Below are 144,179 nucleotides of genomic sequence, written 5' to 3' on the forward strand. Positions count from 1 at the left end.
TGCAGATGGGGAGAAGGCGGAGGTGTTTAATGCCTTCTTCTCTGTCTTTAGTGGAAAGATGGGTTGTCCTCAGGACAGCTGTCTTCCTGGGTTGGTAGATGGTGTTAGGGAGCAGAATGGTCCCCTGTTATCCAGGAGGAGGCAGAGAACTGCTGAGATGCTTGAATGTTCATAAATTTATGAGATCAGATGGGATCCATTCCAGGGTGATGAGGGAGCTGGCAGATGAGCTTGTAAAGCTGCTCTCCATCATTTACTCACAGTCCTGGCTCACTGGTGAGGTTCCAGATGACTGGAAGCTGGCCAATGTGATGCCCATTCACAAAAAGGGTTGGAAGGAGGATCCTAGAAATTAAAGGCCAGTTAGTCTGACCTCGGTACCTGGTAAGGTAATGGAACAGTTTGTATTCAGTGTCATCATACAGCACTTACAGGGTGGCCTGGGTATCAGACCCAGCCAGCATGGGTTTAGGAGGGGTAGGTCATGTTTGACCAACCTAATCTCCTTTTATGACCAGGTGACCTGCCTGGTAGATGCAGGAAAGGCTGTGGATGTTGTCTATTTGGACTTCAGCAAGGCCTTTGACACTGTCTCCCACAGCATACTCCTGGAAAAGCTGGCAACCCATGGCTTGGACAGGTCCACTCTTTGCTAGGTTAAGAACTGGCTGGATGGCCGGGCCCAGAGAGTGGTGATGAACCATGCTGCATCCAGCTGGCGTCCAGTCACCAGTGGTGTCCCTCAGGGATCTGTGCTGGGGCCAGTTCTGTTCAATATATTTATTGATGACATGGATGAGGGTACGGAATCTTTCATTAGTAAATTTGTGGACGACACTAAACTGGGAGCGTGTGTTGTTCTGTTGGAAGATAGGATGGCTCTGCAGAGAGATCTGGAATGGTTGGATGGATGGGCAGAGTCTAACAAGATGAAGTTTAATCAGTCCAAGTGTCGAGTCCTGCATTTTGGCCACAATAACCCCCTGCAGCATTATAGGCTGGGGACGGTGTGGCTGGACAGTGCCCAGGAGGAAAGGGTGGGGGTTAGTCTCTTTCTCCAGGCAGCAACTGACAGAACAAGAGGACAGTCTTAAGCTGTGCCAAGGGAAATTTAGATTGGAGGTTAGGAAAAAGTTTTTCACAGAAAAGGTGATAAAGTACTGGAATTATGAGCCTGGGGAGATGGTAAAGTCACCATCCCTGAATGTGTTTAGAAAAAGACTGGATGTGGCACTCGGTGCCATGGTTTAGTTGAGGTGTTAGGACATGGGTTGGATTCAGTGATCCTGAAGGTCTCTTCCAACCTAGTGATTTTGTGATTCTGTAATGGTCATCAACTTCCTTCTGTATAGAATACAAATCTGATTTCTCAGACATGAAGTTCTGTGTGGCCTCCCAAGGTAAATTCAGGGAGGAATCTTTTCCAAACTCTGTGGCAACTAGAGAGAAGGCACAAGCATCTCAAAGCAGTGCTTGCAGAAAACTTAGATGCGTATCTAATAATCGAACTAACATTACCAGTCTTTGAAAGGAACTTAGAAGACATTAAAATGCAATAATAATTATTCATAAACTTATTTGGTAAAACCTATTTAAATTATCTAGTACCTTAACAATACTGATCAAGATTCTTAGCACCATGTAGACCAACTGAAGCTAGAGTAGCCAGCCATCCTTTTGAGACCTTTTATGTTTTAGATAAAATGTTTTTTGTCAGGTTTGCACATTCTGTTACACACTATTTTGCACATTTGGAATAAAATCCATAAACAAACCTTTAATGTAGCCATACTTGCTATTACAATTGTTGGGTGCAAGGATCGGCTAGCATGGTGGACTTATCCAGAAACAAATAACCCTGCCACAACATTAGAAACATTTCTCTGAAAACACGCACAAAAAGAAACATTTAATATATTTCATTTTAGAGTATTTGATTCTGTTGCAGATCTATCTGCAGTGGATTTACTGTTCACTGTAGGGTCCAGTACAGTTCTTTTGTGTTCAGAGCTGGCTTAATTTGTGTATAGGGGATTTAGAAGTCTTCAGCTGTAATTTTCAGTGGTATGAGTAGTCAAAAGTCCTTTCTGCTTCTGCTTAAGCAGATCTTTATTTCATGTCCAAATGTACATACAGTCTCCTGGTTGGTGAGGATATGCTTGAATGTTCAAGGTTATTAGAGAGGCTAAACCAACAAACTTATATAGCAATAAGAGCAGACAGACACTGTTCTGTAAAATATCTATCTATCTGTCTATCTATCTATGTAGGTGCACTGGGTGAGAGAAGTTAATTTCCTTAGTTCAGAATGTGGGAAATATTCATCAGGAACTGATTCCGTGTTGATGTACATTAAGAGTCAGTAGCCACCCAGGCTAATGGTCCTTGAGTGTCCATTAGAGTAATAGATACAATCCCAGTTTGAAGTAGTTTGACCATGACTGATTGACACACCTTTATGTTGTCCTGAAATGCTTCAATTTTACCATTTGGAGCTGATTCAAGGGACACTGGACTCAAGAAAGCTCTTGAAACAGGACTACTCATTGGTCCATATCAGTTATTTATCTGATATAACACAGAGGGTAACCTTTTATCCCATCCAGGTTCATTTGGCCTAGGGTAGCATTTCAACAAACCATTGGCATGCTCCACAATCCTGTTTGCTTGAAGATAATAAGGTGTATGAAAAACCCATTTGATACCTTCCCTTTCGGCCCAGTCTTGTACCATCACACTGTTGAAGTGTGATCCATTGTCACACTATAGAGTCTGAGAAAGTGTCTTGGTTTGGGAAGACAGGTATCTGCCAGGGAAAGCTGGAGCTTCCCTTGGAATAGAGAATGTAAACTACTACTACTTTTTTTTTTAATTTTAATTTTTTTAGTTAATAGCTTTTAGGCAAAAGATTTTGGAAATAGAAATAGCTGTTCTTTATTGGTATGTATAAAAACAAACAACAACAAAACAACTACAGCATTGATAAAAACAGTACCAATAACTTCGAGGACTTTGCTTTACAAAAACCCAGAGCAGTTTGGTCTCGGTGCTGTTATAAATGGGCCAGGAGACCTGCTCCTTTGAAAAGCCTTTATTAGTCAGCTCTTTCAAGGGGGAACTCGAGGGGTTGCCTGCGCCGTTGCTGCTCCTGTCGCCTTTCTCGCTCCTGTCACTGCTGAGGATCAGGTGTCAGGCGAATCTGCTGCTCTCGCCGCAGCAGAGTCGGGAGTTCCTGCCTCGCGGGAATCCCCAGGAACTCAACTGGGCTCAGGTGGTCTAGGGGTGTCACTTCTTCCCAGTCTCTTTGTGGTCATGGCGAGGCGGCAGAAGCAGAACTCGGTCTCTAGGTAGCTGAGGGTCTTCTCGGTGTTGTAGTGTCTCCCTTTTATCTGGATTTTGTGCTGGGTCGCGGCTTTTGGGTCCGTTTGTCGGCAACTGCACTTTGGTTTTGGAGCGGTGCACCATGGAAGTCCTTGGATTTTCCTATTAGGCGGGGCCAGCAGTTCGAGGAGCCGGCGGGGAATGGTGACAGTCTAGCCCGACGGAAGGGTTTTAGAGGGGGTATACAACTTGGAATAAGGTTTTGAGGGTACAAATTTTGGTACAAACAGCATAACTTTTTTAACAGACAGGTTACAACTGGCATAACATTTTAAACAGCATAACTTTCTTAACAAATGACAGACTGTGTCAAAAATGGGAATTTCTTACATTTCATTCATTTCAGTCCCCCCTCTATTTCTTTGATCGGGCCTTTGCCCGCATCAATTGGCAGTTTTTGATTCATGGGAATATCTTTTATTTAGTTCTTCAGATTGAGGTTCTAATTAAAGTAAAACTATTCTCTTATAGGGCACTTTTCAGTTAGGCGCTGCTTAAATGTTGCAGCATTTTATATCAAAACACGTGGGATTCACATGAGTGTGAACTCTTATAAGGGGCTGCAGGTTCTCTCCGTCATAGATGGGATGGTGTGTATGTTTATTAATAGGACTATGATTAGTCCTCCCAAGAGTCCAGTATGAACCATTATCTCGATCTCACCTGGTCTTGCCTCTTGGGTTGGGGAAGTGGGACAATAGCTCTTAGAGCATGCTCTTTCGATGTGTTTGCTCAATAGGACTATGTTTAGTCCTTCCAAGAGTCCAATATGAACCACTGTTTCGATCTCACCTGGTCTTGCCTCTTGGGTTGGGGCAGGTATTTAGCTGGCCTTATGGAGTTCCTTTCAGTGTATTCCCACTTCTTTCTCAGTTTTTGATTAGCCCTTCTGTGGTGTGCCCTATGAGAGATCTGTAATGATATTATCACAACTTTTTAAAACAGCTTAACACTTCATGATAACTTAGAACAACTTACAGAGAACATTTTTAAATGACAGCTTTTGATAAAAACTTGAAAAGATTTTGAACAACGGGTGTTTTTTTTTTTTTTTTTTGTTTTGTTTTGTTTTGTTTCTAATTTGGCTTTGGTTGTCTCTTGAAGGTTATTTTAAGTGTGCCTGGGTCTCTAATGGTGGTCCATTCGGAGGGAGTCTTTGCTGGGGTATCAGAGTCACTGGGAAGTGGCAATGGTTTTTTTATTCGGGATAGTTGTGTATGGTGAAGCCCTTATGTCCGACCTTGGTCGAACTCAGGTTTTCAAGAGTGCTAGGGGCAGACATTTTAGCCAATTTATTCTAGTTTTTGTTATTAATTTAGTTAATACATTTTTGAAGGTTTTATTTATTCTCTCAACTCTTCTTGAGCTTTGAGGATGCCAGGGTGTATGTAACTGCCATTTCATTCCTAAGGCTTTAACAACATCATGCAGGATTTGTGCTACAAAGTGGGGGCCTCTGTCTGAAACGATGTTATTTACTAGTCCATACCGGGGGATGATGTGTTCTAGTAGTATCTTTATTACTACTTGTGCTGTTTCCCTTTTTGTAAGGAAAGCTTCCACCCAATGCGTTAAGTGATCAACTATAACCAAAAGATGGTTATGTCTCTGTACTGGAGGCATTTTTGTGAAGTCTGTTTGTATATTTTGAAAGGGTCTTAATGCTATTTGTCTTCCCCCTGGTGTGGGCTTTCTTATTACTTTTTGATTTACTTTTTGACAAATTAGGCATCTTTCAGTAACTGCTCTAGCCAGGTTATAGATTCTAACACATAGGTGTTCCCTCAGAAAATCATCACACAACTCTTGGGTGCCCCAGTGAGTTAAGTTGTGTATTTCTGCCAGCATTTTTCGAGCTATTGCCTTATTTAGGAATTTCTTTCCATCTGGGGTCAGCCATTCCCCTTGCTTCTTTTGGTGTAAACCTAACTTTTTTATTTTTTGTAATTCATTTTTATCATACATTGGTTTATTAATTTTGTCAACTGGTATATCATTCAAGGTAAGAATTTTTATTGGTTCTCCCAGCTTTTGAGCTGCTAGTTTGGCTGCTTGATCAGCTACTTGCTTGCCCCTTCTTTCAAATGTGTCTCTTTTTTCATATCCCTTGACATGTATAATTGCTGTTTCTTGGGGCTTCATAAGAGATTCTAATACTAATTTAATGAATTCTTTATGTATCAGATCTTTCCCTTTTGAATTTAGGTAGCTTCTTTCTTCCCAGATCTTTCCAAATGTGTGTACTATTTTAAATACATATTGCGAGTTTGTGTAGATTGCACCTCGGTCTTGTTCTAATAAATCTAATCCCCTTTTGAGGGCATAGACTTCACAATACTGGGCAGACCAGTTTGGGGGTAGTTTTTCTTTTTCTGTAACTTTTAAATTGTCTCTTTTTCTACCTTCAGCTATTGCATAGCCTGATATCTTTTTTCCTTCAGTCAGCCTAGATGATGTATCAATAAATAGCACCCTCCCATATGGTAGAGGTATATCTTCAAGATCTTCTCTTGCTTTTGTTTGTAAATCTATGATTTCTATGCAATTGTGTTCTAAGTTTGGTGTGGGTTCCCCTGAGAGGGACTGGGCAGGATTTAGACTTTTTGATGTAGTTAGCTCTAAATCACTGGTGCCGGTTAAAATTACTTCATATTTTAAAATTCTAGAGTCAGTCAGCCATTGTTGAGCTTTTTGGCTCAACACTGCCCTGAGATCATGGGAGGTGTGTGCAATGATTTTTCTTTGCAGTGTCAGCTTTTGTGCTTCTTCTACAAGAACAGCTGTGGCTGCTACAGCCTGGAGGCAAGCCGGCCACCCTCTTGCAACTGGATCCAGAAGTTTGGAAAGATATGCGACAGGCTTTTTGTGTCCTCCCCATTCTTGGGTTAATACTCCATAAGCTATTCCCCCTTCGGAGTTAATGAATAGGTTAAACTTTTTCTTAAAGTCTGGGAGACTCAGGACAGGGGCTGAAGACAATTTTGTCTTTAGGTCTTTTAAGTGTTCTTCATCTCTATCTGTCCATTTCACAGGTTCAGGTTGGACTAATTTCTCATATAGAAATTTAACACTTTGGGAATATTTTTTTATCCACAGCTTGCAAAAACCAAATAGTCTTAATAATTTTCTTATATCTTTCTTTGTGGTTGGAGCTGGGACTGAGAGCATACCTGAGATTCTCCCAGGGCTTAATTTTTTACACCCTTTCCCAATGAGGTGTCCGAAGCAGGTGACCCACGATTCTACAAACTGCAGTCTGTTCTTTGACACTTTGAGGCCTTTTTCCCTTAGAAAAGTCAGGAGATTAATATTGGTTCCCTTCACTTCATCCCGCTCTTTCCCCGACATTAGGAGGTCATCTACATACTGCAGGGTTTGCACACTATTTTTAGGGATAAACTGCCTTAGTAACTCTTCTAGGGCTTGCCCGAAGAGGTTTGGGCTTTCAGTGGACCCCCGAGGAAGACGAGTCCATCTCAGTTGCTGCCCTCTCTTACTTTCAGGGCTCTCCCACTCGAAAGCAAACCAATCTCGGCCCCTCTCTGCTAAAGGACAGGCCCAAAAAGCATGCCTTAGATTTACTACAGTAAACCAGGACTGCTCTCCAGGAATCCTGCTCAGGAGCGGGTAGGGGTTTTATACTACCGGGTGCTTGGTAATTGTCTTTTTGTTCACTTCTCTTAGGTTTTGTACTACTTTAAACTTATTTTCTGTTTTTTTTTACAGCCAGAATAGGAGTGTTGTGGGGTGACATACAAGGTTCTAATATTCCTTCTGTGAGTAGATGGGTTATAATTGGGGTTAGTCCTTTTTTCCCTTCTAGAGAAATAGGATATTGCCTGACCCTTATAGGAGATGTTTTTTCTTGCATTTTTATTTCTACAGGTGGGATATCTAAATATCCATATTTTCCCTCCTCAGCCCAGACCTCTGGCCTGACTTCCCCTAAGTCTCTAACAGTCAGCCTCATGATTTGTAGCACCATTCTTCCTTCTCTAGGAAGAATCCTTACTCCTAACTGAACTTGCAGGTCCCTTCCCAGCAGGTTACTGTCTACTTTGGGTAGATATATTGAATTAGTGACACATCTTTTGGAATTTCCTTTAATTTTTATATTTTCTATAACTGAAGCCCTGAAAGGCTCCCCTTCTGCTTCTAGGACTTCACAAGTCTTTCTTCTAATCGCAATTGCAACTGGAAGTCGGTTAATACATGATTTATCTGCACCAGTATCCACTAAAAACTCAAACTCTTCATGTTGGGGACCTACTTCAAAATTTACTATGGGCCCTTCTTGATGTTTCATGGGGTCCCCTAACGCATAGAGCCCATGACACCCCCAATCCTCCTTGACCTCCTCCCTCAATAATTTTTCTAATGCCTCCTGCTCCCTCATGACAGTCTCATCAAATGACATTTTTTTGCAATGTTTCTTAAAGTGTCCTATTTCTCCACAATAAAAACAGGCTCGGGTCTCTCCTGGTCTCTGAAGAGTACCCCAAGGTGGTGGGTTCTTTCCTCTTACTTTTCCTGGTAAAGATTTTGTGTTTCCTCCACTCTTAGTATCCTTTCTGAGATCCTTTACACTTTCCCTGGCCACGGCTACCATAATCCTGGTTTTTGCCTTTGCTTTTTCTTCTTCTCTCCTAACGTATACTCTTAGGGCTTCCCTTAATAATTCATTTATTTCTCGGTCTTGCCAGTCCTCTATCTTTTCAATTTTTTTCTGATATCTGGCCAGGATTTTGTGACAAACTGTAATTTTAATAATATCTGTCCCTCTGGGCTATCTGGATCCAAATTAGAATATTGCTGGAAATTCCATCTGAGCCTGCTCAGCCAGGCTGCTGGGATTTCATCTTTCTCTTGGGCCCTGTCAAAAGGTAATTTGGTGTTGCTACTCCGGGGAACTGATTCTTTAATACCTCTTATCATTAGGTTTCTATAATCTTCTATATTTCTCCTCCCTTCTCCTCTGTTTGGGTCCCACCCTGGGTCAGCTATTGGCAACTTCTGGTCACCGGGGGGGCCCATTCGGTTTTCTCTTTCCCAGATGCGCATCCCTGCTGCCCTAACCAGCCGAACCTCATCTGGATTGAAGAGTATATTTAAGATGGAGTTTAGTTCCCCCCATGTATAAATATTTGGGCCCAAAAACTGGTCAATCTGGTTGGCAATTCTCACTGCGTTTTCAACTAGATTCCCCAGCCCTTTCTTAAAACTTCTGACGCTGTTAAAGGTGTATTGACAAATCCTATTCCTCCAACTGCCCCACCCATTGGGACCTCCCTTAGGGGAAAGAGTTTGGTTTTTGACCTGGTGTTACTGTAAGGTCTTTCTGGGTTTTTCATTGCCTGACAGGATGCATTGTTAGGTGCCAGACCTAGCTCCCAGTTGTGAAGGGGTGCAGGGATTGTGGATGGTAAAGGAGAGGAGGCCAGACCAGTGTTAGGAAACGGCAGAGGGTAAGAGGGCTTATGAATTGGAGGGGGGTAAGCTGGGGAAGGAACAGGGATTACAGTTTGGGAAGGTATGATTTTCAGGTGAGGTTGGAGGATTACTTCGGGATAAACTGTAGGAGGAGGCAAATGTTTTAAGGGGTCCCAATTATGGCTAGCTTCTTTTTGGTTCTTCTGCTTTTCATTCCTTTGTTTCCCTTGCTGTAACTTACATATTTTTGTTGTTTTATTTTTGACTACTTGTTTTTGCCAACAGATAGCATAGAGTATCTGTTCAATACTTGAATCTCCTCGAGATTTCAAGTATTGAGTTAATTGTGAACACATCCAGGGGTCTCTAGTTCCACACCATGGCCATTTTGCAGGTAAATTTAGGTTAGGCCAAGCCTCCATGCAATAATGGATCATCTTGATTCTGTCTAAGCTTTTAGTGGCTTCATCAACCTCCTATAGTTATAACATTTGTCCTAGTGGACTGTCTGGTGGAATATTTCTTTTTTTTTTCTCTCTTTTCTCCTCAACCGGCTCCACGCTACTTATGTACGCCCCCATTTTCACTGGGTCTCAAATAAAAACTACGGTGCTCTTACCCTGACAGAAACTTTACTTCAGGGCAACACAAAGCAAAATTATCTGACCTTGTTTTAACTAAACTTCTTTAAGGTGCCCCTACACACACACAAGTTTAAAGGCGGGCAACCCAAATTTTAACTCTCACTCACTCTTTGAACACTCGTAAGTAGCCCCAGGGACCCTCTCTTAGGGTTTGGGCACTACCCCTGCCAGTGCTCGGAATGCTCCACAGGTAGCCTGGTGACCTGCCCTTAGGGCCTCAGCCACTACCCCTTAGCCAGCACTCCTTTTCTCTCCTGTACGTCAGGCAAATCCCCGTAAGTGGCCGGTCAACCAGGGCCCAGGGTTCCAGCCACCACCTACTGCCAGGATTTGGACATACAGCGTGCGATGTACTCACTCACCCTACCTAAAAGTCCCTCGCACTTTGGGACTCCCCTAACTTCCACTCCCCTGCACCCGGACAGCGTACCTCTTCCCTGGGCACCCCCGACCAATGCAGACTCTTTTATCCCAGCACCCCGACAGCTACCCCAGCCAGTCTCCAAAGCACCCTGAAAGCAGCCTATTTTTGCTATCCCAGCCGGTACTCAGACGCTCTGGGCCGTAGCCTCAGCCAGTGCTCTCTTCCTCTCCCCACACCCCGGTAGTTACCCCAGCCAGTGCCAACTCACAAGCCCCGAAAGTAGCCTGGGCAACCCGCCCTTAGGGTTCTAGCCACTACCCCAGCCAGCGCTAGTCTCCTGTGACACTCCGGGTTATAACCTCAGCCAGTGCGGTGCGTGCCTCACACTGCTCGAGCCCTTTCACACGCTTGAAATTGGCCCAAGCCTTTTCTGCCACACACTTCTTTGACGTGCCACTCACTCTCTAAATTCCTCTGCACTTCCGGAGGGGGGCGCCTATTCCCCTGGAGACGCCTCAGTCACTCTCAGTTCACTCGCTTCCTGCTTTTCCCGGTTGACCCCCTCACGGGGGTGTGGAAACGCGGTACTCAGCAGTCCAAAATCACTTGGGGGGTCCGAGCTGCCGGCCCCCCTCTCATTAACTCCACACTCGCCACTCCCGCCACCGGTTGTTCTTACCGATGCTCCTCAGTGGCGTCCCACGAGGCTGGCGAGCGTCGTCCTCTGATCCGGGATATCCAGCTGTCCAGGAGGTCCGAGGTCGGGCTGCGCCTTCCCGTCCTGGTCCTCTTCTGGGCGTGGCTTAGATCTCGGACGAGTCCCCCAAATTGTTATAAATGGGCCAGGAGACCTGCTCCTTTGAAAAGCCTTTATTAGTCAGCTCTTTCAAGGGGGAACTCGAGGGGTCGCCTGCGCCGTTGCTGCTCCTGTCGCCTTTCTCGCTCCTGTCACTGCTGAGGATCAGGTGTCAGGCGAATCTGCTGCTCTCGGCCCAGCAGAGTCGGGAGTTCTAGCCTCGCGGGAATCCCCAGGAACTCAACTGGACTCGGGTGGTCTAGGGGCGTCACTTCTTCCCAGTCTCTTTGTGGTCATGGCGAGGCGGCAGAAGCAGAACTCGGTCTCTAGGTAGCTGAGGGTCTTCTCGGTGTTGTAGTGTCTCCCTTTTATCTGGATTTTGTGCTGGGTCGCGGCTTTTGGGTCCGTTTGTCGGCAACTGCACTTTGGTTTTGGAGCGGTGCACCATGGAAGTCTTTGGATTTTCCTATTAGGCGGGGCCGGCAGTTCGAGGAGCCGGCGGGGAATGGTGACAGTCTAGCCCGACGGAAGGGGAAGGGAACCCGGGGTTTTAGAGGGGGTATACAACTTGGAATAAGGTTTTGAGGGTACAAATTTTGGTACAAACAGCATAACTTTTTTAACAGACAGGTTACAACTGGCATAACATTTTAAACAGCATAACTTTCTTAACAAATGACAGACTGTGTCAAAAATGGGAATTTCTTACATTTCATTCATTTCAGGTGCCTTTGTAGGATCTTCAGAGCACCAAGCTGGGAACAATGGAAAAAGAGTCTCTGGCTGGTAGCTGTGGAGTGGCAGGATGTCCCGGCAGGCAGCGGCAGGGTGTCCCGGTAGGGCAGGGGGATGCAGGGTCACTCTGTAGCAGATGAGCAGCGCTGATGGAACCACGACGGGCGGGGCAGGGCTGGCCTAGCTCTCGCAGGGTGGCAGAGAAGCTCAGAATTCCAGGGCGAGCAGATGATGGCAGATTTCTCAAGACTGGACTGCAGTGAAATCTTCCAGCAGGAGCACCAACCCAGCCATGATTTTTCTCTGAACACCGAAAACCAGAGCGACAGGCTACTTGAAGCTCTGTCCTTTACTTGCTTCAAACCCACACCCTTCTCCAAGCTTCGACCACCCATTTGTTTTGTTAAATAGTCTTGAGTATGGCATTTAGTTTCCTTGGTAACTTATGGGGAAAAAATTCTTTAGAGTAAAAAGGAACAAAACCTAACCCCCAACAGACAGGGAGACTGGAAAACAAGTTACTGAGTCCTGAAATAGTAGCTTTGGCATCAGCATGTCTGCTTTTAGTGGCAATTAACAATTCAGATACCACTTCCAGAGCTGTTAGTATGTACTTGTAACCATTAGATGTCTTCAGAGGTTAAATATAATCTTATTTGCCAGGTGGACCAGAGTGTTTTGTCACTTTTGATATGTAAATGTGTTGCCAGGTCTGGATAATTTTGTCCAAGTCTCAATTGGCACTGGGGATATTGTGAGAGAAGGCCTTTACACATCTTTCTGGTCAATGGCCAACCTCTGCTTTGTGCTGCAAAAAATAGAGCTTCCTGTCCAGTATGCCCTAATTTACAATGTACTCATTCACCCAATCGGTACCAATGTTGTGGATCTTTCAACTGATCAATTTTTATCTTTTTAATTTTTGTCTGATGATCCACTTTGTTATTCCAATAAGTCTATGAGGCTTGATCACTGCCATGAGCTTTGACACATCATATATGGATTTGTTGGGATTGAGCCTGTAACAGCAACCACTTCCAATCTTCCTTCTGCCAAACCTCTTCCCCATTCACTTGCCAATCTAATGCTTCCCATTGACACAACCACTGTGTGGCACCAGCCCAGACTGAATAAGAATCAACATATATCATCCTTTTTTTTTTTTTCCCTTTAGTGCCAGCAATACAGCTTTTAACTCTCTCACCTGTGCACTTCCCATTCCTTCTAGTACTTCCATTCCTGTCTGAATGTTAAGAGCAACTGCTTGATACTTCCATTTACCATCAATGCATTTGACTGAGGCATCGGTGAACCAGACATCTTTAACTTCAGATTCTGAAGTGAATGCAAGAGCATCCAGTATAGGACTAGTTTTATATGGCTGTTCTAAATGTTGTGATGCCCTTGCAGTGCATTACCATGCTCTCCCTGATGAGGTAGCAATATGCATCCAGTCTTTGTTGTCTTAGCCCCACTACTGAAGACAAGGAGGTCTAGTAAAGTTGTGATGCAAGTCACTATCTTAAAACAGGTTTTTTTCAGACTTAATTCTGCAAATGTATAAACAGACCAGAGGAGTGTAGCCTTTTAATAGTAACTAAAGTGTAGAGAATTCTTTTGTGGTCAAGTCAGAACTGGTAAGAGGCCTCCTGTAGGAGCTGAGCAGTTGTACAGGAAACTTTAATGAATTGGGTCAAATCAGAAATAGACTGAAGTGTCTCCTAATGTGGGCTTTTTAACCAATGTTTTTTTAAACCTTTCTGAAAAATGAAAAATAAAGTGCAAATTAGGGGAAACTTTAACTGCATTTGAAATATATTTTAAGATAATTGTGATGTGTACCATCACACTTTAAAAAGGTGAGGTTAATTTTTTAAATTTATCTATTTGTCTTGGTTTAAGACAATTTTACGAGGTGGACACCAAAAGAAGTTACCTCCCCTTTAGTTTAACCAATCTCTTTCCACCAATAAGGAGAAACAAATACGAGTAGATATAAGTGAAAAAAATATCAGTTTCATTAAAAAATCAAAATAGCAACAGGCAAAAAATAACACAAATAGTTACTAATTACAAAGTTGTTGAAATCTTGCAGACTCCCTGGGAACAGAGAGAAACTCAAAGTGCTGGAGTGTTGTGGTTTCACGTTCGCCAAATTTTGTTTACCAACTGGGAGATAGGATTTTGGGAGAAAAGGCGAAACAGGCACAACTTAAAAGTTAAAACAGATAGATTTTATTAACATACACTAAAGAAAAAGAGAGAGAGAAAAAAAATGAGACATTCAAACACTTCCCCCCCCAAACTGTTCACTTTCCCACTCAACACAAAGAGAAAACTATGATTTTCAGTCAGTTGCCACCATTTAAACACAATCCTACATCACCTTGGGAGAGGAGCCTCTCTAGAGTTATGGAGAACACGCCACAAGAAAAGGTCTGGTGGCTCTCAATGTCACAAATCTGCAACCGCCCGGAATTTTTGCAGATTCTGTGCAGTCCCACCCATATAACAGTTTCCCAAGCTGCTTATGGGCCTCTGCATGTTTGGGGTATCATTTTAAGAATGCTTTTCTAGTACAAAACAAGGATTCTCTTCTTCTATCTCTAAAATCGCCTCTATCTCAAAAGAAATAGAGACCTCCTTATTCTTTCCCAGGAGCCAGGGACATATTCTATTCAAAATTCTCAGTTAAAACCCATGTATGTCAATACACACAACCCTTTGGCTAGAACTTGCATTCCCCCAAGCAGCATTAGGATATTACAAAAACAGTCCGTTTCCCCATAGTTCACATCCAGAGAAGTCCGGTCAGAAATGTCCACTTCCTCCATCCCATCTTCCAATAGTCTTCCTTAGTTCTTTCACTGACTTTGTCTCAGTGCTGTCTCTCTAAATTATAAATCACTCTGTCTTCCATGGAGGAGGGAAAAGGGTTAATGTCTTTGCCCAGAGTCTTTTTTTCTCCTCTCCAGCTCACTCACAGAACTTCAAGGCCACAGGTGATGGTGGGGGGAGGAAGGGAGAGAGGCAGTGTTATAAATTATTAGAAGCCAATCCAATATTAATGAATTTATTTAGCAATTTTTCCAAAATCAAATTGAAAGGCCCCAATAAAATGAGATAACATTGATCGAATGTTGGGTGGACAGGGTAACAGCAGCAAAAAGCTGCCATCCAACCCTGCCACAAATGCTGGGTCTCAGTGTACGGTTTTTATACAGTTTATTTTTCATGAGGCTAAGTCTATTGAAAGTCTGAATATTCATGTTTTTCTTTATTTCTAAGTAAGGTTTTGAAAGGAGTTCCCATAAGTATGAAAAGAGGATTCAGGAGTCTTCTCGGATTCTTTCTTTAGGGTGCTGATTTCATCATCCTCCAGATCCCCTATCAAGATTGATATCAGATGTCGAGCAGCTGTGAAGTGGAGGCCCATCCTTGATGAATGGGCCACCTCCAGTCCGGCCCTGTTGTTTCAGTTGCAAATTTTGTGGTTTCACAGCTGCACAATAGGCTATGGAATCTCAGAGATGCCCTTGAGTAGCCTTTTAATAGTCCAAACTTTTGATACGATATTTTATACACGAATTTATACATTATATTTATCGCAGGGTGCATGCTCAGGAACGCTGATGGACGAACCCTCCTCCACCCCTGGTCAGATTTAAAGCAATTCAAACTTGGATCAGCTCCATGGAGCTCAGGAGAAAAGTTCTCAAAAGTCTCTCCTCCCTCGGACCAGAAGTTCCAGCAGCCAAGCCAAGGGCACGGCCGCCGCGACCCATGGCGCAGGGCCAGCACTGCCAATCTGCAATCCTCCTCCTGTCCTCATTGGAGGAGCCAGGGAGAGAGGGGACACGGCCAGTCCCGACCGCACTCCCACAGGCAGGGCTTCCCCCTGAGGCCTGGCCAGGCCTGGCCCCGGGGGGCCAAGCCTGAAGGTCTGACTTTCGAGGTGATGTTAGCTCCTTGCCAGCCGGAAAAGGAAAGGAACGAGTCACCTGGGTTCTTTGATTTAAGACTGGTTTCCAGAGGCGTAGAAATCACTCTTATTCGTCAGCCAAGCTGTCAATCCATGCTAGAACTTTCTTAGGAAAAAAAACTTTTCACATTCATACTCTGCTGACTGAGCTAGCCGGAGTAAACCTCCCCAAGATGGCACCCTCTGCAGACAACTGCATGCAGGGAGACAAAGGGAAAATGGCAGACTTCCCCCCCCCTCAAAATGATGCCCTCTGCAGGTGACCATGTTTTGGAAGGCAAAGGGAAAATGGCAGACAAATGCTCCCCACAAGATGGTGCTTCTGCAGAAGACTGTGCAGTCTGGGAGACAAAAGAGAGATGATAGACAAATCCTACTCAGCTCAACTTTCCCCCTGGAACACAAACCGGGAAGGTAGGAGCTTAGAAAGCAGTTTTTGTGGCAGATGGGAACCGCTGGCATGTGCGTGGTCAGCGCTGCCACTCGCTGCCACCTCCTGCCACCCACTGGATTCTGCTGGTGTTAGTGCTGCTGTCTTAGGCCCTTGCTCCAATGGGGGGGGAAGAAGACAGACTCTTGAGCACCAATGAGCAGTGGCCTGACCCCAGACTGGCTCTGTGCTGCTGATAGTTGTTGCAAAATTCACTCTGAAACATTTTTTGTTTGCAAAATGCAGCTTCTTGGCTTGCTAGTCAGCCAAGTTGTGTGAAGAGCTTTTACAGTAACATATTGATTACTTGTGATTTGTTAAAAAAATATGGATATTGATCTAATACTAATATCCAACTATGATGGACAAAGACTCTCTAACAGTTTGAAGTTAGAAAGTGTATGTTTTTTACGACGCAGGGCAGCGTGCGGGATAGCTCCCAAATACACACGCGCAATTTACAGGTGCTCACAGGGTCTTTTTATGTACAAAAGTGTTGAATACACAAAACACAAATGCATATTCATGACTCTGGTCCATCCCATTCCCCGCTTCGTATGGTAATTAGCCAAAAAGCAATTAAGCATGCGTAGTTTGTTCTTTGAAATGGGTCGGTGGTCCTTCTTATGGGGTGGAGTCTCAAAATGATGAAGTAAGATGCGTCTTCCTCGCTTTGCCTTTTTAACCTTTTAGTGTTGCTGACACCTGGATCCTGTTTTCTCAAGACGATCTGATTTATGATCACATTGTGTTCTTGGAGTCTATTGATTAAGTTGACAGGTCTCCTGATTTATCGGTTCATTAAATACAGCTTATGTTAAAAAAAAGGGAAGTTTACCTCAACAATGTCTAGTTAGTAAAAGGGAAGTCTACGTCAGCAATGTCTAGTTTAACTAAAGTCCTTTATTCTTCAAAATGTAAAGGGAAGTCTATGTCAGCAATATCTACTTTAACTAAAGTCCTTAATTCTTTAAAATTAATATCTCACTTGCACAGCAGTTGCTTCAGTGAAATACTTAGTTTTCCTCTCATATTTGAGGAATACAGTACACTGCTTTGAGAGAGTGACGAAGTAGTTTTAATGAAACTCGTTTACATATTTAGAAGTGTGCCCTTTGTGGCCAAATTTGTTATGTCTTGCACTTTTTCAAGACAGTGCTGCTGAGTTGACTGATTTTTAAAAGAACAAAAACAGGGGAAATCAATACTCTAAATTACTTGTTTAATATATTTGTTAAAGGAAGGAAACCTTGAATGCTTTTATTCTGAAATACTGTGCTATGACCAGTAATAACTGGCTGTACTGCTGCTGTTGTACATACAAAATGAGTCTCAGTTGCTTCACTGGTTTAGGTTGTAAACTGAAACCTTGCAAACTGACTACACAGTTTCTTGGGGATAAAATATCAATCCATTGTATTTTGTATCTGGATTTAGTGTAGCTATATTATATAGAAGCATGAAACTTCACTTTTACTTCTTCTAGAGCAGGGGGACACGGATGACAAAATATGTAACTCTTTTTTAGCTCTGTTATTGAAGCTGTTATGTGAGAGAGCCATCATGCGGCTTTCTTGGTCAAATCTAAATGCATAAATTTATAGAGGTGGCTTCAGCTAAGTGGGCTACTAATGCATGAATAGTAGGCAGTGAATATGAATGGGACTTGATGTAAAAGATGCTTTGGTGGTCTGATGGGATGAGGAAGCTGAGAATAACTTGATTAATTCTACTTCTAGAAGCAGCATACCACTTAGTTTTACTGACAGTTTTCAGTGATCAAACTTTACATTGTCATGTATTTTGTCAATAATTGAAAGGCTTAATTTCTAGGTAGTTATGTAGATGATACATGTAGGTGGCTGTTTGGAGTGAAGAAGTGTTTAGGATTAAACAAGGGTTTGGCTCATAGAATAAGATATATTTGAAGAGAAGAGAGAGAGTAAAATGCTGAGTTTATAGATGACAAGCTAGGAAAAGAAATAGGCAAGTTATGATGCCTGAGATAAGGTAGAGGTCAAAGAGCTCAGTAGATCGCTGAGGAGATGTATTTAAGGAGACTATAGTCTGAATGACTGCCCCCTTTACATGGTCTGCTTTTAATGGGTATTAGCGAAGGCATGGAAGCTGATTGTTTCATTTTGTAGGAAAGAATCTAAGCTTTCAAAATGGAAAGCAGGTTGCCAAACTAATTTAGCTGTACTGTAGCTTTTGAAATTGTAAAATACATTTAAGGTTATGAAGTCGGTGTTTTCTTGCTCACTTTTTTTAACCTTACACCCCAATTAAAATTTTAGAAATATTTCCCTTGTGTGTCAGATACACCCTGTTACTCAGAAAACACTGACTTTCTGTGTAATTGAAGGGTGTTTCTTGAACTGTACTTTATCAGAAGCAGAAGCTTTTTGTGTTGGGTCATGGTGGAGACTCCATCATTACAGTGGTAAAAGAGAGCTAGTGGCTTCATTTTGTACAACTGTTTGAAACAGATTTATTCATAAAGTTAAATGTGCATCGATAGAATCTTAGAATATAACAGAATTTTTTTATTATAAAGTGTAGTCAAATTGTTTTTTAATTCTCATCAACAGGCAACAAATGGCTTAATTTTAAAAAGACCAGGTATGCGTTTTCTATCTTTTTTCCTCCCCTTCATAGTAGTGAATATCTGTGATACCCAGACCTGAGAAAAATTGAGGTGGTTTTTTTTTTTCCCCAAGGCTATAGGTTGTGCTGATCTGGGAATAAGGATGGGGAATGCAATGTTAGCCTGGATAAAGGGAAAGAGGTGTGAATCATGAGCATGCACTTCAGTGAATCATGCCTGTTATGAGGTCCATCTCCTCCCTCCTTGAATAACAAAATGAAGTTGAGATGAAGTGTTGAGAAACGTTTACTGAAAGAAGGAAATGTAGGAGGATGGGCAATGAGACACTGAACTGTGATTTTTAGGAAGTAAAAGGAGAGTCACAAAAGACAGTAAAGGTCAAAAATTCTGGGAGAGGAATTTATAGGAGCTCTGAAAGGTAAAGGAATATCAATTCTTAAGCATTCCCAGAAAAGCTTTCCACCAGGGACCTTGGCAAGAACCATCCCAGTGTGATGCACTGCACTAGAACCAGCAAAGGCTCAGTGGTAGAATAGCATTCCAGGCAAGGACCTCAGTGTACTCAATTATTTGGCAAAGTGAGTGAGAAGATGAGGTGGGGCAGGTGATGTTATGATGTAACAAACACCTCAGGCAGAAGTTATATGTGTGAATGAGGTGGAGGAATCAGCAGCATGAAGCATACATGTAAAAAGAAGTCTGTATATTAGCCTTGCATATGTGTAGTTTTATTGGTGGGTGAGGTGTTATCTGTAGCTGTGTTTTGGGCCAGGTAGCTTGGAAGGGATAGCACTGAATGTGACCTTGGTAAGGAAATGAACGTTCTGAACCTGGGGATGGGGGAGTGTGGTATAATGGAATTAGGAAATCTACCTATAATGTAGTTCCTGCCATCTGATGCTGGTTTGAAGTGCAGTGGGAAGGGTATATTTGCAGTGTGAGCTGGTGGTGGGACGCTGCTGAGGGAGCCTGCAATTTAATCTTCCATCAGTAACTGGGTACAAGTAGTGTAAGTTGTGAGCAACATGTTCAGCATAGGTTGGAGGGACTGACGCGGAAAAACTCTAAAACTCAGAGACAAAGTGAGTTTTAAAGTAGGTATGTAATTTATTCAGCGCTGGGCGGGATGCAGGGTAGTTCCCCAAAGGCATCCGCGCCCCTCACTCACTTCCATTCTCTTTTATCCTCTAGAATGTTACATATGCATCAAATTTTGCAATACACCTATGCATATTCATTTCTTGGTTCCTCCTCTCTCCACTTCGTATGTTGTCTTATCAGTCCTTTACGCCTGCGCAGGTGTCTCTGGTGGTCGTCCTGGAGGTCTCAGAGATGAAGAAGGATAGTCTTCCTTGGAGATGAACTTCTGACCTTGCTATCTTGTGCATGCCCACTAATCCTCTGGTCATATTTCAAGCTTTAAAGCCAGGGTTATCTAGCCCTTGGTGCTTGAGGCACCTGCCAGTTTCAGTGTCCTTGGTAATCCTGCCTTCTTGTCTTTTATCCTTATCAGACACCTGCACTCTGCCTCCTGCAGTTACACACCATCTGAATGCCTATCCTTTAATTAGTATTTGAGTTTTAATATCCTCTAGTTTCTAACCCCATATTTCAGTCCCCCCTTTTCAATAAGGCAGTAAATTCTTTTACTCAATATGAATTCCAGTCTTTACGATATGTGTCTCTTAGTGTCTTGCCATGTACTTGGGATAAAGAGGTTAATATTACTACTCGTTGTAACAGTTTCCAGTTCCAAATAAGTATTACAAAAGACAGGACAAAACTTACACCAACCAATATTAATAAGACAATAATGGGGTGACTCATTGTATTTAGGATCCCAGTCGCAGTGGGTGACCATCCAAAGAGTGAGTCTCACTTATTGTAACTTGCATCTTGTTTCACTCTTTGCAGAACCTTATTTATTTCTTTTGTGTCATGATGGACAGTAATTAAAGTTTGCTCTCCAGTTTTCTGAATATCTTTCAGAATTTTGGCAAGGTCTTGATGATCAATTAATTGTTTTACTAAAGTGAGATTCATCCCAATAGGTGTGGGTAATAAGTTATGATATATTGTATTGTCAGACTTGACTAGTTGGTGGGAAACAACTGGTGCTAAATACAGGAAGTCACACTCTAAAATCTTAGCGAAGTTACAAATACAGTGGTTAGAATGATCTTTGTTAAACAAAGTTACATTATCTTTGTCTATTTCTATAAAAGCACAGGCAGTCCTTAAACATACACAACCCTGACCAATATAGACAAGTACAGTTCTTTGACTGGTGTTTGAATGAACCTCAAAATGACAAACACCCTGTTCAGTATCAAGACATATATCTCGAGCATCGATTGTGTTACTCCTACAAATGAACCTTTGTTGTTCCTGGGAAATGCAAGATTCCAGATTCACAGTTTGCCATTTTTCACCCACTCTCCGTGCCCATGTTTTGTGTTCTGAAGGGCAGAGCACTGATCCTTCATGATTCAGTCCTAATGCTATAATGGGGTGAATAACATAAACTGTTGCATTGCGGATGGTGAGCACAAAAGCAGTAGCTGTGTTAATGGTTGGATCATAGGTGAAGTTTACCAGGGTCCACCAGGACTGAAATTTCTTTTTAAAATCAGTAGCATTGTCCCAGACAGCTTTTCGAATCTCAATTGGAAAGGTTCCTTCGCTTCCTTCTCTTATAACTCAGGCAGCTGTTGACTGCAACCACAACTGTGCCTGTATATAGCTAAAAGCTAAGGACGTATTACTCTGAGCCGTACCAAGTGCATCTATGATTAATCTATGGTCTTGGTCTTCTGCTTCTTCCCAACTTGGCAACACTTTTGAAACCTGCCACTGACTAGTTCTCAATGCCAACAAAGATGATTGTAAAGGTTGTTTTAATTTAGTTAGATCACTTGTTGCAGTGGCCAATTTGTTCATTAATATTTCTGAATCGATTCTATTCAGAACTCCTAGTCTTGTCTCTAACATTCCGGTCAGATCTCTCTGCATTCTACCCCTGGTGTATGCTTGTTTTTGCAACCATGTTGTCCAGCCCTCAAAGGATGTTTTTAGGAAGGAAGAGCAGGCTGGCTGGACTTTAGAGATGTTAGTTTGCATCAATAGTTCAACACGCTTGAGAGACCATTCCAGATTAGACAACAATTGTTGCTGACTCATGTTCCTTATCACATATGGGCCTATTTCATAAATTTTGGGTCTAAACCTGGGTGACGTGATCTGGGTTTGGGCTGGAGTGCTAGTGTTGGCTGTAATGGGTTTAGTTGTGGCATTTATTCTAAATTTGAAGGAGAGCCCAATTTTATCATGGGCCTAAAGGCAGACCACTTCAACAGTCTGTACTAGGGTGAAATTTTATCAACAGTCCAATTTACTTGAACGACTACAAACCTCTTTGTGTTTGTCTGTGGGAGTGGATGAAGCACTAATTTGGATTGCTTTCTTATGAGTGGTTCCATTAATCAGCTGGCATCCAACCTTGATTCCCTCTCCTACAGTCCCTTGGAGTGACCACAACTTTTGTTTTTTCTGCCACTCTTGTTTTTTATATACTCAGTTTTCATGCATAACCACAGTTGATAGGTTTAGATTCTTTATATTAGAATACTCTCCCATGGATACAGTGTACCAGGTAAAAGCTTGGGACCAGGGCCACTCAGCATCATTCTGGCTAGAAGTATTTTCCAGTTTTTGGATTGTAATTATGATTATAAACAAGAAAATTTTCTTAATTAAGCTCTTGCAGCTTAGGTTACAAAACATTCTCACCCACCATGCACTTATTTTGTTTGGGTGAATTTTAGTTTCAGTCTTTTATCTCCTGGTGTTACTTTCTAAGAAGTTTTAGGAGCTTTCTTTACTCGGGAGTAGTGAATCCAGGCATTCTGCTCTTGGATCTTAATTGCAGTGAAAGTGGTGAGAAGCACTTGGAATGGTCCTTCCTACTGTGGCTTCAAGGTCTTTTCTGTAAGAGACTTAACATATACATAATCCCCAGGCTGTATGTCATGCACTGGCTCATCTAGCCCTCTGCTCCGAGTTCCAGCCACATGTTTCTCAATTTTTCTGAGTTGTTTATCTAAGGCTATCATATAAGCAGTCAGCCTTTCTTTTCCAATTTGGGTGGATATCCCTTTTTGTACACCATATAGTCTCCTATAAAGCATTTCAAAAGGGCTCAGCTTTTTTTTACTTCTGGGCTTAGTTCGAATCCGCAGCAATGCTAACAGGAGGGACTGGGGCCAAGGCAAATTAGCCTCTTGCTCTAGTTTCACAATTTGTTGCTTGATCAGATGTTTCATTTTCTTAACTTGGCCACTTGACTGTGGACGGTATGGTGTGTGAAGTTCCTAGTCTATGCCCAGATGCTGACTGATCTGTTGAACTATTTTTGAAATGAAATGTGGTCCCCTATCTGAAGATATTGTGGCTGGAACTCCAAAGCATGGTATTATTTCTTGCAGCAGCACCTTGGTTACTTCCCGGGCTTTGGCAGTCCTGGTGGGGAAAGCTTCTGGCCATCCTGAAAAGGTATCTGTTAATACCAATAAATATCGATACCCCCCTTTTCTTGGTAATTCTGAAAAATCAATTTGCCACTGCTGACCAGGTCCATTACTTTTTCCAATTTGACCCAGGTTTGGTTTAGGGGTATTTTTAGGATTAGTCTGGAGGCAAAGGTCACACTGCCGGGCCACTTGAGTGATAGTGGTATATAAGTTACTAGCAGTGATTTTTTCAATCAAGTAATTATACAAAGCATCAATCCTCCAGTGTGTTTTCTGATGTTCTTCTCTTACTAATGGCCATAGTAAATGAGAGGGGATAACCAGTTTTCCTTCTGCTGTAACCGCCCATCCCTCCTGGTTATATGTTCCCTTTTGATCCTCAATTAGCATTTTGTCCTTTTTATTGTACACAGGCTTACCTTCTAGGGAGATTTGGCCATCAGGAATCAGGGCTCCTTCTACTGTCACCTCACCTTTTGCTGCTTCTTTTGCCTCTCTGTCCGCCAGCTCGTTTCCTCCTTCCAATTCTGAGCTCACTTTCTGATGTGCCTTAATGTGCATGATTGCCACTTTTTCAGGCAGTTGAACTGTTTCTAGCAGCCGTATTATTTCTTGTGCATGTTTAATGTTCTTCTCTTGTGAATTTAACAGTCCTCTTTCTTTCCAGATGGCTCCATGAGCATGTACAACCCTAAATGCATATCTTGAATCTGTGTAAATGTTTATCCTTTTTTCTTTTGATAGCTCTAATGCACGAGTTAGGGCAATTATTTTTGCCTTCTGTGCAGAGGTACCTGCTGGTAATGATCCTGATTCGATCAAGTCTTTGGATGTGGTAACTGCATACCCAGCATGTCGTTTTCTATTCATGATGTAGCTGCTCCCATCGGTGAACCAGGTTTTTGCATCATCCAAAGGGGTGTCTTTCAGGTCTGAGCGGCTGGAGTAAGTGGCTTCAATGGTCTCCAGGCAATCATGATGAATTGGCTCTCTCCTTGGTTCCCGCTAAGGAAAGAAGCTGGGTTGACAATGTTAGTTACCACTATTTCTACATCGTCTTGTTCTACCATGATAGCTTGGTATTTCAGGAATCGTTGTGGGGAAAGCCAATGGCCTCCATTTGTTTCTAGCACTGAGGATACTGTGTGAGACACTAGCACAGTCATTTTCTGGCCCAGGGTGAACTTACGGGCTTCCTGAATGTTCAGCACAACTGCAGCCACTGCCCTGAGGCAACCCGGCCATTCTTTAGCTGCTGCATCCAGCTGCTTGGAGAGATAAGCAACTGCCCTTCTGTATGGGCCCAGGTCTTGTGCCAGTATTCCCAGGGCAATTCTCTGTTTCTCATGAGAGAAAAGAAAGAATGGTTTACTTACATCTGGCAGTCCTAATGCAGGAGCTGACATGAGGGCCTTTTTCAGCTGACCAAAGGCCTGTGTGGTTTCTTTTGTCCAGTGGAGGTCTCTACTCTCATTTGCAATGAGTGAATACAGGTGTTTCACAAGTAATCTATAGTTGTAAATCCACAGTCTGCACCATCCCGTCATGCCCAGGAAGGTTCTCAGTTCTTTTATTGTCTGGGGTCTCGGGGTTTGGCATATTGACTCTATGCTCTCTTTCCCTAAGGTCCGTTGTCCAGCACTGATTTCATAGCCCAGGTAGATCACCTTTTGTTTTACTACTTGAGCCTTTTTCTTTGTTACTCTGTACCTCTGAAGCCCCCAAAAGTTTAAGAGGCTTACTGTCCAGGCTACACATCCTTCTTCTGTGGGGGTGGCTATTAGGATGTCGTTCACATATTGCAACAGTTTCCCTTCTCCTGGTGGAGCTTCCCAGGATTCTAGGTCTTTTGCAAGTTGTTCTCCAAACAGGGTGGGGCTGTTTTTGAATCCCTGAGGCAAAACTGTCCATGTGAGCTGAGTTTTGCGTCCACTTTTAGGACTCTCCCACTCAAATGCAAAAATTCTCTGGCTGGCTTCATGGAGAGGGAGGCAAAAGAAGGCATTCTTCAAATCTAAAATGATAAACCAAATTAGCTCTGGTGTTAGACATGTTAACAAGGTGTATGGGTTAGCCACCACAGGGTAAAGATTCTCAGTTATCTTGTTAACAGCTCGTAAATCTTGTACAACCCTGTATGTACCATCAGGTTTGTGGACAGGCAGGATAGGAGTGTTAAAGTCAGATTGACACTCCCTCAGCAACCCTAGCTGTAAGAAATTTTCAATTATCAGGCTAATTTCTTCTCTGTCTTCCCTTCTTAGGGGGTACTGCTTGATTCTGACTGATTTTTTTCCTTCTTTGAGCTTAATTTGTATTGGGAATGCATTCCTCGCCCTTCCTGGTACATTGGAGGCCCATACCCCTGGAAACACTTGGTTTAGTATCTCCTCGCTAATTTCTTCTTTAGCCTCAGTAGCTGTTAGTATTAAACTCAATACTTCTATGTATTTTTGATCATTTACCTCCAGAGTAACTTCTCCATTTTTAAACAAAATGGTTGCCTCTAATTTCTCCAATAAATCTCTCCCAAGGAGTGAATCCGGGGAGTTGGGCATGTATAGAAATTTATGAATACCTCACTGTTTTCCGTATTTGTATTTGAGTGGCTTGCAAAAATATGCTATTTTAGATTGGCCAGTTGCTCCTCGCACCTTAACATAATCATTCTCCACTGGCACCAAGGCTGTATTTAAAACTGAAAATGTTGCCCCCGTGTCTACTATAAGTTCCACCTCCTTCCCCTCCTTCTCCAGTTTCATTTTTATAACCAGTGGATCTCCTGGGGTAAGGTCTCCCGGTCTCCTTCAGTCATCTTTTGTGTGGGCGACCACCACCTTCTTCCTCTGGTTTCCCTTCCCATTTCTTCTTAGTTCAGGACATTCATTTTTCTAGTGTCCAATCCTTTTGCAGTTTGCACACTGGTCTCTGCTCAGCCGGGGTGGTCCTTGCCTAGGTGGTCCTTGTCCCCGCCGCCCTTTTCTTTTTTTTTTACTACTGCCATTAATTTTCTCATTCCTTGCTTATATTCTTCTTCTTGATTGCTGAAAACTCTCCATGCTTCATCTAACAAGGCCTCTAAATTCCTTCCCTCTGGTCCCCGGAGCTTTTGAAGTTTCCTCCTAATATCTCCTGTAGATTGCCCTAGAAATAAATTTACCAGCTGCTGTATCCCTATCTCAGATTCAGGATCTAATGGTGTATGGCGGCGCATCACATTTCTCAGGCGATCTAGAAACTCAGAAGGGGTTTCGGAGGGAGTCTGCTTAATTGCATACAAGGCTGACCAATTTATAGTTTTGGGGATGGCTTGTTCCATCCCCTTTGCTACCCATTCTTGATAATTTCTTATTTTTACTAATTGCCCTTCATTGTTTGGATTCTAACCTGGATCCTGGAGAGGAAAAACATCTTTAACATCTTCTTGTGTTGTCTTACGAAAGTTTTCTGCTAAATCCCCTGCTGTTTTCAAAACTAACTGTTTTTCTGTCTTTGTTAGTGCATCCAATAATAACTGGAGGTCAGACCAGTCCGGGTTATGCTGCTTAATCATATATCTTAACCTTTTAGCTGTTCCTATTGGGTCAGTCCTATAATTCTTGGCAACTTTTTCCCAGTCTTCTAAGTCAATTGTAGAGAAAGGGACTTTAACTAACACTGTTTCTCTTCCGGGTCCCACTGCTGCCCTTAAAGGGGCTTGTATAATTTCCTTTGTTTTCTGGTCCGAGATGCTATGGGACCGCTTGTGATAGTGGAAGGTTCTTCATTATCACTATCACTGTCAGGCAATGGGGGATATAATATTGTTTGTGAGTCAGAGGTACATGGAGGAGCAGACGGCCCAGCTTGTCTCCCTTCCAAGGGAGCTGAATCTGCTCCCCTTTGTCCTCTTTGCTTCTCAGGGGGTGGCCCAGATAAAGCTAGTAACTCCTGTGTTTGTGTTTCTGCTTGGTAAACCTTGTCACGATTTGTGCAACGCTGGTTTATTGAGTAGGTACTACAGTATCATTTAGGCTGCTTTCTATTAGCTTTATTTTCCTTTTCAAGGGCTAATACCAGGGGATCAGAGGGGGCTCTGATCCCACAGTCCTTCTGCCATTCAGGATGATTTCAGAGGGAGAAAAACATTTCTGCATACGAAACTTCAGACCACTTCCCTTCACGTCTGAGGAAAAAAGCATAAGCTCCAATAAAGCATTATATTCTAAAGTCCCAGTCGATGGCCATTTACCTCCATTTTCTAGCCGATACAAAGGCCACCACTGTGTGCAGTACTTTACAAGGGTGCGTTTAGATTCTGCACCTCTCAAACTTGCAATCTCCTTCCAGTGAGTCAGAATACAGCCCAGAGGGCTTGCTTTAGGAATTCCCTTACTCTCTTCTGATCTCATTATCTCTTTTTCCTGTTCCATTTACACTCAAATCTTTTTCACACTTTTGTACAGTCTCTTCTCAGTCTTTTATTTTATACTCCAAACCTCTGGCACTGCTTGTGATCTTTCACAAAAGTCCTCTAAAATCTCTGATTTATGGCCCTCACCACCCTGTATGCCACAATGAGCACCAGTATTAAATCTTCTACTCAAGAAAAAAACCACCACTTTCTCTCCACAAGACACACACTTAACCAACACCCTTAAGAGCAGAGCTCCAAGCCAGCCACACTAAACAAACCCAAAAGATACACGGTAATAGAAAATACAAAAAGTAAAAATGCAAAGAGTTTCCTCATGCACACATTAGGGAAGGAATATATAAGCGGTAATTGACTGCAGTTACACCTTTCAACAATGGCAATGTTACCTCAAAAACACATCGCAACCCTCAAACCCACAGTTAGCTCACAAACACTTTCAGGCACTCACAAAACACATCCGAACTTTTAGGAAAACTCACACACTCAACCAAATAACGGCAATAAACGAGGAATTCGCACTCTCAACCAAACAGTGGCAATAAACCAGGAATTCGCCCGATTCACCCCCAGAATCGCTAGCCGCCGATCCACGGTCAACAAACATCCTCCCACTGCCTTTCAAACTAGGAATTCGCCCGATTCACCACCAGAATCGCTAGCGGCCGACCCACGGTCAACTGCAAGCCCAAACCCACCAAGACTCTCTTTGCGCGCTCAGACGTCTCTGGGCGGCTTACCAATAGTCTTTACGAGGCCCCTTTTTAAAGAAATACATACCGTTTCTCCACTGTTCAGGAGGTCGTTGTCTGCCCCCCGCAGTGAATGACTCGAGAAGCGGAGTTCCTTCCAGGGAAAATCCCGGAGGGCGCCTTAGGAAGTCCGCACCCCAGCTGGTCCTACGGCTGGGCAGAGAACGTCTCAAAATGGTCGCCAAAATGACACGCGGAAAGACTCTAAAACTCAGAGACAAAGTGAGTTTTAAAGTAGGTATGTAATTTATTCAGCGCTGGGCGGGATGCAGGGTAGTTCCCCAAAGGCATCCGCGCCCCTCACTCACTCCCATTCTCCTTCAACCTCTAGAATGTTACATATGCATCAAATTTTGCAATACACCTATGCATATTCATTCCTTGGCTCCTCCTCTCTCTGCTTCGTATGTTAATTGTCTTATCAGTCCTTTATGTCTGCGCAGGTGTCTCTGGTGGTCGTCCTGGAGGTCTCAGAGATGAAGAAGGATAGTCTTTCTTGGAGATGCACTTCTGACCTTGCTGTCTTGTGCATGCTCACTGATTCTCTGGTCATATTTCAAGCTTTGAAGCCAGGGTTATCTAGTCCTTGATGCTTGAGGCGCCTGCCACTTTCAGTGTCCTTAGTAATCCTGCCTTCCTGTCTTTTATCCTTATCAGACACCTGCACTCTGCCTCCTGCAGTTACACACCATCTGAATGCCTATCCTTTAATTAGTATTTGAGTTTTAATATCCTCTAGTTTCTAACCCCATATTTCAGTTTAGCATGGATGATGGAGACCAATTGGTGATTTCCTTTGAACTGACAACCAGAATAGCCAATTGGATGCAGGTATACACCTCTTGGTCACACAGCCTTAAAAAGCTAGAAGGAAGCTTGGGCTTCCTCTTCTTTCTGCCCTCGAAGGCGGTAAGAAGGCAGTCCCGGCTCTCTCCTTGTGATGGGGAGGGCCAGGACTCCTGGTGACTCCTGGGCCAGAGGAGCTTTTTAGCAGCTGTAAAACACTCTGCCGATCCGGGGGGGGGAGCTAGCCCGAGGCCTGGCTGTGGGCCTGGGCCCTTTCCCCCAGCAGGGGGATGGGAGCCTGCAGCTGTTCCAAGCTGGGCCATCCGGAATGAGACCGAGGGGTGGGGGCAGGAGGCATCCATCAGCCGGGCTGCTCCAAGATCTGTCAGCCTGAGTTTTCTTCCCCCATCCTCTTGGCTTTTGAAAATCCTAAAGGCTACTGCCCAGCAGAGATCATGTGACCCATCTGCAAGAATGTTAACTCTTTCCTGACACAGACTGAGACTTTTAAAACTTAGCTCTTCCCAGAGAGAGGGGAAAAAGACTAAGTGAACATACAGAAGACTCAGCATAAGTCAGATGGAGAGAGTGAGTAAAAGACTAATTAGAGGAAGGGTGAAGGAGTTGCTTGCTGGCTGGACTTCTTATTTGAGCTATGGAAATGAACTCTATAGGTAGATTATCCTTTAAATCATGGAAAAAAATATGCATTTAGGGAGATGATTTGTGGATTTTTGAGCAAAGGTGTTTGTGATGGACTGAGTAATATTGCATTAGAATCTGTGATTCTTGTGGTCCCATGAGATGCCTGAACAGAGAGAGAGAGAGATGAGAAGCCCCCTGCGCCAGTGAAGAAGTGAGAAGACATCTCTATTTCTTGAGATGAAGAATCCTTTGCCTTTGAAGTTGCTCATTTTTAAAAGATGACACTCCAGATGCCTGAGTTCCTATGACCCATAAGCAGCTTGGGAAACTGCTAATGGGAGGAGACCACATAGAAGCAGGTTTCCCTGGGCGGCTGTTTCTGTGAGAGTTTAGACCCACAAGGGAACTGTTTTAAGTTGTCAGTGGTGAAAAATTCCATGGTAAACTAAGAGAGACTCCTCTCCTAAAGAACTGATGAAAGACTATATTCAAATGGTGAAACTGACTGAAAATCACAGGTTTTGTCTCTATGTTGTTTGTAGAAAAGTGAACACTGGTGGAGGGAAGAGAAGGGTTTTGAAGGTTTCATTTTTTTCCCTCTCCTTTGCTTCTTTTAGTGTGTGTTAATAAAATCTGTTTACCTTAAGTTGGGGCCTGTTTTGCCTTTTTCTCCAAAATCCTATCTCCCAGAGGTAAAAAAGAGCAGACACTCAAACCACTGCACTAAACTCAGCAAAACAGAAATCGGCAATCGTAAAACTACTACAAGCAGGAACAGGATCTACAAGAAAACCTTTATTAACCCTATGTGCCAGTGGTAATTTTGCTGCTCCTCTTGCTAATGCTCTTGCATTTCACAATAGCACTTAGCAGGAGGATAGATTATTTTTGGCACTCTGAGGTTAATCACATTTATCATGCTATTTACACAGACTAATTTTGAAGGCTATCACCAAATAAGTGTGGGAAGGAGAAAAAAAATAATCTTTCTGAGTATATTGAAATGCTTATATGTTCTGGAGGCTTTCTTTCATTATAAATACAGAATCTATTTGCCAGCTTTCATTTTCTGCATGTAGTAATAGGTTTTCCATACATCTACAGCTGTTTATTGTGTGAAGAGCTTACAAAAGCTCAGGCTTTCCAGAGGTAAGGTGAGCTGGCCTCTGGGTGGAACAAATACATTCAGTAGGGTGAAAAAGGTATGGGATTTTTTTCCCCCAGAAGCACAAGTGTAAAGGCAGCAGGCAACATGAGCTCAAATCAGAAACATATCTGTAAACTTAAATGCCCTCATTGTGGTGTTACTGAAAAGCAAGAATTTATTTTTACCTTATTGTCTTTAAGGATGTTAACATTTAGCAAATAAAACTGTATGCTGCTGCTTTTTGGGTTGTGAAAAAAATGTTGTAATGCACAGAGAATAATTTTGTTAAAATAGAGGGAAGGACAAATTATGTGATTTGTCTTGTTGAGGAATGGAGGTGTCACTAGGGTTAAGCTAGATTAATTAAACCCTGGAGCTCTAGGCTTTTCCTGAATTTGGCATTATGTGGTATTGTTATGGAAATACTCATTAAAATGAGTGACCCCTGCTGTTAGTAAACCAGTATCTTGATGTGCTTGATTTTGTAATACTCCTTCTACAGCCATAGTACCTCTCATTTTTCATGTGTTATTACTTAGATAAATTAAAATGAATGCTACTCATCTCCCCCTTAATTTGCCAAGGCAAACAGCTCCATTGCAGGGGATCAACACGAATAGGGCAACATTCTAGAGGTGGAGGAACCCCAGGAAACACTGAGACCCATGTGGAGCTGGCAGCTTGTCCTTGCGCCTCAGCATGGGTGGGGCCAGGAGTGACTGCTCTCAGTCTCATAAGGAGCCCCTAGGGACCAGGAGCGACCAGGCCATGGCCCTGCAATAGAAGGACCTTCCACTGGTGGCTGATTGGGAAATTTGAAGTACATACAACCTAGCAACTTGGCACCAGTCTGTGACCGTCTGGGAGAAGTTAGCAGAGGCAGCAGAGAGGCACGGTAGTTGGTGCAGAAGGGCACAAAGAGTCCTCATCACCCCCAGTCTCACTAGCATACACTCCCTCAAGTGTGGTTTTGATGCATCACAGTGCTCATTCCCCTGTAGCTGCTGGAGTCACTGAACCAGTTGTGTCAGAGGCTTCTACCCAGACAGACCTGATGGTCTCAGGTTGTCAGGAGTGCCTGATGCCATGAGGCTGGAGCTGAGAGTCATCCCTTCTGCAGAAGATGTGTTGTTGATGAGCTGTGTCTCCAGGTCAAGGAGTTTCATGAGGAGGTAAAGCTGGCTGTGCAGAATTTGTGAGAATGAGCAAGAGATTGATAGAGTACTCTCAGAGACGCTAGTCTCAGGAGTCTCAAACCTCCATTGTAGTGGAGAGGCAGGTGGGCTCAGAACCATGTCAAGCACTAAGGCAAAGGTCTGTTGAACATGCAAGCTGGAAGCTGGTCCCTGCCCATCCAAGGAGGAAGGCTCCTCCTCCTAAAACTTAGTTGACAAATGAGTTTATGTCTCGTGTTGGAACCCTGGGCACTGAGAATTTTAGACTTTCTGTGCTGAAAGGCACTGATCCCCAAGAAAACACTGCATTTGACCTGAGGCCTTGGAAAAGGCTTCCAAAATTGAATGATAGCACTGGGATTATGGGTGTGTAGTTTAAATAGAAGTGTGTAATATCACATGGTGGAAAACTTAAAGTTTAAGGTTTTAGAATATAGTAATATATATAAGGCAGGATGGAGGTTTTAAGGCATAGGCTAGTCCTGCTTTTTCACCTTCTTCTTCATGGGTCTAGGTGCTATTTTGTAATTGGAGAGAAAAGTCCGCATTGCAGATCATAGGTGGTTGGTTATTTGGTTAAAAGTAAAAATTAATTTAGGTGTCATTTCTTTATTGGACAGCTTGTCCTTAAAAGGCCTTGTAAAGAGATAGAGATGGCTCCATTTTTACTTTGTTAGCTAGAAGTGCTCACAGCTTGTGAGACTGTAGTATAGATAAGAATTAATAAACATGTGGGTCCGAACACAAAACAGTCTTGGTTTAAGACAATTAAGACAGCTATCTTAATCATCTCTGTTGGAAATTGCCTCCATCTGTCTTGCCACTTCACCCCTAGGAACTGAATTCCCTGGGTAGGTTCCTCGACTTTGTTTGATAGGAAAACCCACTTGCAGGAGAATCTGGATTATTTTTTCCCCTTTCCCAAAAACTTCCTCTGCCATGTTCCCCCATACAATGATGTCATCAATGTAGTGCAAGTGTTCTGGAGCCTCACCCTTTTCCAGTGCAGTCTGGATCATTCCATGGCAGATAGTGGGATTGTGTTTCCACCCCTGGGGCAGTCGGTTCCAGGAGTACTGGATGCTCCTCCAGGTGAACATGAACTGTGGCCTTCACTCTGCTTCTGAAGGAAGGGAGAAAAACTCATTAGCAATATCAATAGTGCCACCAGTTTGCTGCCTTGGACTTCAGTTTGCACTGAAGTTTCAGCATGTCCGGTACAGCAGCATTCAGTGATGGTGTGACTTCATTCAGGCCACAATAAACCACTGTTGGTCTCCACTCTCTATTAGACTTACACACAGGCCATATAGGTCTATTGAAGGGTGAGCGAGTCTTGCTGACCACTCCCTGGCTCTCCAGTTCACGGATCATCTTGTGTATGGGAATCATGGAGTCTCAGTTTATGCAGTATTGCCGATGATGCACTGTGGTGATGGCAATTGGTACCTGCTGTTCTTTGACCCTCAGCAGTTCTACAGCAGATCGGTCCTCTGAGAGACCAGGCAAGGTGTTCAACTGTCTATGCCTTCTGCCTCCACAGTAGCTATCCCAAAAGCCCACCTGAGTCCTTTTGGGTCATTGAAATAACCACTCCTGAGGTAATCTATGCCAAGAATACATGGTGCATCTGGACCAGTCGTGATGGGGTGTTTGTACCACTCCTTCCTGTTCAAGCTCACCTCTGCTTCCAACAGAGTCAACTGCTGAGAATCCCGTCACTCCAGCAATGGAAACAGGTTCTGCCCCCACATGTCCCAATGGTATAAGAATGCATTTTGTGCCAGTGTCAACCAAAGCCTTGTATTTTTGTGGTTCTTATATGCCAGGCTCTTGGATCCATTCAGTCCAATAGACATGATTTTCCCTGGTCTCTACCTGGCTAGAGTCAGGGCCCCTCTAGTTCTGGCTATTGTTCCCTCTCTGTGCATACATTCTGAAGGTCCCTTCAAGGGGCTCAGACATGTCATCCTCCCTTCTGTTATACCTAGTAGCTTGGTCATGGGAAATTGGAGCTACATTCATTCTGGTGGAACTCCCTCCATTAATAGTTTCCTCCTTTATCTTACGCACCTGTGTGCTCCTTCCCGAGTTTCCAATGGCTTTCTGCAATCCTCTCTTCCAATTTCTGCATACGCTCAGTCAAGTCTGTTTACACTGCAGAGACTTGGGCTCATGTTTGGGCATGGACAGTATCTTTGTATTTCCAGAGTCTTCTTGACATAGTACCCACCCTCTCATTTCCCTCATTCCATTGCAGCATCACTAGGAACTGAGAGTACACTTGTGTCCCAAGTCATGCAAGTTTGAGCCACATCAGTGTTGTACATTTTCCCAGGTCTGGACTGTTAGTGGGTTGGTTGTCGTTTGAGAAGAGGATAGTTATCACAGCCAGTTCTCGCAAGCATCGGATTCCTTGCTCCATGGTTTTCCAAGGGCTTTGCTGCAGCTGCAGATCTTCTGGGCAAAGGTATCTCTCCTTCACACTTGCTAACAGTCACATCCAGAGGCTGAGAGGTTCTGGTCTCCTCGCGATCAATACCCACATCACGTAACAGAGATTCCAAGTGCCTCACTTCAGTACTGTCCAAAATTGTACCATCACCTGCAGTGTCCCAGACTCTGATCCACCAGCTCAATATAGACTCATTGGGTCACTGGGTGAGGTCTTTCCTCAGATTGCAGAGACTTTCTAAGGACAAAGATTCAGTGATTATTTCTGGTCCTGATTCCTCTGCTGGCTGTGAGGGTCCTGCCTCTCCATCATCATCCACCAGGCAAATGGTCTTGTATTTTCTCCTCTGGACAGGGGCAACTGCTATTGGGTTAGGCTGCCCTTCTGGTTTAACTGCAGTCTGAGTGACTGGGGTGTCTGCTGATTCTCCTTTTCCTCTGGCTCTATTTGATGCTGTACAATAACAGGCAGCACGCAATAAGCATTAGCCAGGGCCCAGCACAGTGAAATAAGCTGCCTCTCTTTAGAGCTGCCACTGCAATTTTCTTTCAGGTATTCTGCTACCTTAGCTGGGTTCAGTATTTGTTCAGGGAGAACTTCCAAATTATTGAGGCAGAATATTTCTTCAAAATCTGGCCCAAAATCCTGCCACTCAGGATTTTCTACCACTGGGGCAGATCTCTGGGCAACCTCCCTGGAAATCTCAGTCTGATTCTAAATGTGTTGTAGACTGTACAGAGGAGACATAGAAGAATTAGCAACAAAAATATGGTGTCTTTAACATCCAGAGGGAACTGAACATTCTCAAAAGGTGATGTGTCAGACCTGAAGGGGGAGAAGGAGGTGAAAGTTTGGGAAAAATAGTTCCCTACTTTTCTCCCATGAGGCTGGGTGCGATTATTAATAAGCCTCCAGAAGTAGCAGTTGAGACCAAGACAGGCAAATAACAACAATTACACATCCCAAATGATCTTCATTGCCTCTGATGTTATCTTTACATAAGCTGATATCACAGAGATTATCAACAAAACAATCTTGGTTTGTGTCTCTGATCCAAAAAAGAGCTGTATCTTGGGGAAATTGTACCATATATATGGAGAAGTATACAAGCTTAGGTGCCACAGCTCCATGATTAGACTGAGCAATATGATGATCAGTGAGTTCTGTACACAATACACAAATGTTTTGGACAAAATTGTTATGTTTTCCCTTTGTCTCTTTTGCTCCTTTAGCTGGGTGCAAAATACGTCTTGGTTTAAAACAATTTAAAAGAGGTGGACAGTCTAAAATGAGTTACGTCCCCTTATACTTTTAACCAATCCCTTTCCACCAATAGAAACAGATACAAGTGGAAAAATAACAGTTTACAAAAAACCCACAAAAAACCCAAAACAAACAAACAAACAAACAAAACCAACTAAAAAACCCCAAACAAAAACCAAACAAACTAAAAAAACCCAGTAATAGTCACTAGTTACAAAGTTGCTGAAATCTCATGGACTCCCCGGAAACAAAGAGAAACTCAAAATATAGCAAAGTACTCACCCCAAGATGGTGCTCTCCATGGACGACTGTGTGTAAAGAGACAAAGGGAAAATGGTGGCAGCCCTTTCTTCCCCTGCCCCTTATTTCTCTGGAGGCAGCAGCTCTGTCAAGAAAGGCAGCTGGCACACTCCAACAGCTGGTATTGCATCATGGGCTAAAACTCGACTTTGCCTTCCTCTCAGCAGAAGATGACAGGCAGCTGGCTGGGGTGACTTGGACTCTGTGCCTTCTAACTTCTGCTGGGTGCTGGTGGTGGGCTGGGGTGACCGCATAGAGCGGGGCTGCTCCACTTCTCTCCATGCAGTGCTGTGGCTGCAGACAGGCACTTGTGGAATTTGCCCTGAGGCAGTCCAGGACTGCAAAAAGCAGCCTCTCAGAAAAAACCCAAATGCCCAGAGCAACCTCCAGGGAAAAGAAACAAAAGAAAACCCAAAAGTAAAGCCTTCACCTGTGCCACCTCAACTGTATGGCAAAAGTCAAGAGTCAAGAAGCAAGAAAGCCAAGAGAGCTCTGCTTGGGTGACTGACTTAAAAAAGCCTGGCACCCACCAGCCTTGCGATTCCATTTCTGGCTGCAGGATCTTAAAGAGACAGTAACAATTTGAGGCACTGATAGATATAGAATACAATAATATTTTGGGTTTCTCAGGACAGTTTAGTACCTTATACAACAGGAATGAGGCCCTGGAACTGGAAGGACAGACAACTGATGAGGTGGACAGAGGGTTTGCCTAGGGTAAGACAGCCTACCCTCTGCATCATGACTACCTCTGTTAAGAAAAAAAGAAGGGTAGTTGTCATTGGTTACTCCCTTCTAAGGGGAGTAGAGGGCCTGATATGCTAAATGGACCCAACCCACAGGAAAGTCTGCTTCCTTCCTGAGGCCTGGGTAAAGGATATTACTAGAAAGATTTCTAGTCTAGTATGGCTGTCTGATTATCATCTACTATTGATTCTTCATTTCAGCAGTGATAAGATAGGAAGAAAAAAAAAAAAAAAAAGAAATCCAAGGGCAGTGAAAAGGGATTTCAGGGCATTAGGGTAATTTGTTGAAGAATCAGGATGAAAGGTAATGTTTTCCTTGGTCCTTCCAGTGGCAGGGAAAGATAATGAAAAGAACAGGCAGACCCATCAGATCAACATGTGACTCCAAACCTGGTGTCTTAGGAAGAATTTTAGGGGTTTTGACCATGGAATGGTTTATAAAACAGCAGATCTACTGACACCTGAGGGGATGCACCTTTCTCAGAGGAGAAAAAAGTGTTTTTGCACAGGAGTTAGCAGGGCTGATCGATAGAGCTTTAAACTAAACTGGAAGGGGGAAAGGGACAAAACCAGGCTGGCTAGTGATAACCAATGGGATGGCATACCAAAACTTGAGGGACTGAGCGCTAGTGACAACCTTCCATCTGCTCCATGAGATATTGGTTACAATGCACCACACTTGAAATATTTCTACACTAATGCACACATCATGAGGAACAAACAAGAGGGGCTCAAAGTTTTGGTCTGGTCCCAGAGACATGACATCATTGGCATAATTGAAATCTGGTGGGATGAGTCTTGTGACTGGAGTGCCATATTGGATAGTTACAGGCTTTTCAGGAGGGATAGGCAGGGCAGGCAAGGTGGGGAGATGGCATACTTTGTAATGAAGGGGCTGGAGTGTATGGAGCTTGCAATTGATGATGGCACGGTTGAGATTCTCTAGTTAAGGATTAAGGGAGAAATAATTATCTGTGTATAATTATTGGATGTCATTGTGGGAGTCTACTATAGACCGCCCAGCTGTGATGACAACAACCAAGAATTATTCTTTAAGGAACCAAGGGGAACCTCTAAATCAACCACCCTTGTCTTTATGGGGGACTCAACTTGCGAGAAGTTAACTGGGAATACCACACTCCTGGCATAAACAGGTCCAGAAGATTCCTAAAACACCTGGATGGCAACATCATGGTATAGATACTAAGGGGGCCAACTAGGAAAGATGCTTTCCTTGATTTTTTGCTTGTTAACAAAGAGGAGCCCATGAGTGAAGTGGCGATTGGCAGCTATCTTGGTCACAGCAGCTATGAAACGGTGGTGTCTAAAATGTCTGGTGATAGAAGGAAAAGTGCCAGCAAAACATCAACCCTGGACATGAGGAGAGCAGACTTCAGGCTACTCAGGGAACTAGCTAGCAAGGTCCCCTGGAAAAACGCTGTTGAAGGTGCTGGGGTCCATCAGGGCTGGTTACTTCTTAAGCACCACCTCCTAAGAGCACAGGAGCAGGCAATTCTCAAATGTCAGAAGTCAAGCAGGTTAGGTAGAACGCCGGCTTGGCTGAGCAGGGATCTTTTTTTGGAGCTAAGGCCAAAAAGGAAGGTGTATGCTCAGTGGAAGCAAGATCAGCTGACATGGAAGAAATACAGGGATTCTTATCACCACTGTAGGGAAAAAAATCATGTGGCCAAAGTTTAATTGGAGTTGAAGCTGCCAGAACTGTGGGGGATGATAAAAAAGAGCTTTTTAAAGAATGTCAATAGCAAAAGGAAGTTCAGAATTAACATCAGCCCATTACAGGATGAGGATGGTCATCTCACAGAGACATGGACAAGGCAGAGGTGCATTCTTTGCTTCTATCTTCAACATGGATGATGGATCAAGAGGGTTCCAGTACCCTGAGCTGGAGGACCACGGCTGTGAGAATGATAAACTCCCACTTGACCTTGAACTTGTGCAGGATCTTCTGCTCCAGCTGGATCCCTACAAATCTATGGGGCCTGATGGGATTAATCCAAGAACACTAAAATGCTGGCTGATGTCACCACTAGGCCTCTCTTAATGATTTTTGAACAGTCTTGGGAATCTGGAAAGGTCTCAGTTGACTGAAAGCTGGCAAGCATTGTCCCAATTTTCAAGGATGACCCTGGAAACTACAGGCCTGTCAGTCTCATTTTAGTGACTGATAAAATTGTGGAGAAGATTATTCTGGGACTGTTCATGGCTTCATGACGGCAAAGTCCTGCTTATCAAACTTAATATCCTTTTGCAACAAGGTTACCCATCTAGTGGATCAAGGGATGCCAATTGATGTACATATTTTTGTATTTCAGTAAAGCTTTTGATGATGTCTCTTGTAGTATCTTCCTGGACAAACTGTCTAGCACACAACTGGATAAACACATCATACAATGGATGAGCAACTGGCTCACAGGTCGGGCTCAAAGGGTTACTGTAAATGGGGTAACATCAGGCAACCAGTCACTGGTGAGGTTCCACAGGGCTCCATCTTAGGCCCAGTGTTCTTCAACATCTTCATAAACAACTTGGAGGCAGGACTGGAAGGGATACTGATGTGGTAGGCCCTATGTGGAGCCTGAACCAAAATTGATCACTGTATGGACTTTCAAACATATGTACCTTTTCAAAACAACATATGCAATTTTAGGAAGACGGGCTTTGTGCTCAACATGCCCAGGTACCTGGCCAGCAGATGGGTATGCCAGACCACAAAGTTCCAAAGGAAACATCTGGTCACATACCCTTATACAAGTAACAATATAAAAGTGAGACCTCTTTGTAGCAGGATTAGAAGCCTCACCTACAAGCAAATGGTCCGCATAAGATTTCCCGATAACTAGGAGGGTTTCTCCAGCCCTTCACTGCAATGGGGTTCCCCAGCTGAGGTATGGACCAGGATGATGGTAACCTATTAGGGTTAATGGTGATGTCTCTTTTCCTAATCACTAGCTGTCGTCTGTAGTAATGATTTGATGCATTGCCTTTCTATGCTTATTTCTGTTATTTGCCTATCATCTATGTTATAAATAGTCTTATCTCTAAATAAGTAATTGTTTTGTTATCCCTTCACTAATCACATTAACAAGCAAAACAGATGCTAAGTAAGTTTGCTGACAATACTAAATTGGAACTGCTGACTCCAGAAGCAGAGGCCCTGCAGAAAGACCTGGACAGATTAGAGGGCTGGGCAATTACCAGCTATTTAGAGTTTAACAAGAGTGAGTGCCAGATTCTGCACCTGGGATGGGACAACCCTGGATATGCAGACAGACTGAGGAATCAGAAGTTGGAGAGCAGCACCGTGGAAAGGGACCTGGGGATCCTGATTGATGGCAAGTTGAATATGAGTCAGCAGTGCCCTGCCAGCCAGGAGGGCCAACTGTGTCCTGGGGTGCATTTGGCACAGGATCGCCAGCCAGAGGCCCCTCCAGAGGGAGGTGACAGATCTGACCAGAGCATGTCCTAGAGCTATCAAAGCACAGCTTTCTCAACACTGAAGGACAGAGTGTATTATACAATTCAAAATGTTCTTCTGTATTAGAGAGAAAGTTTAGCTGTCTGACATACAAAGATCATGGATGACAAACATTCTGTTTGCCCCACCAAGCCAAAATGACCCATCTCTATTGTAGACTTGACACTTTTTTTTTAATATTGCTTGTGGCAAGCTCTTTGTTAGCTATTGAAGGTGCCTTCTAGATTACGTAGAGCAGGATTACTTGAGCTCAGCAAGGCATTTTGGGTTCCCTTTGGCTAGATACTGGTATCAACATGTTCTATATTCTGCTTTTCTGAACCCTCTCCAGAATAGTTACTGTAAAGATACTGTGTTCTTTATCTGTTGGAAATGAATAATGGGATGAAGTGGTAGAATAAGTGGAAGGTGCAAGAAATGGGGCAAGGAAGGCAACAGACCAGCCTTGCTAAACCAAGACCTGCTGGGCAAACTAAAAGGAAAGACGGAAATGCACAAGTAGTGGAAGCAGGGCAGGTATCCCAGAAAGACTACAGGAATGCTGTCTGGTTGTGTAAGGACAAGGTAAGGAAGGCCAGAGTGCAGCTGGAGCTGAACTTGGTGTATTGGGTTTGCATCACCAGTTTTTGGTAGTAGGGAAGCCAGAATAGTGGCTTCTGTAAGAAGCTGCTAAGAACTTTTCTTATGCCTGATAGAACCAGTGTCAGCTTGTTTCAAGACTGACCCACTGCTGGGCAAGGCCAAGCCAATCAGCAATGGTGGCGGCACCTCTGTGATAACATATTTGCAAAGAAAAATGTTACTGAACAGAAGCAATTGCAGTCAGAGAAGAGAGGAGTGAGAATTTGTGAGAGCAACAACTGCAGACACCAAGGCCAGTGCAGAAGGAGGTGCTCCAGGCACCGGAGCAGAGATTCCCCTGCAGCCCATGGTGAAGACCATGGTGAGGCAGATGTGCCCCTGCAGCCCATGGAGGTTAATGGTGGAGCTAGTGGATGCCTGAAGGTATATGTGACCCCATGGGAAGCCCATACTGGAGCAAGCTCTTGGCAGGACCTGTGACCCTCTGGAAGGGACCTATGGTGGAGCGATTAGTGAAGAACTGTACCCTGTGGGAAGAACTCACATTGGAGAAGTTCACGGAAAAGTGCCTCCCACGGGAAGAACCCAGCATTGGAGCAGGGGAAGGACTCCTCTCCCTGGAGAGGAAGCAGTGGTAGAAATGTGATTAACTGACCACAACTCCCATTTCTTGTCCCACTGTGCTGCAGCAGGAAGGAGGTAGAAAATCATGAATAAAGTTAAGCTCTGAAAGGAGAGAGGAGTGGGGGGAAAGGTGTTTTTAAGATTTGTTTTTATTTCTTATTATCCTGTTCTGATTTTATTGGTAATAAATTCAATTCATTTTACCAAGTTGAGTCTCTTTTGGTAATCAGTGAGTGCTCTCTCCCTGTCCTTATCTCAACTCATGAGCCTTTTGTTACATTTTCTTATCCAGTTAGTTGAGCAGGGGGAATAATAGATTGGCTTTGGTATGCATCTGACATCCAGCCAAGGTCAACCCACTTCACTTGGGAAGGTACACAAAGAATAACAGGAAGGGCTTCTACAAAAGAATAACAGGAAGGGCTTCTACAGGTATGTCAGCCAGAAAAAAGAATGTCAAAGAAGTTGTATCCCCCAATAAGCAAGACTGGCAAACTGGTAGCAACAGATGAGTAGAAGGCTGAAGTATTCAGCAACTTCTTTGCCTCAGCCTTTACCAGCAGTCTTCCTTCCCATACCTCTCAAGTGGATGGACTACAAGACAGCGACTAGCAGAGCAAATTCTCTCCCATTGTAAGAGAAGATCAGGTTTGTGACCACCTTAGCAACTTGAATGTACAAAAGTACATGGGACCAGGCAAGATGCATCTCATAGTCCAGAGAGAATTGGCTGATGTAGTTGCCAAGCCACTCTCCATGTTATTTGAAAAGTCATGGCAGTCACATGAAGTCCTGGGTGACTGAAAAAAGGGAAATATTGTACCCATCTTTAAAAAGGGTCGAAAGGAGTCACCTGGGAACTACTGCCCTGTCAGCCTCATCTCTGTGCCTGAAGATCATGGAACAGATCTTCCTGAAGCTGTGCTAAAGCATATGGAGGACAGGGAGGTGATTCAAGACAGCCAGCACAACTTCACCAAGGGCAAGTCCTGCCTGACCAACCCAGTGGCCTTCTCCAATGGAGCGTCTCTATCAGTGGTCAAGGGAAAGGCTACAGATGTCATTTATCTGGACTTCTGTAAGGCCTTAGACATTGTCCCTCACAACACCCTTTTCTCTAAATTGGAGAGAGATGGATTTAATGGGTGGACTGTTTGATGGATGAGGAAGTGGTTGGACAGTCACATTCAGAAGGTAACAGTCAGTGGCTCAGAGCCCCAATGGACATTGGTGACTGTCCTGGTTCCATCCAGGACAGGGTTAATTTTTGCAGTGGCCAAGAGAGGGCATGGCTAGAACCATTTTATACCACCTTATGTCATTTTCCGGGGATGGGAGAAGGGGTCTCTTCCAGGTCAGGGTTGCATGGTGGCAATTCACGTATTGCCAGTTTCTGCATGGTGAGCAGTGGTGTGATCATTCACCTCACTTGTACCCTCTGTTATTAACATTGTTGCTGTTACTATTAGTTTTCTTATTTCATTGCTCTTTCCAGTAAATTGTTCTTATCTCAACACATGATCTTTACCTTTTGTGCCTCCAATTCTCCTCTCCAGCCTACTGCAGAGGGGATGGGGAGGGAATGAGCAGTGTATAGTTTGGAGTGCTTTCAGGGGAAGCACTAAATTGGGGAATACCATTTCTAAACCAAGACAGTGACAAACTGTGTACTTTAGGGATCTGTATTGGGACCAGTACTGTTTAATGTCTTCATCAATGACATAGAGAGTGAGATTGAGTACACCCTCAGCAAGTTTGCAGATGACACTCCTAAAAGACAGGATGCCATGCAGAGGGACCTGGACAAATTGGAGAACTGGATCCATGAGAATCTCATGAGGTTCAACAAGTCCAAATGCAAGGTGTTGAACATGGGTCAGAACAATCCCAGACATGAGTAGAGACTGGGATATGAACCTATTCAGAGTGGCCCTGCCAAGAAGGACTTGGGAGTTCTAGTGGATGAAAAGCTCAGTGAGAGCCAAGAGTGTGTGTTCACAGCCCAGATGGGCAATTGCATCCTTGGCTGTATAAAAAGAAGTGTGGTCAGCAGGTCAAGGGAAGTGATTGTCCCCCTCTACTCTGCCCTCATGAGACCCTACCTGGAGTACTGCATCCAGCTCTGGGGTCCTCAGCACAAGAAAGATGTGGACCTGTTAGAGCAAGTCTACAGGAGGGCCATGAAGATGATGAAAGGGCTGGAGCACCTCTCCTACAAAGACAGGCTGAGAAGGATGAGGTTGTTCAGCCTGGAGAAGACTCCAGGGAGACCTCATTGTGGCCTTCCAATACCTGAAAGGGGCTTATAAAAAACAGGGAGATTGACATGGGCAAATAGTGATAGGACAAGGGGCAACATTTTTAAACTAAGATTTACATTAGATATCAGGAAGAAATTCTTTACTGTGAGGGTGGTGAGGCACTGGCACAAGTTGCCCAGGGAAGTTGGGGAATCCCCATCCATGAAAGTGTTCAAGGCCAGGTTGGATGGGGCTCTGATCAACCTGGTCTAGTGGAAGGTGTCCCTGCCCATGACAGGGAGGTTGGAATTACCACAGACAGGTGGTCTCACATAAGCAATAATGGGACATTTTTTTACCTTTATTCTAATCTTTGCTTGTGCTAAGGCAGGAAATTTCTCTTCAAGCAGGAGGGGCAGAGTCCCCTTTTTATGTGGCTCATGATTTTTCCTAGCCAGATCTTAGATTACATTTTAGACCTGGCTGCTGAATACTTTCTGAAAAACAAGATGGAAGAGGAAAGCAATAACCATTCTCTGCCATCCAAAACTAAGAGGAGGAAGAAAATTACCTGAAAAAAATGTCCTTTTGTTCAGGTGACTCTTTCAAGGGTTTGGTTTATCTGATGTAGTTCTACATGTATAAAAATCCACATAATTTAGCCTCATTTGACAAGTTTCTTCATACTTCTGTCTATGCTGGTTGGAAAAAAAAGTCTGCTTCCCGAAATGTATTTAGGTTGGCTAAAAAAATTGAGAGTTTTTCCTTTTGCAGCATTTGTTGTTCCTTAGGTCTCAGCTGTTCATAAAATAGCCTAAAACTTAACACTTCATCTTTAGCTGTGAGAAATCAGGTGATACACTGCAATGCAACACAGTAACAGCTGCTTGAAAATACTTGGTATTTGTGCACTTAACTGTTTGCTACAGTACAAACTGTAAAGTGTAGTAGGTTGACCCTGTCTCGATGCCAGTCACCCAGCAGAGCTGGTCTGTCACTTCCCTCTGCAACTGGACATGGGAGAGAAAATATAACAAAGGGTTCATCAGTTAAGGACAGAGAGAGATCACTCACCAAATACAGTCGTGGGCAAAACAGATGACTCAAGTTAGGGATATTAATTGAATTTATTACTAACAAAATCAGAGCAGGATAATGAGAAGTAAAATAAATCTTTAAAACACCTTCCCCCTACCCCTCATCACATGTTGTTTCTGCCACTGCTCAGGGAGAAGAGTCCTTTCTATGCTCCAGTGTAGGGTACCTCTCACGGGAGAGTTCTCCACAAACTCCTCCAATGTGAATCCATCCCATAGGCAACAGTTATCCAAAAATTGCTGCCCGTGGGTCACTCTTCCATGGGGTGCAGTCCTTCAGGAACAGCCTGCTCCAGCATGGGACCCCCACAGGGTCACAAGTCCTACTAGGAAACCTGCTCTAGCATGGGCTCCTCCACGGGTCTGTAGGTCCCTGCCCAGAATCTGCTCCAGCATGGGTTTCTTACAGGTTCACATCTCTTGGGCATCCACCTGCTCTGGTGTGGGGCTCCTCCATGAGCTGCAAGTGGATCTCTGCACCCCTATGGTCCTCCATGGGCTGCAGGGACACAGCTGCTTCACCATGGTCTGCACCATGGGCTGCAGGAGAATCGCTGCTCTGGCACCTGGAGCACCTCCTCCTGCACTGACCTTGGTGTCTACAGAGTTGTTCCTCTCACATATTCTCACCCCACTCTTCTCTGGCTGCAATTATGACTGCACAATAACTTTTTTCCTTCTTAAATATGTTATCACAGAGGCATTACCACCATTTCAACTTGGCCCAGCCTTGGCCAGCAGTCTGTCTGTCCTGGAGCCACCAGGCATTGGCTCTGCCGGATATGGAAGATGCTTCTAGCAGCTTCTCACAGAAGCCACCCCTGTAGCCCCCCCACTAACAAAACCTGGCCATGCAAACCAAATACATTAGGTAAGGGACAAGTTATGGTATTTTGGAAATATGTTTTTTTAGGTGTCTCATGAATGAAATAAGGGTTTGTAGAGATGACCAAGAATGAGATCTTTTGAAAGTGCTGAGGTCACAGGTGAAAACCATGTCTTAGACTGCATAAATGAAATGTAAGAGTTCAGCCTGTTCTTAAATAGAACTTTTGAAGCAATGCCACCTTTAAAAGTTGCAGTTTAGCACTGGAGTTTGTCTTTAGGAATAGTTGCAAAGCCAGTAATTTATATTTAAATGTAATAAAAATAAAGATACTTATAGGTTATAAGAGCCGCCATAGCTTTTTTCTTGAAAGGGAAATTTTAACTGTGTGATTTTATGCTGAATTGTCCTTTTAGTTCCCTTCCCTCATTTCTCTAACAGGGATTTCCTCTTATTTTCTGCTTGGTTAATTTAATAGATATATCCATAGATGACTGAAGGATTTCTTCAGAGCTTGTGTACACTGTCACTCCAGTATTTCCCCATCACTTATGCCCTTACCCACCTGTACTGATTATTTTTTTTATTAGTGCTAGATTCTGTGCAAATTCATGTTACCAGTCAGTCCTTACTCTGAAAAGATTATTCTTAAAATTGTTATGCAAAAGGATGTAGAAAAAAAACCTGAAGAGGAAGGGTGAATGACAGCAAAGACGTGAATGTGTGATTTTACAGGCTAAAGAGATATGTAGACTTCAAGGCAAACTGCATGGAGAGATGTGCTCTGGAGCTGAAAATCACACTGAGGGAGCAAGGCAAGCTTTCCTGACTGGCAAAACCTCCATCCCAGAGCAGAGAGAGGCGCTCCAACCCCCTCTCCTGAGCAGGAAGCCATGGAGTTATGACTCAGAGGCAACTCTGACTCAGCATGGGCGGTGCCTGAAGGGACAGTGCCCACCCCCACCTGTTGATAAACCTCCTCCAGGGAGCGCAAGTAACCATGGCAAGGTAGTTCAGGCAGGCAGGGCACTGAGGTACTGCCAGCCCAAGCAGGGTCTGTGGTTTAAGCCCAAGTGACAACTAAACACCACGCAGCTGCTTTCTCACCACCCTCACCCCAGTGGAATGGGGAGGAGAATCAAAAGAAGAAAGTGAACTCTGTCCCAGATGAAACCACAGCTCTTAGGCTCGTATGGACGAATCTGTGACTAGTGGCACTTTCAGGATTCATGTTTAAAAACCACATATGCAAATTTGATTAAAATCAGAGCTGGTGAAAATGCAGTATCTTCATCCAACTGTCTGTCAACACATATACTCACACGGAATCAGAGGAAATTACAGTATTTTTTTGTCTGTGAATCTTACTGCTGAATTTGTATCTACTTTGCAGTACTTCAGGTTAGTTCCTCTTTTTCCAATACAGTTTTACGTAAATGTGACAGTAACTTCCCTGGTTGCTGCAGTCTATGACTTAGTTTTCTGGTGTTTCTAATGGAGAGTTGCCAGCCCAGCACTGTGGGAGTGGGTAACAAGAAAGTGCTGCAGCTGTAAGCCAAATTTCAAGGTGTGCATGGGGGTATGTGACTAAAGGGTTAAAGGCAGAAGGGACTGAGGCATTATGCAAGCTGCTAAGTAAAAAGGAAGTGCATTACAGTCTGGCTCCTGGCCAAGCTTTTACTTTCTGAGGGCTTTCTAATTTTCCCACCAGTCAGTTTGTCTGAACTATTCAGGAATGCTGCCTCTGCTGCTAGCTGACATCAGGGTGGGCGATTCAGGTGAGGGCGAGGCAAGCAGGCTGCCTTGAAATACTCTCTTCTCCCCACGCCTCCCACCCTGCCAAAGTCCTGTAGCCTCCCTGCCTCTTCCATCCCCTTCATCTTCATCCATCATTCCAGGGTCTACAGTATAAAGGCAAAGCTGTCATTTAACTGAAAAATAGTCTCCCTGCAACAGTGCAAAATCTGCTTTTGTATTTTGCTTCAGCACTGTGAATGAGCTGGTGAAGAGGGTGCAAAAAAGTTGCCTTTAGATTTTGAACTTTTGAGGTCAGGGGATTTTGGGAAGTGGTGCATCTTCCACCATCAGAGCTCCTGCCCATCCTGCTAATCTTAAGCCCAGTCAGATTGTGAAGGAGAAGACTGTGACTTGTTTGCCCCATATGAAGGTGACATGCAGGTATCAGGTACAGCCAGAAGCACCAGAGCTGTAAGGATGCCATGATGCCATCACAGATCCTTTAAATAAAAAAATAATAAAAAAAAGGGGAAAATTCCATAGAAATATCTTTTGAGGGTGACAAGTTATTAATCTTTTGGTCATAAATGAATAAAAATAGCCTCTTTTTAAATGTAATTGCTTTCTGGGTTATAGTCTCTTCAGATTCAGTGTGAATTTATGGTTCAGGGATATACATGTCTGCCAATAGAATGACCAACTTGGTAGGGCAAGTTTTAAACTAGAAAAGGTGGGGGAAGGGGACCATTATAGCGACCACCCAAGTAGCAAAAGGAGGCTTAAGAGGGAATATCTCCAACAAGCAAAAGCAGCCAAAGACATAACAACAGGACAGTACTATGGGACATCCCCCCTGCACTCCCACTAGGATATTAACACACATTCAAATACCTCTATGAGGTGCCTGTACACCAATGCACACAGGATGGGGAGCAAACCGGAAGAACTAGAGATCTGTGTGCAGTCACGGGGCTTTGATCTCATTGTAATTACAGAGACATGGTGGAATAGCTTTCATGACTGGAATGTTGTCATGAAGGGCTACATGCTGTTCAGGAGAGACAGATCAGGAAGGTGCAGTGGTGAAGTTGCCCTCTCTGCGAGGCTACACTTGGAATGTATGGAGCTCTGTCTTGGGGTGGATGACAAGCAGATCAAGAGCTTATGGGTTAGGATAAAAGGGCAGACTAGTAGGGTGACACTTGTGGGTGTGTGCTACAGGCTGCCTGAGCAGGAGGAGGAAGTAGATGAGGCCTTCTACAGGCAACTAGAAGCAGCCTCACAGTTTCAGGCCCTGGTTCTTGTGAGGGACTTGAACTACCCTGACATCTGTTGGAGAAGCAACACAGCAAAGCACAAACACTCCAGGAGGTTCCTGGAAAGCATTGATGACAACTTCCTGTCACAGGTAGTGGAGGACCCCACAAGGAATGGTGTGCTGCTTGACCTTAAACTAACAAACAGGGAAGGCCTTATTGGAGATGTGAAGGCTGGGTGCAGCCTTGGCTCTAGTGACCATGAGATTGTGGAGTTCACTATCAGGCAAGGAGGAAGCAGGACAGCAAGTAAGATTACAACCCTGGGCTTCTTGAGAGAGAACTTTAGCCTCTTCAGGGACCTTCTTGGAAGAATCCCATGGGAAAAGGCCCCATAGGGAAGAGGGGTCCAAGAGTTGGGGTTGATATTCAAGGATTGTTTCTTCCAGGCTCAAGAACAATACATCCCGAGGATGAGCAAGAAATTGGGCACAGGGGGCAAGAGACCTGCATGGATGAATAAAGAACTCCTGTCATTACTCAAGCACAAGTAGGAAACACACAGGAGATAGAAGCAGGGTCTGGTCACTTGGAATGAATATAGAGGTTGTCAAAGAAGAAATGAGATGAGAAAGGCAAAGGCACGTCTAGAATCAAACCTGGCCAAGGATGTCAAGGACAAGAAGAAAGGCTGTTTCAATTACATCAATAGCAAAAATAAACCAGGATAATGTGGGCCCATTAGTAAATGGAGGGGAGACCCTGGTGTAACCCTGGAGGACACAGAGAAGGCAAAGTTACTGAATGCCTTCTTTACATTGGTCATCACTGATAAGACCAGTCCTCAGGGATCTCTGACCCAGGAGAACAGGGTAAAGGTGTGTTAGAAAGGAAGAATTGCCCTTGGTCAAGGAGGATTGGGTCAGAGAATACCTAGGCAAACTTGACATCCACAAGTCCTTTGGCCCTGATGGGATGTTCAAAGTCATCCTTGAATGGTTGTGGTGGCCATAAGAGGTCCCCAACAAGTGGAAGAAATCAAATGTCACCCCATTCTTCAAACAGGGCAGGAAGGAGGACCCACAGACCTACCAGTCAGCCTCACCTCAATCCCTGGAAAGGTGATGGAGTACCTCATTCTGAGGGCCATCTCTATCCACATGGAGGACAAAAAGGTGATCAGTAGTCAGCATAAATTCACTAAAGGGAAATCATGCTTGACCAACCTGATTGCCTTCTGCGATGCAACAACTACCTGGATGGATGAGGGGAGAGCAGTGGATATTGTCTACCTGGACTTCAGCAAGGCTTTCAACATTTTTTGGCAACATCCTCATAGGCAAACTCAAGAAGTGTGGTTTGGATGAGTGGATAGTGAGGTGGATTGAGAACTGGCTGAATGGCAGATCCCAGAGGGTCATGTTCAGCAGCACAGGGTCTAGTTGTAAGCCTGTCACTAGTGGTGTCCTCCAAGATTCAATACTGGGCCCGGTATTGTTTATCTTGTTCATCAATTACTTGGCTGAAGGGGTAGATACCTTCTCAGCAAATTCACTGATGACACAAACCTGGAGGAGTGGCCAATATCCAAGAGTGCTGTGGAAGCATTCAGAAGGACCTTGACAGGTTTGAGAGACAGGCAGAGAAGAACTGTTTGAATTTACACAAGGCCAAATGCAGAGTCTTGCACCTAGGGAATAACCCTGGACACCAGTACAGGCTGGAGGACAACCTTCTGGAAAGCAGCTCTGCAGAGGAACATGGGGTCCTGGTGGACAACAACCTGTCCATGAAACAACAGTGCCCTTGTTGCCAAGAAGGTCATGAGTATCCTTAGGTGCATTAGGAAGAGCACTGCCAGCAGGTTAAGGGAGGTGATCCTGCCTCTCTACTCCCCTGGTGAGGCCTCACCTGGAGTGCTGTGCCCAGTTCTGGGCTCCTCAGTACAAGAGAGACAAGGAACTCCTGATGCGGGTCCATTGGAGGGCATAAAAAATGATTAAGGGACTGGAGCACCTCTCTTATTAGGACAGGCTGAGAGAGTTTGGCCTGTTCAGGCTTGAGAAGACAGAGGGGATCTTAACAATGTATATAAAGTATCTGAAGGGAGGGTGCCAAAGGGATGGAGCCAGGCTCTTCTCTGTGGTGCCAAGCAATAGGACAAGGCAACGGGCAGGAACGGGTACAGAAGGTTCTACCTGAACATGAGGAAGTGTGATGTGAGAGTCCGAAGTGACGCAGGGTCCCCAGACAGCTGTAAAGGAGAGCCCTTTATTGTAAAAACCCAGCCTTTTAAAGCAGTCAGTTATCAGTTACATACTTTTAAATCATAACAAACATAATTCAACCAACCACCAACATCATGATGTGAACACACGATGGTTACATAACTTGTTTTTCTACCTTTAATTCAGCTGAGTCATTTTCCCATAGTCCTTTTCTGCTTAGCTGAAGTAGCAAACCTGAGCCATGATTTTACAAGGCCTTCCCTTTTAAGGTTTTACCTATATGCAACAAGGAAGAACTTCTTTACTGTGCAGGTGACCGAGGACTGGAACAGGTTGCCCAGATAGGGTGTGGAGTCTCCCTGACTGGAGATATTCAAGAACCATCTGGACACAATTCTGTGTAAATGTGCTCTAGGATGACCCTGCTTGAGCAAGGAGATTTGACCAGATGACCCGCTGTGGTCCCTTCCAACCTTACCCATTCTGTGATTCTGTGATTATGGAGCAAATACAAAATATGATAGTAACTGGAAAATATACAGGCTGTGGGAGAGTGACAAAGCATGTTTCAACACCAGCCTTATTGGCAATATAGGTAAATGGAGCTTTTCTTAAATGTTTCTTTTTTAAGGATTGGGACAGGAGTGCAGGTGGTGTTCTACTCAGTTCCTTCAGTATCAGGGATGAATAATGAAAGGAACAGGAAAACCCATGTTATCAATGAGTGGCTTAAGGGCTGGTGCCATCAGTGCAATTCTGGGTTTTTTGATGATGGGGCAACTTTAACAGCACCAGGCCTCCTAGAGTCAGATAGGTTTTATCTATCTAACAAGGGCAAAAGGATTCTAGCCCATGAGTTGGCAGGGCTGATTGAGACAGCTTTAAACTAGGTTTGAAGGGGGAAAGGGATGAGACTAGGCTCTCCAGAGATGAGCATAAGGGTGGTAAGCCACAGTCAGGGGGTAAAATCAGCAGCCCAGCTGAAGTGCATGTACACTACTGCACGCAGCATGGATAACAAACATGAGGAGCTGAAGGCCATTGTGCATCAGGAAAGCTATGATGCCATCACAGAAATCTGGTGGGATGACTCACATGACTGGAGTGCTGCAATGGATGGCTACTAGCTCTTCAGGAGAGACAGGTGAGGTAGGAGAGGTAGAGGAATGGCTCTATATTAGGGAGTCTCTTGACGCTATAGAACTTGAGGTTAATGACAATAAGGTTGAGTTCCTATGGTTAAGAATCAGGGGTAAGGCCAACAAGGCTGACATCCTGGTGGGAGTCTGTTATAGACCACTCAACCAGGATGAAGAAGTGGACAACTTATTCTACAAGCAGCTGGAGCATGTTTCAAAATTGCCAGCTCTTGTTCTTGTAGGAGACTTTAACCTGCCAGATGTCTGCTGGGAACACAGTGGAGAAGAGGCAGTCTAAGAGGTTCTGAGAGTGCATGGAGGATAACTTCTTGTTGCAGCTGGTGAGCGAGCCTACCAGGGATGGGGGTCTGCTAGACCTGCTGTTTACAAATGGAGAAGGGCTGGTGGGAGATGTGGGTGTCAGAAACTGTCTGGAGTATAGTGACCATGACATAATCGAGTTTTTAATATTCGGTGAAACAAGGAGAGGCATCAACAAAACTTCTACATGGGACTTCTAGAGGGCAGGCTTTGGCCTATTCTGGAGACTGATTCAGAGAGTTCCTTGGGAAACAGCCTTTTTAAACAAAGGGGTCCAGGAAGGGTGGACATATTTCAAAAAAGAAATCTTAAAGGTGCAGGAGCAGGCTTTCCCTGTGAGCCTAAAGAAGAGCTGACAGGGAAGATGACCAGCCTGGATAGGCAGTGAGCTTTTGAAGGGACTAAGGGAAAAAAAGAGGTTGTATCACCTTTGGAAAGAGGGGCAGGCAACTGAAGAAATGTTTAAGAATGTTGCCAGGTCATGTAGGGAAGAAAATTAGAGAGGGAAAAGCCCAATTAGAACTTAATCTGGCCACTTCTGTGAAGGACAATAAAAATGTTTTTATAAATACATTAATGGCAAAAGGAGGGGCAAGGACAACCTTCACTTTTTATTGGACGGGGGGAATATAGTTACTAAAGATGAGGAAATGGCTGAGGTACTTAACACCTTCTTTGCCTCAGTTTTCAACATTAAGACAGGTCATCCTCAAGACAACTGGCCTTCTGAGCTAACAGATGGGGACAAGGAGAAGACTAGTCCCCTGTAATCCAGGAGGAAGCAGTTAATGACCTGCTGAGCTACTTAGATGCTCACAAAACATATGGGACCAGATGGGATCCATCCTAGGGTGATGAGAGAGCTGGCAGATAAGCTCGCCAAGCTTCTCTCCATCATTTATCAACAGTCCTGGCTAACCAAGGAGGTCTCAGATGACTGGAAGCTGGCCACTGTAACGTCCAATATTTTCTACTGAAAGGAGGATCTGGAAAACTACAGGCCTGTCATTCTGACCTCAGTGCCTGGCAAGGTTATGGAATAGATCATCTTGAGTGCAATCACACTGCACCTACAGGACAGCCAGGGGATCAGACCCAGGCAGCATGCATGGATTTAGGAAAGGCAGGTCCTGCTTGACCAATCTGATCTCCTTTTATGATCAGGTGACCCACCTGGTAGATGCAGGAAAGGCTGTAGATGTTGTCTACCTGGACTTCAGCAAAGCCTTTGACACTGTCTCCCACAGCATACTCCTCGACAAGCTGGCAGCCCATGGCTTGGACAGGTGCACTCTTAGCTGGATTAAGAACTGGCTGGATGGCCAGGCCCAGAGAGTGGTGGTAAATGGTGTTGCATCCAGCTGGCAGCCAGTCACTAGTGATGTCCCCAAGGGATCAGTGTTGGGCCCAGTCCTGTTTAATATATTTATTGATGATCTGCATGAGGGGATTGAGTTAGCAAATTTACAGATGACATTAAGTTAGTTGGGAGTGCTGATCTGCTGGAGGGTAGGAGGGCTCTGCAGAGGGACCTGGACAGGCTGGATTGATGGGCAGAATCCAACAACATGAGGTTTAACAAGACTGAGTGTCAGATCCTGCAGTTTGGTCAGAACAACCCCCTGCAGCACTACAGGTTGGCGACAGAGTGGCTGGACAGCAGCCAGGCAGAAAGGGAAATGGGGGTACTGATTGATAGCAGACTGAACGTGAGCCAGCAGTGTGCCCAGGTGGCCAAGGCAAATGGCATCCTTGCCTGCATCAGGAATAGTGTGGTCAGAAGGACTACAGAAGTGATTTTTCCCACTTATTTGGCACTGGTGAGGCCATACCTTGAGTACTATGTACAGTTCTGGGCCACTCAGTTTAAGAAGGATGTTGAGATGCATAAATGTGTCCAGAGAAAGGCAACAAGGCTGGTGAAGGGACTGGAACACAAGACCTGTGAGGAGCAGCTGAGGGAGCTGGGGTTGTTTAGCCTAGAGAAAGGGAGGCTCAGGGGAGACCATATCACTCTCTACAACTACCTGAAAGAAGGTTGTAGCCAGGTGGGGGTTGATCTCTTCTCCCAGGCAACAAGCAACAGGACAAGAGGACATAGCTCTTAAGCTATGCCAGGGGAGGTTTAGTTTGGACATTAGGAAGAAGTTCTTCCCAGAATGAGTGATTGGGCATTGGAATAGGCTGCCCAGGGAGGTGGTGGAGTCACTGTCCCTGGATGTGTTTAAGAAAAGACTGCATGTGGCACTTAGTGTCATGGTTTAGTTGACAAGGTGGTGTTAGGGCATAGTTTGGACTTGATGATCTCAAAGGTCTTTTCCATCCTAGTTTATTCTGTGATTCTGTGATTTTTAGAGAACTATTTATTGCCGAGGCTTCTGGGCTGTCTGACATTTGCTAAGCAGGTCTAGGCAGCTTCTTTGAAGCTGCTCTCTTGGATTTTCTAAATATTTTTTTTTTACCTACCTTTCCTCCTTTAACCAGTCTTACTGCTTCTAGTCTTCACTAAATCTGCAAAACTCCTGGGGCAGTGTTTCTAATCTCAGGTGTCTCTGGTCATTGTGCAATTGTCTTGTATAAAGCAGTCAAATACTGTTCTAAATTAGGGATACAGGTTGCTGGATTCCATTTAGTTTAAATATAAATACAAATACATGCTGCAACTGGTTTTCTACGTTTTCCAAGAATTTTATGAAGCAGAGGGGAGATGGAGAAAAACTCAAGAGAAGCCCTCTTCTCTTTGTTTTCCCACTTTCTATTCTGTAAATGATTTTTTCAGATGTAGGTGACATCAGTATAGTTACCTGTTCCTTATAACAGAGACAAATGAGATAATAACCAACAGACTGGAGATAACAAACTTTGAAGCTGTTTGTTGTGGTTTGACACTGGCAAAATGCCAGGCACCCACCCCAAGAGTTACTCACTCACCCTCCCCTGCCACAGCTGGGCAGAGGAGAGAAAAAATTTACAAAGGCTTCATGAGTTGAAAGAAGGACCAGGAGAAAGCACTCCAAGGGCAAAACAGGTTCACCTTAGAAGTACGAAGTGAATTTATTGCTAACAAAATTATAGGAGGATAATGAGAAGTAAAATAAGCCCTTAAAAACACCTTTTCTTCCCCCAACCCCCTCCCTCCTTCCCACCGACAGTGCAGGGAGATGGGACATGGGGGTTTTGGTAAGTTTGTTACTCAAGATTTTCTTCCGCTGCTCAGGGAGAGTAGTGTTTCCCCTGCTGCACCAGAGGGTCCCTTCTCCCCTTTCCACAGGAGACAGTTCTCCGTGAACTTCTCCAGCGTGGGTCCAAATCTCATGAGCAGCAGTCCTCCCAAAACTGCTGCAACGTGAGTCCCCTCCCACAGGCACACAGGCACCCCAAAACTTTTGTGGCGTGGATCACTCGTCCATGGGGTGCAGTCCTTCAAGGACAGGCTGCTCCAGCCTGGAAGCAGGGGTCCCTTCTCTACATCAGGTCTTCCACTGGACCACAGCCTCCTCCAGGCAGCCACCCACTCCAGCGTGAGCACCCCCCTCATGGGCTGCAGGTGGATCTCTGCATTCCTCGTGGATCTCCATGGGCTGCAGGGGGATAACCTGCTTCACCATGATATTCACCACAGCCTGCAAAGGAATCTTGGTTCTGGCACCTGGAGCACCTCCTCCCTCTCCTTCTCCACTGACCTTGGTGTCTCCATGTTGTTTCCCTCACATGTTCTCACCTCCTCTTCTTCTCTGGGTAGAAAAAACTGTTTGCACTTTGTTTTGATTTTTTTCTTAAATATGTTATCACAGAGGCATTACCAACCTCTATCATTGGCCCAGTTTTGGCCAGCAGCATATCCATCTTCAGAGCCATCAGGGATTGGCTCTGCTGAACATGGTGGAAGTTTTTAGCATCTCACAGAAGCCATCTCCATGGCCCCCCTGCTACAAAAAACTAGGCTGTTGTCTCGGTTTGAGACAAGTTAGGAGGAAATGTCCTGAAAGGGTGTGTCCTCTGAAGAAAGGTAGGTTCTGGCAGTTCTTTAATTAATTTCTTTGAGGAAAGGAAAAAACCTGTTTATTTAACAAGCAGAGGGAAAAAAGAATAAATAAAGTTAGATATTAAAACCTTCTCACTGGGGAGAAAACTGGTGGATTCGGAGTTCTTTCTGTAGGTGTGGCTTGACTCCTTCCAAGGTCCAGAGCCAGGATGCGGCATCCTGAGGTCTCCCCTCCAGGCCGCGGCATGGTGCTCCCAGCAATGATCTGGTGTTTTGTACCAGAGCAAAGTTGAACAGTTCCAGAAGAAGAAGAAGAAGCCACAGTCCCAGGAAAAACATCTTGTCTCAGCTAACAAAACAGAATCTAGATGAAAGCAAAGATATACTCCTGTCCATGCTGACAACACAGCTGAGCGATCCTGGGGGAGGATGTGTGAAAACTGCACCAAAAAAATTCCATTGGCTTCCCCCCCCCCCATCGGACCTAGCTTAAAGTTTTAGGATCCATGTCTGGGCATAAAACAGACGAAAGGGGATATAGTGTCATAAAATCACCCTAAGACAGCTGTGCAAAACCAACACACTGTTGAAAATAAACTTTTTTGAGGCAAGACTAGTTCATGAAAATAATTTTCAAATGGTGTTGCATTAAGAGTATAGGAATTTAGCAGTAAATAAAGCCCTTTGCATTCCAGCTGATCCTCAGCGATCAGAGGGACTGGGTGCAACTGCGCTTAATTTCTGATTTGAACCAATTCAGCACTGTAAGTCAGGTTGAGTTCAATAGGAACTTGCATGAGCATAGATGCACAAATATTGCATTTTACCAGTCCAGTAGTATAGGTCTGGTCACATTCAATAAAGACTTACATGATCCAGATTCACAGAAGCAACAGGAAAGCAGGTTATAGGATTGCAGGTGATAAATGCACTAGCTACAGAGTGTTAATGTGTGTCACTAGAGAAAGTATAGGAACAGAGATCTATTAGTGAGATTGAGAGAGAGAGAGAGAGAGATGAATATTCCTGGGTCTGTTCTAATGCAGTTGACAGAATCACAGAATTTATTAGGATGGAAAATATCTCTGAGGTCATTGAGTCCAACCTATGACCCAATATCACCATGTCAACCACACCGTGGCACTAAGTGCCACATGCAGTCTTTCCTTAAACACCTTCAGGGACCATGACTCCACAACCTCCCTGGGCAGCCTGTTCCAATGTCTAACCAGTTTTTCTATGAAGAACTTCTTCCTGATGTCCACCCTAAACTCTCCCTGGCACAGCTTAAGACTGTGTCCTCTTGTTCTGTTGCTGATTGCCTGGGAGAAGAGACCAATCCCCATGATACAACCTACCCCAGGAAGGTGAGAGTAACCCAGGTTCTTGATAATGGATCCCTTGGGGTGGATTAGAGTGAAACAGCATTGAATGATCAGTGGTTTTAAATATATAAGTATAGGGTTTATTTTAGAACAATTTGGTTTTAATGGAAAATAGGAATGTAGCCATTTTTGGTTATTATTATCTATAGTAATATAGCAATATAAAAGCCTAAAAAGTAACACCTAAGAAAACATAAGAAAATGAAAGAGAAGAGAAAAAAGGATAAGATTAGAAAAGATCTTATCACTGGTGGACCTTGCAACAAGACTGTTGCAATATGTAAAAGTACTGATCATAGACTGTATCTGTCAGTGTCATAGGCTGAAGCAGTATTGCCCTGCTAGGACCTAAGAATTCTCTAGAAAGGACAGGGACCTATGGAGAGGGCAGGTTTTGGATTGACATGCAGTTCTGACCACTCAGAAAACAGAAGGCAACTTTTGGTAATACCCATATAAAAGCTGAACCTGGGTTTGAGACTTCCTCTTTCCCCCCCATCCGATAAGCAGGTAACATTGTAGGCAGCCAAGGAGAGCCCGGCTTAGACCCTGGCTGCCCCCAGGGCAGCTGGGACCCATCCGGGCCCTCCGGGAGCCGCTGACTGCAGAGGAAGCAGGGCTGGCCATGCGTCTGGAGCTGTGGCAGGGATCAGGGCTGGTCGTGGCAGGACCATGTCCTGGCCTCTGGCTGCGGGCACCCCTGGCCCAGGGGGGGATGAGATCCCCACTCTACGCTGGGCCTTACAGAGCAGCTGTGAGCAGCTCACACCTTCGGATCGAGGAGTGGAAGAGAAGGCATCCATCAGCCTTCCCCCTCCACCAGCATGGCTTTGAAACATTTGCAGCTGCTTTGGCAAAGATCACATGACCATCACAGGCCTGGGCAAGCTTTAACTCCTTTCTGACACAGATTGAAACTTTAACCCTTCTCAGAGATGAGAGAAAAGGCCAAATTGGACACATGTAAAGGGACAATATGGAGATCTCAAAGTCAGTAAAGGAAGAGTGACTTCTTAAGTGATAGACATGACAACTTGCCTTAGTTCTAGGCTGAAAATCTCCTATGGATTTTGGTAACAGGATAATCTTTTAGATTGTGGACAATATAAATTGGGGAGATGATTTGTGGATTTGAGCAAAGGTATCTGTGTTGAAATGAGTATTTTTGTTACTCCATGAGAGGTTGAACAGAGAGAGATGAGAAGAAGCCCTCTGCCAGTGAAGAAGTGAAAAGATCATCTCTGTTCCCTGGGTTGAAAAAGATACTTTCTTTTTTTTTTTTTAAACAGCTAATTTTAAAAAAGTACCCCCTCAATCTGTGAATCTACGGCCCATATGTAGTCATGGGAAAAGCTATGTAATATGAGAAGTTCCTCAACTGCAGAAGTTCCCTGAGCGAGCTGCTTTTGTGTGAGTTGGAAGCAACAAGCAGACTGTTTCTCTTGTAGAAAATTACCAAAGAACAGGAGTGACTTCTCTCTCTCAAAGACTGAATAAAAGACTGCTTTATAATTAGTACTGACCTGGAGTTCTGAATTTTGCCTCTTTATATTGTTTGTAGAAAATGAACAGTTTGTAGTGAGAGAAAGGGTTAGTTTTAGAAAGTAATTTGTGGGGGGGGGGGTTTATTTATTTATTTTCTTCTCTTAGTGTATGTTAATAAAATCTATGTGGTTTTTTTTACTTCTAAGTTGAGCCTGCTTTTGCCTTTTTCTCCCCAAATCCTCTCTCTCAATTAGCAAACAAATTCAGCAAATGTAAAACCACCATACAAATGGTGCCATGACTCGGATAAGCAAACCTTAACCATAACAGTCAGGTACAAGGGAAAACCTCAAAACATAGTTCATTGGGTTTATATTCACTTAGGTTCAGGTAGGAACCCCCGGTACCTACCCTGGGGCCAGGAGTTTTATACTAAATGATGTAATACTATAGATCACAGGGAGCCTTCTTTGACACCTTCTAAGGTGTTTACAGATGCCTATTAAATCGGCACTCGAGTTACTTATGGCTCATTATGACCCATCAGCAGAGATGGATACCTTCAGGCTAAGTGTGAATGTCCAGGTACTTCCATGACAGGGGGTATATCACAGTTGAGTTGACTTGAGTAGACAAAGAAACAGTATCCTGCCTCGAAGAGTTTGCCACTTTCCTTTGTTTAATACCCAGGCTGTAGCCTGAGGTGGTGTTACAAACCAGTTTAAACACAGAAGAGCTAAGAAAACTAAGTCTCTATGAATAAAACGGAAGTTTCGAAATATTTCCCAAAAAAGCCTGAAATAAAAACCAAACAAAATTAAATGTTGATGCCAAAAAAAGTGATAGATTTTTATTTACTAGGAAGAGAGGCAAAGAGAAAGAAAGATAAAAGTAGAGAAAGGTTAGAAAAAGCTAAGGTGACTTTAAAAAGCATAGGATAGGTCACCACCATACTTTGTTGCTGCTGAGATGAGGTGAGGGGAGCAGAACAGTTTTTGCTTTTTTTTTTTTTTCTGCCATTTGAAGCATCTTATCTTCCTTCTCTGTTCTTGGGGCAGTTTGACTGGAATGTGGTGGCCTGTCCTCCAAAATGCGAGCACAGTGCCCAGTTGCTGCAGCTGAACATCAGTCCACTAGCTGTGTTCTCACCATGGAACGCAGGAGCAGGATTAGGGGGTTCCACAACTCACTCGTGACTTTGGTCCACAGGTGCAGGAATCAGGGGTGTTGTTCTCTAAGCAAGCGGCATCGGCTCCAAGAGGCCTCAGGGTGTCTCACAGCAGGTGATGGTGGTGGGAAAGGCAAAGGTCAGGGATTCTGCCCCTCATTCTCCCCTCCACATTTTGCATCAGCTTTGCCTTCCTTTTTATGGGCCTCAAGGTGGGCTACTCAGTTTATTCAGCATGTATTTTTCAGGTGCTTGAGTGATTATGATAAGCAGACATCATGACAAAGCACTTTCTGAAGCTTTTCTCCTATTATCAGACTTACAGGTGGCCCTCAACACCTGAGTGGTTAAATGGTCGTTTGTTTGGGTCATTAACCAGGCCAGTCTCTGACACCCCAGCTGGCTATAACTCTCTCAGGTATCTGTAAAGAGTGAGAAATTCACCCCTGAACCTCCTCTTCTTCAGGCTAAACATCCCAAGCTCCCATTGCTGCTCCTCATAGGGCATGCTCTCCAGACCCTTCATCAGCTTGGTTTATAGAATCACAGAATCTCCTGAGTTGGAAGGGACCCACAAGTATCATTCAGTACAACTCCCCACCCCATGGAGGACCATCCCCAAGAGTCACACCATGTGCCTGTGAGTACTGAACTCTGTCAGGCTAATATAAACCTCCCATGACACAACTTCAGGTAATTCCCTCGGGTCCTGTCACTGGCAACCAGAGATAAGAGGTCAGTGTCTGCCCCTCCTCTTCCCATCACAAGGAAGTTGTAGATTGCAATGACTCTCCCCTCAGTCTCTTCCAGGCTGAACAGGCCAAGTGACCTCAGCTGCTCCTCATATGGTTTCTGTACTACTTTGAAAGCAAACCAGTGGGACATTCCAAGTCAGAACTACAATTTAATAGGAAAATTAAATTAAAGGCAGAAAACACTGTCTTAAACAGAGTCAGGATACAACCTAACACCCTGTTGGTCAGTGTGGTGGTAGCAGTCTGTTTAAATGGTGCCTGCAGTCCTGTTGGAGTGATAGATGTGGTTCTGTTGAAGCGGTGATCCTTAAGAAGTGTCTGGTCTTCCTCTAAAGGTCCAGTGGTGGTTATGTAGCTCGTCCTCTGGGAATCCAGGAGGTAGGGATGACTGTGGTGTTCCAATGCTCAGATTATATACAGAGAGGAATGCTTGGTTCCTTCCTCTGGATGCAATGAGATGATGTAATTTTATGTCATGCAGTGAGACCTGATGGCCCATTAGCAGAAGATAGTCCCCAGGAGGGAGTTATCAGGGATGAGTCATTGAGGAGATAAAAAACACTGCCCCACCTGTTTTAACAGCTTATGAAGATGGTAATAGAATACATACTTTTGGTTATATCTTACATTGTAAACTAAGACAGCTTCCCCTCAAGGCTCTTCACCATCTTTGATCCCCTCCTTTCACGAATGAGTGTGTTTGAGATCGCTTTAAAAGCATCACTTACAAGGGTATGAGCAAAAGTCAGATCTAATATTAAGTGACAAAGGACAACAGGTTCGTTGGCAAGATTCACTCTACTTACAAATGACAGCTAAGGCACAAGGGAAATCAAGCAGCAACAAAACCAAAGAAAATCCAGACAATCAAAACAGAAATTAATTGAGAACTACCTAGGGGAGTGTGTGGGGGATGTGTGTGTGTGTGAAAAGACAGTGCAGATAAGGATAAAAAGGAATACGGCCTAAAAGCTTAACAACACTCAAACTTAACAGTACTATAACTTAACTTATACCTTAAGTCTAGTAATTTAAGACAGGGAAAACAACTTATACCAAACTGCCTTGGTTTAGAGCAAAATTTGGGAGGAAACTTCTGAATGGGGCTTGGTTTGCTATCAGAGAATGAATAAATAATTTTAGTGGGGGCACTGGTGTTTGGCCAGCGCTCAACCCACTACATTAATTGGTGCCATGACTCAGGTAGTAAACCAAACCCACTACACAAACTAAGAAGTCCCATATTTTGTCTCTTTACAGTATTGGCTAAAAAGAATAGGCTGGGAGGGGGAAAAGGTGTTCTAAAAGTTTATTCTAGCTCTCATTATCCTCTTTTAATTCTATTAATAAATTTTTCTTTATACCTTTTAAAATTTTGAGCCTGTTTTCCCCTAAACTGTTTTCTCCTAATTCTTATTTCATCCCATGGATTTTCTTTCCTCCTCCTATGCTTAACTGTAACAGAGAAGAATAAATAAATGATTTTTCATAGGTGCACTAGCATATAGCCAATGTCAAACCCACTACACCAACTTAACCTATAACTTAATTAATAGCTGAACCTTAACAATTTAACAGAGGAATAACACTTAACAGTAGTTAACCTAACTTATAACTTTACTTATCAACTTAATGGAAGGACACTTAACAAGACAGCTTATGTTTAACAGCTTAGCAAAAGAACAGCACTTAGCAGCATTTAAGTAAGCTTATAACTATAACTTAACCTTACTTCCAGGCCTGGATACATAGATATCTGAGGTACTTAATTGTGGGAATACACAAGTCTGAGAGTAAGACAGACTTGATTAGCATAACTAGTCTGGTGACTAGAATGCCGTGGCAAGGACAAACAGAACTTTGAGCTTATGAGAAAATGGGATTAAAACCTGCTTAAGGGAAAAGATTCAATCAACCCTCTACGATAAAGATGTTGTAAAATGCATAAGTTGCTTGTATTATCTTTTAACCTAATTATTGTAGCAGAAATTATTAACCTTACTGAAATGGTATATAAGACTTGGAAAACCTGAATAAAATCGAATTCTGATCATGAATCAGTCTTCCCGTCTCTCCGTCAATCGCCGATACTTAATTATATAAAAAGGCTGTATTTATCTCAGGTTTGCTATAGCATATGCGCAGCAGCATGCACACAGACAGAAATAGTCGGTGCAAGCAAGGTGCCTGTGGAAAATTCCTCTCAGAAATCAGTGAAATATTCACTTCGGATGCTTTTGCATCTCCCGACAGGCGAAGGATCAGGCCTTGAGGAGTGAGATATCAGCCCAGGACATGTTGTGTTTTGGCGATCCTCCAGGTATAGCAATCCTGAGGGTTTGCTGGCTCTGAGAGGCATCCCACTTAGAGGGAGATTGCTGTTAGCAATCCACTGCAGTCCAGGAGAGCTCAAAGGGTCTTGTTTTGGACTGCTGTTTATAGAGTTGCAAGAGAGTAGGCTTTAGTCATAACAATGCTTCATCCTGGCCACAGTTTGGATTGGCACTTTCTTTGAAAGTGTGAGAACAGGAATGTTATGCCATTCAGGCAAGAAGAATATTTTCCAAGGCTGGCCATAAGGAAAACAACAGCCTATTAGCAGTTCTTGTGAGCAGACAGTATTTCTGATAAGCTCAGAAAGAGCTGAGCCCAGGTGATGTTTTCAAGGCCAAGGTCTTACAAGCATTTTTTAGATCACACTGCAGCCTGAAAAGGAGAAGGGGAGGGGGGGACACGACGGGGGGACAGGGGGAGAGGGGGGACAGAATGCACCACCACCCCTCCTCTGGACACTTTCTAACAGCTCAATATCTTTGTAATATTGCAGTGACCAGAATTGCACACATTTTAAGATGAGGCCACACCAGTGTAGAGCAGAGAGGGACAATTGTCTCCCTTGTCCAGCTGGCGATGCGTTGCTTGATGTACCCTAGGACATGGTTGGCCGTCCTGGCTGCCAGGGCACTGCTGACTTCTATTCAACTTTCCATTGACCAGGACCCCCAGGTCCTACTCGGCAGCACTACTTTCCAGCTTCTCATTCCCCAATCTGTTCAGGGATGCTCCATCCCAGGTGCAGAATCTGGCACTTTCCCTTGTCAAACTACATATGGTTGGTGATTGCTCAGTCCTCTAATTTGTTGAGATCTCTCTGCAGGGCCTCTCTGCCTTCAAGGGAGTCAATAGCTCCTCCCAGTTTTGTATTGTCTGCATACTTGCTTAGTATCTCTTCCAGTCCTGCCTCCAAGTCATTTATGAAAATGTTGAAGAGAACTGGCCCTAAGATGGAGTTCTGCAGAACCCCACTAGAGACAGATTTCCAGTCTGATGTAACCCCATTCATTAGAACTCTTTGTGCCCAACCCGTGGGCCAGGTGCTCGCTTGGCATGATGTGTTTATCCAGCTGTCCGCTGGACATTTTGTCCAAAAGGTTACTATTAGAGACAATATCAAAAGCTTTACTGAAATTCAAAAAGATTACATCAGCTGGCTTCCCTTGATCAACTAGGTGGGTTACCTGGTCATTTGAAGAAATTAGGTTTGATAAGCAGGACTTTCCTCTAATGAAGCCATGCTGGCTGTGACCAATGACTGTGTTGTCTTTCAGGTGTTTTTGAACAGCTCCCAGAATAATCTTCTCCATAACTTTACTAGTCACTTTTCCTGGTTTAGGGAAAATTTGGGAGAAAACCCCTGAAATAGGGTTCCTCTGGAGAGCAAACCCAAATGGCCCCTCCCCCCAGCCCATCTGGGAAAAGCACTTCCTCAGAGAAAAGTAGAAAAAACTATTTATTTACAAACAAAGTGCCCACAAGCATAAAGAATGAATAATATGAATAATATGAAACAATAAAACCTGTCATTCTGGAGTGAGATAGCAATTTGAGAAAGTCCTTCCTGTGGGCGTAGCTCAACTCAATCAGTCCCTTATTTGTCTCTCCAGAGGTCCAGGCCCTGGTGGGCCACAGGTGCAAGCTCCCTGGTGCTCCTCTGGGTTTTTCAGTCCAGAGCAGGTTTAAACAGTCCCAAGAAAAAGGGAAAAAAACAGTCCAGGAAGCTTCTAACTAAAAGCAAAAACGATCTCTGTCCGGCCGCTGTCCGTGCTTCAGATGAACAACATCGTCCCAAGGAGAAAAAAAATGTAGAAGAAAATGTAGAAATGTAGAATGCTGTGTTTCAAAACAAACTCCGCCCTTCTTCTTTCCCTGCTTCGCTCTCAGAACCAGTCTTAAAGGCACAGAACTCAATATACAGCACAAACAGAACAGATGATTGGGGATACAAGCATCATAAAGTCACCCTAGGACACTGAAGTGAGACTAACATGCCTTTAGTTTCCAGGGTCATCCTTTTTGCTTTTCTTGAAAATTGGGACTATGTTAGACAGCTTCCAGTCAGCTGGGACCTTTTTGGATTCCCAAGATTGCTCAAAATTCATTGAGAAAGGTTTTGTAGTGACATCAGCCAGCTCTTTGAGGATTCTTGGATTAATCCCATCAGGCCCCATAGATTTGTAGGGGTTCCACCTGGAGCAGCAGATCCTGCATAAGTTCAGGGTTAACTGGGATTTGATCATGCTGGCAGTCATGGTCCTTCAGCTCAGGGCACTGAGACTCCCTTGGTCCATCATCTGTGTTGAAGATAGAAGCAAAGTGCATTAAACACCTCTGCCTCGTCCATGTCCGTTTGTGAGGTGACCATCCTCATCCTGTAACAGGCTGATGTTATTTTTACACTGCCACTAATATATTTGAAAAAGATCTTTTTGTTGTCCCCCACAGTTCTGGCAGCTTCAACTCAAACTAAGCTTTGGCCACATGAATTTTCTCCATATGATGATGTCCTGATTTAGGGCAAATTTGGGAGGAAACTTCCAAAGGTGTCCCTCTAGAAAGCAGATTCAAGTGGCTCCACCCCTTACTGGTTTGGGAAAAGATTTCATTGCAGAAAAGTGGAAAAAACCTGTTTATTTAACAAGCAAAGTATTCACAAGCATAAAAAATGAGTAATATTAAACCATAAAACCCCTCTGTTCTGAAGAGATGGCAAATTCAGAAAGTCCTTTTTCGTGGGGTTTAGCTCGGCTTGCTCATTCTCTTATCAGTCCCTCCTGCACTGGAAAATGTCGCATCCTGGGCCCTGGTGGGACAGGTGTGAGCTCCTGTTGTTTTTATGGGTTTTCAGTCCAGAGCTGGGCTGATCAGTTCCAAGAAAAAGAAAAGCCACAGTCTGGGGAACTTCTCTGCCTCAACTAGCTAAAAAACCCTAACTAAACAGCAAAGGAGAGCTCTCTCCCACTGTCCATGCTGCAGACAACACAGTCTGTGAGAAGGAATGTGGGGGTGCAAGTGCAGTTTCTGAAAACCAACTGCGCTTTTTTTTCCGCCTTCACTCTGAGAACCAAAGGTGCAGAACTTAATATCCAGCATAAATAGAACAGATGATTAGGGATACAAGCATCATAAAGTCACCTAGGACAAGTGGCAAGCAGTATCTCTGTTTTTTTACCCATGTCAGTTGACCGTGCTTCCACTGGCCATACACCTTCCTTTTTGGCCTTATTTCCAAAAGGAGATCCCTGCTCAGTCAATCCAACCTTTAGCTTCTTCTGGTTGACTTTTGACATTTGGGAATTGCCTGCTCCTGTGCCTTTTAGGAGGTGATGTTCAGAAAGTGAACAGCACTGATGGACCCTAGTGCCTGCAGAAATATACTCCCAGGGGACCTTACTAGTTCCTTGAGCAGACCAAAGACAGCTTTCCTCATGTCCGGAGTTGAGGTTTTCTGGCAATTTTCCTCCTGTTGCCAGAGATTTTAAACTTGATTGCTTCATGGTCCCTTGGTGGCTAAGATGGCTGCCAATCTCCTCTTCACTCATGAGATCCACTCTGTTGACAAGCAGTAGGTAAGCTCCCTTTGTTCCTGTTCCATAAAGTTGTCATCCAGGTGTTTTAGGAATCTCCCGGCCCATTTCATACCGGCTGTGTGATTCTCCCAGTTAATTTATGGTAAGTTGAAGTCCTCCATAAGGTCTGTTGACTTGGAAGCATCCCTTAGTTCCTTAAAGAATAATTTATCAGCATCATTGTTCTGTCTTGGCAGCCTATAGTAGACTCTGACAATTACATCCACGGTGTCTGCCTCTTGATTCTTATTTAGAGGGTCTCAATTGTGCCATTGCCAACTAGGAGTTCCACACGTTGTAACCCTGCTATTACATACAGTGCCACCCCTCTGCCTCTTCTGCACTGCTTATCCCTCCTGAAGATCCTGTAACCACCCAACACGGCACTCCAGTCACAGGACTCATTCCACCAGGTTTCATTTATACCAATGATGTAAAATCTCTGGGACTGGGCCAAAGCCTCGAGCTCCTCTTGTTTAATCTTCATGCTGTGTGCATTAGTGTAGAAATATTTCAGGTGTGGTATATTATAGCCAACATCTCTTGAAGCAGATTGAGGGATCCCATTAGTGCTCATTTCCTCAAGTTTTGGCACAGCATCCCATTGATCATCACTGGCAAGCCTGGTTTTATCCCTTTTCCCCTTCCAGTCTAGTTTAAAGCTGCATCAATGAGCCCCGCTAGCTCCTGCGCTAGAACCCCTTTTCCCCTCTGAGAAAGGTGCACCCCATCAGGTGTCAGTAGACCAGGTGTTGAGTAGATCACCCCATGGTCAAAATCCCTGATTTTTCTGATTACACCAGTATCAGAGCCATGCATTGACTTGATGGATGTGCCTATTCCTTCCAATATTATTTGTTGTTTGTTGCCAGAAGTGTCAAGGAAATCATTACCTGTGCTCCATATCCCTCTACCAATCATTCCAGGGAACTGAAATGTTTTTTGATTGCCCTCAGACTTCTCTTTCTTATTTTGTTGCTGCCAGTTTGGACAGCCAATAGCAGATAGTAATCAGAGGGCCATACTAGACTGGAAAGTTTTCCAGTAATGTCCCTCATATGAACCCCTGGGAGACAGCCAACTTCCCTGTGAGTTTGGTCCGGTCTGCATATTGGCTCATCTGTTCCCCTTAGAAGGGAGTCTCCTATTGCAACTACTCTTCCTTTTAACAGAGGAGGTTCTTATGTGGGGTAGAGGTGGTGTTGTTTTAGGACACCCCACTATCCCAGAAGGATCTTCACCCACCTCATTGGTTGTCTGGCCTTCTAGTTCTAGAGCCTCATACCTGTTGTAGAAGGTACCCGTCCTACTCATCAAATTCTGAGGAGGAACCTTATTCTTTGTACATGCAGTGATCTGCTTCCAGCCTTTATTTTTAACAGACCCTTGACTAACAGTTGCCCCTCTCTGTACTGTCTCTAGCACCTCAATGTCTTTCCTGAACTGAGGGGCCCAGAACTGGAAATAGTAACTGAGATGTGGCCTCAGCAGTGATGAGTACAGGGGAAGAATCACTTCCCTGGTCCTGCTGGCCACACTATTGCTGATACAAGGCAGGATACCATTGGCCTTCTTGGCCAACTGGGCACACGCTGGCTCATGTTCAGCCTCTGTCGACAAGCATCCTAGGTCCTTTTCTGCTGTGCAGCTTTCCAGACACTGCCCCCAGCCTGCAGTGCTGCATGAGGTTGTGTTATGGTTTGATACTGGCCAAACGCCAGGCACCCGTGAAAGTTGTTTGTTCACTTGTAGGCACAAAGTTGTGGTGATTGGGAATGGGGCTGCGGCCGAAACAAAACGAGGAATGGTAAGTGAAACCCCGCAAGCAAAGAATTTGGAAAGCTGTGTTTGCATTGAATCATCTTACTTTTCTTCCCTTGTGTACAATGCCTGTTATTCTAGTGCACTTTTGTTACCAAGTGACAGGACTTGTGGCCCTGCTCCATCTGGGTTCATAATTTGGAAACACGAGCCTGGGAGGGCCCATGCAATCTTGTTACCTAGGGACGTGGATATGCCTGTTTCTCGACAGATATTGGAGATCAGTGGGTGCCTACTTATTGCATTTGACCTGTGCTGGATTATGCCCCTTGAAGCAACAAACCTGGCTGTGGCTCACCTGACTCCTTGAAATGAGCAAAGACGTGGGCGATGGGAACATATAGATTCTATCTTATCCTTGTATTTTACTTTATGAAGCTGTATAGTTATTGTTGTTGTTAAAGTTGTATAGTTATTGATAGAATTATATAGCTGTTGATTTTGTTAATATCCTAACATGAAGCCTTTGGCTTATTCATGTATGTTGCTATTGATATTGTCAATATTCTATAAATGAGGTATAAGGATTTTGATTGTCAGTATTCTATAAATGTAGGTATAAGGATTTTGGTTGTCAATATTCCATAAGTGTAGGTATAAGGATTTTGATGAAATGTAATGTAGATTTGGGGAATGAATCGAGGTCAGTACACGGACACATTCCAGAGCTAGTGGAACCTACATAAAAAGGTACTTGTACCATGTTTGCTATTTCTTCTGCAAGGGCCCTGTACAAGGATGGTAAACATGGTATTTAAGAGAAAAAGAAGGGCGAATTGTAGGCATACAGTTTGTGGTGATTGGGAATGGGGCTGCGGCCAAGCCTCATCCCTAATAGGCTACAACTGTGTAGAACAGGTGAACAATACTGAAGGTAAAGAAACATGGAATGCTGAGGTGTACCTGACCAATCACAGAAGGGTAGAGAGGGTGCACAGGTGGCATGCATGTAAGATAAAGGGTATAAAAGGCTGTACTGGAGCACAATAAAATACTGATGCTTGAAGCCTTCTTCAGTGTCAGTTGTACCTCCTCTGTCTTTCACTCCTATTATAGTTGGGGGAAAAAAATTAACAAAGGGCTCATGAGTTAAAGACTGGGAGAAAACACTCTAAGGGTAAAATAGGTTCAAATTTAAAGGGGTAAGATAAATTTATTCTTAACAGAGTCAGAGGAGGATAATGAGAAGTAAAATAAGCCTTTAAAACACTTCCCTCCCCCAGCCCTTCCCTCTTTCCCACCAACAGAGCAGGGAGACAGGGCATGGGGGTATTGGTCAGTTTGTCACTCAAGATTTTCTTCTGTTTGCTCAGGGAGAGGAGTCTTTTCTCTGCTATGCCATGCGGTCCCTCCCAGGGGCAGTCTTTCTAAAAGTGTTGTGGTGTGGGTCACTTGTCCACAGGGTGCAGTCTTTTAAGGATAGGCTGCTCTAGATTTGGTGCAAGGGCTTTCTCTATTTCTGGAAGCAGGGGCCCTCTCTCTCTATTTGGGTCTCTCACTGGATCACAGCTTTCTCTGGCATCCACTTGCTCCGGCGTGAAACTTTTCCCACGGGCTGCAAGTTGATTTCTGCATCCACAGTGGACTTCATGCATTACAAGGGAACATTTTGTTTCACCATAGTCCTCACAACAGTTTGTAGAGGAATCTCGGCTCCAGCACTTAGAGCGCCTCCTTCCCTTCTTTTTTCCACTGACCTTTGTGTCACCATGTTGCTTTCTCTCACATGTCCTCACTTCCTCTTCTTCTCTTACTAGAAGAAAAAGTGCTGCTCCTAAGTATCATTGCTAACAAGTTCTGCCAATTCAAAGATTCCTACAGAATCCTGCAGCATCGAGAGGTCAATCTCGTCTAGATTCCGTGCTGGAGAGTTGTTTGCCATGTTTCTGCTGCTGGCTGGGCCGTCCCACCACCACTGAGCGGTCAGTGGCAGCTGTCACAATGCTGGTGCTATTAAATGCCTTTCTTCATGTGGGGTGCTGGGAAGGAGAATCCGCTGCCCTTGCCCTACTACCATTGGCACTGCTGGCTAGGAGCAACCAGGCAGGCAAGGTCCGCAGTGGTGTATCACCACCAGCTGCCTGGATGTCCCCAGTGGCGGTGCCTTGCAACCCCTGGAAAAAAACTGCACCTGCACTGTTTTGATTTTCTTCTTAAATATGTCATCACAGAGGCATTACCAATCTCTCTAATTGGCCCAGTAGCTTGTCCATCTTCAGAGCCATTAGAGATTGGCTTTGTTGGACATGGTGGAAGCGTCTAGCAGCTTCTCACAGAAGCCACTTCTGTGGCCTTCCCCCTCAACCAAAATCCAGGCTGTGCCAAATCAACACAGGTTGTCATGGCCAAAGTGCAGAACCTGGCACCTGGCCTTGTTGAATCTCACACAATTGGCCTCAGCCCATTGATCCAGCCTATCCAGATCCCTCTGCAGAGCTTTCCTGCCCTCCAGAAGATTGATACTCCAACTCAACTACGTGTCATCTGTGAATTTTTCTAATAAGACTATTTCCTGTTGGAGCTACAAAGCTCACCTAAAGGCATCCCTTTAGGAGAGGAGGAAAGACACAGTCTATTGATCAATCCTGTGCAAGCAGACGTGTTTTCCCCTCTGACTCTTTCCTCCCCAAAGCCCCCCTTTTATACTACAAATTTTTGGCCCATCCCAATAGGATAGAACAATCACATGTTATAGATGGTGTTTGGTAATGTCAGTCATACATGTATTACATGTCTCATGTAGTTCCTCATTTGCATTCATAGGGGTGTAAAAGATAATATGTAAATGGGGCATAGTGAGAGTCTTGGTTACCTTTGGTCAGAATTTATAGTTGGCAAAAGAGGTACAATAAACACTTTGGTCCTCCTCCTCATGCTGAGGCAGCAGTGAAAGCTGCCTGACCTTCATCAGAGGGTCTTTGTGCACATCCTTATCTCTTTAATAGACCAGATTTACAAGGAGGATGTTTTTTTGCAGTGAAGGGAGTGTGACTATTGGCTACTACAGAGATGTGGGTGCTTTTCTGTGTCTCACTGAAAGAACATTGAGGGCTGAGGCCTCTGCTTTACTCCAGACATTTTTCAGTCGTTAGGCATTGCTCAAGTCAGGTGCAAGATTAGCAAGTGGCCCAGCTCATAATTTTCTCAACCAGCCTCATCAATTCTTCACCATCTTAAAGCAACACTTTACAAATCTTACTGTTTACCACAGATGATACTGTGGCTAAGTCTTTAGGTGTAACCAAAAGAGACCAGATGTACTAGTGTGGAAAACACCTTTTAAAATTTGCGACATAACCTAGTCAGTAGTTGGAGCTTTAGGAGTCAAAAGAGGTGAATTTCTTCTGTACTACTGAGGTGCTGCATGACTCTGGGTGAGTCACTCTGCTTGTGTCTGTTGGTTTCTCCTGTCATATTTTGGAGATTATTAATAAATTTTATGACTACTGCTATACAGTGCATACCACAGTGGTGCCTAAAGTTCTGTCTGGGGCATCTGGGCAGTAGTAATACAGTAGTGACTATAAGGAAGCCTCTGCGTTTCCTGTGCCAATCAGACTAGTTTTACACCTCTTGTTCCAGTGAACACAATCTGGGATTTCCTCTTCAGCTATAAAATTACTAAGTTAGATGCAGCACAGACCATAATGAAACAGGACTTTGTAGCTTTCAAGCTACCCAAGTATTGCTGTGTATGGAATAGAGATAAAGTGTGCTGGATTTGAGTTAAGACTCATTGAAGTTTTGCATTTCCACAAAGCATAGGCACAACATAAAGCTAAACACATTGCCTACTTCTGAAATTCACTGTCAGAGGTTTAATTTGATGTGTGTAGGTGGATTAAATGTCAAGGTTATGAATTTTAGCAAATTATCTACGTAAACGTGTGGGTTGTTTTTTTCTCTTTGGTAATTAAATCTATGAATTAAGATGGCAGAAGCAATCATGTACTTGATTTTTCATTGGTGTTAGAGTAGATAGTGTTCCTCATATTTTCTGTTTCACTTCTCTTTTTTTTGGAGCCTGGTTTTTCAAGGTACAGTGCTCCTTGCTCTTGTACCTTAAAGTCCCTCATCATGGTCACTCATAATGAAAGAAACCTAAAAGCAGTTCAGAAAGAGAATCTGTCTAGGTTTGGAAAGAGGTGTCTGCTAGGGAAAACTGAAGCTTCTCTTGGAATAGAGAATGTAAACTCCTCCCTCCAAATTATTATAATTTTGCAATTAAGGAGGCTTTCAGGCAAAAATATGGGAATAGAAATAACAGTTCTTTACTAAGAATATTAAAAATACAAATGTAGTAGTACAGAAAAAAACCCCAAGCAAACAAGAAAAAATCCTAGAAACACTGACAGAGTCAGAATATGACCTGACACCCTGTTGATCAGCATGTTGGACACGGTCCAAGAAAGTCTCCTTGGAGTGACAGATATGGGTCTGATGGAGCAGAGATGATCCTGTAGAAAGGTGTAGTTTTCCTCTGAAGGTCCAGTGGTGGTGAGATGGGTCAGATCTTCCTCTAGGAAATCCATTGTAAACAGACTGCCCTGGTGTTTAAGACTCTGAGTTTTTATCTAGGTAGGAACAGTTGGCTCCTCCCACTGGGTGGAGCATCTCACAATGGGATGATGTAATTTTATCAGTCGTATGGTGAGCCTTAATGGCCCATTAACAGAAGATATCCCCCGGAGGGAGGATGGGTCATGGAAGTGATAAGAACACTGTCCCACCTGGTTTTAACAGCTGGCCCATTAACAGAAGACACCCGCCCCCTCCTCCCTGGAATTATGAGGAATGGGTTATTCAAGACATAAAGAAAAATATCTCCCCAACCGGTTTCAACAGATGGAAAATAGAATACACATTTTTGGTTACATATTGCTACTCAAGACAGAGGCCCTCCCCCTGTAAACTGAAGGGAAATGGTCCTGTTTAGTAGAGGTCTTGTCCATCTACATGATGCAGTATTAGCAATTTAATAGCATGTCAGTGTAAGTATGCAGGAATAAAACACCAGAATGCTTCTGAAATTCTAATAATAGAGTAATAGGCACAGAGATCAAACTCCTAATGAATGCCATGTGAATACTAGTGACTTTCCCTGGCTGATCCTCCTTTCCCTGACAGGGTATTAAGTGTCATGCTGTTGTGGGTTTTTTTCTTGTATTAGTTATTTGGGTAAAGGGGTACTTGTGTAAAATATGCATCCTTGTCTTGAGTTTCAATAACTAAAGAATTTTGAAACACAACATGTCTGCCTCACTTCTTTTCTAGAGGCATTAACTAAAAGATAACTTCATATACAGATTGTATGGAAAGTACTATAGCAAGGGCTCTGATTAAGACACTGTGCTGGTTTTGCATTGATTGACATTTGGTGAGGAGAGAAGCCACCCATGGAAGGGATTTTTCTAAGAAAAGCTGTGACAAAACCAATGAGTGACTGGTTTTGAATACTGACACCTTGTTAGACTACTAGAGAGCTGAACATGCCTCTGTGAACACACATGTTAAAAATAAAAAAAAAAAAACGGGAAAGGACTCTTTTCTTCAGGCCTGAGAACAGGTAACAGGCCCTGCTGAGGGGCCAGGCCCCTTCCCGGGGAGCCCGCCAGGCCCCAGTCCTTCTGGGCCCTGCCTCTGCTGCAGCACTGGCTATGCTAACCTCCCCTCCCCCTCTCTCCTCCCATCCAGCACGGCCAGACCAAGTGGCTCAGCTGAAATTCTGCCTCTGCTGAGTTTCATCAAAACCGCTGGGCAGGAGGAAGGGAGGCCTCAGCTGCATGGCATGTTGCTGCTGAGATCCTAGCCGCTTCTCCTTCCCCAGCAGAGCCTCCGACCTGCCAAGGAGCTGTCCCAGCGCCACGAGAGATCATGTGGCTGAAACCAGGGGCAGCTCTGCAGCCGTGCAGAGTGACCCTGCAGCTGGAACTGAATGCAGCCAGAGCCCCCAGCCCCAGCATGGCCTGAATCTACCACCTTTGGCCACTGCCCAGCAGAAACCATCAATGACCCTCTGCAGGCCCCGGGCAAGATATTAACTCTTTCATTGCACAGATGAAACTTGCAGAACATCGATCCTCTTGCGAGTGAGAGAAAAGGACAGAGTGAAGACACGTAGAGAGACAACATGAAGACATCAAGGTCAGTAACAGAGGAGTCAAGTCCCAGATGGGAGGAGAATGAGGAGATGCCTAGTCTTAGGCTGAAATTCTTTTGTAAGGCCATGGTGATGGACTGTGATATACTAGAATATCCCTTTAAACAGTATGAAAACAGTATGAGGGGGTGGAGTGTTTAAATTGCAGACATGAGCAAAGACATTTGTGCTGAAGCAAGTAAATGTTAAAGTAGTTGTGATCTCATGATAAGCTTGAATAGAGACAGTGAGAGAAAGATGAGATGAAGACATGCCCTCAAGGAGATAAGATCTCTGTTCCTAAAGATGAAGATGATCTCAAAAATAAATGAAGAGAACCTTTGCTTTTGGACAGCTCATCCTTAAAATGGTACCCCATGTGTTTGTCATAGTGCATAAATGCAGCTGTGGGAAGGCTGTGTGAGATGGGAGGGACTTCATGAATGCAGATTCCCGGGTGGCTGCTATTCGTGGAGAATTTAAGCCACAAGAGAACTGTTTTCTTGTGGAGAAGTCTCCATGACATGGCAAAAAAGAGTCCTCTCCCTAAAAGAATTGATTAAAGGCTATTTTTAGAGGTGGTCAACTGACCTAACTTCTAAGTTTTGTCTCTGCACGATGTCAGTGAGAAAGAAAAGAAGCTTGTGGGGAGAGGAGAAGTGTTCTCAAGGTTTTATTCTGATTATTAATTTTTTCCTTCTTATAGTTTTGTTGATAAAGTTTTCTTTATATCCTTTAAAGTTTTGAGGCTGCTTTTCTCTCCTCCTAATCCTATCTCACAGTAGAAAAAAAGTAAATTATTCTATTGGGCACTCAACCCACCACATTAATTGGTGCATTGGCCAGGAAACTCAAATTGGCGAACCAAAATCACTACCCTTTTTCTTCCTTTCATTTCCCCTGCTAGGTCTATCTTTGGGGACTGCTCATACGTTGAATTCATACTACCAGAGAACTGAGAGTAGAGTACTGTCACATCTGGTGAATAAATTACAAATAATACATTAGGTAGCTTTTTGATTAGGTAAGAAAATTACACTTATGAGAACTAGTTGCCTGAATATCATTAGTAGCCAAAACTAATTAAAGTGGAGCAAAAGGCATTTCTAGTGACTCTGAGTAGAACTTGCAGAAGATGAATGTGAAAATTTATCATGTGTCTTCCTCCCCCCTGCTTTTTAATATGCCATGGCAAATAAATGTCTTTGTTTTGCAGCTGCTTCTTTATTTTTATAGGCTGGGGATGGAGATAACCCTTCCACTAGCTTTAAAAAGGCAGAGGGGCAGAGGTTGTTGGTTTGTTTGTTTGCTTTTAATTTTTTTCTTCTTCTCTTTCTGTCCTCTGGTTGGGTGAATCAAGAGAATAAAAATATCTCTTGCTTGATGCTTGCTTTGATGGTATTTGGAAACAGTAGGGGTGACAAGGGGGACCCTTTCTGTCCCATCCCATTTGCTGCAGATCGCTTCTCCATCTCTTCTTCCACAGATACTTGGCAGCTTTTGCTGCGAGTCTGTCTGCCCAGCATCCCATATTGTCTCTACCTCAGGATGTGAACTATAGTGACAGTGTAAATGGGGCTCTTTATCAGTAGATCTTTTGGGACTGCAGGAGTCTCAGCTGAGCAGCAGCAAGGAGGAACACCACACCAAATGCAAAGTAGCTCTTCTTCATGACAGACTTGACTGCAGGTAGCTGACTTTTCCATCATAACAGTTATTTTCTCTTCATGTGTCTAATAACAGTAAAATAACTGCATCCACAGGAGGCTGGAGCTAAACTAGCAAGTGGAATGTTTTCTTAAACTTTTGTTAAAATGACTTTTCAGTCTATGGAAATTTTATTAACTTTGTATCTTTTTGGTTTAAACCTTTTCTTGATGTTGACTGTATTAAACTCCTTTACCCTATTCTACAAAATGTAAGCTACTTTTTATTAATTTTAGTATGTAAATGGCACAGCTCATTGTGCTGAGTGTATCTTTTGTCTGTATCCTGAAAGCAAGACATGGTTTGGATGTGTCTGCCTGTGCTAGTAGGAGGCCCAAAATTAAAGAAAAACTGGATGCTGCTCAGTTAGAATTTGGTTAAGTTAAAGAGATTTTGCATTCCTTTGTAACTGTTTCTGACGGCTCATGTATGCAAAATTATTTTCCATTAAATATGATGTACCATTGTTCTTGGAAATGTAAAGCTCTTTTGCAATAGATGACTAATTCTCATATCATAGTTTGGTACTTTTGTGTGGCAGTTTCAGGTTGAAACCGGGCAGAAACACCAATTTAGTGTAGTGGTTTTGATTTGCCAATTTGAGTTTTCCTGGTGAATGCACCGAATATTGTGAGTGGGTTGAGCCCTGGCTAAACACTAGGGCACCCAGTAGAATTACTCTTTTTTCTGCTGCAAGATAGGATTAGGAGGAGAGAAAAGCAGGCTCAAAACTTTAAAGGATATAAAGAAAACTTTATTTAAACTAAACTAGAAGAAGAAAGAAATTATAAGAATCAGAATAAAACCTTCAGAAGACTTCTCCTCCCCCCACAAGCTTCTTTTGTTTCCCACTGACAATGAACAGAGACAAAACCTGTGACTTAGGTCAGTTGACCACCTCTAAAATAGTCTTTCATCAGTTCTCTTAGGGAGAGAAGTCTCTTTTGCCATGTCATGGAGACTTCTCCGCAAGAAGACAGTTCTCTTGTGGCTTAAATTCTTCACAAATAGCAGCTGCCTGGAAATCTGCAGCCACGAACTCCCTCCCATCTCATGCAGCCTTCCCACAGCTGCGTTCATGGGCCATGTCAAACTCATGGGGTACCATTTTAGGGATGAGCTGTTCAAAAGCAAAGGTTCTCTTTATCTCTGGGATCAGAGGTCTTCTTCTTTCCCTGGGAGCAAAGAGTCTTCATCACTCTCATCTCTCTCTCTGTTTAAGCTTATCATGAGATTGCAGCTACTTCAACATTTACTTCCTTCAGCACAAATGTCTTTGCTCATGTCTGCAGTTTAAACAATCCATCTCCCCATATTTTTTTCATGAATTAAAGGGATATTCTAGTATATCACAGTCCATCACCATGGCCTTACAAAAGAATTTCAGCCTAAGACTAGGCATCTCCTCATTCTCCTCCCATCTGGGACTTGACTCCTCTGTTACTGACCTTGATGTCTTCATGTTGTCTCTCTACGTGTCTTCACTCTGTCCTTTTCTCTCACTCGCAAGAGGATCGATGTTCTGCAAGTTTCATCTGTGCAATGAAAGAGTTAATATCTTGCCCGGGGCCTGCAGAGGGTCATGATGGTTTCTGCCAGGTGGTGGCCGAAGCAGTAACAGTGACAGATTCAGGCCGTGCTGGGGCTGTGCCAGGATCTCAGGAGGCCTGGTCACAACAGAAGTAGCCACTCTGCCTGCATAGCTGGCCTCTGGCTCCTGCTTTGTTTAATTTTAGCTGTGGGCTGATGGCTTCCCCTCCTCATGCCCGGCGATTTCTGGTGAAACTCAGCAGCGGCAGAATTTCAGCCGAGCTGCGGGCCAGTCTGGCTGCACTGGAGGGGAGGCCCAGACAGCACTGCAGCAGAGAGCCCACCAGGCCAGGCTCAGGATTGGCGCCAGATCTGTTTAATATCTTTATCGATGATTTAGATGAGGGGATAAAGTGCACCCTCAGTAAGTTCACAGACAACACTAAGTTCGGTGGGATTGTTGTTCTGCTGGAGGGTACGAAGGGTCTGCAGAGGGATCTGGACAGGCTGGATTGATGGGCTGGGGCCAATTGTATGAGATTCAACAAGGCCAAATGTTGGGTCCTGCACTTGGGTCACAACAACCCCATGCAGCACTACAGGCTAGGGGAACAGTGGCTGGAAAGCAGTCCAGCAGAAAAAGATCTGGGGGTACTGGTTGAAAGACAGCTGAACATGAGCCAACAGTGTGCCCAGGTGGCCAAAGGGCCAATGGCATCCTGACCTGTATCAGCAATAGTGTTGCCAGCAGGACGAGGGAAGTGATTGTTTCCCTGTACTTGGCACTGGCAAGGCCACACCTCGAGTGCTGTGTTTACTTCTGGGCCCCTCACAGCAAGAAAGAGATTGAGAGGCTGTAGTTTGTCCAGAGAAGGGCAACAGAGATGGGGAAGGGTCTTGAGAATAAGTCATATGAGGAGTGGTTGAGGGATCTGGGGGTGTTTAGCCTGAAGAAAAGAAGACTCAGGAGAGATGATGTTGGGAAAGATGGGGCAGGAGGGGCTTATGGATATGATTGTCTGGTAAGAAATACTGCAGATATAAAATCTGTGAGTGAAATAAAAATGAAGGCCAGCTTTAAGATGTAGGCATGGCAGGCAAGAAGATGGTAATTAACTGGAGATTAATTGAAGGACAGAAAACAAAAGGACTCAAGAATGCAGCCCATCTCCACTCTGCCAAGGCATCAAGGAAAAAGTAGATAAGAAAAGTAGTCTTTAGAGTTTAGAATATAGGATGATATGGTAATTTAGTAGTTCTCATAGGTTGCATGCAAAGTTTGTAGGTTTTGTATCTTGTGCCATTTGGTCACTGTAAATTTGAATATTCAACACAAAAGGAGATATAATAGATTGTAACAAGGTCCTCACCCTCTTCTCTTGCCCACTCTCTCCCTCTGCTTCTTCTACCTCCCTCTCTCTTACCGCTCTGACCCCAGCACTCTTCTTACCTCTCTAACCCCTCTTAACTTTTTTACCTCCCTTACTTCATACCCCCTCTCTCTCTCCCTCTCTCTTTAAGGGCTTTGCTTTAGCCAAGGCTGGTGGCTGAAAGCAGGCCCTCTTTACCCACGACCTTTGCAATAAAACCATGTGTTTCCAGAATATCTCAGGTCTGCAGAGTTCCTTCTCCCTGCCAGACACAGATGTCCCAACAAGACCTCATCTCTTTCTGCAACTACCTGAAAGGAAATTTTAGTGAGGTGGGAATCAGTCTCTTCTCCCAGGCAATTAGTGACAGGACAAGAGGACATGGCTTCAAGCTGGCCAGGGGAGGTTCAGGTTTGACATCAGGAAGAATTCCTTCACTGAAAGGGTGATTTAGCCTTGGAATAGGCTGCCCAGGGAGATAGTAGTTGCCATCACTGGAAACGCTCAAGAAACAACTAGACATGGCACTTAATGCTATGGTTTAGTTGGCATGATGGTGTTCAGTCAAAGTTTGGACTCAATGATCTTGGTCTTTTCCAACCTTAATGATTCTGACTTGTGTCCCATCCCTCTTGTCAGGAAATTAAGCCACTCAGTCTGTTAGGCACCACTGATAGGTTGTGTGATTTGATGTAATAATTCCTAAGATATTGGAATATTGTCCTCCATCCCCGCTGATTCTGCAGTCAGGTCAAAGCAGCACATGCCTTCAAAGTGGGAACAGCATTTCTGTTGTTGAAGAGGGAGGTAGTTCATCAGTAATCAATGTTGTAAGGTTCCTCTGTGTACAGCAGTTACTTCCAAATTTACATCAAGAATTGTCTTGGATATCCCATTTAAACATTTCACCAGGGCACCTGGCAGGCTTTCTCTATTTGCTACTCAAAAAGTTACATAAAAAACCAACCACACACAAGCATTTACATATCGATCTTGCAGAAATGGATCAAAGGTATGTGCTGGTAGTACAAGGCCACGAAGCCTGATGAGCCAACCTTTGATAAGAAAGGAAAATAGGAGTGTCATCTTCCAGCATTACATATGCTGCTGCTCCAGCTCCTTCAGCAAATATTACTCCAGGCTTGGTAACTTGAGATGGGATAATTACCCATGCAGATTGAAGAGCTGTGGCTTACGTTTTTTCAGCTTCAATTTCAATTTAGTGTTGGGTTTGTGACACCAATAGCATAGTTCCAACACAGTCTGCTCTAGATAAGTCACATGAAACCATCAAAAACACCTGAAATACAAAAACTCAAGAACATGGTATTATCAGGGGAAAAGTCAGAGTACAGAACCGCATCATCAAGGGTTATTATGAATGGTCACATTAATAGGTCGTGGTGCCACAATGCAATCCACAATCCATTGGTGTAAACAATCCCATTTCCTCTGTGGCTAATGTTTTGGGAGAGACACTACCTGGAAGAATTTCAATTCTCACAATGTTTTGTACTGGAGATGTACAGTCATACTTTTTTGGCCTGTGATTCTTTCCGTTTCTTGCAATGCTCAAACTACAGCTTGAATTCATTTTTTCATTAGGATATAATGTATAGTGAAGCCTTGTAATGCCTTGGACCAAAATCCTACAGTTTTACTTTTTAGGCCAGTCATCTGCCACAGTTGCCACAAGACTACAGCATCTAGAATTGTTACTTCAAATTCAAATGGATTTCCTTGCCTGGGAGTGTATAATTGGGCATGCTCAGTCAAAGCATTTTGGCAGGCATCAGAGACTTCTTGTTCTTGCTTAGTCCATTGTCAAACAACTTTTTTTCCAGTCCATTTCTGCTGCTTTGGCATTTCCCAGGTAGTGCCTTGCAGTGAGGGGGCAGGTGGACTGGACGGAGAAGAATTTTTTTGTATAGGCACTAACTTTTGCCAACAACGAAATGTTTCTGATGTCATGTCCCATTTATTTCTGATCCTGGGACACCAGCTACCGCATTCGTTTCCTCATCACACCTAAGATAATGCTTTGGTTTTGCTGGCTTATTTTCATTCACCACCTGCACAAATTTGCAGCCCAAATTTCACTCAAGGTATTTGCTAGGACACCTATATTATCAATAGCACTTATGAGTGCTGGTGCAATTAAGGTTTCTGTGAAACAGGCACCTCTCTCAAAACCGCATTTTGTCACCTTTTGTTCCTGCTGTCCCATTTAGACTAGATCCTGTAATAAGCACATTGAGCCATTCCCATCTTCTGCAGGAAACTAATTCCTCCTTCCATTGTACACCAGTTTCTGAGGATTGACAGCAATTTGGCAGTATCTTCATATGCTGTTAAAACTGCTGCATACAGCCATTGATACAGTGTAGGTGCCGCAACATCCTACCCATTGAGACCCCTGGTATTTTGTAATTGAGCATATTCCCCATGTTACAACCAGCTCCAGAAAGCCAGATAACCCAAGTTCTTGCAAATAGATCCCTCAGGGCAAATTGGAGTGAAATGACACCAAATGATCAGTGTTTGTGAATGTGTGTGTGTGTGTGTATATATATATATGTAGGGTTTATTTTAGAACAATTTGGTTGCAAAGGAAAACGGGTATGTAACCATTTTTTGTTGTTATTATCTATAGCAATATAGCAATATAAAAGGATAAAAAATTAACACTTAAAACATATAAGGAAAAGAAAGAAAAAGAAAGGATAAATGTAGAAAGATACATAGTCACCACCCATTGGATCCAGTAATGAGACTTGGTTGTTGCAATTTCTATGTCCATTGGTCAAAGTGCAGGTCACAGTCCTGTTGAAGTGATGATCTTGGTCCATCGGGGGTGGAGGAAGTCCATGAAGCTCAACTGTTTCATGAGTTAAATATGCTCAGGTAGGAACACACACTTACTCCCCTGGGGCAGGGAGTTTTATACTGGATGATGCAATACTGTGAGTCATGGGATACTTTTGGAGTCTTTGATGGTCTAAGTCCTTACAGCTGCCTATTGTCAGTGCAGTTGAGTCCATTATGACCCATTATGGCCCATCAGCAGAGATGAATACTTTCAGGCTACATGTGAATGTCCCAGTGCTTCCCCGGCAGGGGACTTCACTTGAGTAAGGAGGAAGAGACAGTACCTGCCTCTCCAGGTTTTGCCTCTTTCCTTATCTCCTTCAACACCCAGCTGTAGGCTAAGGTGGCAGGTGTGCAAGCCTTCTGCACCTGGGTGGTTACTTTGCACATTGACAGTATGCCCCCTGATTGTTTGGGCCATTCCAGTCTCTCTTCCAGTATCACTATCATTCTTCTCCCCAGACCTGAGATGATTGGATAACAGTACTTCCTTTATCTTATCTCAAGTTCTCATCACAGTCCAAATTCCAGTAGGCATATTTGGGAAGGGATGGGCTTTGGTAGTCACAGATGCATGGCTGGTTCTCTGCAGTTGGCTATAGTAGGCAAAAGTCCTCTGATGATTTTAGCAATGTTTAGGCTGTTAACCATTTCAGTCGCTCACCTCACTGTCTATAGGGTTTAATAGATATTTTTCACCCATTAATAAGTGGATAGACACAGCACTACTATCCCAAGCTTGCAAAATCCATGCCAGTATGCCTTCCACCTCCTCTGTTGATAGATCTCTAAAAATTCGACTAACTCTTTTGGAGTATAAGTGCATGTGACCTCTACCTCTCCATCTGGCACATTCTCTGCCCCTCCACTTGTATGAGCGATTATGCTTCTGACACCTCCTTATCTACTAAATCTGGCTCAAACTCAATCTTGGAGTCTGAGGACTCACTCCAGATCTTTACATCCCATTCCTCAGGATCCCATGAAGATTCCATGAATTTTGGAAATTGAAACCTTATTTTTTCCATATCTGTGTCTTGCTTTGTTGGCAACACATGCCACCAGCCATTCTACAGTGCGTTGCTGCTCATAGCACTGCTCCGTTTGAGTGGTAATTACTTATTGAACAATTATCTTTGCATCTTATAAAGTCCTTTTCATGGTCTCTCACCTTGCTCTGCAGTGCTGTAACTTCATAGGCAAGACTTCTAAGACGGGTAGCTAATAGCCATTCCAATCTCCTCACTAGTTTCTGAGGAGACATTGATGCCACTTTTCAAGGCAATCTGTGCACAGCTGTCTCAATCACAGAATCACAGAATAGTCTGAGTTGGACTGGACTCAGAAGGATCATCAAGTCCAACTCTTAAGAGAACAGCCCATAGAGGGATTGAACCCACAACCTTGGCATTACTAGCACCATGCTCTAACCAAGTTAATCATCTGGGGAGTAACCACTCCCCCATAATCTATTTCAGGCCATGCTGATATCAGAGCTGTTTAAGTTAGGAAAGTGGGCAAGGGGGCCCAGCACTCAGTACTGGGCCATCCCAGAATATGGGGAGTCACCATCACAACCTCCTCAATCTCTGACCTTTTTGCTAGCCACGGAGTGGTTGTTCCCGGATCCTGCCAACTATGTCAAATGTGAGCTGACACAGGCAGGCAGCTGGAACAACTGTAAACCCACAGTTAGAACGCAAAGAGTAAATTTATTTCCATTACCTCCCCAAAGCAACCCCCAGGCAGAGGTACACAAGCAGAGACAGAGGCACCATTAAATTTGGTCCATGCCACAGGATCAATGGTTGCTGTTCACACGGGTTTATCAAGAGTTCTTCCCAGCTGCAAGATCATTTGAGTGTTTACCATTACTGTCACTCCATCATAGAATTTCACCAGATTGGTCAGGCACAATTTTCCCTTAGTAAAGCTATGCTGGCTGTCTTGGATCACTTCCTTGTCTTGTATGTGCCTTAACATTGCTTCCATGAGGATGTGTTCCATGATTTTCTCAAGCACAGAGGTGAGGCTCACTGGTCTGTAGTTACCTGGGTCTTCCTTTTTTAAAAATGGGGATGATGGTTCCCTTTTTCCAGTCACCAGGGACTTTGTCTGACCACCATGACTTTTCAAATATGACGGAGAGTAGCTTGGCAACCATGTCAGCCAGTTCCCTCAGGACTCTGGGATACATCTCATCAGGTCCACTAGACCTGTGACTATTGAATTTCATCATGTGGTCCTAAACCTGCTCTTTGCTTACAGTGAGAGGGACTTTACTCCCCTAACACCCACCTAGAGGGTCAAGGACTTAAGAGAAGTAGGAAACCTGACTGCCAGTGAAGACTGAGGTGAAGAACTCATTGAGTACCTTAGCCTTCTCCAAATCTGTTGTCTCCAGTTCTCCCTTCTCATTTATTGGGGAGAGGGGTGTACGGTCTCCTTGGCCTTTCTTTTCTTAACTGTGTACTTAGAATCAGATAATCATCAAGGTTGAAGAGACCTTTAACATCAAGTCCAACTGTCAACCCAGCATTACCACTGTAGCCCCTAAACCCATATTACCCAGCACCAGATCTAAATACCTCTTAAATGACTCCAAGGATGGTGACTCCACCATCTCCCTGGGCAATCTATTCCAATGCCTTACCACCTTAAGGGTGAAAAATCTTTTCCTAATATCTAATCTGAATCTATTTTGTCTCAACTTAAAGCCATTTCCTCTCATTTTGTCACTTCTTTCCTGGCAGAAGAAACTGGCCCCCACCTCACTACAACCTCCTTTCAGGTAGTTGTAAAGAGCAATAAGGTTCCACCTAAGCGTCCTTGAAACTAAACAAACCCCAGTTCCCTCATCTGTTCCTCATAAGACATATTTTCTAAACCCTTCACCAGCTTTGTTGCCCTTCTCTGGATATGCTCCAGCATCTCAGTGTTCTTTTTGAAGTGAAGGGCCAAAAACTGGACACATTACATAGTATTGTCTGGAAATTTACTGTGTGTGCACTCAATCCCCATGTCCAAATCATCAATAAAGATATTAAGCAGATCTGGCCCCAATTCTGAGCCCTGGGGAGCACCGCTAGCAACCAGCTGCCAACTGGATTTAACTCCATTCACCACAACACTCTAGGCCCAGTCATCCAGCATGATGGTTTTTTACCCATCACGAAGTCCATCTATCGAAGCCATGAGCAGGCAGTTTTCCTAGGAGGATGCTATGGGAAACAGTGTCAAACACTTTACTGAAGTCTAGATAGAAAACATCCACAGCCTTCCCCTCATGTACTAGGTGGGTCACTTTGTCATAGGAGATTAAGTTATCTAATTATAGAATCCCTTCTTGTTATTCTTCATGTCCCTTGCCAAGTCCTGTTCTGTCGCTGTTGAGGCGACCACAATAAGCAGAGTAAAATGAGATAAAGAAGACTGCAATTCATGATTATTTTGAAAACACCATTCAAAATACCACTGCTGTACAGGTATCACAATAGTTACAGGATCATGGTCTAAGATCTCATGGCAACTCCTGCAACCTTTGATAATGATATCTGCAAAAAGTTCATAAAGTCCTGGAGCTGTTTTTCGTGATGTGAAAGATAAAAATATCCATTTTAAAATATGTAGTTTATCTTCCCAATCATCATTCCACTGACATAGTATTCCACATAGTATTTCATGATCTTTTAAAATGAATAGTTGTACATCAACAGAAGTATCTACCCTGTTAACAAATTTGCATGTTAAAACTAATTCAATTTCTTCTACGGCCTTTCATGCTGCAGCAGTCAAATGTCTTTCATCAGTAGAGGAAGCAATCCCTGACAATAATTCAAACAAAGGTTGCATTTGATGATTAGTTATTCCTAAGTATGACTGGATCCAACCTATTGCACCAACCAATTTCTGTATATCAGTAGCAATTTTAATTTCAATGTCCAGTTTAACAGGCTGAGGCACAATCTGAGTATTGGTTATTATCAACCCCAAATGCTTCCAAGGCATCTGTTTCTGTACTTTCACTGGGGCAACAACTAAATCAAAAGATACAGCACATTGTTCAAGAGCTAACAATTGTTGCTTTTTTTCAGATGCCAACAAGATGTCATCCATATAATGATAGCAATAACAATTGCTAAATTGCTCTCATACTTTTGATACGGCCTGTGCCACAAACCACTGACAAACAGTTGGACAATTGCGCATTCCTTGGGGAAGGACTTTCCATTGATATCTCTTCTTAGGTTCAGCATGATTTAAAGAGGGCACAGTAGGGGCAAATTTTTCCTTATCTTGTTCAGCCAATGGAATGGTAAAAAAGCGGTCTTCTAAATCAATAATTATTTCCCATCCCTGTGGGATCATTGTGGGTGTTGGAAGGCCTGGTTGTAAAGCTCCCATTGTGGCCATTACTGCATTTATCTGCTGCAAATAATGTAAAAGTCTCCATTTTCCTGATTTCTTTTTTAAAACAAAAACAGGGTTATTCCATGGGCTGAATGACTCCTCAATGTGTCCAGCTTGCAGCTGTTCTGCTACTAATTCTTGCAGAGCAGTAAGCTTTTCCATAGGGAGGGGCCACTGATTGATCCAGATGGGGATATCTGTCAACAATGTTAAGGTTACAATTGGATGTTTAAGGCCCTGCATCACAGTGGCTCCTATTAAAAAATCCGTAGTGATTTTAACACCCCATTGGGATAAACAATCTCGTCCCCATAAATTATGTGCGGCATTGGTGACATAAGGCCTGATGTTAGCTTGTTGGCCTTCAGGATGTTTTACATTAATCACAGTAGCAGACAGACCACCTATAGTTGAACCACCCAACTCAATGATTCCAAAGCTTGCTTGAGTGAGGGGCCATGATTGAGGCCAAATTATTGTTACATATGCTCCCATGTCAATCAAACCTGTTATTGTTATGGTCTCTGGATGATGTCCCTTGGCAGTGACAATGCATTGTTTTTCTAGGTGTTGATCTGTCACTTTTTGAGTCCAAAACACTTGAGGTACTCCTGTAGTTCCAAAACCTCCTGTGCCACAACTCTGGTTTACTGCATTTGGAACACAACTTACAAAGGGAGCAAGCTGAGCAATACATGTTCCTTTTTGAATAATAACAGGGGGTTCACTAACTGATACCATTGCATGAATTTGTTCCACATAATCAGAATCAATAATGCCCAAATGAACATTGAGACCTTGAATAGTACTACTAGATCTCCCCATTAAAAAAGCACTCCAACCCTTTCCTATAGGACCATAGGCATTGAGAGACACTTTGCATGTTTGTCTTGTCAAAATGGTTACTGTGTTGGCAGTGGGTATATCAATCCCTGCAGAGCCACTTGTGGCCCCTGAGTATTGTTCACAAATGGATAGCTTTTCAGGGCTGGGAGGGCTTGTGGTTGTTGTTGTTGCTGCTGGGGTATTTGTGTCCCCACACACCCCTTCACATTCTTCTTCCTGTTTCCCTGCAACAGCCGGCCATTTGCATGATATTTTGACCTGCATTGTTTAGCATAATGTCCAATTCTACAGCAACGCTTACACGTCACTTTACTGTCTGGATTTATCTTAGGTTGTACTCTTTGTTCATCATTTTGTGGGCACTGTGCCTTTAAATGCCTTTGCTTCCCACAAATGAAACATTTTTGTGGAGGCCTTAGAGCTGCTGCCAATGCAACCATTTTATGTTCAACTGAGCCAACCTTTGAACAAGCAGTCACCATATCAGCTACCGAGGGATCTCCTGGGAAAGACTCAACGATTCTTTGGCAGTCTTCATTTGCATTGTCTCTAGTCAATTGTTTACATAAAATATGTCTCAAATTTTCATCATTAACTTGTTTCTTAATAGCTGCAGCAACCTTTTCCATAAATTGCAAAAAAGATACCTTTGTTTCTTGTTGCATAGTAATATATCTCTCTTTAGGAGCTGCCATCTCCACTGTTTTAATTAAAGCACTCATACCTAATTCTTGAGCCTGTGCCAAAATTAGAGGATCCCACTTTGCCTGTAAATCCGGGTTAGAAAAAGGTTCACTGCCTAACAAGGCATCAACCCATACAGCGTGATGAGGGTCCTGAGGAGGTAACTGCATGTTATTCAAAGCTGCTCATTCTGCTAATTGTCTCCAGGTATTCTGAAATAAACCATTGTGCACTGGTAGCAAGGTGCATAATATCATATGGAGCAAGTACATCAGCATTAATAACATGAATTATTTGCATTACTTCTTGAGAATTAATACCATGTTTAGCCACCCTTCAGTGAAGATCTTGCACAACTTTCCATGCAAAAACATGATGGCTATCAGTTTGTCCTGAATTAGGAACTGCTTTAAAAACAGGAAAAGCCATAGGCTCATTGCAAGCATCATTCATATCAGCACTTGGCATATCTGACATTTTTGGTGGACCTATTTTTTCTAATAAATCCCAATCCCCCACTTCAGTTGCCTTCTTTTTAACGTGCTCCCAAAATTGCAAAGGCTGTTGAGTAACCACAGTCACTTGGCAGGGAGGTAAAGTCCAAGGAGCAGCAGACTTAGGTCTATTATGAGGTCTATCATAAACAGATCCATGCACTGGTTCTGATTTATTTGTCCCTGGCACTTCATCCTCACTATCACTGCTAGGCAGTGGAGGATACAGTGTTAGTGATTTCATTTGTTTATGCAGTTTGGGGGGAAGCGGAGGGAGCAGACAGCTTGACTTGATCTTCAACTTGTTCCTCCTGTAAAGCCATTTCAGTTAACTGCTGTGCAGGAGTAGCATATTTTGACTTGGCTCTTAATTCAGCTAACTGCTGAGTGGGAGAGGGGTACACGGGGTTAACATATTCTTTTAGGGATAGATACCGAGAGGCATTATCAGTTTGTCATTTGTTTCCCACAACAGTACACCTGGAAGAAACCTCCACAGAAGCAGCTCCAGCAGGCTCTGCTTCAGGAACAGGCACATTCTCAGGCTGAGACCCATTTTCCCATTGTTCCCCATTAACTTCAGTTTCTTGCTTTGATTCTTCCTCCACCTCCTGCTCGCTCTTATCCTGCTCTGTTTTCCATTCTAAGGTCTCATAGAGCAGCCTCCAGGTGGCAGCCAAATCTGCAGCTACCTTGTCCCCCTTGGATATCATGGCCCATAGTCTTTCCTCCACTTCCTTCCATGCTCTTAACACTAAAGGCAGTACTTGCATCAGTCTCAAAATCTTGTGACCTTGCCCAAAATAAAACACTATGAAGGGCATAGTCAGAGGTCTTAACACCTTTTCTTTTCAGCAAAGCTTTCCATGTAGATAAAACGGTCTGTTCTTGCTTTCATAGATTATTTCCCATTATGTCCCCGGCGTCTCACCTGTGCTCCAGGTGCCAAATTTAATCAGGTCCAGACCAGGCAGCTTCCCTGCTGCTTTGAGAAGTCCTGTCGAGCTCCGCAAACACCCTCCCCCCCCCCCCCCCCCCCCCCCCCGTCCCTGCGGGTAAATACAGATGCAGTTCACGTCCGGAGTCACAAGATGTCGCTGTTGAGGCGACCACGACAAGCAGAGGGACTCAGTAAAAGTTTAGGCGGCTTCCGTTTATTATGGCGGCGCGCTGCCTTTTATACATTCCTCAACATAGTTTATACTTATTCATTGGTTACAATAAATCAACACAGTGCTCATTCATTCAGAACAGTTTCTACCACTGTTTCCAGCTAGCATTCACAAAGCTTTTCTAAAAATACTTTTCCAGCTGCAGGTGTCTTGCTTATCTTTTCCTTCTTCTCAGTCTCCATGTCAACAGCCTTGGTAGAAATTCTTTTCAGGGGTACACATGGATCTTATAAATTAACTCTTCCTGGCTCACAGACCAACTGTCAGCCCCTTCCACACTGTTCCATCTGTGCCTTGCCTTTCCTGATCCCATCCCCACACATCCGGACTGTATCCCTGTACTCTTTCCAGGCCACATGTCCCTGCTCCTACTGGCTGTGAATTTCCATCTTGCTCCTTAAACTTAGGAGCAAATCCTTGCTCTGCCATGACAGTTTTTGGTCTTTCCTACACATGGAAATGAAGAGGTCTTGCACTCTAAGAAACGTGTACTTAAAGAGTTACCAGCTCTGGTCAGCTCCTCTGTCCTTAAGGACAGTTTTCCAGGGAATCTCATTCAATAATTATTTAAGCAGCTGGAAGTTCACTCTTCTAAAGATCAGGATCCTGACTTTGCTCTTTGTCAGGCCCACGTTCCTTGAGATCAGGAACTCCATCAAGGCATGGGTGCTACAGCCCAAGTTGCTTGCAATCTTAACCTCTTTAATCAGCTCATCTGCAGTGGAGAGCACCAGGTCCAGTAATATGACATCTGCTCAGCAATAGAAGGTAAGTAAAAAGAGGAAGAAGGTGTGTGTGGGGGGGACTTGTTATTTATGGCATTTTACTTCCAGAACAACCCCTATGCTTGTTAAAGCCCTGCTTCCCAGGAAGTGGCCAGACATTGCTTGCTGATGGGAAGTAGAGAGTAAATATTTTTTTTTCCTTTGCTTCCACATGCAGCCTTTTCTTTTGCTTTAATAAACTTTGTCTTGACACATTAGTCCTTTTCCATCTTATTTTCTTCCCCCCTCCCTATCGGCGATTGATGGAGAGACGAGAAGACTGATTCATGATCAGAATTCGATTTTACTGAGGTTTTCCAAGTCTTATATGCCATTTCAGAGAGGTTAATAATTTCTACTACAATAATTAGGTTAGAAGATCATACAAGCAACTCATGCATTATACAACATTTTTATCGTAGGGGGTTGATTGAATCTTTTCCCTTAAACAGGTTTTAATCCCATCTTCTCATAGGCTCAAAGTTCTGTTTGTCCTTGCCATGGCATCCTAGTCACCAGACTAGTTATGTTAATTAAGTCTGTCTTACTCTCAGACTTGTGTATTCCCACATCTCCCCTTTCTGTATTAACCAAAAATACTCCTTTAACAGCCTTATCGATCAATCTCTGCACACATTGAAGCAAACAAGGTATCATAACTAACACAACTACTATTAAAATCATAACATGCATTCCTATTCTAAGAAAATCTTTTAGCCAAGGTGTCAAACCCTAGCCACTAAACAAGTTATCTAGCCAAGAACTAGATTCTAGTTTTAGTTTAAACACACTATCCTTCAGCAGCTGAATGCTTTTATGGATAGATTCTGAGTGATCAGAAAGATTCATAAATAAGCATAGCATCTGATTCAATCCCATGGTTTTTTTCTTGTTTGTTTTGATCTATATTGTAGAGAGAAAAAGATTCCTTTTAGCGTATTTTCTTTTTAAAAGATCAGTCAAATATAAGGCACTCACTTAATTGTTTTGTCTGCATTCCAGTTTGCACATATGGCTATTTTTGGATTTCCTCAATACTTGCCTCCTGAGAGTAGGGAGGTGAGGACTATCTTTTTCTTGTGCCCTGGTATAATTAAAATTTCAATGGCTCTTTGCCTGAATTACACCAAAAGGACTCTGTAATATCTCTAGTTTTCACACCCTTTATACTGACACAAAACTCAAAGTTCACAGTTTCCTAGACAGGACAAAACAACATCAGCTGCAGTCCATGTGAGGTTCCTCCTCTTTCTGTTCTCCTGTGGACTCAGTGGTGTCGGCTGCCAGTAGAGGTTCTCAGAAAGGCTTCACATTCTTTGCAGGAATACAGCGAGGTCCTTTTTCTGAGGAGATACAAGCAAAACCCCTTCCCCAAGTGATCAAGGGGTAAGGGCCCAGGATTTTACAAGATTCTGGGTCACGGATTAGTACTGGTGGTTTTTCCTTGCAGGAAAGCAATGTGGATGATGCAAAATGCCTAGTCATGGGAGGATTCAAGTTTGTTACTGAACAGTTTAAGAAATTAAAAATATATAGAGCTTTGCATAACCTTTCAGCGGGGGTGTCTCCAGCTCCCCCCTTTTGTTGTACGAGAAGGCGTTTGAGACCTTCAGTGAGATAACCTGGGAGGTTGGAATGTGACCTAATATACATAACAAAGTAAGGAGCCGTCCTCTTGTCTAACAGAGTAACCAGCTGTTTCAACCAGGAAAAAAGATTGTCATTTTAAACATTTTTCAAAACAGAATTCTCTGCTCTTTGAACAACACCTGAAACATATGCGGAGTCAGTAACCAGATTAAAAGGTGTACTGAACTTCTGAAACACTCTGATTTGTTAAAAAAATATGGATATTGATCTAATACCAATATCCAACTATGACGGACAAAGACTCTCTAACAGTTTGAAGTTAGAAAGTGGATGTTTATTACGACGCCGGGCAGCGTGAGGGATAGCTCCCAAATACACACGCGCAATTTACAGATGATCACAGGGTCTTTTTATGTACAAAAGTGTTGAATACCCAAAACACAAATGCATATTTATGACTCTGGTCCATCCCATTCCTCGCTTCGTATGGTAATTAGCCAAAAAGCAATTAAGCATGCGTAGTTTGTTCTTTGAAATGAGTCGGTGGTCCTTTTTAGGGGGTGGGGTCTCAAAATGATGAAGTAAGATGCGTCTTCCTCGCTTTGCCTTTTTAACCTTTTAGTGTTGGTGACACCTGGATCCTATTTTCTCAAGACTATCTGATTTATGATCACATTGTGTTCTTGGAGTCTATTGATTAAGTTGACAGGTCTCCTGATTTATCGGTTCCTTAAATCCGGCTTATGTTAAAAAAAGAAGTTTACCTCAGCAATGTCTAGTTAGGAAAAGGGGAGTCTACGTGCTCTTCAAAATGTAAAGGGAAGTCTACGTCAGCAAGTCCACGTCTACTTTAACTAAAGTCCTTAATTCTTTAAAATTAATATCTCATTCCCCACTTCTTCTTTAAAGTGAGTAAATTCCTTTACTCAATATAGAGAGTCTTCTTCATCTATCCAAGCCACACAGCTGGTGTCTCTCAAGACTAAGCCATATGCTTTTGATAGTGAGGTTAAGGCTGCTACTCGTCGTAGCATCCTCCAATTCCAAACAAGTATTGCAACAGATAAAATTAAACTTATACTAACTAAAATAAGCAACACAACTATGGGGTGGACTAAGGTGTTTAGTATACCAGTTGCTGTTGGAGACCACCCAAAAAGAACATCCCACCAATGATGAGACAAATGTTCTTCAAACCTTTTAAAAACTCCTTTGATGGTCTCTGTATCATGGTGAATTGTAATTAATGTCTTTTTGCCCCCTTCTCTAATTTCCTTTAAGATTTCTCTCAGTTCAGGGTGTTTCATCAATTGAGCAACTAGAGTCAAATTCATCCCTATGGGCACAGGCAGTATCTTCTCTACAGTGGTTAGGTTAGTCTTTATATATTGTTGTGATACTACAGGTGCTCGATAGGAAAAATCACATCCCTTAATTCTGACAAAATTGCAAACACACAAATTGAATTGGGTCTCCCTTACAATTTGGCTGTCTATTCTTATGATGGGGCACGCTGTCCTTAGACAGACACAACCTTGTCCTGTATACACCAATGAAGTTTTCTGTTCGCCTGGATGCGTTTCAAAGTGACAAATATTTTGATCTGTATCTAAGCAAGTGTCTTTGACACCTTCTAATGTCCCCTCACATATGTATCCTAGTTGTCTCCTCGCAGTGCAGGGCTCTAGATTAACAGTTTGCCATTTTCCTTCAATTTCTCGTGCCCACATCCTGTGCTCAGAAGGGTACAATACAGTTCCCTCATGGTTTAATCCTAAGGGGACTATTGGATGTATCAGGTCCACTGAGGCATCATGTGTGGTTATTGCACACCCCTCTATTTTGAGCCTAAACTGTGGACATTTACTCAAGCATTTGTCACAACATTCAGGACTAATGCAGATGGATCTCATGGGTGGGTGGTAAGCCTTGTGGAACCCATCCTGTACGAATGCATATTTACATCCCCAAACATTTCTTCCTTCCCACAAGCTTGCATTCGTGACTTTTAGCATCTTATTTAGAGCCTTACGAGAGTAAGCATCATAAGCTCTCCCTTGACACCTATTTATCTCAGTCACATTGTACCTGCGTGGTACTGCATTGACTCTCATTATGGTTAAGGGAATTACTGCAATAATTACAACTTTCCACATAATGTCCATACTGTTAATACATCTATTCGTGATTCCGAGTGAACTTCAGCTTCAGTTCATTATCGCCTGGTGTGATCTTCTAGATTCCTTCTGGGGCTTTCTTCACTCGGGAGTGATGGATCCAGGCCTTCTGTTCCTTGACCTTGATTGCAGTGAAGGTAGTAAGCAGCACCTGGAATGGTCCTTCCCACTGTGGTTCCAAGGTCTTTTCTGCAAAAGACTTAATATATACATAATCCCCAGGTTGTATATCATGTACTGGCCCATCTAATTCCCTGTTTTGAGCTCCAGCCACATGTTTCTCAATTTCTCTGAGTTGTCTATTTAGTGCCACCATATATCTATGTAGGGTTTCTTCCCCTACTTGCATGGGTGTTGTTCCTTCTTGAACTGCATATGGCCTTCCATATAATATTTCAAAAGGGCTCAGTTTCTCTTTTGCCCTTGGTTTTGTCCGAATTCGCAATAATGCCAATGGGAGAGCCTGGGGCCAGGGCAAATTTGCTTCTTGCCCCAGTCTCACTATTTGTTGTTTAATCAAGTGGTTCATTTTTTCCACTTGGCCACTAAATTGAGGGTGATATGGGGTATGTAATTCCCAGTCTATTCCCAGATGGTTGCTTATTTGCTGTAAAATTTTTGAAATAAAGTGTGGTCCTCTATCTGAGGATATGGTGGCTGGAACTCCAAAATGAGGTATTATTTCTTGCAACAGTGCTTTGGTTACCTCTCGGGCCTTAGCTGTTTTGGCAGGAAAGGCTTCTGGCCATCCTAAAAAAGTATCAGTTAACACCAATAGTTAACGATATCCTCCCTTCCTGGGCAGCTCTGTAAAGCCAATTTGCCATTGTTGCCCAGGTCCACAGCCTTTCCCAATTTGTCCCACTTTAGGCTTTTGGGGTGTTTTTGGGATGAGTTCAGAGGCAAAGGCAACACTGACGAGTTACTTGTATCACTGTGCCCTGCAATTTCCTGGCCATGATTCTTTCTTTTAAATGGTTATACAGGGCATCTATTCCCCAGTGTGTTTTCTCATGTTCCCTCTGTACTAATGACCACAAAAAATAGGAGGGTACTACAAGTTTTCCTTCTTCTGTCACAGCCCATCCCTCCTGGTTATAATTTGTCTTTTTTTCCTTAATAAGCGTCTTATCCTTTTTATTGTATATTGGCTTACCTTCAATAGAAATTTTTCCATCTGGAATTCATCAGTTATCTTACTTTTTGCTGCATCTTTTGCCTCTCTATCCGCCAGCATGTTCCCCTCTTCCAACTCCGAGCTCACTTTCTGGTGTGCCTTGATGTGCTGATGGCTACCTTTTCAGGCAGTTGTACTGCATCTAACAGTCTCAATATTTCTTGTGCGTGTTTAATGTTCTTTCCTTGTGAGTTTAACAGTCCTCTCTCTTTCCAAATGGCTCCATGTGCATGAACTACTCCAAATGCATACCTTGAGTCCGTATAGATGTTAATTCTTTTTCCTTTTGCCAGCTCTAGGGCTCAAATCAAGGCAATTATCTCAGCCTTCTGTGCAGAGGTATTTGTTGGTAATGGTTTGGACTCTATTACCTCTCTGCTTGTGGCAACTGCATACCCAGCATGTCTCTTTCCACTGATGACATAGCTGCTCCCATCAGTCATTTTCAAGCGGGGTATCTTTCAGATCCAGGCGACTGGAGTAGGTGGCTTCAATGGTCTCCAGGCAATCATGGATCACTGGTTCTCCCATACTGCCACTGAGGAAGGAAGCTGGGTTCACAATGTTAGTTACCACAATCTCAACATCATCTTGTTCCACCAGTATAGCTTGGTACTTCAGGAATCTCTGTGGGGAGAGCCAGTGCCCCCCTTTCGTTTCCAGGACTGTAGACACTGTGTGAGACACTAGCACATCTTCTGACCCAGGGTGAACTTGCGTGCCTCTTGGATGTTCACTGCCACTGCTGCGACGGCTCTGAGACACCCTGGCCACCCCTTAGCTGCCGTATCCAGCTGTTTAGAGAGGTAGGCAACTACCCTTCGATATGGACCCAGATTTTGTGCTAGTATCCCTAAAGCAATCCCTTGCTTCTCATGAGAAAACAAAAAGAATGGCCTACTCACATCTGGAAGTCCCAAGGCTGGTGCTGACATGAGGGCCTTCTTTAGCTGGTCAAAAGCTTGAGCTGCTTCTTGTCCATTGAAGATCTCTGCTTCCTTCCGTGATCAAGGCATACAGAGGTTTAACAAATAATCCATAATTATCCTGTCATACCTAAAAAGGTTCTCAGTTCCTTCACTGTCTGAGGCTTTGGGGTCTGGCATATTGCCTCTTTGCGATCTTGCCCTAGGGTTCTTTGTCCAGCACTCACTTCATAGCCCAGGTAAATTACTGTTTGCTTCACTATTTGGGCTTTCTTTTGAGATACTCGATACCCCTGCAGGCCCAAAAAGTTTAGGAGGCTTACCGTCCAGTCCACGCACGTTTCCTGGGAGTGGGTGGCTATTAGGAGGTCATCCACATACTGGAGCAACTGTCCTTCTCCTGGTGGAGGTACCCAAGACTCTAAGTCCTTTGCAAGCTGCTCCCCAAATATAGTGGGTGAATTCTTGTACCCCTGGGGAAGCACACACCATGTGAGCTGGTTCTTCCGTCCCATTTTGGGGTTCTCCCACTCAATTGCAAAGATTTTCTGGCTGGCTTCATGGAGAGGGAGGCAAAAGAAAGCATCCTTCAAATCTAAAACAGTAAACCAGGTTAGTTCGGGAGTTAAACGATTTAACAAGGTATAAGGATTAGCAACTACTGGATACAAGTCTTCAGTTATCTTGTTAACAGCCCTTAAGTCCTGTACTAGCCTGTATGAGCCATGGGGCTTCTTCACTGGCAGGATAGGAGTGTTAAAATCAGACTGACACTCCCTCAGTAGTCCTATCTTCAGAAAGTTTTACTAATCCCTTCTCTATCTTCTTTCTTTATGGGGTATTGTTTAACCCTTACTGGCTGTTCACCTTCTTTAAGTTTGATTTGTTCTGGTAGTGCATTCTTTGCCCTGCCTGGTATGTCAGAAGCCCACACTCTAGGAAACACTTGATACTTTTTTTTTTTTTTTTAATCATCATTATACTTTACCTCCAAAATAATTTCCCCATTCTTAAATTTTTATTTTTACCTCCACCTGCTCTAGCAGTTCTATGCCCAAAAGTGCAAATGGAGCTTTAGGCATACATAAAAACCGAAGAATTTTCCTTTATTTCTTCATTTATACTCCAGTGGTTTGCAAAAGTAACCTCTTTCAGATTGGCCAGTCGCTCCTTTTACCATAACATAGTCATTGGTTACAGGTATTAGGGCCTTATTTAGCACTGAAAATGTTGCCCTGCTGTCTATTAAGAATTAAACTCTTCAGGCCTCATCCAGTAAACCTTCTAGATTCCGGCTGTCTGGACCCTGGATCTTCTGGAGTTTCCACCTGATGTCTCTTGTAGACTGTCCTAAAAATAAATTTATTAATTGCTGTGTCCCTTCATTAGATCCAGGATCCAGGGTGGTGTGTCGGCGCATCGCATCTTGCAGGTCATCTAGAAATCCACAAGGTGTTTGGGAGGGGCCTTGTTTGACAGCATATAGTGCTGACCAAATTATGGTTTTGAAGATTGCTCTTTTTAGCCCTTCTACTATCAATTTTTGGTATGTTTTTAATTGTCCCAACCCCTCATCATTATTAGGATCCCAGCCTGGGTCTTTAGCCACTTTCAAAACTAATTGCTTTTCAGTTTCTGTTAAGGCATCAAGCAGCAATTGGAGGTCTGCCCAATCAGGTAAATGCTGCTTAATAATAAACTTCATTTTCTTAGCAACCCCTATTGGATCACTTCGATAACCCTTAGCACTCTTTTCCCAGATCTCTAAATCAATTGAGGAAAAGGGAACTTTAATCAGTTTTGTTTCTCCATCAGAGGTCATTGCTTATCTTAGAGGTGCTTGTATGACCCCTGTGGTTTGTTTTCGGGTCCTGGATGCTATAGGCCCTTGTGGAGGAAGTTTGGGGGCTGACAGGGGAGGTTCAGGTTCATCCCACTCACTGTCACTGCTAGGCAGTGGTGGGTATGGTTCAGGAGTGGGTGGAGAAACCCCTGCCTTAGTTGCTGTCCTTCCAAGGGAAGATGAAGTTAGAGATGAAGCGGGGGAGGCTGGGCTTAATGGTGGTTCTGAATCTGCATTTCCCCCCACCCTCCCCCTTTCCTGTCTTTTTGGAGGTGGTTTAAGTATGTCTTCTGTCTCCTGTTCCAAAGCCTCTACTTGGTATACCTTGTCGGGATGTGTGCACCTCTGATTTATAGAGCAGGTGCTGCAGCAACGTTTGGGCTTCCCTTTAGTAGCTTTATTGTCCTTTTCAAGGGCCAGTACTAAAGGATCAGATAGAGGCTTCATTCCACAATGCCTTTGCTACTCAGGGTGATCTCGAAGGCTGAAAAACATATCTGCATATGTCACTTCTGACCACCTTTGTTCCCGCCGGAGGAAAAGCATTAACTGTAGTAGTGTCTCATAGTCCAGTGTACCATTTGCTGGCCACTTCACTCCCTCATCAAGTTTATAGAGTGGCCACCACTGTGTACATAACTTGACCAGCTCCCTCCTGGTTTCTGTACCATCACAACCCACCAGCTCTTTCCAGTGTGTTAAAATGCACCCCAAAGGGCTTCCTCTGGGAATCTCTTTGCTTTCATTTGCCCCCATATTCAGGATCCTATTTTTCCCAATGCCTTTTGACACACAAGAAAGAAAAAAATTTGCTCTTTTAAAAAAACCACAACACAATCAGCCAGGCACTTGACCCAAATTGCTGGTTATTAATCACTTATTAAACCGGGTCTTCTGTTATGCCTTGCCTTGGGTATATTACTACTAAAATAATTAAAATTAACAAATGTGAACTTTGCAGAGTATCAACCGAGTTCTCGCAGGAATCCAACGATTCTACTAAAATCCCTCGGCCACCTCGGCTGGCACTGGGCTTTCCGTTCTCTGCACACAATCAAAAGCTGCTAGACCGGGTTTCCCTTTTCTGCAGGGACCTGGCTTCAAACACCAACAGTTTTAGGCTCACAAAAGAAACAGCCGGGGTCCCTTGCGACCCTAAACACATCCAACCAAAAAAATTTAACAAGGTCTCGCCAAAATTCCCACAGATTTCAGCCGGGACGTAGCACAGACCCTTCCGCAGGAAAGCAGGGAAGCGGGGGAGACCTTGATCTTACACTGCTTTTCTGCTCCTCTGTGGTTGAGGACTAAGCCACCAGCACTTTAAGATACTACCACACACTGGCAACTGCAAACCTCACAAATAGATAAGAATATTTCTTTTTAACTAAAACATCCACTCGCCAAAACCTCTCCGCGTCTTACAAAGAGCTAAGGGACGTGGCTTGAGGTTGCGCAAGCCTAGATTCCTCTGCGGTTACCGGGGAAACAAATCACCCCCAATCACCGCGGCTGTGTCGGGCATTCACTTTGAAAAGGAAAACCCCTTACCCTTGCTTGTTTTTTTTGTTTGTTTGTTTTTCCTTTTTTTTCTTTTCTTTTAAACAATTTGTTCACCCACAGATGTTTTTCTACTAAACAACACACTGATTCAAATTACAGATACACTTCAATCACGACATAAACTTGCAAAACTTCCAAAAACACTCACAAAGGTTAGTAACACGCAGCAAAGTCACACAAACCAAAACGCGTACTACACAAGCTTTTACAAACCACAACACATACGGTACACAAATGATTCTTTTCCTCACCAAAGCGCACACAATCACCAAACCACAGAACCACCACACAGACACCTTCGGCGCGGGACCACGACCCAAGACAGCACCTTCCGTGCCCCAAAACTCGGGCCGGCCTTTCAGAGTATGGATCACCAAGGCGCACCTTTAAACTACAAGCCGAGATCGGAGCCACCACTGCTCCCCAAACCAACAAAACCTGCAGCCCTGGGGCCGCTGCTGCCCTCCCCTCTACGGGAGGGAGCTTTAAATTACCAAAATCGGAGCCACCACTGCTCCCCAAACCAACAAAACCTACGGCCCTGGGGCCGCTGCTGCCCTCCCCTCTACGGGAGGGAGCTACAAGTTACCAGCTCTACCTGGAACACAACCAACCATTTACAAGACTCCGCGGAGTTTCCAAAACCCAGTCAGGCTTCTGCTTTGCATAAGACGTCTCTTATGACTTATAAGCCGCCTCTATTCCAAGGTACCTGTTCCCAATATTTTAAACATACCTTTTGTCCGTAGTTCCAGCAGGCTCTGGTCTTTCCCCGGGGGTGTCAGCGGGGCCGCGGGAGCCCCTCTTCCCAGGAAATTCTGGGCGGGCGCCCTGAGGGGTCCCAGACCCCGATGGCCCCCTCGGCCAGAGAGAGCAGTGTCCTGCCGCGGTCGCCAAAATGATTTGTTAAAAAAATATGGATATTGATCTAATACCAATATCCAACTATGACGGACAAAGACTCTCTAACAGTTTGAAGTTAGAAAGTGTATGTTTATTACGACGCCGGGCAGCGTGCAGGATAGCTCCCAAATACACACGCGCAATTTACAGATGATCACAGGGTCTTTTTATGTACAAAAGTGTTGAATACCCAAAACACAAATGCATATTCATGACTCTGGTCCATCCCATTCCCCGCTTCGTATGGTAATTAGCCAAAAAGCAATTAAGCATGCGTAGTTTGTTCTTTGAAATGGGTCGGTGGTCCTTCTTAGGGGGTGGGGTCTCAAAATGATGAAGTAAGATGCGTCTTCCTCGCTTTGCCTTTTTAACCTTTTAGTGTTGGTGACACCTGGATCCTGTTTTCTCAAGACTATCTGATTTATGATCACATTGTGTTCTTGGAGTCTATTGATTAAGTTGACAGGTCTCCTGATTTATCGGTTCCTTAAATCCGGCTTCTGTTAACAAAGGGAAGTTTACCTCAACAATGTCTAGTTAGTAAAAGGGAAGTCTACCTCAGCAATATCTAGTTTAACTGAAGTCCTTAATTCTTCAAAATTATATCTCAAGAAGGGTTCCCAACCCCCCTGCTATCTCCTCCAGCATCCAGTTTTCACCATGCTCCCCAGTTTTTAGCAGTCTCATCAAGTCTAAAATAAGTTTCCAGGGCTTAATAATTTTAATTTCTTTTTGGTCACCTCTAGAGGCTGCTTTAATTACGAATTGCCGAGTTTGCACGCAAGTATTCAAATCAAGGGCAGCCTCTTTAGTTTTATCAAATCCATGGTCCTTAGCCCACGTCAGTAGACCTTGCAATGCCTCTGAATTATAATCCACCATCCATTCTTCTAAAAGAGCAAACCATACCTTTAGGGTTTGATGTTCTTGTAAAGAGATCCATCCTCCCATGGCTCCAACAGTTGTTTTCTTCTGTTTTCAGGGGTAGGTGCAGAAGAATTCAGAATTTGAGCTGTTTTCCACCGCAAAAGACTTCTGCTGCTGTATTTTGAAGCTTTTTGCTTTTTTCACCTCCCATGCTGCTTTTTTGTCTCCCGTGTTCCCACGCAGAGATGGCTGTTTACCTCACACGGGGGCACCATGCGTAACGTGAGGGTCGTGGGTTGGAGACAGATGCACAACACAGTAACCTCCAGAGTCCTCAGCAAACAGCTTCGTTTATTGTTCCAAGCTTCCTTTTACAGCGAGTTTGAATTTCCCAGGCTTGGAAAGCTAATTGGTTGGGAATCTCTGCACCGCCCAGATCTCTGGCTTGGATAGGATTGGCTGAGGTCTTTGTTCCTCTAGCGACTTCTAGAACAAGCCAGGTCAGCTGAATTGGATCTGTTATGATCAGACTCATTATGTCCAGCTGTAGACCAGCTGTACATTGCTATACACATACAGTCCAGTTTTAAACCTGATAAAGCATGGCCTGCAGCCATGGATTGCTAGTCTTCTTAACGTGATGGGAGTTGATCAGCATTCACACTTTAGCAAATGCTCAGCACTATGTTAAGCATTTAATTGAAGAGATTTCTGCATAAGTATCATTTGCCATCGCATCCTAGATCACAATTTGAAGATCACTTTTTGAGAGGTAGAGTTCTATGTTACTGCTGTCTGGAAGATGAGTGGATTTGGGGTTTTTTTTTTACATATCTTTTATTTATACCAACTTTTTTTTTTTTTTCCCCCACAAAGCTAATGGTGCAAACACCTGTTATGAATGGATGTGGGGATTTAAATAAGTCCCTTGCCTTTTGCTCAGGCTTCTGGCATCAGGCAGTAGCTTTATTCAGGCAGCCAGCACCCCAAAACCCACTTTCATTCACAAGTTCTTTAATAATGGCTTATTCAGTCTATTATAGAATAAATTATTTATTCAATAGACAGAAAACTAACAGACATAAGACTTAAAACAAACTAATACTACACAGGAATAAGGGCAAAAAGAGAAACTACTAGTAGATAGATACAGCGTGAGGTTAAAAGTACCTATTAATGTTACAGCAAGCGAAGAAATAATATAACTTAGGATCCAATGTATCTTTCCATCCAGTTGTTGGTAAGGCACACATCGAGATCTTTTCCCTCAGTCCCCAGGGAAGTAACCACGGAATTGGTGTCCAAACTCCAGGGAGAGGTCTTCCATACTTTTAGAGTGTGTGTGTAGAAGGCTTCTGCCTCTGTGATAACTCGAGTGTCTTTTATAGTTTGTAAAACAGTGTCTCTCAGTCAGAAAGATATTTCTTTTATCTCTTCCCACATGTGCTCACCAGACTAAGATGTTGATTCTTAGCTGAGGCCTGAGCCCTTTTGGCACCAGAGATGATCCCTTGTTGGGCCTATCAGCCCCTAGGTTATCTCTCTTATATGTGCACCAACTATCTGTGGAAGAGAGGGGGAGGACAGTCCTGACACTGATGCCTTGAGAAGATTGACCTGGAACAGAGACTAGACAGAGCTAAGAGAATAAAGTAGGTTATTTAAAGGCCTTAAAAGGATACACCTTGGGCAGAACAAGAGCCTGGCCACAGCTACACCCTAGATGGACCCTATATGGTCACAAAATGGACAACTGGTCACAAGGTCTCACACTTTTATAAGTTTTGGTCCATTTGCATATTGGGGTTAGTTGTCCAAATATAGCTTCAGGTTATGAAGTTCCATCCTCCTTGTTCTCTCCCCTCAGCCCTCCGTTGTTTATGCTTTTTTGGGCCTGAAAACTTGTAATGGTTGTCCTTGTTTTCAAGCTGGAAAAGGATTGTTTTGTCTCCCTACTCTGTAAAGAGAGCTTACTAACACTTAATATGAGGCTCAGAACTACACACCTAGGCAGCACAGAATCTGAAAAACATGAAAGCTAAAACTTAAGGCATCACCACAACACCTAACATAGGGTTAATTATATCATGACTGAAGGAATTGGAGTGCAGACAACTTTCATGTTTTTCAGAGATGTGATCTGAGGCTGTGAGCAATACTGGTGAGAACATAATTTTGTAGTTTGTATGGGGTTTCTATAAAGTGTCACAATGGGACATGAAATAAAGATGCTTGACTTCAGTCAGAAGGCGGTAGAAATGAGAAGGCTTTATTTACAGTTCATTCAGCCCTTTTATAACGTGCTGTGTGTAAAGGCAGGTTATTGGTCCATAGGACTGACAGCATTGGCTAAGTAACAGAAATCGCAAACAACACCTGTTGTTATGGGAAAGGAATATTGTTTACACAAAGTTGTTTTGGGAAAAAGAAAACTGTTGAAATGTTTCCTTTGAGAAGAGCTAGCTTTTCTCAAGTTCAGAAAATATCAAGCCCACAATAAAGTATGTTGGAAGTTGTTTAGTTACAGGAATAGCAGTGAAGCTTCGAGGGACCCCCAAGGCCATGCTCATGGGGAGCATGTTTTGTTCAATGTCTCCGCTTGCAGACAGCAGGAGCTGCTGCAGTTTGCATGTCTTTAAACAGTTCAGATCTTATATGTCTGTTGGGAAGGGGAAGGTATTTTGCTGTGTTATTTTCTGATTGAATGGCCTTTCCTTCTTTTCAGGAAAGACTAGTTTGGATGAATGTATCCCATACACAGTTATCTATGGTCCCTGCATGGACCACAATGTTAAGTGAATGCTTTTGAGCAGCGGATGTGATACAGACCCATCATATAGTTTGACTTGAGGGATTAGTGGAGCCTTTGTCTAATGAACATAATTAGTTGAACAGTTCTTGGACTTCAAGGTTTAGTTTGCTGAAGGAAGTCCTGGAATAATTTTTTCTTAAAATTGGACTGTTGACTTCATAGTGTTGGGAAAAATAAATTTAATGGTTCAAGTCACTAGTGCTGGTACTGTTACAGCATGCACGTTCTTGGATGTGTGCTTGCAGTAGTGAACTTTCAAGTTCTCTCTTGCATGCAAAAGTCTTGGTATATTAAATCCTGCCAATTGCCTTTATGAACGTGAGTTGTGGAATCTGGGCATTTGTTTGTGACTGATCCTCTGTTAGTGTTTGGGTGCAGTGGTAATGACAAATTTATTCTAGGTGGCAGTGCTGTCAAAGTATAAGCTGTTTTATACCCTCTGTGTTCATTACACATACAGTCAAAATCTTATGTGCTGCTTGTGTTAATTAATCTTCCCTCCATCCTTGTTATTACCTTTTGCCAGCATATTTAAGGTACTAAGGGTAACTATTTTCCATTTTAGATTAGTGTTTTTTTCTGGTCTATAAATAGGCTGTTAACATTAGCTTCAGGCTAAGAGGTGGCATGCAAAGTTTTGACTTCATAATCATTTCTAAGTATGTGGTTGATCTGTTTTTAGTGTTCCAATGTTCAGAAGAATTGAATGTAGGATATGTCTTTGCCATTTTAAAGGAAAATCACTTCTTAAAAGACAAAATTTGAATGAGGTAAACATGATTTAGACTTTTCCTTTTTGCAGGGGAGGAAGGAATGCAACCACTGACCTAAGTTATGAAAATATAGCTAATGGTGACAATTGGGAACTACTTGCATAAGTATTACTTGTTTATTAGTAGACAAGATGAAGCAGAGGTGTTTTTCACTTCACATAATATGTGTTTGTCAAGTAATATAGTATGTAGTAGTCATAATAAATCCTAGCTGGCAGGTTTGCAAGTTAATTTAAATGACTTTTAAAAATAGAGGGTAGGATTCTGATTGTCAACCGAAAGTTACATAAGAGAAAGTAACTCACATAGGTCTTGCTCACTGAATACTCTGCAGCTCTTGAAACAAGCTCTTCTTTTCTTTTCTTTTTCTTTTTTTTTTTTTTTTTTTTCCTATAAGTCATCTCATCTGCTGGTCTTTTTCTTCTGGGAACATAAGAGGTTTTTTTGTTTCTTTTTAAAATAGGAATATAAAGATGATTCTTGTAAACTACTTGAAAAAAGGCCAGTGGATCAATATTAAAGAACACTTACATTTTCCAAATACAGTTGGTAACATTTTCTTAATTTTAAGATGCACAGCATATGGGGAATGCATGGTGCTCCCAAAACGTACACAGCAGACAGCTATTCAAAGGCACTGTTTTTTTAAGCTTTAACATATTTCTCTAATCCTGTTCTGATCTTTTTTTTTTGTATTTTCTGTAAAAAATAAACAATACCAAATGTCAAACTATGGTTGCATTTCAATTAAAGCTTTCAACTGCAAGTGTGAACTTAAACTGATTATTTTTATTAACATTGGAATTCCTGACAGCAAAGATACATTTTGAGGTTTGAATTTCTATTAAGAAATTTTGTTTAAAAAGTATTATTATCGTATGTTTATAAGTGTTAAGGAAACTTCCCAGTCTGACCATTCAGGAGTGACTCTGGCAGTCAGATTCACACCACCTGAGACTTTCACTGCTGGGACTGAAGCCACTTCACAGCAGGTTGTTCCAGTGAACTGATGGGTGCCCCACCTGATTCCCTACACACACCACATGCAGTCAGACCAGGTTTCCTCACTGGCTCCACCTCAGGTTTCCCATAGCAGTCTCAGACCTCTGCTTCCTTTTAAGTAATTTAATCGTGGTGCAGTGACACAATAACAGCTGGCTCTGGAGAGGGACCCCAAACAAAAGAATTCCTGGACTTGTACTACGGTCTGTGCACCCATTCCAATGGTGATTTTGGGTCTGGGGTCTTCTTGTTGTTCATTGGCTTCTGCAGGGTCTCTGGGTGATTGATTGGCCAGCGCCACAGGTCTGCCCTCAGGCAACAGGTTGGTGCCTGGTCACAGTCTGGGGTTCCAACCATTTCCCTCACCTAGGGCACACCTTGCAGCTTGCACTGCACCTACACACTGACCTACTGGCCCTCGGTGTATTCCTCAACAGTAAGAATAGTCTGCTATTTTTTGAGCTGGTAATGTGTTTGTTTTGATGTCATGTTATTGACATTTTTGAATAGTGTAATGGTTTAACTCCAGCCAACATGCAAGTACCCTGAAGCTGATTGCTCACAACTTGCCCCCTGATGGGGAGGAAAACCAGTAAAAAAAGTAAACCTCGTCAGTTCAGATAAGAATAGTTTTATAATTGAAACAAAGTAAAAAATAATAATGATAATATTTGTAATCAAAAGGAGAGAAAGAAAGAGAGAGTGGAATAAAACTCAAGAGAAACTAGCAATGCTCAATACAATCGCTCACCACTTGCTGACTGATGTCCACTCTGTCCCAGGCAGTTCCCCTCCCAGTTTATATACTGGGAATGACATTGTATCATATGGAATATCCCTTTGGCCAGTTTAGTTGAGCAGTCTCAGCTGTGCTCCCTCCCAGCTTCTTGTGCAGCTCCTCCCTGGCAGAGCATGAGACACTGAAAAGCCCTTGACTCAGGGTAAGCACTGCTCAACAACAACCAAAACATCAGTGTGTTATCAGCATTATTCTCATACTGAATTCAAAACACAGCACTGTACCAGCCACTGAGAAGAAAATGAATTCTATCCCAGCTGAAACCAGGACATTATCCACCCCTTATTCCATACCATTCATGTCTTGTCAGGTTCACACTTTCCAATGCCCTATCACTTTTCCTGTCTTTTCATAGATAAACCCACAGATAACATTGCCTTAGTCTTTGGATCATCCCTATAAAAGTCTGTTGAGTCAATTTAGTCCATGATCTTGGACTCCATCTGTCATAACAGTCCTTCAGGCAGGAAATATGGTGTGTGATATCGTTGCACATTGAAAGCAGTTCTGATTCCATCACTGACGTGCTTGTCCAGTTTCATCAAAGTTCATCCTAATTAAAGTGGTGATTGGAAAGAATTTGCATTCAGATCCCAAATCTAGAGTGGTGGAGACAGGCGTTGCAAGGTGTCCAGTGTCACGATGGACATATAGCTCCCATAGAAGTGATAATGTGAAGTATTATATAGCAATTAACATTGTAAGGTCTAATTCATTGACTATGCTCATCCTGCAGCAATTTGTGCAGGAAGGGTACTGAGGTGCTGCAGCTCAAAGCAGTTGGCTCAGCTATTGGTCATCAATCTTGTCGAGGGAGCTCAGGTATGGTGTCCACTTGGACAAAAGTTGCTTCATCTGTGCACACCAGAAAGGATGCGGCAACCCAGACGGAGCACCCATGAAAGCATGCAGGGGTCCAGGTCTCAGGCTGCAGGGATTGCCAGAGCCTGGTGCTGCTCTCAGAGGGACAGCAGGGAAACAGCTGTGTGAGTTGGGATCAGGTGGACAATCTGGTCAGCCTAGTGGCAGAGATGAGAGATGAAGTAGAGAGACTAAGAAGTATTAGGGACTCTGAGGAGGAGATTGACTAGTAGAGCCGTAATCCATGCCTTAGACAACTACACCTGCCATCCACTTCACAGGAAGCAATGGATCCTCTAGCCTCTCACCACCATACAGAAGGATGGGACCTTAGAGATGGAGAGGAGTAGAAACAGCTTTGTGGCAAGCCAATCCCCTCCTGACCTACCTCACCTTTCCAGGTGCCCTTATACAATAAGTATGAGGCTCTGGAATCTGAGGACCAGGGAAATGAGAATGTGGATGAAGGTTCTTCTGGGATGGAGGTGTTGTTCTGGGCAGAGCAGCCTACCCCCTGCATCATGACCTTCTCAGTTAAGAAAAAAAGAAAGGTAGTTGTCATTAGCAACCCTCTTTTAAGAGAAACTGAGAGTCTGATACACTGACAAGACCCAACCCATAGGGAGGTGTGTTGCTTCCCTGGGGCCCAGGTAAGGCACATGACCAAGAAACTTCCCAGCCTGGTACAGCCCACTGACTATTACCTGCTACTGGTTTTCCAGATCAGAAGCAATGAGGTTCCAACAAGAAGGCTGTGGACAATCAAGAAGGATGTCAAGGCATTAGAACAAGTGGTCAAGGGATCTGGAACACAAGTTGTATTCTCTTCTGTCCTGCCAGTTTCAAGGAATGATGGGGCAAGAAAAAGGAAGATCATGCAGATGAATACCTGGCTTCAGGACTGGTGATACCGGCTGAATTTTGTGGATTTTGATCATGAGTCAGTTGACATAACACTGAGTCTGCTGGGAACAGATTGAATCCACCTGTCTCAAAGGGAGAAAAGGATCTTGGTTCAGAAGTTAACAGGGCTCCTTGAGAGAGTTTTAAACTAGATAAGAAGGGGGACAGGAACAGAGCCAGGCTTGACAGAGATAAGGTGTGGGAAGGGTAGAGCTATAGTGACCATTCAAGTAGCAAAAGGAGGCTTAAGAGGGAATATCTCCAACAAGTAAAGCAGCGATTAAAAGACAGTACTTAGGGACATCCCCCCTGCACTCCCACTAGGATATTAACACACATTCAAATACCTCTATGAGGTGCCTGTACACCAATGCACACAGGATGGGGAGCAAACCGGAAGAACTAGAGATCTGTGTGCAGTCACGGGGCTTTGATCTCATTGTAATTACAGAGACATGGTGGAATAGCTTTCATGACTGGAATGTTGTCATGAAGGGCTACATGCTGTTCAGGAGAGACAGATCAGGAAGGTGCAGTGGTGAAGTTGCCCTCTCTGCGAGGCTACACTTGGAATGTATGGAGCTCTGTCTTGGGGTGGATGACAAGCAGATCAAGAGCTTATGGGTTAGGATAAAAGGGCAGACTAGTAAGGGTGACACTTGTGGGTGTGTGCTACAGGCTGCCTGAGCAGGAGGAGGAAGTAGATGAGGCCTTCTACAGGCAACTAGAAGCAGCCTCACAGTTTCAGGCCCTGGTTCTTGTGAGGGACTTGAACTACCCTGACATCTGTTGGAGAAGCAACACAGCAAAGCACAAACACTCCAGGAGGTTCCTGGAAAGCATTGATGACAACTTCCTGTCACAGGTAGTGGAGGACCCCACAAGGAATGGTGTGCTGCTTGACCTTAAACTAACAAACAGGGAAGGCCTTATTGGAGATGTGAAGGCTGGGTGCAGCCTTGGCTCTAGTGACCATGAGATTGTGGAGTTCACTATCAGGCAAGGAGGAAGCAGGACAGCAAGTAAGATTACAACCCTGGGCTTCTTGAGAGAGAACTTTAGCCTCTTCAGGGACCTTCTTGGAAGAATCCCATGGGAAAAGGCCCCATAGGGAAGAGGGGTCCAAGAGTTGGGGTTGATATTCAAGGATTGTTTCTTCCAGGCTCAAGAACAATACATCCCGAGGATGAGCAAGAAATTGGGCACAGGGGGCAAGAGACCTGCATGGATGAATAAAGAACTCCTGTCATTACTCAAGCACAAGTAGGAAACACACAGGAGATAGAAGCAGGGTCTGGTCACTTGGAATGAATATAGAGGTTGTCAAAGAAGAAATGAGATGAGAAAGGCAAAGGCACGTCTAGAATCAAACCTGGCCAAGGATGTCAAGGACAAGAAGAAAGGCTGTTTCAATTACATCAATAGCAAAAATAAACCAGGATAATGTGGGCCCATTAGTAAATGGAGGGGAGACCCTGGTGTAACCCTGGAGGACACAGAGAAGGCAAAGTTACTGAATGCCTTCTTTACATTGGTCATCACTGATAAGACCAGTCCTCAGGGATCTCTGACCCAGGAGAACAGGGTAAAGGTGTGTTAGAAAGGAAGAATTGCCCTTGGTCAAGGAGGATTGGGTCAGAGAATACCTAGGCAAACTTGACATCCACAAGTCCTTTGGCCCTGATGGGATGTATCCATGAGTGCTGAGAGCACTGGCATAGTGCTTATAGTGAGGCTGCTCGTGATCATCTTTGAAAGCTTGTGGTGATCAGAAGAAGTGCCTGAAGACTGGTAGAAAGCACATCATCCCAGTCTTCAAAAAGGGCAAGAAGGAGGACCCAGGGAACTACTGGCCAGTGGCCTCACCACAATCCCTGGAAAGGTGATGGTGCACTTTATTCTGGAGGCCATCTCTACCCACATGGAGGACAAAAAGGTGATCAGATATAGTCAGCATGGGTTCACTAAAGGTAAGTAATTTTTGACCAACCTGATTGCCTTCTGCGATGCAACAACTACCTGGATGGATGAGGGGAGAGCAGTGGATATTGTCTACCTGGACTTCAGCAAGACTTTTAACACTGTCCCTCACAACATCCTCATAGGCAAACTCAAGAAGTGTGGGTTGGATGAGTGGACAGTGAGGTGGATTGAGAACTGACTGGCTGGCCTAAGGGCTACTGCATGATCTACTTCCTGCTTGATTTGTTCAAAGCTCAGGGCACCATTGGAAATCATTCTTCTTCCAAGTTACTTCATAGCGAGGGCTGATAATCAGACTAATTTGGAATGTGCATTCTCCAAAATCCCACAACACCTAAGAGACTTTGTGCTTCTTTGTTACTAATTGGTGGAGATATCACTGTTATCTTATTAATCACATCCATTGCTATCTGACAATGTCCATCTTGCCTTTTAATTCTTAAAATTTCTATCTCCTATGCAGATCCATTTACCTTACTTTGTTTTATGGAAAAAAAAAGGACTTTTAGAAGAATTTGGACTATTTTCTTCCCTCTCTCAAAAAGTTCTTCTGTATTGCCACATACAGTGATGTCATCAATGTATTGCAGGTTTTCTGGAGCTTCATCCTGTTCCAGTGCAATCAGGATTAGTCCATGGAAAACAGTGGGGCTGCGTTTCTACCCCTGGGGCAGTTGATTCCAAGTGAAAGTGAACTGAGGCCTGCACTCTGCTGCCAGATGAATTTAGAAAAGCACACTGGCAATATCGCTTGTGGCACCACTGGGCTGCCTTTGACTTGTATTGCAGTTCTAGCATGTCTGTTATGGCAGCACTCAGGGGCAGCATGACTTCATTCAGGCCACAATAGTCTACTGTCAGCCTTCATTCTCTGTTAGACTTTTGCACTGGCCATTTGGGACTAGTAAAGGGTGAGTGGGTGCTGGTCATCACTCCTTGGCTCTCCAGTTGGCAAATCAACTTATGGATGGGAAACATAGAGCCTTGGTTGGTGTGATATTGCCATTGGTGCACCATAATGGTAGCAATTGGCACCAGGTTGACCTGGAACAGAGACTAGACAGAGCTAAGAGAATAAGGTATGTATTTATTAAAAGACCTTAAAAGGATACACTTTGGGCAGAACAAGAGCCTGACCATGGCTACACCCAAGATGGACCCTATATGGTCACAAAATGGACAACTGGTCACAAGGTCTCACACTTTTATAAGTTTTGGTCCATTTGCATATTGGGGTTAGTTGTCCAAATATAGCTTCAGGTTATGAAGTTCCATCCTCCTTGTTCTCTCCCCTCAGCCCTCCGTTGTTTATGCTTTTTTGGGCCTGAAAACTTGTAATGGTTGTCCTTGTTTTCAAGCTGGAAAAGGATTGTTTTGTCTCCCTACTCTGTAAAGAGAGCTTACTAACACTTAATATGAGGCTCAGAACTACACACCTAGGCAGCACAGAATCTGAAAAACATGAAAGCTAAAACTTAAGGCATCACTGTTCTTCAGCCTTCAGCAACCCCACAGCAAAAGGGCCCTCCAAGAGACCAGGCAAGATAGAAAAGTATTTAATTTCCTCTGTCTCTAGGGCAGCTATACCAAAAGCTCATCAATACTCTTTTGGGTCCTTGAAATACCCTCTCCTGAGATAGTCTATGCCAAGGATGCACAGAGCCTCTGGGCCAGTCACAATAGGGTGTTTTTGCTGCTCATTCCCAGTCAGGGTAATCTCACCCTCCAATACAGTCAGCCGTTGGGATCCCACTGTCACTCCTGGAAGACAAATGGGTTCTGCTATTGCATATCTTGATGGCATTAGAGTACACTGTGTACCAGTGTCTACTAAAGCCTGGTACTCCTGTGGTGCTGCTGTGCCAGGCCATCAGTTCCACATAGTCCAGTAAACCTGGTTGTCCCTTTTCTTCACCTGGCTGGCGACTGGACCCCTCTAGTCTTGGTTAAATGAGTCCACTTACTTCTTGTAGAAACAGACTAAAATTCCTTTCCCTAGAATTGGAAGTAAAATCATCCCTTCTGCTCTGCCTGGGAAACTGCCCACTGGAAACTGGAGTGGGAATTTTTCTGGAAGAATCCCCATTTATGATTGTTTTTCCCTGCAATTCATGTATCTCCGCCTCTAGGGCTGAGGTAGGTTTTCCATCCCACTTCCTCATGTCTTGTCCATGGTCTTGCAACTAAAACCACAGGGTACCCCAATGTGTTTACCTTCTGTATTCTTCCTTCTAAATGAAAGGATGTTTACTGTTAATAGCTGAGATGTGGGTCTGTACAGGTAGGTAGTAGCACATATCCTCTTTGAATTGCTGGAACTCCTTGGACAGTTTCTCCACAGCTGAGATGAGACAGTCAGAGAGATTGTCTTCATATTCCCGGAGTTGGTGAGCCACTTCATCCACTTTTGGTGGTGCACTGTCTTTCCAGCTTATTAATGCCAGTGGGTGCATGTGACAATAGTTGACTCCGTACATCTTTACGCCACATGGGTAGTAGGCATTGGAGTTTGTCTGTATCTGTGGGTGACTGCTGTTGTTCCAGTCAAAAAGAATCATCTCTAGCACAGCTAGTTCCCTCAGGTACTGGATATCTTTCTCTACTGCTGTCCACTTGTCTGGGTGACATAAAGCATCTTCCTTGAACAAATACCTTTCCTTCACACTTGACAGGAGTCGCCTCCAGAGGTTAAGGACTTGTGTCCCTCTTCCAATTGCCTTTTCAAAGCCTGCTTCCCTAGAAAGTGATCCCAGGTGCTTGGCTTCCCTATCCTCTAATTCCAAACTGCTAGCCCTGTTACCCCAGCACTGGAGCAACCAGGTGATAATGGGCTCACCTATATAATGACTGAAATATTTTTGTATCTCCTGCAGTTTGATCAAGGATAAGGATCAAGTGGTTAGTCTTGTTCTGCTTCTTCCTTCTGTTCCTGTGATGGCCTTACTTCAGCCTCCTTTACTAAACAGGATGCCTTTCATTGTCCGTTTCTTCTTGTGTGTAGGGGAGCCTGATACCAGCATGAGTTCGTCCACTGGTTCGGCTTCATTACCCATTGCCGGGGTCCGAGTGTTTTTAGTGCTTGTCATCAGGGTTTGAGTAGCCGCAATGCTTGTTGCAGGGATTGAAGTACCTGGAATTTGAGCAACAACAGTGCTTGACACCGTAATTTGAGTTGCCGTAGTGCTTGTAGTGGGGATGAAAGTAGCTGCAGCATCTGTCTCCAGAGTTTGAGTGGCCATTGTCTCTGGTGTTTGAGTAGCTGCAGTGCCTGTTGCTGGAGTTTGAGTCCTTCTCCTCCTTCGAGCTGCAGTGCTAGTCATGGGGGTTGTGGTGACCACAGTTAGTTCCTTAACCCTAACCAAGACCTGAACCATATGCAGCAACATGCTGATTCCTACCAAAAGGGATATGATGGTTTCAAGGGTATTCAAAAGATATGCAAAACCTTTAAAATTCTCAAATGCTACTGTAATCAACCTAGGGGAAAAGGAAGGAAGGAAGGCCTTAAAGAACCTAGAAATGAAACAACACGCTTCTGAGATAATATTAGTATAGGAGGTAATATAAAGATTGGTCTTTATTGGAGGCCTCCAAGGGGCAGATATAGAAAATACCCAAAATGCCTGAACCTACATGGGGTGCATACAGTTGTATAAGTTTACCAAATTAGCATATTTGACAAAAAAATCCCCAATTAGGAGCACAAGTGATGAAGTAATTCTTCCCAGTTAAACTGTCTCTGAATCCTGCCCCCCTCTTTAGATAGAGACTAAATGTTGTTTATAAAAATGTCTTGAAGAGCTGTTTTCAGCCTTGGTTCCCAGGAAGAACCAAGATAGGATAGGGGCTTTATATTCCCCTAGGGCTTGGAGTGCCCGGAATGTGTTTTGTCTTTCTGCCTATCAGGGTAGCAAAAAGGTAGGGAAAAGTACCAGGACTAGCTATGAATACAGTAATAGGCTACAGAGCTAAAAATATATGTGTAAAGATGTGATGGTTTTAGTGTTTACTCTGCTGTGAGATAGGATTAGGATGAAAAAAAAAGAGCAAAACAGGCCTAAACTTAGAGTTACAAAGATAGTTTATTCACACACACTTAAAAAATGAAAAAAAAATGGAAAATAAAACTTCAAAACACTTCTCCTCCCCCCACAAACTGTTCACTTTTCCACAAACAACATAGAGAGATGCAACCTGTGGTTTTCAGTCAGTTTTACCATTTAAACAATCTTCCATCACTTTGGGAGAGGAGTCTCTCTAGAGTCCCATGGAGACATTCGCCACAAGAAAAAAAAGTCTGGAGGCTCCTAATGTCACAAATCTGCAACCACCCAGAATTTATGCAGTCCCACCCATTAGCAGCCTTTCCCCTGGCTACTCATGGGCCTCTCAGCATATTTGGGGTACCATTTAAGAATGCTTCTTCTAGTTTAAAACAGAGATTTTCTTCTTTTATCTCTAAAATTATCTCTATCTCAACAGAAATAGGGTTTAGGGCAAATTTGGGAGGAAACCTACAAAGAGGCCCTCCCTCCCCTCCCCCAACCGGTTTGGGGGAAAAAAAACAAAAACCCTCCTCAGAGAGAAGTGGAAATAACCCTGTTTATTAAACAGGCAACGCACTCCCCAGCACAATAAATTTAACAATACCCGATGACAAGAACTTCATGCTGCTCTGGAGAGATGACAGATTTAGAAAAGAAGTCCTTCCTGGAGGTGGTAGCTCTGTCTCAGTCCCTCTGGCGCTGGGAAACGTTGCTGCGCAGATCTTGATGGGTTCCAGGTGTTAGCCCCCATGGTGCTCCCCAGGTCCTCAGTCCAGAGAGATTTTTAACAGTTCCAAGGGAAGGTGAGAAAAAGGAAAAAAAAAAAAAAAAAAAAAAAAAAAAACAACAAAACAAAACAAAACAAGAAGGAAAAAAAAAAAAAAAAAGAAAAAACCAAAAGGAGGAGAAAACGCAAAGCTTCTCCCCCTCTGCTAGCTACACACTAACTAACTACTAAAAAATAAAGGGACAAAAAAAAAAAAAAAAAAAAAGAAGAAAGAACTCTCTGTTCCACGCCGTGTGTCTCTGACTCTGACTCTCAAGGCCAGCCGGTGGAGGAGAGTTTCTGAAAACAAACTGCCTCTCCCTTTCCCCCTGCTCCCAGGTCCAACACAAACCCAACAGGAGATTGAGGATACAAACATCACCCTAGGACATTCCACCCCTTATCCCCATATCGTCAACATATGACCAAAACCAACATATATTCTACATCATTCATTTATCCACGTAAAACTTCCATTCGTTCCCCCCACAAAAATGCAAGCAGTACTTATCATGTCCCTGTCACGTCTCACACTGAGCCACTGAATCCAGGCCCCAGGCTGCAGGGCTGCAGGATTCCCCACTCTCCTTTTTTGCTCACCCAAAACTCCCTCTTTCACTTACTCATACCTTCAACGCTTGCTCATACATTCAACACTTACACATACCCTCTCACTTACACATTTCCTTCTATTTCATGTCTGCATGGTTTAATGTACAGACAATGGCAGTAGCATCCAGCAAACAGTGATGTTTACATATGATTCTCACCCAACAATCAGATCTCCCTGAAGTACACATTGTGTTGTTCCATCTCTCTGCATTATCCACCGTGTGCAACCTGGTCCCTCTAGCAAAGATAACCCCATGAATGGGTTTGCCTGTACTTGAGGCAGACTTGATCCACATTATCTTCCCTAACAAACCTCTGACATACACCACGGGGACTTTAACTCCATCTATTGTATGCAGAGGCTCAGCCTGGATGGGGCCTGCTCAGTTGATGGAGCCTCGGATGTTGACCAACCAGGTGACCGTTGCCAAATGCTGCTCCCAATTTTTGAAAGATTCCCCACCCAATGCTTTCAACTGGGTTTTTAACAGTGCACTGTGCCTCTCCACTTTGCCTGCAGCTGGTGCATGGTAGGGTATATGGTACACCCACTCAATGCCATGTTCCCTAGCCCAGGTGTGGATAAGGCTGTTCTTGAAATGGGTCCCGTTGTCTGACTCAATCCTCTCAGGAGTACCATGCCTCCACAGGACTTGCTTTACAAGGCCTAGGATGGTGTTCTGAGCAGTAGCGTGAGGCACAGGTTAGGTCTCCAGCCACTCCGTGGTGGCTTCCACCATGGTCAGCACATAGCACTTGCCTTGGCAGGTCTGGGGAAGGGTGATGTAGTCAATTTGCCAGGGCTCCCCATACTTCTATTTGGACCACCGCCCACCATACTATAGGGGCTTCACCTGCTTGGCCTGTTTGGTGGCAGCACATGTCTCACAGTCATGGATAACCTGAGAAACACTGTCCAAGGTTAGATCCACCCCTCAGTCTCAGGCCCACTTATAGGTGGCATCTCTACCCTGATGGCTTGAGGCATCATGGGCCCATTGACCTAGGAACAACTCTCCCTTGTGTTCCCAGTCTAAATCAATCTTTGACACCTCTATCTTTGCAGCTCGATATACTTGTTCATTGTTTCGATGCTCCTCATGAGCTCGTCTCTTGGGGACATGGGCATCTACGTGGTGGACTTTCACAGGTAGTCTCCCTACCCTGGTAGCAATGTCTCTCCACTCTTCAGCAGCCCAAATTTGTTTTCCTCTACGCTGCCAATTAGACTCTTTCCACTTCTCCAGCCATCCCCACAAAGCATTGGCTACCATCCATGAATCAGTACAGAGGTAGAGCTTTGGCCACTTGTCTCTTTCAGCAATGTCCGGGGCCAATTGAACGGCCTTGAGTTCTGCAAGTTGGCTTGATCCACCATCTCCTTCAGTGGCCTCAGCAACCTGTCGTGTGGGGCTCCACACAGCTGCTTTCCACTTCTGGTTCATCCCTACGATGCAACAGGAACCGTTAGTGAAGAGCATAATGTGCCTTCTCTGCTGGCAGTTGGTTGTATGGTGGAGCCTCTTCAGCCCTTGTCACTTGTCGCTGTTAGGGACACAAATAAACAAAGCAGGCAGCAGGAGGTCAAGCAGGAAAGCTCTCTACTATATTTTTCTGACTCCAACTTATATATCTTTGACAATCAGGCTAAAGATTGTCTACACAGGTAGCCACCTCTTCGACCTTGTTGGTGAACACTGCCATTAATCATCTTTCTCCTCCCAAAGGAGAAATATGTAAACAAATAGATAAATTCTAAAAATATACATAGTTTACTTGAAGCTGCGTGAGAACAAAAGCAAATGGTGAAAAGCAGGCAAACTTGAAGCAACAGTCACTTGCTCTTGTTTTTCGTCTGTGAGAACAAAATTTTCACCTTCAGGCCAATTTGTAATTATTTCCAAAATCTCAGGGTGATTCAGTTTACCCATATGGGTGCGCTGTGTAATTAGAGCAATTCACTTGCTCCATGTGACATCGGTGGCATGGTGGGTGGTGGGGACCTTTCCTTTGAACATCCACCCCAGCACCGGTAGTCGAGGTGCCAGGAGTTGTGCTTCTGTGCCAATCACCTCCAAGGCAGCTTGAACTCCTTCATAGACTGCTGAAATTTCCTTCTCAGTTGGAGTGTAGTTGGCTTGAGACCCTCTGTAGTTTCGACCCCAAAATCCTAGCAGCCAGCCTCGAGTCTCCCCAGGCACTTTCTGCCAAAGGCTCCAGGACAGACCATGGCTCCCGGCTGCAGAGTAGAGCATGTTCTTCACATCTGGTCCTGTTCGAACTGGGCCAAGGGCCAATGCATGAGCAATCTCCTGCTTGATCTGGGCAAAGGCTTGCTGCTGTTCCGGGCCCCACTGGAAATCGTTCTTCTTGCGGGTTACCAGGTAAAGAGGGCTCACGATCTGACTGTACTCAGGAATGTGCATTCTCCAAAAACCTATGACACCTAGGAAAGCTTGTGTTTCCTTCTTGCTGGTTGGTGAAGACATCGCTGTAATCTTGTTGATGACATCAGTAGGAATCTGATGCCATACATGTTGCCACTTTACTCCCAAGAACTGGATCTCATGGGCTGGTCCCTTAACTTTACTTTTCTTGATAGCGAAATAGCGAAACCGGCTTCCAGGCGGATCTGGATGATTTCTTTTCCTTTATGAAACACTTCTGCTGCTGTGTTTCCCCACAAAATGATGTCATCAATGTACTCTAGATGTTCTGGGACATCACCCTTTTCCAGTGCAGTCTGGATCAGTCCATGGCAGATGGTAGGACTATGCTTCCACTCCTGGGGCAGTTGGTTCCAGGTGTACTGCACTCCCCTCCATGTGAAGGCAAACTGGGGCCTGCATTCTGCTGCCAAAGGAATGGAGAAAAATGCATTAGCAATGTCAATAGTGGCATACCACCTCGCTGCCTTGGACTCAAGCTCATACTGGAGTTCAAGCATGTCCAGCACAGCAGCGCTCAGTGGTGGAGTCACTTCATTCAAGCCACGATAGTCCACAGTCAACCTCCATTCTCCGTCCGACTTGCGCACAGGCCATATGGGGCTGTTAAAGGGTGAGCGGGTTTTGCAGACCACCCCTTGGCTCTCCAGCTTTCGAATCATCTTATGGATGGGGATCACAGCATCTTGAGTTGTTCTATACTGTTGGCGGTGCACTGTCGAAGTGACCTGTTGCTCTTCCGCCTTCAGAAGTCCTACTGTAGATGGATTCTTGGACAATCCAGGCAAGGTGTTCAATTGCTGGATGCCCTCTGTCACTACAGCCGCTATCCCAAATGCCCATCTGAGTCCCTTTGGGTCTTTGAAATACCCACTTCGGAGGTAGTCTATTCCCAAAATGCATGGGGCCTCTGGGCCAGTCACAGTAGGGTGTTTCTTCCACTCATTTCCAGTCAGGCTCACATCTGCTTCCACCAAAGTAAAATTCTGTGATCCCCCTGTCACGCCAGCAATAGAGACAGATTCTGCCCCTACGTGTCTTGATGGAATTAATGTGCACTGCGCACCAGTATAGACCAAGGCCTCATATTGTGGTTCAGATGTGCCAGGCCAACGAATCCTCACGGTCCAAAAAACGCAATTTTCCCTAGCCTCTACCTGGCTAGAGGCAGGGCTCCTCTAAACCTGGTTATCCTTCTTTTCTTGGGCATGTGTCTTAGAGGTTCCTTCAAGGGGGTCGGACATATCATCATCATACCTGCCAGTTTGGCTATGGGCAACTGGAGCTGCTTCCCTTTTGGTGGAACTTCCTCTCTGGATCTTGCCTTCCTTCAATTCACGCACCCGTTGTGCTAGAGCAGCAGTAGATTTTCCATCCCATCTCTTCATGTTGTCTCCCCAATCACGCAGGAAGAAGCACAGCTCAGCTGGTGGAGTGTACCCTCTCTCCTTATCTGGAGAACATCTGCGTTGGGTACCAGAACCTCTGATCTGTACTGCTGAGATTTGGAGAAGGTCCTCTCTAATCTCCTCCCTGGTTTTCTTATGACTGTCTTATCTTTTAGTTTCTGTAGACGTGTTTCCACAGCTGCAGTTCTGGTGTGTGTTGGACGATGCAGGGTATCTGCTATATGCTCAGAGCTTCCTTGCCATATCAAGCACGGTCTCCTCCGTGTCCTCCCGCTTCATTATTGCTAAAGCAGATGAGTATCCTTGTGGTCCAAGTCGTATAAGTTTTCGCCACATCACAGATGTACATGATACCAAGTCCGGGTTCCTAGTGTTTATGACATCTGAGAAGACCATGTTTGCCACTGCCATTTCTCTCAAGTGTTGAATCCCTTGTTCTATGGTCTTCCACGGGGTTTGCTGCATATAGAGATCATCTGCACACAGATATCTTTCTGCCACACTTCCCAGGACCCGTACCCAGAGACTGCGAGGATTAGCCTCTCTCATCATCTCTTGGTCAATGACTGGATCAAGAGACAGGGATCCCGAATGCCTCGCTTCAGTGCTGTCCAGAATTGTAGCCTCGCCTGCAGCATCCCAAAGACAGACTAACCAACTAATTATAAATTCATCAGGTGGTCACCTGTAATCCTTTCTTAGGCTCCGAAGGTCCTTCAGGGAAATGGAATCAATATTGGTTTCTGATCCTGTGCCCGATGCTTTGGCTTCTGATTTTGGTGAAGGTCCTTCTCCTGGGTCATCATCATGCACTGGTCAATTGGTTTTCTGTGTGTGCTTCTTTGCTGGAGCAACTGCCAGGGGGTTAAGCTTACTGTCTGATTTAGCTGCTGACTCAGGCTCAGGTTCTGATTTGGCTGCTGGGGTAGCTGTTGATTTGTATGCCTGCCCCCTGCCTCTGTCTGCTGCCCTACAGTATCTAGCAGTGTGCCATAAGCATATGCCAGGGCCCAGCTTACTGCAATGATCTTTTACCCCTTAGAGGCATCATGGTACTTCTGTTTCAGGTATTTCCCTACCTCAGATGGATTCTGAATTTGTTCATGTGGGAAGTCCCAGACTATAGGGTAAGAAAATTCCTTGAGGAGTTGGCCCATATCCTCCCATTCTCCACACCACTCAGGATTTTCTGTGCCTGGGTCTACTCCTGGGTCAGGGATTTCATCAGCCCCTCTAGAAATCTCAGCCCTCATTCTAGAAAAACTGCAGACTGTATAGAGGAAGCTCATCAGATTAAATATCAGAAAGATGGTCTCTTTGGCACTTAGGGGAAACTGAACATTTTCCAACAGTGATGTAACAGATTTAGAGGAGAAGAAGGAAACAAAAGACTGCAACACTTCATCCCCTGCTCCTCCTCCAACAAACAGGGTGAATAACCATAACCATGAATCATGCATACCAGGAATAGATTCCAGCACGTTTATAAACTTCCTACATATCATTATCACCAAGCGAAGGCCAATAGCTACTCTAATCCGTGTCCCTCTGCTGTAAAAATTACATATTAGGGACAATACTGGAGCTATTTCTGGATATGAAAATAAACCTAAGGACCACAAAGGTATTAAGACTTCAAAGAAGCCTAGGGACCTGAAACACATCAAGGCCCCCACCCTGAGAGACATGAATTCAAACAACATAGCTACTGAATGCTTTATACGAATACAGAGTACTTGCAGCCAAAAATACAATCAGTACAGGGTTTTTTCCACTCTCTCATGCCCCTCATTTGGGTGCCAGTGTCCTGGTTTGGAATAAATTAGGGAAGAACCTCTAAAAGGAGTCCCCTAAACCAAAACCTCCACCACCCCTTCCCCCCCAGCCCTGGGTTCGGGAAGGAAAATACCTTGGAGGAAAAGTGGAAAAACCGGTTTATTGACAAAAAAACCACTCCTCAACACAGAAAAGTGGGAAAAAGACGGGTTACTATTATGATGAGGAGGGTGCGACTCGTCTGTTGCAAGCCTGGGACTTCTCCAACTTCTCAGGTCAGGTCAGGTCCGGAGCCGGTTCAAACCTTGGGGGGGGGGGGGGGGGGTTGGGGGGAAAGAAGGAAGGAGGGAAAAAAAACCAAACAGAAGCAGCAGGGCGGGAGTGGGGGGATGGGGGTGGGGAGGGGGGGGGCGGCAGGGGCAGCCGGAGAGCAAAGCAGAGCAAAGCGAAGCCAAGGCAAAGGCAGCCAAGCTAGCAAAGAAAGAGCCGAAACAGGAAAGAAAGAAAGAAAAATACTGCAGGCACCCGCCCAAGAGGGAGGGGGCAGCTGCGAGACATAACAATGTATCCAAGATATGGGATGGATATATGGGATAGGAGGCAGGTCAACCCAGAACAGCCAGAAAGGTTGTAGTGGTTTAGGGCAAGTTTGGGAGGAAACCTACAAAGAGGCCCTCCCTCCCCTCCCCCAACCGGTTTGGGGTAAAAAAAAAAAAAAAAAAAACCCTCCTCAGAGAGAAGTGGAAATAACCCTGTTTATTAAATAGGCAATGCACTCCCCAGCACAATAAATTTAACAATACCCGATGACAAGAACTTCATGCTGCTCTGGAGAGATGACAGATTTAGAAAAGAAGTCCTTCCTGGAGGTGGTAGCTCTGTCTCAGTCCCTCTGGCGCTGGGAAACGTTGCTGTGCAGATCTTGGTGGGTTCCAGGTGTTAGCCCCCATGGTGCTCCCCAGGTCCTCAGTCCAGAGAGATTTTTAACAGTTCCAAGGGAAGTCGAAAAAAAAAGGGGGAAAAAAAAAACAAGAAGGAAAAAAAAAAAAAAAAGAAAAAAAACAAGAAGGAGGAAAAAGCGAAGCTTCTCTGTTGCTTCAGTTTGCCTGCTTTTCACTGTTTACATTTTGTTCTCATGCAGCTTCAAGTAAACGATGTTTGTTTTTAGAAAATTATCTTTTGCTTACATTCTTCTCCTTTGGGAGGAGAAAGATGATTGATGGTGATGTTCACCAATGAGGTTGAAGCGGTGGCTACCTGTGTAGTCAATCTTGGCCTGTCCGTAAAACTATATATATATGGAGTCAGAAAAATATAGTAGAGAGCTTTCCTGCTTGACCTCCTGCTGCCTGCTTCATCCTTTCATGTCGCTAACAGTGACACTTCTCCCTCTCTGCTAGCTACACACTAACTACTAAAAAAAAAGGGACCAAAAAAAAAAAATAACTCTCCGTCCCGCGCCATGTGTTGCTGACTCCGACTCTCAAGGCTAGCCAGCGGAGGAGAGTTTCTGAAAACAAACTGCCTCTCCCTTCCCCCTGCTCCCAGATCCAACACAAACCCAACAGGCAATTGGGGATACAAACATCACCCTAGGACAACCTCCTTTTTACCCTAGGAGCGAAGGGCCTCAAATCACGTTCTCTCTTAAATCATCTCCTTTTCAAACGCTGAGACTTCCTTTCACCCCAGGAGTGAGAGGCTTACTCTGTCCAAAATTCTCAATTAAACCTCAGTTATATCAGTCCACAACTCTTTAGTAGAACTAGCATTCCTCCAAACAGCATTAATATATTACAAGAAATAGTCCATTTCTCCATGGTTTACAACAGAGAAGTCCAGCCAAAAATGTCCACTTCCTCAATCCTTCTTCCAGTAGTCTTTATCAGTTCTTTCGCTGACTGTTTCATGCTGTCTCTCTGTGTTTCAAATCACTCTGTCTTCTATCGAGGAAAGAAGAGGTTAATATCTTTGCTCAGATTTCCTCTCCTTTGAGGCTTCAATTCCTGGTGTTGAATTTTAAAGCTGTGCTGGTGATGGGGGGGAAGCATGCTCAGGAACGGATGATGGATTGCTTTCCCCCATGCCCTGGTCCGATCCAAAGTGGACCCAAACTCAGAACTGCTCCCTAGGGCCTGGGGGGTGTTATAAATGGGCCAGGAGACCTGCTCCTTTGAAAAGCCTTTATTAGTCAGCTCTTTTAAGGGAGAACTCGAGGGGTCGCCTGCGCCGTCGCCGCTCCTGTCGTTGTTCTCGATCCCGTCGCCGTTCTCATTCCGGCCACCGCTGAGGAGGTGTCAGACGAATCTGCTGCTCTCGTCACAGAGTCGGGAGTTCTAGCCTCGCGGGAATCCCCAGGAACTCCCCTGGGCTCGTGTGGTCTAGGGGCGTCACTTCTTCCTAGTCTCTTTGTGGTCATGGCAAGGCAGCAGAAGCAGAATTCAGTCCTTAGGTAGCTGAGGGTCTTCTCGGTGTTGTAGTGTCTCCCTTTTATCTGGATTTTGTGCTGGGTCGCGGCTTTTGGGTCCGTTTGCCGGCAACTGCACTTCGGTTTTGGAGCGGTGCACCATGGAAGTCTTTGGATTTTCCTATTAGGCGGGGCCGGCAGTTCGAGGAGCCGGTGGGGAATGGTGACAGTCTAGCCCGAGGGAAAGGAGGGAACCCGGGGTTTTAGAGGGGGTATACAACTTGGAATAAGATTTTTGAGGGTACAAACTTTGGTACAAACAGCTTAACAGACAGGTTACAACTGGCATAACATTTGAAACAGTACAACTTTTTAACAAATGACAGACTGTGTACATTTTATTCATTTCGGGGGGGGGGAGATCCCATCCTTCCCCGGGACAACGGCACTGGCAGCCAGGGCCGGGGCACTGCCTAGCCACGGCCCAGTCCCCTGCACTGCAGCCCCGGGCACGCAGCCAGCACTGCCGAGCTGCAGCCTCCCTTCTCCCCTGCCGGCAGCCGGGAAGAGAAAAGGGGCAGCGGCTCCCAGAGGCCCTGGACCGGGCCCCCTGGTGCCCACAGTGTTACCTGGTGGCCAGCTGCAAGGAAGAAAGAGAGAGTCACTTGGGACCCTCTGATTTTAAGCCTGGATGTTTTCCAGAGGCATATCTAACTCTTTAATTGGTCAACCAAGCTGTCAACATCTGCTATAACTTCCTTAGAAAAAAACCTCACATCCGTGCTGTTATAAATAACGAGTCAAATTTCATTAAAAAATTGCCAATTTATTAATAGTATTTTGTGAATCAGAATTTTATGGAAAAAGCCAAAATCAATCAGACAGCATGGACCCCGGGATCAATGCTGGGTGAACCTCAGGTGCGACTGCAAAGCCGTACCCCTCCCCGTTCACAAGTCGTGCCCGCACACAGTCCAGTTTTTATACAGTTTTTCTTGCCTGAGGCAAAAAGTTGCCTCATTCCATTGTCCACTCTGCAGATGTTTTCAAATTCATATTTCTTTTTTTTTTCCTCTGCTGGTCTGATGAATGGGATTCCAGGCAGAGCTGATACTTCTGATTAGATTTCCGGGAACTTGGTATACACACGCCCACTGGTCAGATTGTAGATAAAGTCTCAATCAGGCGATGATCACTGGGTCGTTAGTAATCTTATCTCAGGAAAAGGCCCATCTCATTCAGGGAACTCCTTCTTTTATTTTGTAGATGAAGGTTAACTTATTCCTGGAAACAATCTTTTAGTTGCACCATACTTTTATTTCAAGGAGACTTAGGCATTAGATATAGTATATGCTTTATACAGAATATTTTCCTAAAAGAACGAATTAATTCCACCATGATTATAACAGTGCTAAACCACCACAAAAGAATATAGAGAAAGAGAGAAAGAGAAAAAGAGAGAGCGAGAGAGAGAAAGAAAGAAAGAAAAAGAAAGAGAAAGAAAGAAAGAAAAGAAAGAAAGACAGAAAGACAGAAAGACAGAAAGACAGAAAGAAAGAAAGAAAGAAAGAAAGAAAGAAAGAAAGAATTGAAATATGTTTCTACCGTAAGTTGGGTCTCCAAGGAAAAAAAGACTGTAGGAGAATCCATGGATGGCAGGGACAAGGAACTCTGCTGACCTGTATATTCTAGAACATGTGGTTTTATTGCAAGGGTCGTGGGTAAAAGGGCCTTGCCTTCAGCCACCAGCCTTGGCTGAAGGGAAGTCCCAAAGAGAGAGGGAGAAAGAACAGCAGGGTGAGAGCTAAAAGAGAAGGGAGCGAGAGAGCAAGGTGGCAGGGGGAAGAGAGCAGGGGTAGGAGAGCAGGGATCAGAGAGCAAGAGAGCAAGAGTAGGGGGAAGAGGAAGAGTAAGAGTTAAGAGGAGAAGTAAGAGAGCGAGGTCCTTGTTACAATACATTATATCTCCTTTTGTGATGAATATTCTAATTTACAGTGACCAACCAATACAAGACACAAAATCCTATCGAATCTACATACAGCCTATAAGAACTATTACATTACCATATGGTGTTATATTTTAAACTCTAAAAACTACTCTTTAGACTTTTCTGTTTTGCTACATTGACCTTTGGATTCCTTAGCCAGTAGAAAGGTATTGTTCAATCAAAAGGGATTCTCCTTCAGCTAGCTAGGCTATTGTTTTCAGGTTATATAGTAACTAAGACTCAGTATCCTACAACTCAAAGTAAGCTTTCATTTCTATTTCGATTATAGGTTTCATATTTTCAGAATCTTTTGCTAAGCAATCATATTTATAAGGTTTCCCTGATTCATCTTCCCCAACAAAAGACAAAAAGTGTAATTATTAATAATTAGTTCCCACTAAATAGTTCCTGAAGTATAGAGGCAACAGCAATGCTGAGTACACATATCAGATTAGGTTCATGACCAGTGAATCTATCATATCATAAGTCACTTATTGTAAAGAACAGGACAATGATAACATTAGCCTAGGCCCCATGGAGGATAAACATCAACACAGAGAAGACACACCAAGAATGCCTGTGAGCACACATGCAGGAACATGCACAGGAATGCGGAGAGCAAACAAAACAAAATTGTGACCAGCAACTATTAAACTAATAGAATAAATGCTTATAACAGTTTTAACACACTCTGGTCAGATCTGTCATTATCTCAATGCTTTCTGCTTCATGTTGGATGCCAGAAATGACTGTTGTGGTTTAACTCCAATCAGCAGCTATCAGAGCCGTTCACACACACACACTCACACACACATACACCTTGCTGAGGAGGAGAATCAGGAAAAAAAGTAAATCTCGTGGGTTAAGAATAGTTTCATAATTTCAACCAAATAATAATAGTAATTGTAATTGCAATTGTAATTAAAAGGACAGAGGGAGAGGAATAAAACTCAAGAGAAACAAGTCATGCACAATAAAGTTGCTCACCACCTGCTGACCAATGCCCAGCCTGTCCCTGAGTGCAGTGGCTCTTGGACAACTCCCCCCAGTTTAAATACTGAGTACAACATTCTATGGTATGGAATATTCCGTTGGCCAGTTTAGATCAGCTGTTCCAGCTGTGCTCCCTCCCAGCTTCTTGTGCAGCTCCTCCCTAGCAGAGCATGAGACAGTGAAAAGCCCTGGACTCAAGGTAAGCACTGCTCAACAACAACCAAAACATCAGTGTGTTATCAGCATTATTCTCACACTGAATCCAAAACACAGCACTGTACCAGTTACTGAGAAGAAAATTACCTTTATCCCAGCTGCAACCAGGACAAAGATTTAGTTAAAAAGTTTAATGAGAGAATCATTCAAAGGATGTTTTCAGTTAAAGTTCACTTCATAGTAGCTTGCTGTGTTTTTGACTGAATAAGAAATGGATGCAGGTCCCTTTGAATGAGAGGCTTTTCTCTTTGCTTTTTACACTTGAGAATTTTAAATTATTTTTTAATTGTTTTGAGTCACAGCAATGTGAAATTTCAGTGTAATTTTCTCTTCCCAGCCCCTCCTCAGCATTTTTCATGGCTGCTTGTTCTGATTAGGTTTTGCTCATTTTGGTCATTGTCTTTGATAGTACAGCTTCAGACTTGGGTAGATTGAGGAAGATGCTTTTAACATAGGATGACAAAATAAATGAATCAAATTTGTGAGATGCTATTGATGATGCTTATTTAGTGCAGTAGATTTGCTGCTTATGCTGTTGAATTAGTAGAACTTTTTATTTCAAAACTTGCTTTTGACTTGAGTAACTGAAAGCTAACCTGCTGCTGTTTCCCTGCATTCCACTGTCATTTGTCCTCCTTAGTGCCTTCCAGTTTGAAGGTTCTTTTGTTTTAAAGTATTTATTTTCTGTGACAAAACTCAGAAGGATGTCTGAAGTGTATATACTTGTGCTGGCAAATACAACATTGTAATAATATGAAGTTTCACCTGAACATGCAGAAGAACTTTACTGTGTGAGTCGCTGCGCACTAGAACAGATTGCCCAGAGAGGGTGTGGAGTCTTCCTCACTGGAGATATTCAAAACCCACCTGGATGCAATCCTGTGCCATGTGTTCTAAATGAACCTGCTTTAGGAGAGGGTTAGACCACATGATCTCCAGAGGTCCCTTCCAACCCAAATCATTCTGTGATTCTGTGAATTTTCATTTCCATCAATCCATAGATAAGATGCTGTCAAACATATTTTGGCAAAGTTACTTTGCAGTGGCTTAATGCTTTCCTCCTTATGGCACTTTGGCAGTTTCCTTCCAAAAGTAGATCAACTGAAAAAGCTATATTTTACCCTTTAATAATTTTTTTTTTTTGAGGTGAATATTCAGCACAAACAAAATAATTTTGCATGAATGTTTGATATGTTGTCTTAATGCTCTAACTGCTTTTCTACATGCATTTTTGTATAATGCGAAGCTTCTGTGCATTGAAAATGTCAGCAGAGATTGAATTACTGGTCATGTGATGGTTTGAAAACAGTAAAACATTTTGAACTGCAGCAGCTGAAAGGCAAATTTGAAATATGCCTGCTCCATAAATAGTAATAAACACATGTTTTTCTGCGTGCATATCTTTTATTGTCCTTAGATAATAACAGCAAGCTTTTTATTTTAAAGGCTGAAACACTAGAATTCTTGGGTGGGATTTTTTGTGTGGAGAAATATTGCAAACGAAGGTTTGTAATTGAATAAATGAGAAATTTTCCTTTTGAAGGGAAATACATATTTTGAGTGAGGGCTTGCAGCTTTTAGATGAAGAGACTTTTTTTGTCCCTTTGGATCTTAGTGAAATGTGATTATTGTAGAGTCCCCATGCAAGTGATTCCTTTTGCCTTCTTCCAGAGCTATGTAATATCTCTCTTCTGGCAGGCCATAACTTACTGCTGGTGAAAGCTTTCTAGCAAAGCACAGTGCATCTTTTGGTTTTCATGCTACAAGATTTTGATATTTTGTTTGAAGAAGATTAGACCCTGAGATTAGCTCAGTTGGTTAGAGCATGGTGTTAATAACAACAAGGTTGTGGGTTCAATTCCCATATGGGCCATTCACTTAGGAGTTGGACTTGATGATACTTGTGGGTCCCTTTCAGAATATACTGTGATCTGTGACCCTCAGATAGTTAGGTTCAGAAAGATTAAGGCTATGTTTGTAGGATAGGAATAGCCCTTCCTGTTCAGTACTCTACAGTGTTGTGAGCTACTGGGGAAGGCAGCCTTTCATCACAGATTCATGGAAAGGTTTGATTTGGAAAGGACTTTATAGATCATCTAGTTCCAACCTTGCCTGCTATGGGCAGGGATGCTGCCCACCAGATCAGGTTGCTCAGGGGCCCATCCAACTCAGCTTTGAACACTTCCAGGGATGGCACATCCACAACTCTGGGCAACCTGTTCCAGTGCCTTACTACCCTCTGAATAAACAATTTCTTCCTAACATCTAATCTGAATCTCCTGTCCCAATCTGCCCATTGCTCACTCTCTTTTTATGTCCCCTTTCATTACTGGAAGGCTGCAATGAGGTCTTCTTGGAGCCTTCTCTTCTCCAGGCTAAACAGCCCCAACTCTCTCAGCCTGTCTTGACAGGAGATGTGCTCCAGCCCTCAGCTCATCTTCATAACCCTCCTCTGGACCTACTACAACACATTCATGTCCTTTTTGTGCTGAGGGTCCCAGACTTGGATGCAGCACTTCAGGTGATGTCTCACAAGGACAGAGTAGAGGGGGGGAATTGATGTCTGGTAGGTTAAATTTTAACAGCTCTACTATGGCTTCAGAGCTGAAATTTCCTGAATTGTTTAGTTACACTATCATGGTTTAACCTCAGCCAGCCACCAAAGCCCCACAGAGCTGCTCACTCACTCCCTCATCAGCAGGATTGGGGAGAGAATTTTAAGAGTAAAAAGCTATAAAATTCATAGGTTGAGATAAAGACAGTTTAACAGGTAAAGCAAAAGCTGTGCACACAAGCAAAACAAGGAATTGATTCACCCCTTCCCATGAACAGCCAGGTGTTCAGCCATCTCCAGGAGAGCAGGGCCCCATCAGGCATAATGGTGACTTGGGAAGACAAACACCACCACTCCAAATGTCCCCCCATTCCTCCTTCTTCCCCCCACTTTAAATACTGAGCATGATGTCATATGGTCTGGAATATCCCTTTGGTCAGCTGGGGTCACCTGTCCCAGCTGTGTCTCTTCCCACCCACACAAGACAGTCCTCCTTGAACTTTTCTGATGTGGATCCTTCCCATAGGCTGCAGTTCTTCATAAACTGCTCTAGTGTGGGTCCTTTCCACATGGTACAGTCCTTTAGAACCAGGCTGCTCCAGCATAGGTCCCCCATGGGGTCATGAGCCCTGCCAGGAAACCTGCTCCATAATGGCTGTCACAGTAGCCTTAAGGCATCTACCTGCTCTGGCATGGAGTCCTCCACAGGCTGCAGGTGGATATTTGTTCCCACATGGACTCATCTGCAGGTCACAGTCCCTTCAACGTGAGTTCACACTGGAGTTACAGCCTGTCCATCACAGCAACACACACACAGCAGCAATGCCCTGGCCATTTGCTAGCCTAGGCACATCTCCATGGCTGTTATCAAAACATTCCCAGGCACAGCAGAGTAAGGTGATGAGCAGCACAGCACTACAGCAAGCAGCAAAAGCAAAAAGTGGCCATTAATGAGCACAAGACTCTAATAGACAGTCAGGCAAGCAAGCCCATGGCAAGCAGAGGAGCCTGCCGATTACTAGCTAAACAGCATTAACTGTTGAGCAGAAAAAAACCTCCACAACTAATTAAGAGATAGTTAGAGAGTAGGTATGTATGCACAATCACTCGCTCACTCGAATTCTCTTTTATCCTCTGAAATGCTGCATATGCATTAAGTTTTGATATACATCTATGCATATTAATTTCCCAGTTACACCTAGCCCCACTTGGTATGCTAATTATCTTATCAGTCTTTCTGCGCTTGCGCAGTTCCCTCTGGTGGTCTTGCAGGTGGTGGTATGGGATGAAGTAAGTTGTCTTCATCAAGGTTGAACTTTTCACTTTGCCTCCTTGCGCATGCTCTCTGATGCCCTGGTCACAGTCCAAACCATAAGGCTGGTCTAATCTGGTTCTAGAGGTCCGAGGAGCCTTGTTATCTCAGTAGCCTTGCAAATTTAGCATTCTTTGTCCTGCTTCTGCAGGCAGTCCTTCTCCTTATCACACATCCTTGAAATTCTTTCATGTTGCTTTCGCACACACACCCTGTCTTCTCTTCGCAAGCAGCTAGCACAGTAGATTTGCAAACACAGCAAATATTAACCAATATATATTATCTAAGTATCTATTTCTAATCAATCACCCTCTAATTTCTAACCTCTTGTCTCATAACAGCTGTAAATACAATCTGGCACATCTCAATCAAATCTGTTGTTATCCTGAACCCTTTGAGCCTCACATTAAACACAAAAAAGGGCTGTTGTGGTTTAATCCCCACATCAACTAAGCACCACAAAGCTGCTCACTCACAGCCCCTCATGGGATGGGGGAGAGAATCAGAAAAGCAAAAATGAGAGAACTCATGGGTGAGATAAAAACAGTTTAATAGGGAAAGCAAAAGGTGTGCATGCAAGCAAAGCAAAACAAGGAATTCAATGCTTCCCATGGGCAGGCAGGTGTTCAGCCATCTCCAGGAGAGCAGGGCCCCATCACATGTAATGGTTACTTAGGAAGACAAGCAATCTCTCTGAACATCCCCCTGTTCCTCCTTCTTCCCTCCAGCTTTATATACTGAGCATGACTTCATTTGGTCTGAAATAGCCCTTTGGTCAATTTGAGTCACCTGTTTTGGCTGTCTCTTCCCAAATTCCCCATGCACCCTCAGCCTCCTCACCAGCATGGCAGTGCGAAAAGCAGTAGTCGTCTTGGCTCTGTGTAAGCCCTGCTCAGCAATAACAAAAACATCTCTATATTATCAACCCTGTGTTCAGCACAAATCCAAAACATAGCCCCATACCAAACACTGAGAAGAAAATTAATTCTACCCCAGCCAAATCAGCACACACATGTTGAAATATTTTAAAAGATCATATTTAGTAGCAACATTTTCTTTCTTTAAATACACAAACAGAAAAAGAAAGAGGGAAGTATTTCAGCATAATTACCAGGCGTAGTACATCATTGCACAGTTGTTAATACAGAGCTTCAACATTACAACTGCAAGGGGAGCAAATTTTTTTGTTTAAATCCTCTGTAACTTTAGAAGTGTGGGCATACTGCGTTGTGTGTCCAGGTTTTGGTAACAGGGGAACTACAGGGTTGGCTTCTGTGAGTAGCTGCCAAAAGCTTCCCTTACATCCCACAGAGCCATACCAGCCAGCTCCAAGATGGACCTGCTTCTGACCAAGCCCAAGCTCATCAGCAATAGTGGTAGCACCTCTGGGATAACATATTTAAGAAGGGGAAAGAAGTTATTGTGGAGAAGCAATTGCGGCCAAAGAGAGGAGTAAGGATATGTGAGAGTACAACTGCAGACACCAAGGCCAGTGAAGGAGGGAGAGGTGTTCCAGGTGCCAGAGCTGAGATTCCCCTGCAGCCCACAGTGAAGACCATGGTGAGGCAGCTGTGTCCCTGCAGCCCATGGAGGTCCATAGTAGAGCAGATATTGACCTGCAGCACACAGAGACTTCTATGCTGGAGCATGTGGATGTTCTTGAAGGCAGCTCTGACTCCATGGAGACCCCATGCTGGAGCAGGCTCCTGGCAGGACCTGTGAATCCTGTGGAGAGAGGAGCTCATGCTGGAGCAGATTTGGTGTCAGGAACTGTGAATCTATGGGGGACCCACACTGGAGCAGTATATAGGGGCCTGTCTACCATGAGAGGGACCCCTGCTGGAGCAGAAGTGTGTGAGGAGTCCTCCCTTCAAGGAGAAAACAGTGGCAGAAACAACGTGTGTTGAACTGACTGCAACCCTCATTCCCCATCCCACTGCATCCCTATTGAGGAGGAGGTAGAGAAATCAAGAGCGGTAGAGTCCAGAAAGAAGGGAGGAGTAGGGAGAAGGTGTTTTTAAGATTTGGTTTTATTTTTCATTATGCTATTCTGATTTGATTGGTAATAAATTAAACTAATTTCCCAGAGTCTGTTTTTCCCATGATGGTAATTGGTGAGTAATCTCTCCCTCTTCTTATCTTGATCCATGAGCCTTTTGTTATATTCTCCACCACCCACCATCTCCAGCTGAAGAGTCATAGAGCAGCTTTGATGGGCACCTGGTGTGCAGTCAGGATCAACATACCTGTCGTGGTTTAGTATGGTACTGCCCATTTGATGTTCCCACTGACACTCCAAACCACACTACTGTTCTCTTGCTCCCCCCTCCCTTCCCCCTGCAGTGGGCTGGAGAGGAGAATTGGAGGCACAAAAGGTAAAGATAATGGGCTGAGATAAGAAAAATATACTGGAAGCAGCAATGAGATAAGAAACAATATTAATGGCAGACGGTACAAGAAAAGAAATTTTATTGCCCACCGAAGAAATCCCTGCCATGCTACCCCCACTGCTCCCTCCAGCTCAGACTGGGGCTACTCCACTGCTCCCTCCACCACACTTAATTGACTGGAAGGAACCCCCTCTCCTTGGAAGAGACTCCCTTCCTCTGGCAATGGATGTAGGTGGTATAGAATAACCTCTAGGTCATAGCCATGTCCTCTTCTGACTACTGCAAAAATTAACCCTGTCCTGGCCAGAACCAGGACAATACCACAGTGGACTCACGGGGTAACTTGACTGTTTTAGTGCTGTAATTGTTTGATTAACATCTCTGTTTATAAATGTTGCTGATTGTAAAATGAATTCTCAAAAAATGTCAGTGGAGAGGGAAGAGAAAGTGGGAGCTGCATTTGTGTTTGAATGTGAGTAGGAAATTAAAAGTAGGTCTGCTGTTAACTAAATATTTCTGGAGACACTCATCTTTTCAGGAAAAATTTAGCCTTGTGGATGCTTGAATTATTTGCTGACAAATTAAGTGACAATATTGTTGGAGTAGATCATTGGGCAAGTTTTAAAATAGCTTTTTTTTTTTTTTTCTATCAAAATTAATAGGAGTTTAGATACTGTGGTGGATTGACTTTGGCTGGATGCCCAGTGCCCATCAAGCTGCTCTATCACTCCCTCTTCTAAGCTAGACAGGGGAGATAAAATAAGATGGAAAACAACTTGTATGTTGAGATAAGGCAGTTTATTAAAGCAAAGTGAAAGACTGTTCATACACAAGCAAAGGGGAAACAAAGATACTCTACTTCCCATCAGCAAGCAATGTCTGGCCATGTTATGAATGAGTGTTTAAGATTGCTTTAAAAGTCACTGGCAAGGCTATCAATAGAAACCAGATTTAATATTAAGCGACAGCATGACAAAGTCTGTTGGCAAGGTTCACTCTACTACTTACCAGACAGTTAAAATACACCAAATAAAAAAGAAAAAAAAACCTCAAAACAACAAAATCCAGTCAACTGAAACAGAAATGAGCCAAGAACTATCTGGGGGAGGAATGGGGTGGGTGTGTGTGTATGTGTGTGTGTGCAACAAATGATAGAGAGGGCAAAATAAAAAGGATTAACGCACTCAAACTTAATTTGTAACTTAACCATAACAATTTAACAAAGGAATAACACTTAACAGCATTTACCTAACTTATATTAAAGTTACTTACAGGCCTAACTTATTTAGATGTCTAAGGTACTTAAATATCTTGTTATACACGAAGGGATGAGACCCATCATCAGAGAGAGAGTGAATCTGAGATTTTATTCAGAAGCATCAGCATATGTATGTTTACTCCTAAGAGCTTTTTTGGTTACAGCTTACAGACATAATACAGTTCTACAATAAATCTATGCTCTGATGTTTTCCATTGTTCTCTCCAAAGCCTTGGTAAAGGAGTGAAGAGTGTACAGTTCTATGTTGACATAGTAGTAGAAACCTGTTCATCCAGTTCTGTCTCAGGTACAGGCAGTGTCATAGAGATGCTGCTGCTGCTGGCGCAGCTGCTGTTGCTCTCTGTTTAACTCTTTCCTTACACCAACACTTGTTACCTAACAATATATAAGAGAGCAGCATTTCTCCCATATTTGCTATAGCATATGGACTCATGTATGCACCCAGACATAAACAGTCAGTGCAAGGTACCTGAGAAAAATTTCCCACAAAGATAGTGAAATACTCACTTCAGATACTTTTGCATCTCCTCAACAGGCAAAGGGTTAAGCCTTAAGGAGTGGGGAATTGGCCTAGGACTCGTTGTTCAGTGATCCTCCAAGTTTAGGCCAACTTGAGAGTGCACTGGCTCTTAGAGGTGTCCCACTCAGAGGGAGGTTGCTGGTTGCAGGCCACTGTGGTCTAGAAGAGCTCAAAGGGTCTCATTTGGACCACCGTTGATAGGGCTGCAAGACAATGGGTTTAGCCAGAACAGTATTTCATTCTGGCCACACTTTGGGTCAGGACAGTTTCATTGAAAGTGTGAGAACAAGGATGTCATGCCGTTCAGGCAAGAAAATAGTTTCCAAGGCTGTTCATAAAGAAAACAAGAGTTCATTAGACAGCAGCAGTTCCTGGGAGCAGACAGTGTTTCTGATAAGGTCAAGAGGAGCTGAGCCTAGGTGCTGTTTGTCAAGGCTGAGGCCTGACAAGCATTTTCAGATCACAGGGCAGCCTAAAAAAGAGGGGGGATGCACCACACAGGTAATTTCCCAGGAAGCAGGCTTTAGCTCATGTAGTGGTTGCTCCAGAAGGCAAACATTGCAAATAACAAATACCTCCCCTTTCTCCTCCTTTTCTTAGCTTTTATATCTGAGCTGGCATCATATGGTATGGAATATCTCTTTGGTTAATTTGGATCAGCTGGCCTAGTTGTTTTTCCTCCCAGGATCTTGCCCACCCCCAGCCTATTGATGGGTGGGGGAGAATATTGGAGAGACAGGACAGCAGAAACAGCACACTCGGGTCATTGGGCACTGACATCAGCCCAGCTCAAGTCATTGTTGCACTCCTTGCTCCTCACTAAATTCACTCTTTCTCAGTTCATGTAATTCTGCTACTTTACTTTGTGCAACATTGCAGGGGAAAATGGGCAACTGAATAACAGAATCAATATTATTTCAGCAGAAGCCCCTTTATTGTTACATTCAAGTCCAGTTATAGAATCTAGGTCTACTGTCCACATGTACAGGTATCTCTTGATTGGCTAAGCCACTTGTTCAAGAGGCAGGCACACATCCTTCAGGACACCTAATTGGTCAAGCATCTATCATCATGTTGCGTGTCCTCTATCTAGGTTTTGCATTTTTTGTAGACAGTTTCTCAGGTTCTTATTTTAGTCCTGTTGTTGTCTCAGTAGCCTTGATAAATTCTTGAGAGCTCTGAAAACAAGACTGCAAATGGCTTGTTATCTACAAACATTTTGGCTGGTACACAGAGTGGCCTAAGTTATTCAGATACATTGCTACAATTTCCCCTTCTCTTTCTTGGACCAGCCAAACTTTCTTTACAGCATTTTCTGCCAAGCGAGCCACCAATTTTATACTGCATGGAATAATACAAAGCAAAAGTATAATGAGAATTAATATTAACAAAGCTCCCTTTGTGATATCTGTCAATCACCCAGTTCTTCCCCACCCCTCAAACCATTCATCCAAACCCCAGTCATTAACAATCAACTTCTTCATGTTATCCTGTAGTTGCTTAAGTCTTTTGTGAATGGATGCAGAATGGTCAGAGAGGTTCATGCAACACATTCCTTCAAAATCTTCACACCTGTGCCTGTGAGCTAATAGCAAAACTCTATAACAGTTCTATTTTGCAGTGTGCTGTGTCTAATATTATCTATTTCAGTGAGCATCTGATTTAAAAGAGCTGAAGTGATATTTAATTGCTTAGCTGTCCACCTTCCCAACTTATCAAGGGTAGTCAAAGCTTGAGCAGCAACAACACTCGAAGCAAGGATTGATGCCACTATTCGTTCTGGAACACCCCAAAACTTTATGTGATTGCCACAATCAGGTCCCAAGCTCGTGATTGCTCTTCTAGTTCTCTTGCTATGTCCCGCTCTCCAGATTGTCTGATCTAGCAACTTGGTCTTGCCCGGAGCAAATACAGCCAGTCTCCCCAAGCAACACGGTCCACCAAATGCATTACTCAGGATTGTGGCCATGCCCTATCTCCACAGACCAAAAAGAATACCCGGTGAAAACATTCTTACAGTTACATTTTCACCAGCACTTCCAGAATAAGTCCAATTGTGGCAATATTTAGTCACATTCTATTACCATGGAAAATTTGGGTTAAGGATGACACTTATTTTTCGGATGTGGGACTAGGACATTGCTCATATGTTCTGCTGTTAAAACAATTTGCATCTTATTAAGGCTATTACTGATTATCTATTAAATACAGGACAAGATACATAAAAAAACACTACAATCAACAAAACTTATTAATTCCGATCATGTCACTGACACAGGGTCTCAAGGCATGAGAAAAATAAAAATAATGTCCAATGTTTCTAGGGGAAATTGAGATAAATTACCATTATTTTAAGTCCAAATAGTTGAGACTCAGGAAAAGGTCCATTAGCAGAAAATGTTGATTCTTGACATCACTAAATGTCTTTCTGGAAACCTGGAACAGGAAATAGCTGAAGAAGGTTAGTAGGCACATTATGATGATGACATAAGGCTTTTGTTGACTAGTTTCCTCTGTAAGTCTCTAGACACAGTCATATTCTGGCAGTCCCACTTTTGCTCCTGTTCTGGTTACGAAGTCTGTACCATAATTCTCTTTTCACTGGCCTCATTCTCCCGAGGCAATCGGTGTCTGATCGATTTGAACAGGGTGACTGCTTTGAACCTGCTGATGACAAAATACAGGCATATCTTCTCTTTAAGTTTATGAATCAATTAGGCCTTGCCATTGCACATTCACTTAAGGTTCCTTACCTAAAAACCTCTAAAAAATATTTTTGTATAATTATTGCATTATTTGAACTTCTTTAGGAGATATTTCCCCCTTTTTCTTTTCTTTTCTTTTTTTTTTCTTACTCTTGCTATGAACATGAAAGAAATAACAAGACAATATATGTAGTGAAACAAGAAACAGCAATTAGGAATAATTCAAATACAACATCCAAAATAATCTTAAATAACAGACATAATTAATAACACATGTGAAATTAGTTAATTAGCAATCTCTGAAATACTATACCATCATCCTAGAGTCTGCAACAGCTGACAAACCTCAAGTCAATGGAGATTTGGAAAATGATTCTCCAAACTCTCGTCAAAAATAGGTCCAGCTGTCATATGAATTGGTTTAAATTAAGTCAAAGTGACTTGAAAATTGTTTTGATGTAGAAAACACCTGGATCTGTTGGCAAATTTCTCATCCAGGGAGAACCAAGGCCTTGCCACTGCCTAAGCTCTACCTGGGAGAGAATTCCCTAGATATATCTTAAAACAAGGCTCTTAAGAATCTTAGGATAAAAACTAATTGAACCATCTAATAGCTGGTCTCGTCCGAATTTCTCTCAGGATAGGGATGTTTTTAACACAGTTAACTGTTAAAGTGTTTCTGGAATAAAAGCTAGAACTGCATCTGAATCCTAAGACCAACGGTCACAATACCATCAGTTCAGAGGAGTCTTTCGGCAAAGCTCAGATATTTTTTCTTGAAACTCTGAAAAATACTTAAAAATTATGAGACAACAAAAAAGGATCCTGGAATGACACATCTTGTAGATAATTAAACACAGAAATGGTAAAGTACACAAAAAAGTGGCTATAAGACAATAATATCAACTTATGAATAATGCCTATTATCCTAACAGTAAATTCACACTATGTAATTAATATTTTCATAGCAGTCCTCACGTTTGATATAGAGACAGGTGTTGTGGTTTGAAAACAAACCAAGTGAGAGGCTCTAAGTCAGAAATACAATTTAATGAGAAGAAAAGGGGAAAAAAAATAAATGCAATAATACAAAAAAGAAAAACACTGACAGAGTCAGAATACAACCTGATCAGGGTGATGGAAGCAGTCCAGATGAGGTGGTCTTCCTGAAGCCGTGATCCCGTAGAAAGGTCTGGTAGCTCTGGTCCTCTGGGAATCCAGTGGGTGAGGGCTGCTTGTACTGTCCCAAATCTCAGCTTATATCCAGGTGAGAATGCTTGGCTCTTCCCCATGGGCGGAGCATCTCACAATGGGATGATGAGCCATGGAAGAGAGCCTTAATGGCCCATTAAAGAGAGAGATAACTCCCGGAGGGAGTCATGCAAAAGGCATTGATGGGCCATTAACTGAAGATGGTGATAGAATACATCCTATATTACAACCCAGGACAACAGGTCAAGCCACAGACTCTTGTCTGATAATGTGAAAAGGTCCCGGTTTATTCTTCTTTATAATTCTGTCATCCTGATCTTAACTACTCACTGACTTTTGACTGCAGCAACCTCCCACCACAGTGTTCCTTTTGCAGACTCTGACTGCTGGTTATTTCCTACTAGAATATGACTGCAAATATTTCCTTGCTGCCGCTGACCGTAGGCCTTTGCCTAGCTTGACTATGACTGCAGTCTGTAACTTCCTCTCCTAAAAGTATATCAGTCGTAACTATCTGAAAAGTTTGAGGTAATATATTCCAAACATGCTGAAAAACAAGATGGAAACAAAGAGACAGCACTAACAAACCAAATCCAGTCCTGAGAAGAAACGCAGCATTCTGTAATAAGGATGGATAACAACACTCCATTAAAAAAAAAGGCTAGAGAGTCTATCTACCACTTAGAATAAGGTCCCCAAAAGCTTCCACCTTCCACCCAAGCTCAAAGACATCAACAAGCCAGAGAACCCCTAGAAAACACAGGAAAACCCAAACAGCTCTGCCTCCTGCACAGCCTGTACGGCCACAACCCGTGGGTATCAGGATACATAAAAAAGAAAACACTGAACAACTGACCAGGAAAAGCTATAATAACTCAGAATGAATATACTCAAACCTGGAATAAACACAGTTTGACAGTGATAAAGCTTAACAAAATCAACTCAATAGAACTCTGCCCTAAAAAGACTTCAAAGTAATAAAATGTAACTCAATTATTTCTTACGTAAAACACAAGGTACACTTAAGAAAAGTCAAAGTCAACCATCATACTCAATACAACTATCAATATGACAAGATGTAGCTTATTCTACTACTATTAACACAAAAATAAAATTAAAAAGTGAACAATCTGTAAGTAGAATAACCGCATGATGGGTATACTGGAGGGATAAAAGTCTCAAAAAAACATATTAAGCTTATAAGTAAATCAGTTATGAGAAAAACCCACGGCAACCGTAAATTTCACCAAAACAAGAATTTAGTAAAACTTCTTAAAGTGAAGAGTTACTGAAATACAAATATAATCATGTGTAATTTGTCAGACTGGGGAACAGCTGAGTAGCTTCTCACAATTTATTTTGTGTAATTCCATCTGGTAAATTTGCCAACATTCTTGTTTAAGAATCAGACTATGTTGAAATCTTTGATAGGTAATAAGGCACTGCATTTATTGCTTCTTATCTCTCCAGCAACCTTAAAACTGTAAAAAATTAGAATTCATTCAAAAACCAAAATTAACTTTAAAAAAACCCTATATCAACGTTTTTTCAAGGCATGCAAACAAACTGCATCCTCTTCTGCCTACAACAGGTGTTCATTAGCAGGTCATCACAGCTGCTTCAGTTGGAGTTGCCTTTTTTCTAAAAATTATACTTTGAAATTTAGAGAAGCATTGTCGTGGTCGGCGGGAGAAATTGCCACAATCAATACGATCGAATAGCAATCTCAGTTTATTAGAAGCGTTTACAGAATATATAGCACACCCTAATAAGCTCATGCATAAAAACTAAAAGTAAGCATACTTTGGCCAAATGAAGAAGCTCGAATCTGACTCCCACCTCTGCATTCCTATGGCTTCTGCTACACATTTGATATTGTCCAGAAGCACCCTCAAGGACACAGTCTCTGTCTAAGGATAAGGGCTGTTTGTAAAGATAAGGGCTGACGAGCATCCTGTTGCTATCCAGCTGCAGGGTGTTTATGACCCCTCTTAGCCACTTCCCTACATATCCCCTGTTTTTTTGTTGGGCAAAATGATTGGCTGGCAATTTTCATAAGCATATTTTGCAAACATGACATTAAGCAAGGCAGTACAAGCAGTATAAGGCAATAAATTATAAGCAAAATTATTAATTCCATCTGTAATATTCCCTTCAGTCAACTGGTTATTCCCCATTGACCAAATTTTATTCCAAAAAATTCATTATCTTGTTTCAAAAGCTGCACATGTTGTTGTAGGTCCTGCAGCTTCTGGTGAATGGTTTCTGATTGAGTTATCTATACACATATAAAGTTGGATAATTGTCAATTACCAAAATATTATCTCATTGTCCCAGCTTTTGCAACAGCTGAAAAACTCCTTTTTAGGGAGGTGTTGGGGAAGATGAATCAGGGAAACCTTATAAATATAGTTCTTATAGGCTGTATGTAAATTCTATAGGATTTTGTGTCTTGTATTGGTTGGTCACTATAAATTAGAATATTAATTACAAAAGGAAATATGTATTGTAACAAAGACCTCGCTCTCTTAGCTCTCTTAACTCTCGTACCTCTTAACTTTTACTCTTACCTCTCCTCTTAGCTCTTTCCCTTGCTCTCTCCTGCTGTCTTCCTTTTGCCACTTTGCTCTCTCGCTCCCTTCTCACTTAGCCCACACCCTCCTGTTCTTTCTCCCTCTCTCTTTGGGACTTCCCTTTAGCCGAGGCTGGTGGCTGAAGGCAAGGCCCTTTTACCCACGACCCTTGCAATAAACCCACATGTTCTGGAATATACAGGTTGGCAGAATTCCTTCCCCCAGCTGTCTGTGGATTTGCCTACAGGGAGGGCTTAGGTAGCCTCCTCGAGTAAGGCTCTCCAGTTTACTTCAAAAGTTGGTTCAGCTGTCATATATATAAGGTCAAATTGTCAAGTCAAAGTGACTTGTATTTAGTTTTTGTTGTGCAGAAACATCTGGATTTGCTGATGAAAACATCTTGTCTAGTTAAAGTCAAAAGTGTGGCCAGGACTTCGGCTTTATCTTAGAGTGATATCTCTTAAAATATTTTTAAAACAAAGCTTTTAACAATAGCAACAACAAAATACTCAATCAATCAATAAGTCATGTCTTTCAAATAACTGTCTTAAACCTAACAACTTACTTTATCTTAACTTACTTATCTTATTTACTTATCTTAATTTACTTATTCTAACTTACTTTTTATCTTAAAATACAGAAACCCTACAAATAGCTATAATTTATTATCACTTAAACTTTAAAATTTCAATTCTAGGTGTTATAAACGGGCCAGGAGACATGCTCCTTTGAAAAGCCTTTATTAGTCAGCACTTTCAAGGGGGAACTCGAGGGGTCGCCTGCGCCGCCGCTGCTCCTGTCGCCGTCCTCGCTCCTGTCGCCGCTGAGGATCAGGTGTCCAGGCGAATCTGCTGCTCTCGCCGCAGCAGAGTCGGGAGTTCCGGCCTCGCGGGAATCCCCAGGAACTCAACTCGGCTCGTGTGGTCTAGGGGCGTCACTTCTTCCCAGTCTCTTTGTGGTTATGGCAAGGCGGCAGAAGCAGAATTCAGTCCTTAGGTAGCTGAGGGTCTTCTCGTTTCTGTAGTGTCTCCCTTTTATCTGGATTTTGTGCTGGGTCACGGCTTTTGGGTCCGCTTGCCGGCAACTGCACTTTGGTTTGGAGCGATGCACCATGGAAGTCCTTGGATTTTCCTATTAGGCGGGGCCGGTAGTTCGAGGAGCTGGTGGGGAATGGGGACAGCCTAGCCCGACGGAAGGGGAAGGGAACCCGGGGTTTTAGAGGGGGTATACAACTTGGAATAAGGTTTTGAGGGTACAAATTTTGGTACAAACAGCATAACTTCCTTAACAGACAGGTTACAACTGGCATAACATTTTAAACAGCATAACTTTCTTAACAAATGACAGACTGTGTCAAAAAAAGGGAATTTCTTACATTTCATTCATTTCAGTCCCCCCTCTATTTCTTTGATCGGGCCTTTGCCCGCATCAATTGGCAGTTTTTGATTCATGGGAATATCTTTTATTTAGTTCTTCAGTTTGAGGTTCTAATTAAAGTAAAACTATTCTCTTATAGGGCACTTTCCAGTTAGGCGCTGCTTAAATTTGCAGCATTTCATGCAATCTAATACTGCTTTATATCAAAACACGTGGGATTTACATGAGTGTGAACTCTTATAAGGGACTGCAGGTACTCCCCGTCATAGATGGGATGGTGTGTAGTTCTCCCAAGAGTCCAGTATGAACCATTGTCTCGATCTCACCTGGTCTTGCCTCTTGGGTTGGGGAAGTGGGACAATAGCTCTTGGAGCATGCTCTTTCAATGTGTTTGCTCAATAGGACTATGTTTTAGTCCTCCCAAGAGTCCCAGTATGAACCATTGTCTCGATCTCACCTGGTCTTGCCTCTTGGGTTGGGGAAGGTATTTAGCTGGCCTTATGGAGTTCCTTTCAGTGTATTCCCACTTCTTTTTCAGTTTTTGATTAGCCTTCTGTGGTGTGCCCTATGAGAGATCTGTAATGATATTATCACAACTTTTTTTAAAACAGCTTAACACTTCATGGTATTTAGAACAACTTACAGAGAACATTTTTAAATGACAGCTTTTGATAACAACTTGGAAAGATTTTGAACAACGGGTTTTTTGTTGGGTTTTTTTTTTGTTTGTTTGTTTGTTTCTAATTGGGCTTTGGTTGTCTTTTGAAGGTTATTTTAAGTGTGTCTGGGTCTCTAATGGTGG

This window comes from Sylvia atricapilla, chromosome W (genome assembly GCF_009819655.1).
Source record: "Sylvia atricapilla isolate bSylAtr1 chromosome W, bSylAtr1.pri, whole genome shotgun sequence".
Taxonomy (NCBI): Eukaryota; Metazoa; Chordata; class Aves; order Passeriformes; family Sylviidae; genus Sylvia; species Sylvia atricapilla.